Raw genomic sequence first — 122242 nt, 5'->3', positions numbered from 1 at the left:
TATGTTCTTGACCTAGTGCTAGTCAATTAATTGGTCTGTTCTTTGCAACAAAACAGTGTATCGTAACTGCTAAAGTTTACGTGGTTAAACCTTTTAAGTCTGATAAATAATTCTAAAAGCATTGGTAAGTTACATAAGCTGCATACAATCATACTGCTCAAACAATACATTGAAGATATAAGCCCCGTCTTAAAAAAGTGTCCTTTGGGGTTGCAAAGCTAGAAGCAGGGGTCAGAGAACAAAGCCTCCCCATAGAGAAGTGTAGGAGCAGGGAAAGTCAGAAGGGCAGGCACAGCATGGGCATCTGACGGGGACAAGCCATGTGAATAGAACCCACAAGCAACCCTTAAAAACAGTTATTTGACATATGGTGTTCTTGCTGAAACACAGACTGGTTGAGGTGGGAAGGATCCTCTAGAGGTCACTTGGTCGAACTTGGAGTCAGTTGCCAAGGTTATGGATTTTTTTACATTTGCAGGCATCTGTGTTAAAACAGAATACTCGCCAGTAAAGTACAGGGAAAATGAATAACTGTGCTATGTAACTGGCTGCAAGCTAGAGAATGAACACGTGAGACCTAGGGCAGGCATTTATATTGCAGATAAATATTACCTGCTAACCTTTCTGCTGCCTTTTTCTTTTTTCTTTTCAGGATGCCAATTGGCTCATGTTCACTTTGGAAACTGGATCTAAACAAACAATTGAATTTCATAGGTCTCTGGATGAGTTGTATGTGAGAATTAAAATGGAAGCAGAAGTTTGGTTCAACTCAAGTTTGGTTTTTGGAATTTAATGTATATAAGTATCTCCTGTCATTTTGCTTAAACAAAATGTGTCTGGTTTGGCCTGAAATTGGGGTAGTTTTTTGAGATGGGGGATGATTTCAATCTGTGAAGAGTCTTCCACACACATATCTTTATTTATGAAACAATCCCATGAAAAAGAAAAATTAACAACTTCTTTATTATGTGAGTCAAAGGGCAGTCATGTATGGATGAAGCTGCTGGGACACAATGCGCATTCAGAGTCTACTTGTTTCCAGAGTACATCCTGCTTTCCTGTGCACATCACTCTCAGCATCAGCTACCTTCCAGACTGGTCAGCTGAGAGCATTTTTTGATTCAGACCTCTTCTACCCAGCCACACAGGTTAGCAACATGCAGATACGATTTTTCTCAGATTAAGAAAACTGGAACATCTGGGATATTAACTCCTTCCTCCTTGCATTGCACATCCCAGAACTCTGAACAGTCTGGAGGTGAAAGAAGATCTTTCACAGCACTGGCTGTTGGCAGGTGCTGTCCCAGTGGACAGCTTTCTAAATCTCACTTTCCTCAAAGACTTCCTCAGTTGTCTCTCCAGTGGTGACCTCTCCCTCGCTGCTGTCTGACATGCTTGTCCGTGGGTGGGATGGGAGTGCGGAGCAGGGCTCCAGGTTGAAGTCTGTCCTCTGCCTCACCAGCACCTGCTGCAGCTGCATGCCCCAGGGTTTGCTCACCTCCAGGCACAAGCGGTGTTTGCTGCTGAAATGCTGGTTTTTTCGCTTCTGTGAACATTTTCTGAGGTATTTTATGTTTTCCCCAAGAAAGCAGAGTTTGCAGCCAAAGGGATCTGCCAGCAGGAAACGGGACCACTGCTTCTGGAGCTCTGCTTTCACCTGGGTGGAGGAGAAAACAGTCTGGTCATAGTGATGGCTTGTGACCACCCTGTAGTTCACTAACACAAATACTAGATGTAAAATGAGAGAAACTGTGCAGTCCTGAGCTTCCTGTCTCTTTGGGGCTTCACTTGCACCTGGTGGGGTCCTTGTAAGGTAGGAACAGACTTGTTGGCTAAGTCAACCTGAAAAGTCCAACCTCTGCACTCTAAGGAAAGTTTTTCCTCTGCAAATCTGATGCACGTGTGTGGGAGAGCTCAAGTGACTTCTCAGTTTACAGCCTGATGGAGTGAAGAGGAGGAAAGCCCAGGCGCTGTGGAAATGACGACCATGCAGTTTTGCCACAATGTTGTGCTGGTGGAGCTGATTTGTTTTGTTAAAGCTGTTTATCTGGCAGCCTGACTGAAATCCTCAGCACTGGATGTCCCACTGCCTGCACCCCCTGAGCCCATGCTGCAACTGGAGGGCAGGCTCCAGCCCCATGTGGAGGACCAGGACTTCTCCTGGCTCTAACCAGCAGAACTTTGGCCTGAGAACTCAGCTGGACCAGATGGTAGAAGGCCAAAAGAGCAACTTTCAACTGCTGATGAGAGCTGATAGCAGTTCTGTGCCCTTCACAAGTGTCAGACAAGCACTCCTCTATTGCAGACAAGTGCCAGTTCTCTTTTTCATTTAAGTAGTTCTGAAATTACAGCACATTTCCTTTATAGATATTAGGAACATCTGGTCTACCTTCTGTATAAAGCCCATCCATTTGTTTCACTGATGTCTTTAGAAAGGTGTACAATTCCTGTAGTCCTGTTTGTGTAGTGTGTCCCATGCCAACTGTCTGTGCCGGTGTTCTGACGCTGGATATGTGTCTGTTTATTCCAATAGTGGCAGTCTGCACCCAGGCCAAATACAAGGGAAGTACAGACAGCAAGATTCAACTTAGAAAACATTTAAAATTAAGTGAGATTAATTCCACAGCCTACCAGCATCATTTTCCAAGGCAGCTTGTAGCAAGTCAGGCTGAGAAAGCTGGGGTGTTCAGCCTGGAGAAGAGAAGGCTCTGGGGAGACCTCAGAGCCCGTTCCAGTGCCCAAACAGGACATAGAAAAAGAGGGAGAGCCACTTTTCACGTGTGCAGATAGTGATTGGACAAGGGAGGAACAGTTTTAAACAAGAGGAGAGATTTAGATGAGATGTGGGTGGAATGAGGTAAGCTTTAAAGTCCATTCCAACCCAAACCAGTCTGTGATTATATGATTCTGTGCAGTCAGAGTGATAAGGCAGAGGCAGCATGCAGTTGTCACTGGACTGTATGGACAGGAGGAGAGCCAGTAGTAGTTCAAGAGAAGCAGTTGTTCTCCCTTACTCAGATCGCCTTTGAATACTGTGACTAATTTTGGACCCCCAGTATAGGAACTGTGTTGATGAACTTATCGGCAGAGATCAGCACTGGGGCACTTGCCCTATGAGGAGATATATTTACACTTCAAAGCCCAGATACTTTCTATAAGGAGATCATGGAGGAGGTGGAGTCAGGCACTCTGCAGAGGTGTTTGGTAGGGACACAAGAGACAGTGATTACAAACTGAAATATATACGGAAAGGGTCTGGAGCACCAGGAGCATCTGAGGGAGCTGGGAGGGCTCACCCAGGAGAAAAGGAGGTTCAGGGGGGACCTTCTGGCTCTGCAACTCCCTGACAGGAGGGGGGAACCAGGGGAAATAGGGCTCTGCTCCCAGTGAACGAGGGAGAGGACAAGAAAAAATGGCCTCCAGTTGCACCAGGGGAAGTTTATATTAGACATTAGTAAAATATTCTATATCAAACAGGCTGCCCGGGGGGGGGTGATTGAGTCACCATCCCTGGAGACATTTATGCGGTTGTGACACTTGGGGACATGGTCTAGTGGCAGACTTGCAGTACTGGGTTAACAAGTGGACTCAATCTTTTTAAGGTGTTTTCCAACTTAAAACAATTCCACGATTCTATGACAACATATGGAAAAAATATTCCCTCCTGAGTATGGAGAAGCACTGGAACAGAGGACCAGAGAGGTGGTGGAACCTCTGTCCTTGGGCTGGGGGGTTCGAAGTTTAGCTGGACAAACCTCTGAGTAACCTGGTGTGATTTCAGTCTTCACCCCATACTGGCAGGAGGTTAGCTTTCTCTGCTGTCATCTCTGCTCTGTCTAAATCCTGGTGCAGAGCAAATTGAACCCCCAGCTGTCCCTTGAGGCACAGCAGGAGACAACTTCCAGACAAGGAATCCCTTACAGCAAGTTTAGGGATGTGCACACATTAAAAAGTGTCTCTGACTGTTGCAGGAGATTGGAAGATGATCTTTAAGGTCCCTTCCAACCCAAACCATTCTGTGATTCTATTAAACTATTTTTTCAGCATGTTGCTGTCTAAGATATCATAGAACCCTAAATATGGTCACTTCACATGGAGTTCAGGGGTAAACTAAGGGGTTCAGCCTGGCCAACCAGGAAGTCTGGGATTTCAGCTGAATAAAGGAGTGGGGTTTAGGTGTGTGACTGACCATAAGCTTCTGGTGGTATCTCAGACACCACAGGCTAACCATACCTCCAGTATGGTTATCTCATATCATGGTATCTCAGACACCACTCAGGCTTCAGTGGAAATACTTTGCATTTGAATCCCAAAGCTGTGAGAGTTCTTGCTGTCCTGTTCACAAAATTTTACCAGCTCGAAAGAATGCACACATGTTCTCAATAAGCAGAGCTGGTCAGTGTGTTCATCCTTTTGAGTGTCATTAATATACTTTACTAACAAACTTTACTAAAAACTTTTCTCATAAACTGTGTCTTACCTCTCCATTAGCAAAGCAGTACAGAACTGCTACCAAAAAACCCTGTAAGAGAAAGAAAGTGAGAGGAAAAAATCAGCTTACAGGAAATACGTGAAGCTTTAGTTTAAGGATGACATTATTGTTAAAGCCATAAATATAAACAATGCTGCTTAATTTTCAAAAAGGCAACCAATTTACTTATTACTGTTATTGAAGTACCCAGTCGGTTGTTTTTGTGCAGTGCCTTGGCAAGTGCAGGGCACATTTTGTGCAGATACTGAGAAGAAGAGACTATATACAGCCCAGTTTGAACTTCATTTCGCTAGCATATAATACTTTTTTCCCAAACCACTACTGTTATAACTGGTGCTATTTCTAAACATGCTAAGGCAAAAAAGTGCTACTTGGTTTGTCGTACCATCTATGTGTTTGTTGGGGTTTGCATATGAGACTACTGAGACAGATCTCATTTGGGTGCTTTTTACAAATTAGTTCTATATTAAGTGATTAGTGTTAATTCAAAGTACAGCTGTATTGAGTGTTACAGCTATTTTGAATTACTATTGTTCCTTCAAAATTGATATAAATAAACACCTTAAAAAAATCCTAGAGATAGAACTTGTTTTAAACCAACGCCAAAATTATTTTTTTCCATTTGCCTTCTCTCTGTGTTTGATCTCAGACCAAAGCAGCTTCCAGGCTGCATCTCAACTCCACAGGCTGGCAAAGACATGCAGATTTATTCCCAGTTCTTCAGGAAATGCCCTTTTTTGGTATGTCTAAAGGCATCTGTGACACAAGTGCTGATTAAGAGAAAAATAATCTCAGTCTCAAGGCAATGTTTATATCACAACTACAAAGGTGCTAGAACCATATACAATGCAGCTGACAGCATTCAATTGGTTTCACACTCATACTTTTCCAGAAATGTTTCTGCTTTTCTCAGACAAAAGCTTAAAAAGAAATTCACATACCCAGAATCTTCAATATTTTTCATTATACCTAGCGTTAACCAATAGCATTTTGAGGCCACTGTTAATTGTCTAGCAATCCTGAAAGGCTTGGAGTCATTAATTCCTTAAGCATATATGCAGTAAGTATGAAAACAAGCAGTTTATCTGCCACACCAGTGGAAACGGGGACAGGAGAAATACCAGTGACAATTGCTTTTTCCGTGTATTTTATTTCTATCATTTTTCATGCTTCACCTGGGTTATGGTAGCAAGATACAGTTAATTTTGGCATGTCATTTATCAACGTAACTTTTAAATAATATTTTGCATTTGAATTATTTCATGGAAATATGCAAAAAAAATTCACAAAATACTGTGGTCATTAGAGTTAGTAATAGATGATATTAAATATAAATTATAATACATTATAAGAATTGTATCTTATAACTAATATAATTACAATATATTCTCACATATGATATTAAGTACAGATTTAAGAGCTTAAAAAGCAACTTTTTTATGCAGAACTGCTCCTGCACCTGGACATAGTTCCCATTATTTTAGGTAGAAAGTTCATGAAAATGTCTTTACCTGGTGGGTGGTTTGGGGTTTTTTTTGTTTTATTTATGAGCTCTAAATTTAGCCTCGCGGGCACTGCAGGCAGAAACAGGATTTGAACTACATGATGCTGTTGAGTCCTTTGACTGCTAAGCCTGGTCATAGCCACTGCCAGAAAAGCAGAGACTCACCAGATTAGGAGCTGCCTGTGTGAACACGAGTGACATCCCTGTGCTGATTTCAGTTTGTAAATCCCTCTGTGAATCTAGTTCACTGCTCCTGCAGGACCAGAGCATGCAGTGACAAGCAGAAGCACTGTGAAATCATACCAGAAGGTGGAAAGTTCTGCTGATTATTCATGTTTGATGTTCATTTTATATCCTGATTTCTTTAATGCTTACTCATTTTTTCCCAATAAATTGAATTTCACACTTAGAAATCTTTCCAATATGCTGTGACTTCTCAAGCACACAATTTCAGAATTATCCTAGTGTGAGTGAAAAAGAAGAATCAGAAATTCAGAAGAAATGTTCATTAGCATAAACACCAATAGAAAAGGATAGATGCACACGTAAGCCTCACAACTGTTTTTCAGTTCCATTGACAATGGCAACATGATAAATTACTCATTAAATAACGTGTTCTCTCCACCAGAAACAGCAGTTTTTCCTGTGGCTAGCAGTTTGCATGCATCAGGGAGCCAAGGTATTTGGATTGCTCCACTTTCTAAAGCAAAGCAGCACCATACCTACAGCAGAACTCCTATTTAGAATTTAATTTTGTGCTCCTTTAAAATGTTTGAGTTAAACCTCCAGATAAGATCACAGGGGTAATTGTTTTTCTTTAACAAAACAGTTTAACTGTCTTTTAAAACTATTGAGAAGATTTACAGACTAAACAAATGTAACTGTGTACAGTTGATGCGCTTTTTGGCTAATCCCTTCGCAAATAATGCCATAGCTAAAAGAGAGAGTCTACAATAAACATTAGCTAAGATCTTTGGGTATTTTGTAAAGATATTTTGTTTCTAAAGCATGACATGCAACCAAGCACATGAATGTTTCTCTAAAAGGAATGAAGTTTGTGTTCTCTAGCAAGGATGAGTAAGCTGGTTTATATATCAGATTTCTCTGTACAATCCAGTAAATGAAATTTTCACTTAAAATGATTCTGTGTTTTTAAAATAACATCTAGGCACTGCAATGTCCCCAAGTAAGGATACGTCTAACTGAGGAATGCATACTCCAACACTAAGGTCCCTTCCAACCTAAATCATTCTGTGATTCTGTGAACACCATGTCAGCGGGCCTCTCAGGGTTGTGGCTCTGCGGGAACTCTCTGGGAGTTTTTTCCGCTCAAGCTGTAGTGGAAATTTTTAATTGGAGCCTCAAAAACAGTGTCAAAACACTGATGCATACGTACACCATAGTGTGGGTGCATACATAAAGGTCAAAACCAAGGATCGTCATAAATTGTGGGAAAAGTGCAGCAATGCTGTGATGATTTCATGCCTCAGGCTGCAGAAGCGGGCAGCATGTGTCAGAGCACTGAGTTAGTGAGGAGCGAGGACTTGTAGCCAGAGAGATTGCTGGGTTCCTCAGTAAAGAGAGGAGGCCTGGAAATTGCTGTCCTGTTGCCCTAAGAAGGTCAAGACAGGAAGATAAGGGTAAAGGACAACTTTTCTAAGCAGGTTCATTAGTACTACCTTGGAAGGACCGTTACTCAGCAGCTCTGCAGAACTCAGACTGAAGCAGACAGCAGTGCTTTGTGCCAGTGTCCAGTTCTTTGGCTTTGCAAACTGGAGAGCAAATAATTATAGGGAAGCACACCTATACCTGTGCATAAGTGGCCATCTGAGAGTTCCGGTGACAGCTCACTCTACGATTAGGACTACTTAGGATTGGCTATTTGACTGGAGCGTGAGTCCTTCACCCCCTCAGGCTTGCCACAGGGTTGCTACAGTCAAACTCTCTTCCTTTCCTATCTCAGGTTTCTGCCTACTTTCATAAGACTAAGGCAGGGTGACTGAAGAGGAGTCAAGTGTGTGAACATCTGTAAAACAATGCTGACTGTATAGGTGAGAAACTTCTTTTCGACCTGCAGACACTGGTCTGTGTGTCTGTTCCATCCATGTAAGGGCTCTGAAAATTTTTCTCCTAGCTCTAAAAATTTGTGAGTAGAGTACTTTTGTGAGTGTACATCTAGGAGCCCATAGTGTCACTTTGCAGATAAGGTGAATGAACGGATCCCTTAGGGAAATGGAACCCAAACCTTGGATGAAGACAGACATTCTCATAGTTATGATTCTGGCAGGGGATTACTTTAAATAGATGGCTTTAATCCTGTGTTCAGGGGTCTGTGATGAACTGTCACCTACTATCAAAGAATACAGGCTACACTGTTTCTGAAGTTGTCTGAGTCCTTTTCTGGTGATTGGAACTACTATATTTTGAATATGGAGTTTGTGAATGTTTTATCTTGTCACTGCAATAGTGTATTTAGAGACATTTTAGGTTGGAGCGTAATATTAAATAAGAATTCTCTGTATTTGTGGTATATATAGGTGAGCAGCATATGCACATGGATCTATGACCCCTAAAAACAGTACTTGCAAAACAGTACTTACATGAAATGAGCTCATTGTCAGCTGAATGAAAAGTCTTATATGCCTTGGAAGTCCTTCCACCTGTTCATCAGTGATGAAGGTAAATACAAACTCGTGGATGCCCAACAATGGAATCAACACAAGCGTAGATCTTGCCAATCTTAAAAAGAAAATGTTTGATTATTATATTTTTAAGTATCCTTGGTAAAATATAAAAAAATTCAGCTACAAAGAAATGATTCCAGAAACATTCCCCCAGTATTCTGACTCTGGAGTGGTATTAGCAGTTTCGTGATTTGGGGAATAAATCCTCAGATATGAGTTTTGAAACATACTATCATAAAGGTATGAACAGGAAGGAATCTTGGCTTTGAGTTTCAGGTGAAAAGTTAGGGACAAGAAATAGAACAGGAAGGCTGCTATCATCAAACTTGTGTTGTTAGGTAACAGAAAAATATTTACATAACTAAATATGAGTGGTCTAATAACAGGGTCCTTAGACCTTCCTATCACTGCTGAAAGCTCTGTGTAGCTGCATTGAGAACATCCTGCGGTACCGTCAGCAGTCATCTGCTTCCTGAAAAATGCAACTAGAATAATTTGCTAGAAGAGAATCTTCTTTAATGAGTCTGGGGACATATTTATATGGATGAAAGAAGAGCGAAAGAGAGCTCTCAAAGTGAATTATGAGGATGATTTGCATTATGAAGAATAGCTTGACTCTTTAAAAGTTTAGCAAAATTATAAGCAGTAGAAAGTGGAATATAATACAAAACATTAGGCAATGTTAAATATAGGCATTGCTGTCTGTACACCACAACCACCTTCCTGTATCATTCTGCAGAATATAGCTGAGATCCTTTGGACATTGACTGTTGAAGGAAAATGGAAATATTATTTTGTTAGGGATGTAATACTAGGTTTAAGAGGACGTCAGTAGCAAAATTTCCATCCCCTCCCCTTGCCTGGTTCTTTTTGACAATAAAGTAATTTGTGTTAGTAAGGTAGGACTGTAGTAGCAACCAGGGGTTCACAATGATACTAAAAGATACTAAGAACAGGAAAGGACTGGGATATGGAAAGCAGTTAAATCCTCATATTTCCATTGTTTCCAGGTTTTCACTGCAGCCTTAGCTTCTTGCAGAGCAGCCTGCCCTTGTAGTTCCCACAAAGTGAGAAGATATTTGTGAAAATGTCAACTCCGAGACTTTAACATGATGCACCGTTGAGACTCCTCCAAAAGAGCCCACACCAAGGCCTACAAGAGTGCAGGCTAAGGAAGAAGGTAGATCAGAAACACTAAGAGACATTTCAGTGTCTCACAAATCTTCACACCCTTTTCTTTTGAGGACCTTTTGTCACATTCAAGGGAAAAATGCGTCATAGCAGCAGAGACCGCAGGTGTGAGTGAAGATACCTGAGAGCAGGCATGTCATTGCATTGCCAAACCTTTGTGAAAATGCCCACAAAACTCAGCACATAGGTGCTGACCTGTCTTTACCTCTCAGATAAGGAAATGTCTGTGTAGCCTTTTTTCCCAGATGGCTTTCCTATATCATACTCTAAGTATCTGTTACGCCTGGTGGTGGTAGGTAAATATTTAAGGACAAACAGTCAATCTTCTGATGTTATGAGAAAATAAAAAGAAAGGGCCTAGATTTCTGTGTTACTTGTTACATACCTGTATTTGTAGTCATGAAAGCTCATTTGCTGAGCTTTTAGTTTGGAAATCAGCATCCTGAGAATTTTTAAGAAGATGCCAAAGTTAACCTTTAACAGAAATACATATGGGTTACTTAATATAAATGTTATGACACTAATCATATAACTATTAAATAAATGCAAAATTGATATTAAACACTTGCAAAACCTGCCACCAAATAACTGGAATGCAGTTGTGATGAGGCTGGAATTCAAGCAGGTTTTTGCCACATCTGCAGCAGAGAGTACAGAGCAGCAGTGACAGACTCTGCTGGTATCAACTCTCTCCGAACAAAGCAGCTAACAGTTTATTTACCTTTAGGTCATGCAACTCTTCACCAAACCATGACAGGTAAGCAGGATGTAGTAAAAATCCACAGTGATCGCAATTCTTCAGATAAAGAGGATGTAGGCAGACCAAAAAGCCCTGGGCATTCTTTTTACAACTGATTATCTCCTCTGTTAATTAAATTGTCCTGACTTGAGCCAGAAAAATTTGCGAATAATTCTTTCTAATGAGACCTGCCAATGCCTATGAGTCATGAACTATTTATCTTTCACAGACCAAAAGCCCTATGCAAAAAAGTTACTAAAGTTGCAAAACTGAGGAACTTTGCATTGCCTTATTCAGCCTGATTGGCGTATAATTTGTGATACATGATCTTCCAGTACAAAATTATATTTAAATTTTTTAACACAGAACTCTGCTTCCTCATTATTTGAACAATAGTTTATCCCTTGTGTCACTTTATATCCCCCATGATATTTCTGTAGTAGGAAACTGTATCTTATTTGTTCCAAAATATTGAAGGACAAAACAGGCACTAATTAAAAAGACCAAGGAGGGGAAAAAATATGGGTTATATAATTCTTACTGTAATGGAAAACAACATTGGTCCTCGGATGATCCACCAGATTCCCATGTGTTCATTTGTTCCCCAGCACCTGGAGAATAATTTGGAGTATAATTAATATTTAATATATAATTTTAATAATAATTTAATATAATATGTAACTTTATATAATATACATTTTATATATTTATCTATTTATATTTTATATATGGACATATAATACATAATTTTAATAATAATTTAATATATAATTTTTCATAGAAAAATTAGGAAGCTTACATAACCTGTGTACATATTTCAAAAGGAAGTTGATGCAGTACAAGTTTTTCAGGTGGTCCTCAGAAGAAACAGAGTAAAATTAGGAAGAGTCTCATCAACAACTCTAATTGTATTTATTCTGAAGATCTTTCCACATGAATGTTGAGAGCTGTTTCCCTGGACCACAAACTTCAGAACTATCTGGCAAACTCCATCTTCAAATCCACAAAATAACTGTATATGACACCAAACCTTCATAATGAAATTCATTCTACTTAAATTATCTATCGGAAACTATGAATGAGTAAACTAAGAATTGTGTAGTAAACAGGAATTGCTTCATGTCTTGCTAAAAAATATGCATGCTGTTTCCTTGAATCTATGTCCTTTTATCCTGCTCTAGCCTTCTAATTTGTCCTATGCACATGTTTTCTCTTGCCTGAGGTTCTGTACTATCTTGGCTTGTCATTTACGATTTAGATAACATCTAACTCTATGAGCCTGTAATTATTATTTGGTTGCTGCTTATTATCTATATTGGCATTCCACATTAAATTCTCCAGAAGCCATGAATAATAAAAAGAGAACAAGAGAAATCATACAAAACTCACAGTTTATGTGATGCTACTAACAGCATCATTGAAGACCAGAACACTGGAAAAGTGATGCTTACTAGTGCACATTACTGTCACTAATTCCTCCACAAAATATGAACACATTCATTAGTATCAGCTTTCAGTGACTATAAGATTTTACCTTTAGCATTCATAATAATTGTTTTTTTACAAAATGACGGGGAATAGTTAGTAATTAAATGCAAAGTGTAGATGGTCTCCAAGGAGACCACTGGTTCCCTTTTCCTACTGAGAGGATGCTCTCCATAAAGATGCTGACAACTTGCTTCATGTAAGTGGATGAACACTGGATGTGATACCTTTCCTCTCAGGAACAGTGAAGGTTCATTCTACTTCTCGATTCATGCATAAGTGAATCTGAGAATTCCTAGAAGTAGTTTAATGTAAAAGTACTAAAAGGAACCTTAAAAATGTAACAAGTATCTATAGGTGCTGTATGTATTTTATAATCTAGTAATCAGTACTTGTGTCAAGTACTGTCAAGGGCTTTCAGAAAAGTTAAGTAAACAGAAAGACAGTGTGCTAAGGTTCTTTTTATTTAGTAACCTACCCAGTGTTCTCCAGTTTGGATCTGCTTATTCCCCAAGGGCCCACAAACAGGATCGGAACAACTGAAAGGAAAAGACATAGATTACAGCCAAGCTTGCAGAAGTGTGTGGTGCAGAGATATGTGCTTTTCAGTCTTCTATTTAGAAATGTACAAAAATCAACCTAATCCTGGCTTTCCCCATTTCTAGTTCAAATACAAAATTAAACTTCATTGTGTAATTGAATCTTTCATTTTCAGACTGACATATACATACACACACAAACACACACTGCTGACCTTTTGAAATTTTCTAAATTTCTGACTCTGGGAATTCAAAGTAACTGGCACATGAGGCCTCGTAGACTACCTTAGGCAACAGTTGTTGAACCTTAAAAGAGTTTTCAGTGAAGGCATGAAACTCTGCCTAATCAAAAGAGCTGATAAAGGATGGTTGTCCTGGACCTCTTCAAGAGGATCCGTGGTCCCCCTTCCCCCATTCTTGCCCTCACCCCTTCCTGGAAGTCATAGGTTTCAGGCTGGGAAAAAAAAAACAAACCCTGAAATAGAGGATTAGTGCATTATTTCAATGGTCTACATATGTGCGGGCACAAGTCTCAATCAGAAGCAGAAGGCATGTGAGCTACAACAAGCAGGCGTTCCACTGCATTCTCAGCCCAATAACACATGGGAGAGTCTGTGGTGGATGTGGCAGAAATGAAAGGAGATGTGGGTCGCCGGGGCCAGAAGAGGGATTATTCAGTATTCTGGGACACTAGCTAAGGTCAGGGAGAAAGCTGGAGTGTGGCGATACAGGGAAAGGTCCAAAACCAAAATACTCTCTAAAAGAATAGATCTCTGAGCAGGTAAAAAGGGGGAAAGAGATGAAAGGGGTCTCACTTGGGTGGGAGATGGCATTGGTGCAACAAGCGGGTCTCAGAGAACAATCAGGGCATGGAGAACTTGCTAATGGAGCAATAGATCCGGGGGAGTATGACATGGTCTCATGAGGAAAGGTGATACTCAGGACGATGAGGGGATGTTATCAAAGGCAGTTCCTGTACAGTAGCTGAGGAGATGTCTCAGTCAGTGTGAGCGCAGTTCAGCCCTGCTGATGCATGTCTGTGAGACACTTGCCAGATGGCCCATCTTAGTAGTGATGGTAATAAATATAAATAAGAGATTAAGCTAATTAGTGAGGAAAGCCTTTAGGAAATCAGTGAATATGGTGCAGATATGAGTGCAATAGAGGATGACCAACAGGCATAATAGTAACAATAATAATCAGGAGGATCATTATTATTTATACTCTTACTCTAGTGAGAAAATTTCCTAACAAACTTGTCTATTGCAGTTTGAACAAGGAATAAAATAACTAGTCACCACTCATCCAACAAACTGGTGATCAAAGCAACAAAGTGATTTAGAGAGATATGGAAGTATGGTGAAACGACACTAAGCACTGTGAAAGACAGTGGTCTTGGTGCATCAGCAACCTGTGTGCTCATATGGCCATATTGGTAGAGCACAAGGGTCCTTTAAAGAAGAATCTGAAGGGGAGCAGAGAAATCAGGGCATGGGTGGTGAGAAGGACCCTTGAAAGTGTAGGGCACAATAGAGGACAAAACCTAGAGGCTTGGCAATGGGCAATGGAGTGTGGTGTTAGGCTTTGACAGGAACTTTCAATAGATGAGGAAGGATGGGAATTAGTGTGAAAGTGAAGGAAAGTATTTTATATCTGATAAGGAAGAAGTAAAAGAGCAAAAGAAGAGATGCCAAAAATGGGGTAGCGTGTTCAAAACTACAAGCCTGAGAAATAGTTGTCGCAGCAGCATAATGGATGAATACAGGAAGGACAGAGAAAAAAAATACTGTAGGAAATAAGACAAGTTCCAATGTGCCTATATATAGGGTTGCATAAAAGATTAAGGTAATATCCCACTTCACTGAAACATTGAAATAATTCAGTCTACAAAGGTACTTTTCTTCTTACTTTAGTTCTAGAGAGAATCTCAGTATTAGTGACCTGAATTTAACCTTGTTAGATAAAATTAAATCCCTCCTCTGTAGGATCCGAAACCCAGCTGTCAGCAGAAAGGAGCTTGGTGGGCCTATGCAGTAAATTTTGGGCAACAGAGGCTGAGAGAAATCCCTGCATCTGAAGGACTGGACCTTCCTCACGAGACCTGTTGCTATACAATCATGTGGATTAACCTGGCTCCTGCAGCAGGATAAGGAAGGACTTTGAGATGAAGTTATCAAACCATGTTGAAACCCCTTTGTTTTCTTCTCCCCCATGTAATCCTGATTAAGGAAAATGTTAATCAATTGTGTAACTGTAGCAGAAACCTGTGTAATCCCCTAGTTACCATAGTCAGTCCCCTAATTATCATAAACCATCCTCCTCATTAACATATCCAGCCCCCAAGACCCTTAAACTGCACTCATGTGTTCAATAAAGTATTCCAGTTTCTACCTCCATATCTGGGATCATCTTAGCTTTCTGGACCCTTGTATTCCTCCACAGGTAGACTAAACTAAAGATTTAAGCTCTTCCTGATCACACAGGAACTCTGTGATCTGAAAACACCCCTCAGAGCACTTGATGAACACAGCAGAAATCATACTGGGGGAGCAGAGGAGACACAGAGGGTGGGAGATGGAACGAGGATGAAAAAATTAAGAATTCTGCTTTAGTCATATGAAACTTGACTTCATACGATTAGATTAGATTAGATTAGATTAGATAATCAGAAAATTTGAGGGGTTTTTTAATATTAACTATTTGATTTCCCTGAAAACATAAGAAAGTTGGTCTGGAACACAGGACTCAGTACCGACTGTGCAGAAAAGGATACAGGAATGTATTTTATCTTCTTTTTTGTCAAGTGCCTTTACTCTAAAAAACTATAGTTGTTTTGGGGCAAGACCAATTTTCTGAGGCAATTTTAACCATCAAATTTCTGTCCATGCGCCAAAATGCAATATTTGAATATTCCAGTTTATGCTTAGTATTTGTCCTGACAAAACATTGTCCTCCACAGAGATGTCTCAATATGTACTTAGATTTAGTCCCCAAATCTGAATTGTAATATAGTGCCATAGATGTAGATGTCCTTCTCAGCTTAAATACATGAGTATATTTGGTGAAAAAAGATTTCATGTATCAAATTTCTGCCTTGGAACCTGGAAAAACTTTAGTATTAACTTTGAGGAACTGCGTTCCAAATGATTGATGATTGCTTTGCTTAGGCTTTCCTTATCTCTTCATCATAGGTATTAAATAACAATTTTCATCAAATTGTTTACTATGTTAACTTGATTAAGGTAAGCTTCAGCTTAACTTGAAGAACAGTCATCGTGTTTCAAATGTGAAAAAAAAATCAGTTTTTTTGCAATTATGCAGTAAACCCGCCTTTCCCCACTGTACATGATTCCTCAATAAAAAGTAATGATTTTTTTTCCTGGAGCTCCTTTCTCATGTGATGTCAAAATGCAAACACCTCTGTCTAATCCTCCTTCTGTCCTCTCAGCTTTTCCACTTTATTCAATTGTGATGGTGCTCAGTAGTGAGGACTCTGCATTTGTCATCTGAACCTCAGAACTCCTTTGCTTCTCATGGGCCTCGCTAAAACAACCTGAGTTTCTTAACTTCTGGAGATAAGCTAGTTTTTAGTTGGTCTTTGAAGAACTAAGAGGCATGAGATGCTAAACAGTCTGTTAGAGCTCTTCTATTGTTACAAGCAGCTAAATAAAATCTTATTTTGGATTTAAAACTGCAAAACAAGGAGAAAAGAGCAGAAGTGTTCTAATTGTTAACAAAAGGAAAAATTGACACAATGCCAACTATGTTTTATGTTCACTGATAACTAACTGATTTAATGCTCCTAATTAAATGTGCCACTGCTAACATTGCTGGGTCCAAATACTTTTTTATTGGTGCCCAATAACAAGATTACACAATGCACAAAATTAAGAGTCCGTTCTACTGACATCCTCAGAACAATACATACGAAACTATCTCATGTGTGCTCAAAACCTGGTTCAAACACTCTAAGAGACATAAGTCAGGTACCTTTTAATCTGATCAGCAGTAGTAAACACATGCCATTTCTGTAAGAGACATCTAAATCTTCTGGGTTTTCTTTAATGGATCATTGTTCTTTCAGGCAAGATAGTTAATTTAGAGCAAAACCATCTGGTATACTTCAAGAGGACTTTATGTTTCGCTGAGGTTTCACCCTGTGTGGTTATTTGGATCCTTGAAGTTCTGTTTCGAATCTTGCCTTAAGCACTGACATTTTTCTACAAGGGTTCCTTATTAATAAATAATTAGTCATATTAGAAGAGCATAAAAATGGTCTTATCTCAAATTTACATCATTCTAGAAATTTCCGCAGTAGCTTGATTTAGATGCTATCCAATTTTCATTTTAAAATTCAAGGGATAAGGTAGACATCAAAGAGTAGTAAAATCACCTGTCTTCATTCCCTGTGATTTTTGCAAAGCAAGCTCAGTACAGCTTTTAGATAACTGAAACTAAATTACATGAATGACTGTCAAAGTGACAGAGAGACTGTCACAGCCTTGATAACAATAACCAAAAATTTCCTTCAAATATTTAAATGTTGTAACATTCCAACTTAATGATTAAAATTTCAATAATTTCAACTTCATCAATTTACATTTAAGTTTGAACACCTCTTTAAAATCAGACCTCAATTTATTAGATAATTTTAGCAAGAAGTACAGCACAGTAAATATGGAACAGTTTATTTACAATTGAAAAGTTATCCACCATCCTTTTAAAAATCACTTTTCCTTTTTTTCAAGTGTGCTGTACACTACAGTCCCACAGTCCTGGACACATAGTTTTACTTTTTTCAGCACAATTTAATAGACACAGATGTAGTGACAGTGATCATCATCATGGCCAGGCTTCGCGAACAAAGATTTGGGAAAGGGCTTTACCCACGTTTGCGACAAGCGCGCTGGTGGCTAAAAAGGCCAATACAATACGGGCATGTCCGGTTGCAAAAGGCACAGCAGAAGGACTCCTTAGGGTGGTAAATTCTGCAGGGCACGATTCTTTCTGCATTGTCTTTTCTCCTCAAGGGTGATCCTGCTGCGTTCTCAAAGGAAACAGCAGCGTTATAGATGGTGTGTCTCCAGACCTCCCGGTTGGAGGCCAGAGTAGACCAGTTATGTTGATCAATATGGCCAAGGCTGAGATGTTGTTTCAGGGAGTTCTTGTATCTCCTCTTCGGGGCTCCTCTCATGCGGTAGCCAGTGGCAAGTTCACCATAAAGCAAGGTCTTAGGGAGGCGGTGGTTGGTCCTTCATCCTTGAGAGGTGCCCTGCCCAGTGCAGCTGTGTTCTCAGCAACATGGCCTCAATTCTTGGGACTGCTGCTTGTTCTAGAACAGAAGTATTAGTCACATAATTTGACCAGTGGATGTTTAGGATTGTACGGAGGCAGTGTTGATGGAAGCCTTCTAGGAGTCGCAGGTGGTGGCAGTAGATGACCCAAGATTCAGATCCATATAAAAGAGTAGACAGCACTATGGCTCTGTAAACACTGATCTTGGTACTTTTCTTCAAGTGTTTATTTCACCAAACTCTTTTATGAAGCTTTCTGAAGGCACTGTATGCCTTTGCTAACCTGTTGTCTATCTCTTCGTCAATCTTACCATCCGAGGAGATGAGGCTGCCTAGGTAATTAAACTGCTGGACTGATTTGAGCTCTGATTCACCAATGGTGATATGGGGATGATGGAAGACTTCCTGAGGTGCCAGTTGATAGAAGATTTCTGTCTTCTTTAAGCTGACTTCCAGCCCAAAGAGCTCAGCAGCCTCAGCAAAGCAGGATGTTAAACGCTGCAGAGCTGCTTCTGTGTGGGCAACAAGGGCGGTGTCATCAGCATAAAGCAGCTCCCGGACAAGATGATTTAAGGTCTTGGTGTGGGCCTTCAGTTGCCTTAGGTTGAAAAGGCTTCCATCAGTACGATATCGAATGTAGATACCGTCCTGATCATCGAGGTCTGCCGTGGCCCTTTGGAGCATCCTGCTGAAAAAGACTGTGAATAGGGTTGGTGTGAGAACGCAGCCTTGTTTCACACCATTGGTTATTAGAAAGGGCTCAGAAAGTGCATTGTCATATCTGATTTGGCCGTGTTGATCCTCATGGAGTGAGATGATCATTTTAAGGAACTTGGGGGGACATCCTAAACGTTCCAAAATCTGCCACAGACCTTTCCTGCTCCCAGTATCGAAAACCTGGGTGAGATCAACAAAGGTTACATAGAGACCTTTGTTTTGTTCCCTACACTTCAATGGTTGTTGTGTGATGGACTGAATTACTGAGTCTTGGACTACACAGCTAGTACTGAAAAGAGTCTGAAAGTGTTCAGACCATCAATTCAGAATGGAGGTTTTATCTGTCAGAAGAGTTTGACCATCAGTGCTGAGTAGAGGACTTTGGGCTTGGTATGTAGGCCTGTATGCGGTTTCAGGGTTTCCTAGAATCCTCTGTGATCACCCGTGTCTGCGCATAATTGTGTTTTTTCAGCTAGACTGATCCACCACTTGTTCTGGATGTCACGGAGTTTCTGTTGGAGCTTGCTGCATGCAAGGCGAAAGGCTGTTTTTCTTACGTGCCACGATGGCAGTGCAAGGTGTGCTTGTGGGCGGTTCTCTTCTTCCTCAACAATTTCTGGATCTCTTGATTATTTTCATCAAACCAGTCCTTGTTCTTCTTGAGGGAGAACCCTAAGGTTTCTACAGAGGACTGCAGGATGCTGTTTTTAATATGGTGCCAAAGTGTTTTAGGAGAGGTATCTGTAGAATCCATGGAATGGTTTTTGAGCCTAGTTTGAAGATTAGTCTGGAATTTGTTTCTCACTGTGGCTGATTGGAGATTGTTGACTTGGAGACTCCTCCTTGGGATACTGCCCCTTTTAGGTTTGAATTTAAGATTGAGGTTAAGTTTGTAGTGCACCAGCCGATGGTCTGTTTGGCATTCTGCACTGGGTATCACACGGGTGTGGTGGACTTCGCGGACATCCCTCCGACGCACCAAGACATAATTGACGAGGTGCCAATGTTTGGATCTGGGATGCATCCAGGTTGTCTTCAGACTATTTTTCTGCTGAAAGATAGTGTTAGTGATGGTGAGCTGTTGCTCCGCACAGAATTCTAGCAGAAGTCGACCATTATCATTGCAGCTTCCAACACCACGCTTGCCTAATATTCCTTTCCAGGCTTCAAAATTCTTTTCTACTCTGGCATTGAAATCACCAAGGATAATGATCTTATCATCTGCAGGAACCTCCTGGGTAAGGCGGCGCAGGTCGCTGTAAAATTTATCTTTTTCAGCAGGGTCAGCTTGGAGAGTTGGGGCGTATATACTAAAGAGGACAACGTGTTGCTTGTTGTGTAGTGGAAGATGTAGGGAGATAATTTGGTCAGAATGACCTGTTGGCAGATTTTCAAGTTTAGGAACAATAGAGTTTTTGATCATGAAGTCGATTCCTGAGAGATGCCTTTCGGTTCTGGGCTTACCTGACCGAAAGAGTGTGTAACCGGCACCATGTTCTCTGAGGCTGCCTTCCTCGTGAAGGCGAACTTCGCTAAGAGCAGCAATGTCGATGTTGAGACGTGACAGTTCATGGGCAGTTAGGGCAGAGCGACGCTCAGGACATCTGCTATCCGCCGAATCGAGCATGGTTCTGATGTTCCAGCATGCTAGAGTTAATTTGGGTACACCTTTGGAGGCAGGTGTATGCCTTTGTTTTTTGATCTTTGTGTGACTGCATTTGTAGAAGATGCCACTACAGGGCTTTGCAAATGCGGGTAAGGCCTTCGAGCCTGCGCAATGGATTTTTTAGGTGAGACGCAGCATGCGCTGGACTGAACCTACCCTTTAATCCTAAGGCTCATCTGCCAGGGCCGAGCGAGCTTGGAGGGTGGCAGCGAGGTCCTCAGGACATAGGTTTAATTAGAATGACCTTCTCTTAGATGGATGGCCTTACAGGGCTGAACGAGCTCCATCTGCCTGGGTTTAGAGTTGTCTTTCTCCTCTGTGTGCCCTGAAGCTCCCCCTCTCATGTCCCACGATGGCACTGTCCGCACCAGCGAAGCTCCCACTCTCTCGCTCCTTTCCGCACCCAGGGCCGGGCCGTGCACACACGCCCGGGGCCAGGCTGGGGCCACGGCGCTGTGAAGCACACGCTCCGGGAGTGACAGTGAACCATCTTGTAAAATCATACATTGACAAAAGTTTTATATCAGAACTTCTTATGGCCAACCCTTCTATCCTACTTCTTAGCTCAGGTCCCCAGATTTGAATCAAAAGCTCTAGCAACAAACTTAGATACTGTTTAAGAGGACAATTTTTAATCCTAATTTTAAACTTTCAAAGGCCAACAAGTTGTACCGGTAGCTTTTAGATGATTATCTGTAATTGGGAAACCTTGATTTTCTCCTTTGTCCAGGCAAGATACAGAATTACACTCACTGAGTAAGCAAAAAAAAAAATAAAAAATTGTCAGACTACAGGACGTAGTATATACAAAATTGTTTAAATGCTTGTAACTAACATTACATTGTCTTTATTTCACAAAAAATGCCTGAAATGTAAGACCTGACCCATGCAGTGTTTCAGATTGTCCTCTACCTTAAAGCACACTGTAGAACTTTCAGGTGAGGTGGGAAGGGGAACATTTAAAAGAAAATTGCTTATGTTTTGACATTTTTTGTTACGTAGGTGCTCTAATACAAAAGAAGGAAATGAAGTTGCTGGTGGTACCATAATATTCAGTGACGACAGAATATACAGTCAAATATAGTAAAATTTCTTCTTGTTCTGACCACCAGGTTCCTGTTTTCTTATGAACCAATTTTACTAAGTCCTCTACGTGCAGGTCCAGCTGAGTTGCCATGAATGTACCACTACTGGCATACTCTCATTTACAATTGCTGGCTTCAAAAATTACAGAGTTCAGATTTTACTTTCTTCTTTACAAAATATCCTCCACTGACTCAGCAAAGCATCACACAATCAAGTACTTAGAAACAGTTAAGGACTTACCCCATCCTATCACAATGTATGTCTGCAGCAGTCGTCTTTCAGAGAGTACCACAGTTATCAATAATGTGTGTAGATAAATTCCTTCTACTAATAGCCAAAAGTAATTTGCCCCAACAAAGTAATGCATGAAAAACTGGGCAGTCCTGCAAATTATTACAATCTGTAGGAATGAGAGATCAGGAATCATTGTAAATATAGGTGTCATAGTCCGCATATCAGAATTTTTACTGATGAACTATTAAAATAATAGTCACCATTAACATCTTGCAGTTAATTTTGCTTGTTGACATGGGCAAGCTTTATTCTTACAACACTGGACAAGTATAATTTATTCACAGTGGTCACAAATGAGGTGTTGTTATTCCATTTTCTAAACAAATGTAAGAAAATTAATACATTTTCCTAGTACAGAAAAACCTTTATACTGTTTTTCCTCTCTCTTAGTGCTGTTTCATAGAAAATCACAGAATCACAGAATGGTTTGGGTTGGAAGGGACATTAAAAATCATCCACTTCCACCCCTCAGCCACGGACAGGGACACCTTCCACTAGCCCAGGTTGGTCCAAGCCCCATCCAACCTGGTCTTGGACACTACCAGGGATGGGGCAACCTCAGCTTCTCTGGGCAGCCTGTGCCAGGACCTCACCACCCTCACAGGGAAGAAATACACTGTGTGATACTGTCCTGGTTCCAGCCAGACAGGAGTAACTTTTGCAGCAGCCAGGAGATGTACAGCAGGGCCCCAGGGTTTTCGATCCCACCCCAACCCTGCGCAGGGCAGTTGCATTTTTCCAGTTTGCTGGGTGAGCAGTCAGGTGGCATCAGTTCCACATGGTGAGTGATTGGTGTGAATCATTTGCCTACCTCTGTCATTGGTATTGTGGATATTACTGTTCATTTTATTATCTCATTGCTTCTTCCAGTAAATTGCTCTTTTCTCAACCCACGATCTCTGCCTTTTGTGTCTCTAATTCTCCTCTCCTTCCCACCGCAGGGGGATGGGGGGAGGGAGTGAGTGGCACGTGGTGTTTCAGTGAACACCAAGTTGGGGAATACCATTCCTAAACCACTACAATTACTATTGTCGGAAAAGCAAGATTTGTGTGCACTGCTTTATGCTATGCATAAGAGGAGTGAATAAATGTGGTGTTAAATGGGTGCCAAATAAATACTGAGATTTCTTCCTGAAAGTTGCAGGTGTGAGTTGTTTTACTTAGGCGTCCGTTTCTAAATATAGCACTCCATTAATATGTTCTTTCTAAAAGAACCTTCCTATAAAATCAATCTATTACAATTTGTCAAATCAGAATTTTATCTTGATTACGCCAAATTTTATCAGCAAAATTTCAACATCCTAAGTTCAATCAACAAATACCTCAAAACCTGATGATGGCAAATTTCCAAAACTGTAACTGCTGTGGCCACTAGCAGCACATATTTACTATTAGCTATGAAATAACTCATTACCTCTGGACTGAGGTATAGTATCCATCCAGTTTCATCATTTGGTCTCTTTGAGTAAATATTGTAGTATACAGTGTCTTTTATAAGAACTGCTGTGGCACGCAAGATAAAAGATGCAAATAAGTTCATATGGATGTAGTTTCTTGTGCAGTGAAGTTTTCTGTGGGAGAAAAAATAATGTATGAATCCTCTGCAATATATTTAATTTGCAGAAATAAAATTTTAAAAAATCAACAAAAAAAAGTAGCAAAACAGCTGTTGTATTCATATTGTTGTCATGAATGGATTTTGCTTAGGAATTGCTTTTGTATTGCTTATTAGGAAAACAAGTTATTTACATAGAATCACAGAATAGTTTGGGTTGGAAGGGACCGTAATCCCCTTCTCATTCCACCCCCTGCCATGGTCAGGTACACCTTCCACTAGAACAGGTTGCTCCAAGGCCTGTCCAACCTGTCCTTGAACACTTCCAGGGATGGGGAGACCAGTTTCTGTGGATGACCTGTGCCATGGCCTCACAGGAATTTCTTCCTAATATCTAGTCTAAATGTACCCTCTTCATCTTAAAGCCTTTTCCTGTCACTCCATGCCCTTGTCCAAAGTCCCTTCCCAGCATTTTTTGTAACCCCTTTAGGTACTGGAAGGCAGGAATGTACCCGAGCATTGCAATCTAAGTCACACATTCAATTACATAAAAAGGAGAATGTGTGTACAGGAGTCTGTACTTCTAAAATGCATGTAAATTTGTACTAACCTGAGTAAAGAAAGTATAAGCAGAGCTAATACAAGTGAGATCAGAGAAAAGTAATATCCTATAGTGTATAACAGCTGTAATGTGGTAAGTAGTTTATGTTCTTCTTCCTAGAAACAAAGAAGAAAAATATGTTATGTAGGCAGGTGGGCAGATCACAAACACAGCTCAGAAACTTTCATGTTCACCTTCGAGTTGCAAGGAGCCAGGGTAGAGTTCTTGTGCCTGCCCTCTGCACTGCCTTGTGAAACCAGTGTATGACAGAGACATTTGCAGCCAGCCTTAGTTTCTTTTTAAATTCAAAAGCACTCTCAGACTCTTTTCAAATTTCTCCTGCACAAACACCATTCATAGTCTGAATCAGAGCTACTCATTGCCATGATTCCATGCACCAAATAGATCCTGGTGGGTTAACAGTTGCAGAGATCAACACACTCAACCTGCACACACAAGTACACTTACTCTGTGTGTGGCCTGGAGACACAGTTATAGATCAGTTGTGCTGTACAATTTTGAGAGTTAACTCTGTCTAGAGATATTGAAATAGCCTGACTTCAGCCTTGAGTTCGAAGAAAAAAAAAAAATTATTAAATTGGAGCTGTATAGAATGTCTTCAAGTGACAAATAAGACCCCAGAGGAGGAAGGAAAGCAATTACATTTTCATAGATTATCATAGAACATCCTGAGCTGAAAGGTACCCACAAGGAGTCCAAGTTCAGCTCCTGGCCCTGCACCACAAATTTCCTTCCAAATTGCTTCATTTAACTTTTTTTTTGCTAGGTTTTTCCATTTTAGCTGCTTATGTCTACCTCTCAACTATTCATACTCCTTTTCTAGCTCAATGAAAGCTTCTCTGAAGAGGGAATGTGAGATATATGTGATTTTCATAATCCATATCTGGCCTGCAGAGATTTTCTTGGAACCTGTGTCTTTTCCTCAGTGAGTTTGCTGTTTTTCTTGTTTTCCTTCTCAGCACCAGGGATTTTAGCACTGTCTTTCTGCTAGTAGTTGTCCTTAATGATTTTATGCTTGTGAACTGGGCCTCTCGAAGAGGGTGAAAATGACCAGGCAGAGCAGTGTGGCTGCAGGAGATTCCCAGCCATTAGTCACTAAATAAACTGAAAGTTTATAAATTCATGTACTCACTATATAAAGGGCTTATGAAAAACTTAGGAGTGGCAGTGCCTGGAGATACTGAACTAATAGTGTTTCATTACTAATCAATAAAGCAATGTTACTCGATAAAGTAATAAACAGCACTCATCCAATAAAGTAAAAAATAACAGTGCTCACCTAAAAGACTAATTTTTACATCAACTAAGCTGAATTCCATGGCAAAAGAAGTTTCCCCTCTGTTGACAAAGTCCAGCTCTTGGGCTGATGCAGTACGGAAAATACAGGATGGAAGGCATCAGCACTAGAGAGAATCCTCCAGTCTCTGACCAGCTAAACTTGAAATGACCAATTAATGGCTCATTAAGCGCTAAAAGACTTATTAAATATTGAAGGGCTCAGGAGGGAAGTTTTCTGAACTTGATAGACTACTATGATTTGTGGAGATGCTGGGATGTTTGCATTTAAGTTATTTGCTTGACAGGTTGCAGTCTTTTTCTATTTTATTAGGGAAAAACAGCATATGTGAACACTAGACTCTGAACAGAAAATAATTTGTGGCATCTAAAGCAGGGATCCCCTTCCTTAATATTTCCTCTTCTGCTGCTTCTAAATAAAATAACAGCTTTCCATTTGGTAATTTAAATGAAATTTGAACATTCATTGCAGGTATTCAGTGGAAATGTTTTGTCAGTTACTCAAGAAGGGATTAAGAAGATTAAAGTATTCAACCATAATATTAAACATACTTACTTTTTTTTGGAAATGATTTTTCTCAGAACATTCTGAACTATCCCGCCAAATGTCTGTGGAATTTTCCTTTGTTTGCCAAATCCCTTCATCCAAGCAGACTCTGTATACATGTCCTATGCTTCCTGAAAGTAAACAGAGGTTTAGTCAGAAAGATCAAAATAAAGATTTCATTTTTCATACACGTTGGAAAGATTTCTTCCTTGTAGCACCACAATAGATGCCACACCGCCCCCACTCAAAAAAGCAATAAACCCCACTTTTCTTTTGTCTTGGACAATATATTTTCCATATTTACATAGGACAAAGTAGGAATGTAATCTAGTAGAAATAAATTCCCAGAATGTACCTGATTTTTACAAACAACTCCACATAGTTACCAAATCCAAAAAAAAAAAAAAAAAAAAAAAAAAAAAAAGCCTAAATCTCACTTTATTCTTTTTCCTCATTAAGCTCCTAAGCTCCATCAAATATGGGTAATTCATTGCCCAGGTTGTGCAGTCAAAACTGTAGGAGAATTTTTTGATTAGGGAATAATCTTTCCCTGTAACATCTGGTATGGCAAGTGTTGCAGGCTGGTGTTTCAGTTCTGCGCTATGGGGCCCCTTCAGCACCTGGAGTGAACTGGTGAATCTTTCTTGGCTTTCACTGCATTGTCCTAGTTTTTGTGGAAATTCAGACAGAAAAAGAGAAAAAAGAGTCTCTGTTACATGGAGAGAAGATGTTTTTGTGTTTATTGTGAAGAGCTGGATCTGTTCTAAATTGTTGGCAGAAGCGGTTGTTTGGAAGATTAGATAGAAGCTTGGTCTCTTTCTGCTTATCAGCATAAAAAAGAACAAATGATATTAAAGAACAAACTATGTGTGGTGTGAGCTCGAGAAAGCTGAGATAAGCAGCCTATAGTAGTCTCCCAAGTGTTAAAAAACTCAGGTAGAATTGGTCCCTCCAAGTGGTATTAGAAATGCAGCTAAGAAAGGCTGTGTAGCAGGATTCACAAATGTTGGTCTGTGGTGGTAGGAATAGCCTTTCATTTCTTTAGGAGAAATGTAATGTTGCTTGCTCTTCAACAATTTTGCTTCTGAAGATGTTTTTATTTTTCTCTTCTTAAGAGCTTCCTTGCTCCACTCCTGCCAGGAAAACGCTACTTGGAAGGCTTGTTTGTTCACCACACCACTTGCTGTTGGTGCGCTATATCCTACTGGAGGGCTGACTGCTTGGTCTGCTGCTTGGTCATGTCTGGGGGTCAGTGGGGACCCCAGAAGTTGAACTTCAGAAGCTGAGCCCCTGATCTGTTACTATCAATGAAGTCCTGACAATATCTTTATGTGACCTTGCAAATGTTGCTTTAGAGCAGACAATATGGAGATGTGGCAAGCACAAATGGAAAAAACCAGCAAATAAACATCAACAATGATTTTGTGCCTCAATTCAGAAAAGGGGTAGAAAGAGCCAAGAGAGCACTCAGACACTTTAGAGGACACTGGGACAAGGTAGACAAGCATCACCTGTCCTTTAACTGGATTCCCAGCACAAACTCGAAGACAAGTTACCACTTTCACATTACCATTTTCCAACCATGGCAAATATGAAGGACAAGGAACAGAGACATTTCCTGGGGGTGAGTAAGGCCAGCAAACAAACTGATCAAATGTCCCATTGCAATGTATTCCTGGGGAGAGAAGCAAATAAAAGTTTTACAAAAAGCTGTCCAGACAATGGACAAACCAGTGTGCTGTTCCAGGTAACCTGCAAACTACTCCAGAGTAACAAGATGTAGCAGATAAACATTGTGCATTCGCTGTGCAGTGCTCCATGCACAGGGCAGAAACAGCTGCTGCCTTTCTTCCTTGGGTTCACACTACAGCTGCAGGTTTTACACACTTTTCTAGGAGATAAGGGTATTGCTCTTCACAGATACTGAGGTCAGACCTCACTGTGGTCGGTAACTTCCTCAAAAGGGGCAGTGGAGGGGCAGGCACTGATCTCTGATCTCTGTGACCAGTGACAGCACGTGAGGGAATGGCTGGAGCTGTGTCAGGGCAGGGTCAGGTGGGATCTCAGCAAAAGGTTCTTCCCCGAGAGGGTGGTTGGGCACTGACCAGGCTCCCCAGGGCAGTGGGCACAGCACCAAGGCTGCCAGAGCTCAAGGAGCATTTGGACAATGCTCTCAGGGAGATCGTGGGATTGTTGGGGTGCCATGGGCAGGGCCAGGGGTTGGATGGGATGATCCTTGTGGGTCCCTTCCAACTCAGGAAGTTCTATGTGTCTGTGATTTTACAAGACTATGATCCTGAGGCCTCTGTGGTCCAAATATAACAGTCAGATTCCGGACATGCTATCACTCATTGGTTTTGGTACATGCAGCAGACTGGTAAATGGAAGATATTTCACCTTTCCCGAACCCTGTGACAACTGTTCTTAGCTCAGACCTCTGCCAGCTTCTCACAGTGACTTCTCTTAGTCTTTGGGCAATATCTCTTATTACAAGAGACATTACCAGAGGTGGTATCGCTGGTAATATCTCAGACTAACTCAGTTTTAAGATTCATAGGTATCATATCACTCCCAGGGCTTAAGGTAAAGATAAAACATTTGATAACGCAGAATTGAAACGGTGCAATCAGGTGACGGTAACAAAAAATAAAATGCATTAATGGCTTCCTTAGTGTCTTTCTTTTTGGGATACACCGAAGTTCTTCTCACTTAGCAAAAATACATCGTGTGCTATCTCACTAGCATCTTTTGTGGGGTGCTTCTGTTCAAATACAGAGCACGGTATGTGCATTCTTACAAATTCCATTCTATCTTTGAGGCTCAACATCTGTGGCACCATCTGTGTTATGACCTGTGTAGCTGCTAACATTTACAGCTGCATTTTTATTATTCCTTTCCCCAATTTCTGATCAAGGTTTGTTCAAGTGTAGATTGGGTAGGTTGCCAGAAAAATACCTCTTTTTTTTTTTTTGATTTCATGAAAACTGGAGTTCTGAGTCCCCATAGTTCTCTTCATCACCTACTACAGACTACTTCCCTCTAATATCTTGCCAGGGTCATCTGGCTTAGTTCTAATTGCCACCAAAGACACCATTCTCTGCCTTCGCAGGAGAACATACTCTTCTTTTGCATCATGCTGAGGGTTTCTGCACCCCAAGGTCACCACTGGTCATTGATCTCTAGCTGCTCACTAGTCTTTCTCTTTCTTTCCTGTCAGCGTTAGTTGTAAACCATACTGCACGTGTACTGGCTGATCTGATCTGTGCTTTGCTTCCCTTGCTTTTCAGAAAAACACTTGTCCTCTCTGCAGTCCTCACCACTTTCTTGCCTCTTTGACTGTAGTCACATAGCATGTAACTTATGCAAGCTTCTTTCTCTGACCTTTCTGTGTTTTCTGTCCTATTTTCCGCAGATGACTCTGACTTCTGACACATCCACCTCACCTCCTCGTTTGGAGTCCCCATCAAATTTGGTGAGGGTGCTTTCAATACCTGCCTATAGCCAGATTCACTTTTAATCTTTCCTTGGTGAACTGCAATCACCTCTCTCCCAGCTGCTTCTTGGATTTCTCCAACTACTGTAACCAAACCCTTGCTATCTTTTCTTTAAGACAAAACACCTAGTTGAGCCGAGTTTATACTCTACTGAGCAGAGTTTACACATGAGCAGAGTGAAATAATGACAGATTATAAAATCCTCTTTTGCCAAACAGCATAAAACTTTGAGCACCTAACCAAAGTTGGGAGGTGTGGACTCAGGACAAGACGCTGTCCTCTGAAGCTATACTGCTCTTTATCCAAGAATCCAAGAGCCATAGACACAAGAGAATAAACAAGGGACATAAAGCTAATGTTTGTGTCAAGCGAACATGGGGAAACCTGGTTCTGTATCTCAGCTTATTATCCTAATGGCTGTGTCCCAAAATGCACAAGCAGTCCTGTGAGAAGGCAGCAGCTCCTCAGCTGCCTTGACCAGGCAGAAAACAGACTCTGTCCTCTGTCATGTCCCAAGTGTTTTGAGTCCTTTTTTGCCATGGCTCAGGTTTCAAAGTACAGAAATGGGAGACATATTCTTTTTCCTGGGTGCTCTGTCCTCCTGTGGTTAGCATAGTTTCCAGGAATCAGGTTTGACTTCCTTCAGGCTGAAACAGGAAGTGAAAACTGGTCTTACCAGGTTCTTAAAAAAATGGCTAGCAGATACCTCTGGACCAGGCACTCAATGACACACCACAGTGGCATCATCTGTTCAGTGTTTCCTTTCTTTATATGACCTGGTTTTATGTGTAGGAACCTAATATGTTTCAGGAATAAGAGAGCCATTAATTTCATGATTTGCATATTCATTTATGTTACTTAACATGATTCTTTATTGTGCTGTTTAATTCCTTACCAGTATCTATAGTTGATTCCTGTAGCATTTTCAAGCATTCCTGTTTATATTTATTCCATTCAGTAGTGGTTTTTTCCAGCAGAGATCCTTTGGCCTGGGAGTGAAAATACTGTACATGAGGAAAATCAGTTAGAATCTTGTGGTCTTTAATGGCAGGATTCTTTCCATTATAAGAAATGTCAGAGAAGAGGAAAGAAGAGGACAGAGAGGACAATGGAGGGTAGATAAAAAGGGAGATAAAGACAGACATTCCTTCTCTGGAAATTATAGAATCGCAGAAACACAGAAAGCTTGGGGTTAGAAGGGAGATTAAAGATCATGTAGTTCCAGCCCCCCATCATGGGCAGGGACACCTTCCACTGTCCCAGGTTGCTCCAAGCCCCGTCCAACCTGGCCTTGAACCCTTCCAGGGATGGGGCAGCCACAGCTTCTCTGGGCAACCTGTGCCAGGGCCTCACCACACTATTATTGAAATTTCTTCATTTGCTGTCTCTGCCCAAACAAGTAATGTATTGCCATAGTGCTATATTACCACAATTTTTTTTTTCAACTTCTGTAAAGTCCCTTTTAAAAGATCTACATAGACATTTAATTGCCAGGAATTGTGAAGGTGCACTAAAAATATTGTCATTTCATTCCTCTACTGTAGAAAATGTGTGCTGATCTTCACTAATCTTACAGTCTTTCTAGTCTTTTTATAGTTAACTTATGCCAAGGTCAGCCATGGATTTGTGTTTCTGCTAGTTTAATGTAGGAATCTGACTGACGATAATTTTGAGGGCTGTTTATTTTTACAGTTTTTTAAAGATAATCAAGCACACCTGGTTGAGTAGTACAGCAAAAAAAAAAAAAAAAAAAAAAAAAAAAAAAAAAAAAAAAGGAAAAAAAAGAATATAAGAGTAATGAATAAGCTTTGTTATTTAACTACTACCACCTTTCCTCTGGTGTGTTCTGTACTCCTGTCCAGCATTTCAAAGACCACTTATTTCACTAGCAGCTGCACAATTGTGCCCTAGACATATTTCTTTTCCTCTTTTTTTTTTTTTAAGAAACACTTTCGTAAATCTTAGTTTTACTCTCTCATCTGCACCGTGCTGCCCTTTTTTGCCTGGACAGGACACTAATTTGCTTTCCTCTTGTGTCCATAGGTGCGAAGAGTCTTTGCCCTCAAGATTACCCATGTAATAAAATGGAGAATTGTTTTTCCCCTTTTCAAAATTTTCTCCATATAAAACATCTCACACAAATGGATTTTCTTATGTTCTGAACTTTTATAAGTACACTTATTTTCCTTTTTTTTTTATTTGGGTTTTTTTTCCTTTTTAGGATGAGATGTTTTTGCGTGATTGGGGGTTTTGCTGGGGTTGGGGGTTGGGTTTTTTTTTGTTTTAGATATTTTCAATATCTAATCTTATATCTAATACCTTATATCAATATATGATGTCTACTATTACTATGTAATATCTATGTTTTAGATATTTTCAAAGCTGGTTTTTTCTACACCTTCCGGTCCGATCTTCCTCTTCCAGAGGAGATCAGGAATTTTTAAATTCTGAAAAGCTACATTTCTGAAGACAGTTTAATCTGGAATATGATATGTTGATGTGATCTGTTTAGAAAGAATAGAAATAAAAGCACCTCAAGAAAAATCTCCCTTTTAGTAGTGAAGCTTTGAAGACAGTCTTAACTTCGGATTTAGTCAGTCTAACGATAGCAGACTCTACTGAGTCCCTTCTAGAAAGCCACCATCCTGTGATTACAAGAGCAGTCTCCACTGCTTGACTGCTCCTATGCTGGCAGGCTCCTGGCTCCAGGCTGTCATGGTTTAGGAATGGTATTCTCCAGTTTAGTACTCCCAATAAAACCATGAGCTACTTCCCCTCTCCTCTCTAACTGGAAGCACAAAGGCAAAGATCACAAGTTGAGATAAGAACAATTTACTGGAAACAGCAATGAGATAAGAAAGAGAACAGCAACAGTACCATCAGTACTAAGGATAGAGGGTACAAGAAAAGAAATTACTCACATGGAAATCAACCCCTGAAAACAGACGGTACCAAACCAGTCCTTCCTCCACATTTGCTTGACTGGAAGTAACCCCTTCCCCCTCCCCCAGCAATGATGTGAGGTGTCATGGAATAATCTCTGGGTCCCTACCATGGCTGGAACCAGAACACTGGCTCTGGCTCTTTCTCTTTGCCTGCTCACCCTGGAATCTTCCATGCCCAAACATGTTTAGCTGCTCCTAAAAGCAAGAACAATCCACCCTCAACCCACAAGGTCATACTGGGCCTATCACCCACTCTTTTCTTTTCTGGATGAAGATGGGCTGAGACCGCAAGTAAAGCAAAAAAGGACATTGATGTCTAAACAGGCACTTGCTTTGACAGACAAATTCTGGCATGTTGCAGCATTTATAAGATGTGGATCGCTCTGTGGCCACAGATGGCAGGGCTTGAGGGGATTGTCAGTGCTGATTGATAAAGGGACTGAGAGTAGAGTCTTAGGAGCCCTGCTTGGATGTGCTGGCTTGAGTTACCCCCTTAGCACTGGGAAGCCTGTAGGCAGAAAGGAAAGAGACCTAGACATTAGCATGAAAAGGTGAAGTCAGGGATGCAAATCAACAGTTGCTAGCAGAGAGGAAAAAATTTAATTTATCTCCAATGATAAAATTAGTTCTGATATCAAATCTACTATACTCAAAAAAAAAAAAAATTAAATTCCCAGCTATAGACAAATTTTAGTAATGATTTTATATACAGTGATTGAAGTGTTTAGGATGGTGTCGACATCTGTGGCATATACCTTTAGCAATGTAAGGGTTGCAGGTTTCCCAAGGACACTCTCATACTTTAACATACTCTCCCTAAATATATGGATATTCATATTTTCTGGGACATCTTTATCATACAACACTGACTGCAGAGGCCTTTAAGAGGGCCATAGTTGATAATTACTGTTTAGAAAAGCAATGGCTAAAAATAGAAGAATTAAATGCAAAATTAATAATTTTGGTAATTTGGGCTGATGAAGAAATACCCAATTAGGATCCAAGCATCAGAGAAAGGATAATGCTAGATGCTGCTTACAGTCCAATATTAGCACAATGACTTGATCATTTTTCATCCAGGGAAAAGAACATCAACCTAAGAAGTCTCTGTGCAATGAGCACCCTGGTCTCCTGAAACCAGGGCTTTGAGAGGCCAGAGGCAGGCCAGCAGTCAAAAAACACTGTCACTGTAAGTTACCGAAAATGAAAATTGAAATGAAAATTTAAAATGTTACCAATTGTAATCAGTAAATTTTGGTGACCAAACCAAATGTAAGTTTTCGAAAACAATCCTTCTACCAAAAGAATGCTTTTCTGTTCTCCAGGAAAAGTCAATTTCCTTTTGTCAGGACTAGACCCTTTTTTTGAAACTGCCTTTCCCACATGCATTGTTGTCCTGAACTTGTCTGAGCTTTGTGATGTGCTAAGGGCTGAGATTTATAACCAGAAAACAATGTATGGCTGTGAACTTCACCTGTATTTGTTCCTTTGAACCTATGGAGTGTTTTTTTTTTAAAGAAAGAAAAGAAAACCATATTTATTTACTTTCAAAACAAGAACAATGGAGACTGTGAGCTAGGTCTTCCTTAGGATCGCTATTTCATGCATGTTTTTACTGTGTAAAATGTTACCCACTCAATGCTCTGCTTTTAGTCTCTCAGCTAATTTCCAGACATTCTACCTTAAGTTACAGGGAGTAGGAATGCTATAATTATTCTTCCTCTGATGGGCTTGTAAGATAAGGAGAGAATATTTACAACAGCCATGAGAAAGGAATGCATGTTTCCAAAATAAAAAGCATCTTGACATTTCACTCATGCAGGCCTCAAAATGCTGGGAACCATGGGAGATTTTTCAGACACTCATAGGTCGGTGAACCTCATTTGAAGAGGCAGAGACATGGAGATGATGCATTTGGAGACAGGACTTTAAGACAGTGTTTAAGGGAGAACACTTCAATTTCTGATAAACAAATGCATTAAACAGACAAGGAAATACAAAGAAAGCCTCACTGCTACATGACTGCTCGTTTGGTTCCATTCCTGGAGACAAGGTTGACAGACAGTCACGAAGAAGTTCACTCGACCACAGTGAGGAGCAGTTTAAGCCTAAATGAACCACATCACTTCCTTATGGAATTGTCCATTTCTTCTAAGCTGCAGGCATGGTCAGATAGCCAATACCTGGTCACTACTGATGTAAATACTTGTGAGTTGCTTGGTTTTCTACCATGAAACTTTCTCATGAAAAAACATCAAGTCTATGTAAAACCAGAGCTGCAGCTGAAAAAAAAGTTGAGCTGTCAGCTGATCTGAAAAATCAATTTTAAATATACTTAGAAGAACATATAAAAGATTTAAATTGCTAATCAGAATGGAAGAGGTTTCCTATAGCAGCTGTGAATGCCCCATCTCTGGAAGCGTTTAAGACCATGTTGGACAGGGCTTGGAGCGACTTGGTCTGGTGGAAGGTGTCCCTGGACATGGCAGGGGAAAATAAGGGTCATTTAGATCACAGAGAAACACGAATCCTTTGGCAGAGCATGCACCATGATAAACCTAATGCAATGTTTTGCTTGTAGGAGCCACAGTTGGAGGATATATGTCAGGACTTTTTGAAAATTTGTATTTAGCTGTAGAAATGAAGTTACATGAACCATCTGTTGAAAATCATAGAACTAGAGAATCAATTAGGCTGGAAAAGACCTCTGAGATGATCAAGTCTAACCTGTGACCAAACACCACCACGTTAACTAGACCACGGCACTGAGTGCCACATCCAGTCTTTCCTTAAACACCTCTGTGGACAGTGACTCTACCACTCCCTGGGCAGCCCATTCCAAAATCAAATCACCCTTTCTGTGAAGAAATTCTTCCTACTGTCCTAAATGTTGCAGTACAGGGAAATATTGACATTTCTGGAGTTGTACATACAAGAGAGGATGTTGAGAAGGAGTACAGGACAACATTAATGAGTAGTACTTGCCCCTAGTGCAACTCCGTCTGGATAATATGACTAAGTCTGATGATGATACCTCAAAAGAAATCAGCAATTTATTTAGTTTGCTCAGAGTCCACAAACGGCACCAAGATGACACCTCTGTCTAAAAATATGTTGGATGTAGCAGAAAGTGCTACCTGAAGCTTTCATTTAGGAAATGGATTATATATGATTTGCAGACTGGTTTAAATTTAAATTTTTCATAACTGACCACAGTATAATCAGGATTTCATGCTTTTAATTTTTTTTACTAAGCTACTGGTGAAATGAAACGTTTCTGTTTATTGAGACTATGCTATAATGGACAGAAAAAAATCCTTCAATGTATGTGTAAACTAGAAATGAAAGGTTAAATATTTTCTTATTCTTTCAGCCATGGGCCTGGTTTATTATTTTTCATATTTATAGAAGTTTTTGCTAGAAAATACAGATATAGTGATGTATGACTCTTATTCCTTTAAATTTTTCTTTCTTATGAAATAAAATATAAAGAAATATAGTACATATTTCTTTAAACAAGTTCCGAGAACCACTATGACAAAATAATTCACTATGATTTATAGTCTTGTGAAGTTTTGTTCTCACAGAAGTACTCGGGAGATTTTCTGTTAACACTGATGGAACCAGTGCTTTGGCCAAGGTGTTTCACAAGCCTAAGAGTTGTTTCAGTTCTATAAACAGAAGCTACAAACAGAGAAGCCCCAGATTTGAATTATAGAAAAGCATTAGGAATATTTTCTTTTTAAAAAAATAAATTGAGTTTCCTGGTAGCTTTTTCTTCACAAAACAGCTAGAAACACAGTTATCAGCTCTCCAGCACATAAAGATGCAAACCCACTTCCTTAGAAAGCCAAAAGAATGGAGAAGGAGTGAATAGAAATACCTTATTGATTTCAGTTTAGAGTAAATCTGTCGGTTGTGCTAATGCCTATATACACTCATTTCAAAGAAATGTACCCTAAATCTATATATGAATTTTATTCTGTTGAATTGAAATTTACCACATATTATTAATTATTTTGAAAATTTATTCAAATCAAGATTGATATTAATAAATAATGATTATTAAAAACCTACTTGAAAATTTCCTTGAAGTGAATTACACTGAGATATTTTATCATTAAATACCTAAAATTCTTCCGAATTATAAGACAATATAGAAGAAAGAAGTAAGAATTCAGATGTTTTTTATTTAGTAAAAAAAAAAAAAGGAAATTAAGAGTTTAGTGGACCTCTACAAGAAATAAAGGTAGAACTCGTATACAGATTTACTATCCTTCTGTAGGAGAGGGAGGTGCTGAATGAAACCAGTAACGCCACATTTCACAAATGGGAGATTCAATGCTCACCCCTCATACAAGAGAAAAGCTAAAAGGTAGTGCCAGAAACAAAGCAAAACTGGTTTTAGAACAGAGTAAAAGCAGTAGAAAATAAACATGACTCACAATAGTAATGATATCTGGTAGGAAAACTGAAAAACAAATATAATTCAATACTGATCAATCTTGGTAGGAAAAGAGATTATATAAATGGTTGTAAACACAATTTATTCACAGTGTGAATGAGTATTAATAGAAGTAAATTGTAATAAACGACCTAGTAGAATTGAGTTCTAATATAAAACTCTACAGCTTTGCAGCCAACATTTCTCATGACTAATTTGTAATAAAAACAAGTTGTTATGTCAGAAGGATTTTTGAAACAAACATGCTGTTTGTGAAGGTCAAAATGTTATAAGGTAGAAATCTGCTTTCATACTGTCCATTATTAATTATTGAATTAGCTTACCTGTTTCACGAGAAAGAATATCATGACAGAGCTGGCAGATGTGGGAGATATTCTGGTCCAGAGTCCCATGCTGGAATCAAGACCAAAAAGTGTCACCATGCCCATTCTATTAAATTTGTCCCAGTATTTCACTCTACTGTAGATCAATTTTTTCACTCTGTCTTGTACAAAAAAATAAAAATAAAAAAAAAAAGTCTTCTTTTATGAGTGCCACTGTTCCATGAATCTTCTCTACAAATAAGTGAGGAAGTGTCCTAAACTGTCTAGGCTTGCCAGACTCCAACTACGTTTTGGTTTTTTCTGATTAAAGGCAGAGAGAGCTTACTTTAAACTTCACAGCAATTTTGCTTACTGTAGCTTGTCCATTAGCCAATAAGAAGTCAGAAAACTATTAAAACATTAAGGGGCTGATGCTGTTCCCTTGAAGCTCCATGGGAATTTTGCCAGTGGTTTTGCCAGAATGAAATCCAGCTCCAAAAATTCACATGTATACTTACACACACCTCACGAAATCATTAAAAGATGTCTTAGAACACAAGAAAAACTTTTTGTAGGAAGCTTGCTGACTCTAGTTGGCTGTTAGAAAGCAGCTAAATAATAGCTGGGTTTATGCTTTCTGATCATGTTTTGTCAAATATGTTTTGCAAATGTGCAAACTGTTATGTTTTGTAAATATGCCAGTGCAGGATCAGGGAGAATCTAAATGTGCAAAAAAATTTGTGACCAGCAGTTAAAGTTTTGCTACAATTATTGTGACATTTAGTGTTTTCTTCACAGCTTCAGTGGCCAGGTTGTAGAAACTGACAATGAATTTCAGCTTAAATTTTCAAAAAATTTTTCCAGTTGTCGAGAAATCCTGAATACATTAATAAATCTACACATTGTGTAGTTTTAGAGAATAAAATAATTTATAATACAATAATTTTAGGGTCTAGTTTATAATTGTCATGTTTTGAGTTGGGAATATGGAGAGTCAAGAGGATGTTGTGTCATTTGTTTCCAAGAGAAATGAAACTTGTGGCTATTCAAGGATAGCTCGTGTCCTTTTCAGAATCAGAGAATCATAGAAGTGTTGTCCAAATGCTTCTGGAGCTCTGACAGGGTTGGAGCCGTGATCCTTTCCTGTTCCAGTGCTCAACCACCCTCTGGAGGAAGAACTTTTTCCTAATATCCAACCTAAACCTCCCCTGACACAGCTCCAGACATTTCCTCCAATTCTCTCACTGGCACAGAGAGCAGAGATGAAGCTGCCTCTCTGCTGCCCCTCAGGAGGAAGCTGCAGACCCCAGTGAGGTTTGATCTCAGTCTCCTTCAGGCTGAACAACCCAAGCTCCCTCAGCAGCTCCTGATAAGGCTCCTCTGGGCTCTTCACCACCTTCATGTGGCACTACCTTCAGGGCACTGCTGACTCATATTCAATTTGCTGTTGGCCAAGACCTCGAGGTGTGAGCAACATGCCTGGAGAACAGGCAGAGGTGTCACCCTGGGGCTGTGGAGGCTAGTAGGAGCTCAGTTTTCAAAGACAGACCTAGGCTAAACCCAAACGGTGTGGCAGATACACCCTGCAGCACACCCCATCAGCCTGACTGTCAGGGTGACCCCACTCCCTCCTCTACACATGTGACAAAACTCTCTTTTGGAGGAATCCAGGGGTGGGGAAGGGTGTGATGTACACCCATGTCTCATCTTTACATAAAGTCTGAATGTGGTACAAAAAAAAACGGGTACCCTGACATGGGATGTGGAAGTGCTCTTCACAGTGGAAATGCATCCAGCCTACTCCAGCGGCCTGGCAGTTATGGGTCCCTTCCAACTCAGGACATTCTATGATTCTGTGATTCAGTGAGGGCATGAACTGCACTGCATCACTTGCATACAAGCATGCAAGTCCCCTCGTTTTCTCCACTGATAGCTATCACTCAGCAGCTGAGTCTGTTCTTTAGTTATTGACATCTACGAGTTGTTGGTTTTTACATGCTCACTTCTTAAAATCATCAGAAGTTTAAACATGAAGGAACTCTGTGGTCCCTGTCTAGAATTAATGCTCCTCAGGACTAGGTCAAAGCAGGAGACCCACAGTATGTTGTAAGGACACTAATACCACCTAGAAAGTGGTAAAGACAGAAGGCAGAGCTGAAGTTTGAATTTCTGAGCTACTGTTTACAATTTTTACTAGAACACTGTAAGCAAGGAAAGTCATACTGCTGAATGCTCACCACAGCTGCCCACCCTTGCGCCCTCTCAACTTTGGCAAAAATTACTGCATATAACACTTTGAAGGAGGGTCCAGGTAATGAATTTGCTCCTCTCTTATTTTCTTTCTTTTTTCACAGTTTGACAGAACTAACCAATAAATGCTTGTGCAATATATTTCTCCTATTATATAGAGCATTCTTATATGAAGAATTGATTTGAAAGTTGTGGTACCGGCATTGCTAGGGCATGAGCAGAAAATTGTCTCCGTGAAACATCTTAGACTGCAGTTGTCAACCAGAAGGTATCAGTGGTTTCATAGGTCTCAAAATATGTTTGAATACAGCCATATGCAGATTATTTACAGGAAAAATAGATAAATGTGTAATCCTTTTAGGAGGACTTCCCTCCTTCATTCCCCTCATACTTGCTGTGCAGTTGATAAAGCTGTCCAGAAGCAGTGTCAATGCTCAGTGGATTCAGTGGTTCACAAATGTTACATCCTTGTGAAGATGCAGTAAGACAAATATGTAGAAAATAATAACTCCTGGCTCAATCTACATCTGACTTCAGGGTTGTGAGATTTGCTCTGCCTTTTTAGTCCAGACCTGCTTGGTCTTTCACTCTGTTGCTGGTCAGCCCTATAAACTGAGCTCTTCGTAACAACCTAAAGCAGGAATTTATCCTGTTCTTTTGAGTTTCATGAGGGGACTTATCTAGTCACATGCTTCTCCAACTCTGACATCTTTGGGTAGAGTTGTCTTAAAAATCCAAAAGATTTTCATTAAAATATATACATGTAATTTCACTGTCCTCTGGTATCATTCTCCCCTATGGTGTGTGTTTTGACTTTACAGTTGTAAAATGAAGTAGTCACTTACCAACACTCCTGCTCCTTTTGGTTCTTTGCATCACTTATTTGCATCATCAAACAGGCAGAAAAAACAGTACATATAACAATGTCAAGGTGGGACATGTTTCCCAGATGAAGAGAAAAGAAATGCTGTTCCAGAGAGAGCAGATGCACAGCCAAAATGAGAATAATTCAGCATTTTCTCTACTTTTCACCTAACTTGGGCAAAACTTGTATTACGTGTTCATGGAGGCAGACTGGACAGCGCCCAGGAACCTGTCAACAGCAAAGTCAGGTAACTTACGACTTTCATTTGTAACTGGTGGAACTTTTGACATTACGCACTTGCCTTTCCAGTGTTCTTGAGCAGTGCTGCAATGGCTGTGAAATGCTTAGCAACTGGCTTTAGCTCCTTAATAATTTCTTTACAGTAAGAGTCACAACTGTATTCAATTTAAACATTGTGTAACAGGAGCATTTATTTGTTTTATTTATTTCTTAGCTATGAAATATAAAGGTTCCATCAGTCTGACTCCATTTGCCAATCAAGGTAAATAGGCATAATTTTTTGTATAAATAAAACTTTACTGATTGCATCCTGGGGTACTTCCAATGCTTCTGTGTTCTGTGTATTTTTACTCCTGTGATTCGTGGGGCAAACTGTAATTTATTGCCCCTATTCCTCATATTTCTTTCACAACAAATTACTGCCAAACAACACTGTCCTACATCCCTAATCTTTCCTGCCACATGATTTCTGGTCATGCCCATATCTCTGCTCTCTGTCTTAACTCCTAAGCTGGTACAATTTTCTGAGAGGAATGAAGAATATGATGGTAAAGACGGGCAGGTGTTTCACCAGGCAGATAGATGCATAAATTTCTAAAAGGTTTTTTTCTAGAATAATTGCTAGTGCAGTCCTGCAGGATGCCAGCCTCACTCCCAGAGACAGACAGACGGCACAGAGCTTCAGCAGCATTTTCTCTCAGTTTTCTCTCTTTAGCCTTCTCTATTACAGCATTCAGTAGCAGTTACTGGTGTGAAGGGACAAGAAAAGTTGCCAAACCTTTCTGTACAGGAGAGAGCAAGGGGGATCTTTGCATCCGCTTCAACAGCCCTGATGCCAACAACAGCCAAGCTGTGCAGTATATTTGGGAGACAGGAGATGATAAATTCGTTGAGCGAAAGTTTCATGCTGGGATTTGGTATTCCTGTGAAGAAATGATAAATGAAGAAGGTGAGTAAAACCATGCAAATTTACTCAAGAAAGCAATCAGAGTTCTTCCTACTTATTTGGTGTCCTCTTCTGATCTGCAGCATTATCATGTATGTATTTTGTTGTACTCATATCCTTAAAAAGTTGCTCTTCTCTGGCAAAGGGGACCGTAAGAGGGTACTGTCTAGTCAAGATTTCATAACGAATTCTGCAAAGAACATTAGAGTGACAGGCTGTCTTTCTGGTTTAGTGATAGGTTGTGGTACAGATGAAGATTTATTTATTTTTTATTCTTCTAACCATAACAGTAAGTTAAATTACTTTAACAGGGAAGTGTTCTATTTTCCCTTAGTTAAAATGAACATACTTTCCTTAAACAATTGCTTCTGATCCTCTATGGCAACATAAAAAGCACAAACTGACTTTTTTTGTTTTAAAAATCATCTGCACTATTAAATCTGTGGGATCTTAGTTATTTCCTGGATTTCCTCTTGATCACAAGTATTTCTACTTTCTTACTGTCATCTCACCTTTCATAAATCAAAGCAGAAGACGATTCTTTTCACCTTGATAAAACATGATTCAAAGACTTACCTGTCAAAAATGGTAGCATGTAATTGAGTCTCACTCTGCATATGTAAATATCTGTAGAATGAAATTAGCTTGCAATGACAGAAACTTTCCAGTTAATTTTGGATCTTTGTATAAGGGGATTGTTGGTTCAAGAATTCAAGCATTTATTGTAAATCCAGATCAACACTAAGTTTTTCCCTTGTTGTCCTGATCACTGTACAAATGAAAACTAGAACAGAACTTCAGAGGAATCAAATCAGCTGTCACCTGTGCTATAAAATGCAAATATTTTCACAGTCACCTGTCCTGAAGATCCAGTTCTACCAGAAGGTCTTGTAAATTATGCAGTTTTAATGGGGTAAATTTCAAAGATCAGAGCAAACTACATGTCCAAAAGATACCTTTCAAGTGGTGATTGCTATGAATACCAGGTTGCTTAATTTGTGCATCTGCTATGACCAGTCCATATTTTCCAACTTGGTGCAGTTAGGAGCTCGAAAAAAACACCCAGCATTTCCAGAGCAGAGAGGAATTAATTCGAAGAGCTTTGTTCACAGCATCTGTGTGGGGCTCAGGGGGTCACGTGGGTTTGAAAATCAAAGCTTACAGAAAGAAATTGGAATGAAGCTTAGAAGTAATTTGAGTGAGCAGCAGCCTTGTTGCTGTAAGGAGAGCAGCTCTCCTCTCACAAGGAAGATTGCTCCCAGGTTGACAATCTTCCAAAGGAATTGATAATTTTCCTATTCTGGCTTTCACAGGTACCGCCTTTTGGAACTCAGTTCATAGCCTTTCTCTGTCTTCTAGGCTCTGGTTCCACCTTGAAAAAGTCTGTAAGGATTCTCTAGCTAAGCCCCAGGAGTAGGTTGATGTACCAGGCACTCTGTGTAAAAATATACATCAAAAATAACTTTTCCTGATCATCCCAGTTTCTGCTTTTCTGATAGATTTTGCATTTTCCTCTTTCTATTAATCTATTTCTTTAGATCATTACAGAATACAAAGTAATCCTGATTTTTTTTAGGTGAGAAATGTAGAAGCTTTATCAGTCTGACTCCAGCTTCTGATCGAGGTAGGTATGCATATTTTTTTGTGTAATCAAAACTTTCTTGATCACATTTACCAATATAAGTATTCTGCATTTTACTTTCAAAACTATTAGCTTTGATCCTACACAGACTTTTTTTCCTTTATTTAGTTTTTCAACTTCAAAATGAGGTCCATATGACTTCAAATATCAATCTATGTCTTTTTGAAGACACATCATTTGAATATGAATGGCTTTTGAAATTACTTTGAATAAATTTGTAAATTTTGCACGCTTTTTCATCATAACTCCATGTTCCCAGGCAAGAATTCTGTGGCCTGCACCACACAACTGAGAGGACAGAGGGACAGGCAATGTGTGAACATTCACTCTTGTATGTTGAGGGGACTTGAGGGAGTTATGCTCTCTGATGACAGTCAGAATCTCCTCCCTATGCCTTGCAAAGAGCTGTGAGGAGACATTTCTATTCTCTTCCTCCAAAGAAGGACTCATATTCCCACGAAACATTCCTGCAGATGCTGTGAAGTGCCCCCTCCCTTGCCCAATCCCCAGTGTAAAAACAGTGTAAAAACTTGTCTGATTAGACCAATCACTTTGCAAGCGGTTGATCCAGAAAAAAAAAAAAAAAAGGCTTTCTTTCCAGGATACTGGGATTGGAGTATTTTCCTGGATATGCAACCTCAGTCCCTTGGACAAGAAGAAATATTCAGACTCTGAAGGCTAGTCTTCCTTCCACCTATTGCAGGTTGTCACTGAGTATTAATAATTCAAGAGTTTCATAGCATGAGAAAAAATATAAATGAGATATGGGTGTAGTCACACAGACATGGTCCTCAGAAATGATGGGTGTATTCTAGGCTCTGCCCTGAGAGATCCTCACAAGGAAAACTACTGTTGGATATAGTGGTGAAACTAACTCTGTGAACAGCACCAGCAAGCATCACAGGCACTGGCAGGTTAGACCTAGACAGCCAAATGTACCTAAACACCAAACTTAAAAGCTCTTCCTGGGCAGTGAAATACTGTGTGGAAATAGGCTCCTGCCCTGCACAGGAGAAGAGCCATGTTGTGTTCTGCACGTGCCTATGGTTGCTGTGTGCACAAAACTCAGCAGGCTCACCCTTCCTGAATTTATCACCTGTGGGTCTCATACACAGGGATGATCACCGTTGGTCAGTGCATATGGAATGATGGCTCACTCACTAAAAGTGTTAAGATGCAAGTTCCACAGCTGGAGCAGCCAAAACTGTTGGGAAATGTAACATCTGCAGTTTCTAAAGAAAACCACCATTTTTTAATGAGACAAAGACTTTCTGGAGCAATAAACCTTGCCCAAGAATGCCCACACATAGCCTGGCCCAAGAATTTGATGTCTAAATGGCCAGTGAATCAAAGAAGTCCCACAGACATTGTCAAAGCCAGCAGTAGAGGTTATTCACCACACATTGTCTGCTATCCTAAATGGTGTCTAGTAGTCAAGGACGTATCTTAGCAATGTTTTGGTTTTTAAGTTATGATAGTTTGTATATATCTTCATATGAAATGAATGTACTTGAATGTACAACTAATTGTGTCAGGACACATTTATTTGTTTTTTAAAAAGTTTAGGGAAGGTCATTTACCAGTTCTTGCTACTGTGAATCTGGACACAAGAAGGTCTCCTGCTCCTGGTTGTGGGACATCAGCATGCTGAAGGTCAAACAGCAGGCTGAGAGACTTCAGTGGCAGGATTAATTTCTTGCATAAGATGTAATTACCAGATATCCAAAAAGAGATGAATTAGCAGATAACCAGAGAAATGAATCCCCTTGAAACCTGGAGAGTGCCTGGGTTCATGAAGGCTTCTCTGTCTGAAAATCAAAATCCTGTTTGGCAGAAAGTTAAGCCCATGGGGTAGATTTTATTTAATGACTAGACCCACAGGCAGTGTCCCTATGTGCATGGCCTCACAGTTTGTTAGCTGGGTGACATGGTCCGCTGTTCCTGTACACTTCTCTTTGGACTCAGAACCAGGACAGCTAGACAATTGGATAGTAATTCTTTTTATATTAACTTTGGTTCATTGTGATTTTAGGGTAACTGCTGAGTATTAAACCATACTGCCCCATTTTATACTGTAAGCTTCTAAGTGTATAACAGGAACATGCAAATGCTCTTCCACTAAATGACCAAGTCAGTAGAAGAAATTATGATTTAGGGTGTCCATTGACATTGAAGTCTTCCCATAGATCTTATCGTGGCATCCTCACAGCCTTTGAACTTCTGTTTAATGTTGTATGAACTATATAAATGAAGAAGAAGGAAATTGTGAAAATACTAAATGACTGCTTATAATATTAGTGCTATTGGTTTGGTTTCCAGGGGTTTTATGGCTGTCTATTGTAGCAGAGCTTCTCTACGTCATTTTGCTTCTGACAGGAAACATTCTTATGTCAGTAGAAATGTGCTACTACAGTTCTGTCATTGACGGGCTAAAGATCAACGCCTTCTCTGCAGTAGTCACCGTATTAGCAGGTACGGTTAAGTATCTCAATTAATTGCATCCAGAATAATCTTCCATTTTAAAATTAATAACAGTGTCCAAGTTTCAAAACTCTTACAATGCCTATGGAGACACTAACAACACAAGATGAAGCAAAATATTATGGGAAAATATTATTTTCAATTAATTATTTTTTAATATTATTTATTTTGTATTTTATATATATAGCTTTTGCCATTTTTAATTCAATTATTTAAACTTTATAATTTTTGTTTTCATTCCAGACTATGCAAATTAAACTTCTGCTACTGGAAACATTAGCTATATTGAAAACATACAATTAAAAAATCCTGATACAATATTTAAATGTTGAAAAAAAACACATTAAAGCTACTATTTGATTTCTCAGTTCCCTCAGTCTTTAGCTCAGACTAAATTAAATTCTAAAATGTATGTTTTAACTGAAGAAGTCAGTTAAAGAAGAATCTCTCTGTGACATTTTCTGACCATAGGTATGTAGATTTATGATGTCCCATATGCGGCTCTTGGCTATACAGAAATTACTATTCTAATTTGTGAGTGTTTTCTCTTAAATACATAAGCATTGCTAGTTAACTACGCTGCTATGAAATACAGATTATTGATAACACTGTCCTTTATCCCTCAGTGGCCTTTGATGAAAATGGAGCTTGACAGGCACTATGACTAAGCAAGCATATAACTATGCTTGCCTTTTATATCTATATTAGTAACATTTTCACCATTTCTCTGGCACTAAACTACCCTGAAGTCACAGCTGAGATGCTAGCTTGACTCAGGATTGTACAAGAGTTAACTAACAGGAGATCTCCAGCACAGGAGCTCATGTTCACACTCCAGTTATATGCATTTCTAGGCAGCCAGACTGGAGGAATCAGGACAGAAATTTGTGTAATTCAGCAATAGCTATGACACACCACCTCTCTGGTGAGAGATGGGCAACTGCTCTCCGTTCCCACACATTGAAAAAAAAAACACATTAAAGAACATCCCACATGTTGATAGCCACATCAACAGTCAAACCACTTTTCCAAACAGTTCAGTAAGGAGTCTGCCATACGGTGCCAGATGCAGAGATTGAAAACATGAAGCCTCTTGGCTCGGTGTTACACCAAGGGCTCTCCTAACTGCCTGTGGGTGGTGTTTCAGTCAACACCAGTATTTCAGGGAAGGCCATTTCCCAGCAATTACTGAAGCCAGGCCACATCAGCACGGATTTGTTATGCCCGGGAGCCTCAGGGATACTGTGCGCTAGAACGCGAGCTGTGCAATTCATGAAAGAGACCTACTTTAAGATCACCTAACAAATTGGGCTTGCGAGCTTGGTATGGGACCGTCTGCTTGGAGAAGCTCATACGTTTTGGACAGTGGGATAGTTGATAATTCAAGGGTATTTATCGATTTGTAAATGAAACTGGAAACAAAAAATATCAATGTTTACAGGGAAGTTCACTACCGGAAGACAAAATATTTAGGGAAAACAGATACTCCTAGAAACAGCCAGTAGCCTAGTAGTAATTTTGAAAATTAAATTATTCAATATAAACCTCTTTCACAACCTAGACTTTCAGGACTTTTTAGTAAGTGTTGTCCACTTTTTTATTCACCTTCATAACTGATAAATCTGACTGCATTTACAGCAGTGGGAATGGCATACAGCTTTGACAAATCTTTCCACTGAATGACAGAAAACTGTGGGAAATGTGTCCAGCACAATGCAGTTGAGCAATGCTTTTCTGTAATAGCTGATCCTTTCTCAGTATTATATAATTAAGAAGTTTTCAGAGGATGAGGGCCAACTAGTCTGTTGCTTTTTAAAATCTATGAGTTGCATGTCCCACTGCGCCCCTAGATTCCTCTGCCATAGAGAATATGTGTTAAGGGAGTGTATGAATGAATATAGTGGCACATGACACATTAAATACATCTAAATTATAGTATTAGTGTCCAGTATTTGTGAGTGCTTTATGGAATTCAGATAGTTCATAAAATATTCTGCAGGAGTTCAATGGATAACTGGAAACAGTTGTCATAGAAGAACACTCTCAATATAAATTTTCTAATGTTATTATAATATACTTTTCAGGTCTTCTGGGTATGGTTGCTCACATGATGTACACAACTGTATTTCAAATGACGGTAAATCTTGGTCCTGAAGACTGGAGACCTCACACATGGGATTATGGCTGGTCTTATTGGTACTTACTGGTTTATATTTGGTTCTTCCACTACATTTCAGTTGTTTTACCCTACATTCAAGGAATGTATACCTAATTTATAAGCAATGGGTTTCCCTTATTGCACTCCTGAGGATGCAGTTCAGTAACCAGTTGTTCTTCTCAAAATTCAGTTGTCTTAGATTATTACACAGAACATTTAAACTTGTGAGTTTTGCATATGACTTCCTACAGGCGGTACAGAGATGTCCAACTGCCCTGCGCAAAGCAGAGGTTCTTCTCCATACACATCAGACCCAGATTTAGTATCCTCATCTCCCAGGACAACTGCCTTACATAAATTGCTTAAAACTCTTTCAGCTTTAGCCACTTAGGCTGGCATTTGCCTATCACATATGTGCTTGAGATTGTTGTATCTGGAACATTATAGACAAGTAATGATTCAAAGTTCAAAACAGGCTTAGGTAAAATCCACATTATTTTGGCCTCATTTCTGAGGAGATCTAGTATTCAGAAAGAGGGCTGTTCAGATTAATTTTTGCTATAGAAGTGTGTCTTTCAAAATCCATAGAATCTGATCAATAGCAAACATCTGAATATTCAGGTGCTGGAAACTGCTGCTATTTTCCCAACCATGACTGAGAAAAAGAATAGGAACTACTGTATTGGGTTAAATCAAAAGTCAATCAGGATCAATATTTTAGGTCAGAAGACCAGAGCTCAGGCTGATTGTCTCATTTATATACAGTCTGATAGGTGAGATCACAGCTCACATTTTCAGTTGTTCTTGTTGCTCTTTCTACTTTTATTATATCTTTATCAAACAGGCGCTGGTAGCTGCACGTGGTCCCTATGATGCAGACTCACTAGGGATTTTTGCAGTGAAATTGGGGTTTCTTTTGTCTTTTGTTCTGTCACTTTTCAACTTCTTATTAACTCAAGTCTCATTTGAAGGTCAGTGTGCATTGTTCTGCCTCTTTCCAGGAGTCTGTTTCCCAAGCAGTTTGTTTGAAGTTATTGCTACATGTGTATAGATAGAGATGTTTCTCTAGTGCTCTCAGAGCACAGAAGGATGGACCTGGTCAGTCCTCCCAAGCTGGAGATCAGCCAGTTCGTGACAAAAGGTGTATTTTACCATGTTTGTCCAGCAGATAAGGTGGCACAGCACCTATATGTCACCCACTTGCTCAAAGTCAAAAGTGTGATCATGTTTCTGTCAGGAAGAATGTACCTGAGAAGGTCCAACACCAAGCATCGAGACAACACCTAGGACAATGTCCAGGGGCTACTTGGATAACCCCAACAGGTATTACAAAAGGTGTGCAGGATCCTTCTTCCATCCTTTCAGGCTTACATGTTGCTTCCATTCATTCATATGTTTGTTCTTGAAATAATAATTTGGCTTTCCTTTTTTTGGGATCTCTTTTCTGGAAAGTCTCTCAATTTCTTTCATGAATGGGACTGGGACTGTTTTTACCCGAAAACCAGTAAGAAGAACAGTCAGTGGAAAAAGGAGGAGTGTTCCTTCATTATCTGCCCCTTCCTATGGGAGTGGAAACAGAAAACTGCAGACTGGTACTAAGGACCCTGTTCCCTCCTTTCCATCCCACCGGGAGAAGAAGAAAAACACCCAAATCACTGTCACTAGTACTGTAACGGACACAACTCCATCAGTGCCACTATCACCATCATTGTCATGTTAATCACTGATGTCAACACTGCTGCCACTACAGGCAATATTCTCCTGAGCCCTTGAACGAATGACTTTTACCATGTAGCACACACATGGAAGTAAGGATTTCACGGCTGCCCTCTAATGATTCAGGGCAGCTTGGGCCACCGAATGCCCAAAGAAATGCTTCTACCAACACAAGACTTTCCAAGCCATCAGTATCTGCGTACAGGAAGACATTGAGGAGGATGATCTATGTGGTGCATTTTTTCTAATGAATTTTATGCTCCATTTTTCTATCAAGACTTATTTTCTTCTTTCCTTTTCCCAGGTCTAAATTGCAACTGCACCACCTTGTTTGACAGTAATCTAAAAGTAAAGCAAGCCATACATGCAGGTTCCTCACACACCCCTCCCAGTTGTCTCCCTTGGTTTCTTTCTTCTTGTCCTGTTTCATATGTAATGTTGTCTCTCTTCTGATAACCTACATTTGCACCTCCTTTCCTGCTATATGAACCTTCATCTTCAGCCTCCCTTAGCTGCTCTCCCATTGACTGCATCTGATGGTAAGAGAGGAAGAATGCTAATGCTATTTGTCTTATACAAGAGGAAAGGGAACAGATACCAAAAAAAGGGGCATTATTGATTACAACTGACATTCTTTTCTAATTACCTCAGCACCCACCTGTGACCACCAAAACCATGAGAAGGGCGTGGGCAGGCAGAGGCACAGGCAAAGACTGCTGTTTTTTCATTGGGACTTAGAATCATCTCCTTAGTAGCAAAAAATCCCCAAAGAATTGGCCCCATGGCAGCTGCTTTTCTTCCCAGTCACCAAACCCAGTAGTGCAGTATTCCTGCAAGAACTACTGAGCCTCTGTCATGAATCTTCTACCTGCCACAGTTTCCCCTATGTCCATCCAGCTGTTTGGCCAGGGCTTTTCTTCCGTTTGGCCAAAGAAACATGAAGACCTTCCTTTTTCCTTTACTGTGCTGGAATTGCTAACAATGGATAGACTAACTCTGTGATATCCCTGAACTTCTCTTCAAAAATTCCTTCTGTATTCCTCTTTTCTTCAGCAGCTTTCCTGCAGGTTGAAAGACATTTCTGTTATTGGTGAATCTCTCATGCTCATTATGTTTCTCATATTGAGACATCCTCACACCAAAAGATGATATTTTCTCTCTAAAGAGCTGCCCTCTGTACTAAATTCCCGTAACTCACCTCATATGGAATGCTCCCTACAGGAAAATGGAAAATCCATAATCCAGTTGAGCTTCTATTGGCATGTCTCTTATGCAGATGAAGGACTGGTAGCTTTAGTTTTTTTCCTTATCCAGTCAACCTACTTGATTTCCCCTTGTCTCCTTTGTCTCTGGGCAGAACTGAAGTTGAATGCTCTCCTTACTGAAGCTGAATTTCCTCTGCAGCCAAACCGCCCTTTAGTCACTGGCTCCCTTGATAACAAGACTCACTTCCTCTCTAGTCAGATTGGGCACTCCCCATTATTTCCAAGTTGTTTATGGAAAAGCAAAATTTCTGGCAAAAACTTTGACAAATCACACCAGTATGCTTATGTTGTCAAAGGAAAACCATTTATTTCTGTCTTTTGTGGTTTTTTTTTCTCTTTTAACACAAGAGAATCCGTTCATAAGAGATTAATTTCTTTCAGTTTTTATAGAGGCTCTCTTGAAGTCAGTTTCTTACCCTTATGTCACCGAGTCCTTCAAAGAGATTCAATGGATGAATTAGGAAAAGCACCTTTTAAAAAAAATCTGTGCTTCATGATATCAGTTCTATCAATTTGTTTACTAATGTGACTGTGCTTCAGTTATTCAACCAAAAATGCCAACTACACGACTCAGAACTACTAAGCCCCCTTTATGTCATTCCAGAGCCTGAATCTTCAGTTCTTATCTACCATGATTGGCTGAACCCACAGGTTACACAGCACCATGGGTAGACCTGCTGTCCCATTCTTGCTTTGTTGGCATGGGGAGAAAATGTGATGATTTTTCCCCTATTCTTGCTCTCTCTTTGTTATAAGAGTTCTTACTCAGGGTGTACTTTGATGTTAGGAGCAAAGACTGCTTAAGCTGCTCCCCTTCTTGCTTCTGGGATCCTTCCACATCCCGTGCCATACTCCACTATCCTCAAATTCTGTCAACACATCTGATTTCTGATCACCCTAGAAATCAATCCTGGCCAAAAATACTGAGGAGGGAAATGGGGAAAAAAGCAGGTAGGGAGAAGGATTTATTTAAAAACAGAAATTAATTTGTTGAACCACATCAAGGATGGGGTAACAAACAGCTCTGAGGGAGAGATGAGATTGACTTCTCCACCAAAGCACATTTCATTTGAAAATTGTGACCTTGCCGTGTTAAAAAAGCCCATGATGAGCAAGTTCCTGCACTGTGAACTCCAATCCATGCCATTGTGAACATATTTTTACATGCTGCTTTTACACCTCCAGCATGCATTGCCCTCTTGGTAGCCTGGAATTTCACCTATTTTTGGCAAATTGTACCTCTTGGTAGCCTGGAATTTCACCTATTTTTGGCAAATTGTACCTCAATATCCTTTTTTTTAGTTCTGTCTTCTTAGGGTTTTACTTTTACCATTTCAGACTCGATGTCCTTTTTTCTCTATTAATCGTGACCTGTATTTTCCCAGGAATGCATTTCAGTGCTCTGAATCTGTTTTAGTCAACTGTTTAACTGTGCTTTCTCTGTTCTTTTAAACACTTTTGGATAATTCACACACATTTTTCTCAGTGTCCCCTGTGAGATTAGTTCTCTGAGTAATCACATCTTTTATTTTTTTAATGAATACGCATTTTTCGCAATTCCTTTTTCTGACATTAAGCTCTAAGCAGAGTAAACAGTGAAACTGGAGGAAAGGTTTCATTAAACAGGAATGTCAAATGTGAATATTGTAACAAATATGTAGAGGTCAACTATGTAAATCAGATCTGTAGATGGCCATTAACCAAGAATCTTTCTTCCTCACCAAATGTGCTCATCTTTCCCTAATACACACCAATACAAGTACGTGTGCAGTGTTTTCAAAAATAAAATTGAAGGACTTGGATATGAAAATGTCCTGCTAATTTCTGATAAACCTTTTTGTTTATAGCCTCGCATGGGCTTCCTTCGCTTGCTGTATGGCTGCAGCTGTCACCACTATTAACAAATACACAAAAACTATTTTGGAATTCAAGCACAAAAGAAAAAAGCTGGAAAGGAGTTTAAAGATTAAATACAAGTTTCCTGACCACACAGCTCCAGAGAAAGCTTGCAATGTGTATGTGAACTCTTTTCAAAACACCACGGAGGACCCCACGCACGCAATAAGAGGCTTGCGTCCCCTGGCCACTATTTCAGTTCTGTAAAGCTGAATCGAATCTATAGGCATTCTGTAAATTATAATGCTAGATCCAAATGAAACAGTATTAATGAATAAAACGTATCAATGTGTAGTATTATTTATTTTTCTTAATGAATGTTACGACCTGCCCCAGGAAAAGGGGGGGGGGGGGTAACCCAGGTTTTATCAATAATTCCTTTGGGGTGGATTAAAGCGAAACGACACTAAATAATCTGTGTCTGAAAACATATATTGACAAGCTTTATTTTAACAATTTTGTATCAATAGGTATGTTAACATTTTGGGTACTGTCATAACCTTTCTGGGGAGGAGAAAAAATGCATAGGGCAGAGAAAGACAGGGTAAGAGTAAGGGAGAGCAAGAAAAAAAAGAAGATGAGATAATCACTGCCCACTGGATCCAGCGATGTCTTGATCCGCAGGTGGTGGGGGGAGAAGGAAAAACAAAAACCCCGCCAAACCCCCAAAGTCACCAGTCAAAATCCATATCCTTTGCACCTCCCCCAAGGCGGGGAGTTGTTTTCATAGGTTGGTGTCCCCCTTTTTGGTGTGGAGTTCATGTGGAGGGCGTGGTAAACTCGGCTCTTCCCGCCTTTTCGGGGCTTGACATCTTCTGCACTGGAGGAGGGGGGGGGATGGGCCCAGTTGCCCATCAGAAAGTCAAAAGCCTGCAGAAGTCTCTTAGAATGCATAAATCATTAACCGTTTCAGTCTCTGACAATGAATAAATGATATTTCCATGGATGTTTCAAGGAAATCTTTATATTGGAAAAGTAGATTCAGGTTTCTCTTTTCAGAAAACAGTAGTGATGCAGGTCCCCTACTGCTCTGGTTTTTAAGCAGTGTCTAATGCTAACACAGAGCGTGTGAGTTTGTTAGAATTTCAGAGCACTATGGATTCCACTCTATTCTTTATTGAAAAGACTGTAAAAAATCCCATCCCCAAACCAAAACCAATACTCACAAAGAACAGGGCAGCAAATAAGACACATGGTGCATGGCTTGATTAATTTTTTTGTAATTAAAGGTACAATCTCTTTGGAGGAAGGAAAAGGAAAATCTGTGAATTGCAGGTTATGATTCAAGTGTTTCAGTATATGCATAGTAGATTTGCTGTGAAAGGAAGGCTAATAGAGGGAAGAGGCTTTCAAAGTAAACACTGCTTATTCAAAACAATCAGGAAGGCAAACTGAAATCTGAAAGATACATTGTTGTGGACAGCACACAACTCACCTATAGAATTCTCTAGGAATCATTCTGGCAACAGTGACAAAAAGAACCAAAATTTGATTTGTGATTATTACACATGAAGCATCCATAATCACATTAAAAATGATAAAGTAGAAATTATTACAACCCTCAGAGATCAGGAACACACAGCTGTTCCACTGTGAGGATCAGTGTGGAACTTCCCCACGGAACTGAGCCATGTGTGCCTACTTTGCTGGACAGCAGTTTGTCTTCATTTTTGGGTAAATGCTCCTGTTAATGAGCCCATTAAGAAAACACAATTGTGAACTCTGGTTGGCAGAGGTCTTAGTATACTGAGCAGCTCTGGGCTTTGGAAAAATCACTTTACATTTTTATTCAGGCAATAAATATAGTTTGAGCTTGCTATGCCAGCAGGATCCATAGCAGGTCAGTTTATGGCCAGTGATAAGGTGGAGCTGATAACAGAGAAGCACAATTAGCTCAAAAGTAAACCATTAGAGGTAAGAGAAGAAAATTGTTAGATAATAGCAGTCTCTCAAGGTGAGATCACAGAGCAACACATGAGCCCATCTCTTCAGAAGGAACGTGGTGGAAAGCCCATAAAGGGGTGGTGGCACTTTGTGCCCAACCTCCATCCGCTGTGTACTTCACCCTGACTGTCCTTTGGGAGTGCAGTGACCTCAGGACTGGAAGTATGTGGGCAGGATGCCGGTAGGGGCCTCAGACGCTGCTTGGATTGTTGCTTGCTGCTGGTGCTTGCAATTTGTGCAACAGTCCTGGCCTCTGCTTCAGTTCTTCTGGGAGCGAGTTCAAGGTTCCTCAGATCCAGGTTGCAGGTGGGAAAAACTGGCTCCCCATCAGGGAGTTTCATACATTCATGCCACTAGTACTAGGGAGAGAGCTATATGGGTGCTGAATTGCAAAGTTAGGGCCCAGAATATTGCTTTGCCAAGGACAGGAACTTTGCTGAAGGCAGTGTGTGAATGCTCAGCATTGGAGGTGACACCTCAGTGGACATTGTCCCTGCCCCAGGAGCAACAGGCACTGCAGAGATCCTAGCACAGACTCATCTCCTGAGAAAGAATGCAAACCTCTGGGTCTAGGGAGTGCCTGGGACCACTTGTTGATTCCTGGGGACAGGAATGCTGGATGTTGTGGCTTCTGGCAAGAGGGGCATGACTGTTTCTCTAATGGCAAATCTGCAACTGCATAATACTTTCCATCTCCAGCAGCAAGCAAGAGGCTGTGAGCTCTGCCTGGGGAGCACTTGGAGCCAGCTGAGCCTGACACATGCAGCAGAACCAGGAAGCATGGCAAGTGCCAGCAGTGGGAAACTGTGTCTTTCAGGGCTTGGTACCTTGACTTGATATACAGGCATGTTTGCTGTTTGTTCAGGGCTTAGATCTGAGGTATTTCAGGTGGACTGCTGAAGCCAGTCCAGCCCTTAGACTGCAATTCCATGCTGATTATCCATGTGAACACCAGTAGTAATGTCCAGGAGACACCGACCAAGGGAAGAGTACCTATATGATTCTGAGGGTGAAGGTGTAGGACATTAGGGCCAAGGTGGTGTTCTCATTGGTCTTGAGAGGACAAGGCTTGGAAGTAGGGCATGGATCATGTGGGTCAACACTTGATTTTGCACAGCAGTCTTTGTGACAGGGCTTTGACTTTGACAACTGTAGGTCTCTCTCAGAGGATGAGGAACAGCTGGGGAGAAAGAGGGTCCACTGGGCAAAACTGGCCAACATGTTGAGAAATACTTTAAGAATGCTTTAGGAATAATAGAGAAGTGAGATTTTGTCATGAAATAGAAGTCTACAGTGGTGGAAAGAAAAAGGTGCAAGGTGACATGAAAAAATGAGATCTCAGGTGTGATAAAGCAGGGCAAAGAAAGCCCCACCCCCTAAGCATATGTATACAAATGCAAACAGTCTGGGAAACAAGTGAGAAGAACTAAATCTCCACATGCAGCCAATGAGCTGCAGTACCTTTAGAACAAGAGATGTGGTTGCACAGTTGGGCTGCTGCAGATCAACTCAGTGGAGATGGACTTGGGGATTTTATTGAACTGAGATCACAGCAAGCTGAAAATACAACTGGTAGAAAGAACGCCAACAGCATCTTCGGCTGTATTAACAGGAACACACCCAGTAGATCCAGAGAAGTGATTTGTTAAATGACATACAGAATCCAGTTTTGGGCTCCACAAAATGGGAATAACAGGAACAAAGTGCATCAAGTTCAGCAGATGGTCACAAAGATGGGGGAGAGAACTGGAGCATATGTGGTATGAGAAGAGGCTAAGGCTTTTTTTTTGCCTGCAGAGGAGACTTCAGAGGGACCTGAAGCTCTACAATGTCAGGCAGGCTTCCAGTTTCCACAAGAAAGTTGTTTATTACACGGAGCCAGGCTTTTCACACTGGTGCACTGTAGGAGAATGAGAGACACTGGGCATAGATTCAGCTGAGAGAAACTTGAACTGAATACAAGGACAAGCTTTCTCATTGTGGGGACTTGTCAGGCAGTGAACCAGGCTGCCAAGAAGAGGCTGTGCAGCCTTCCTGCTCGGAGGTTTTCAAGACCAGACTAAGCAAAGCTCTGAGCAACTTGGTCTGACCTCACAGATGACAGGAGGGTGAACCAAAAACTTCCTGAAGTACTATCCTACTTGAGTTATCCCACAGTCCTGCCCCTGCTGCCTCCCAAAACTCAAATCCAATATTTGGAAATGTTTGGAGCCTTTTTTTGTTTGTTTGTTTGTTTGCGTGTTTGTTTGTTCTCTTTAGTACTGGTTGCTTCTTTCAGTATATTTCATATACAAATGAACCTTTATTTTTAAGATTCAAGTTTTGGCCCGGTACCCAGTAGCAGAAATTCCTTTTCATTAGCCTATATTGTCCTACAATCAACAGTTGTAGGTTACTGTCCTATAACAGCATCTCAATGTGTACAATTTAAAATCAACATCATAATTTCTTCATGCTTTTCATGTCCTGTGAAAATAAGAAAAGTTATATGGAAGCTGCTGGCTTTATTATTAATTTACGGTCACTGTACACCATCGTTTTCAATTTTAGAAAGAACATTTGCTACAGTATTCTTATTAGTTTAGCATTTAACGTATTCCCAGCTTTTAAACACTCATGAACGCCCTTCTGAGAGACTGAAAAATTCAAGGTTAATGACTCAAACAATCGGCCTTTTGCAAAAGCAGTAGATGCTTTGCTGAGACCAGGTTTATGCTACCCCAGCAAAGGGGAGGAGGAGACTTTTTGGGGTATGTGGTGGTGAAACCTCCAATCTGCGTAAGAACAGCCCGGGTGCAGAGGGGATGTGCACCCACAGCCAGAGGATGACCATGGCACACCAACCTTGGTTTAGCAACAAGATGAGTTTTGAGCCAGATAAGGGAAAAGGCCAGTAAGAAGGCAGATTCCGTGAGGTGGGATAATGCTTTTTATCATGCCTTCCAATAAAGCTCAGGTATAAAACTCTCCCCAGAGGGATGTATCGGGACATTCACATGTAGGCCTGAGGGTTTTCATCCTTTCTGATGGGGAATAACTGCCTCAACTACAGTGGTGTGAGAGGCAGCTGTCATGTCTTAGAAGGGGCCATAAACCATCAAGGACCCCCAAGGCACCCCCAGACTCATTTCTGAGGCCTTCCACCAGAGGACTGCATGCACGCACAGTGTTATATCAGACAGTGTAAAACTCCCGCCAGGGGAGGTACCTGGTCATTCTCACCTGAACCTAAACATGTATTAACCCATTGAAATTTTGGGTTCATGGGCCCCCAGCCGCAATGGATCAAGACTGTGACCATCACCTTTACCAACAGGCATCGAAATTTGTCCACAGGTGGTGATATCTTCCCTCTCTACTATCTAATCTTATCCTTTCTTTCTTTTATGTTTTCTTAAGTGATATTTTTATACTTTTATATTGCTGTATTTCTATAGATAATAACCAAAATGGCTACATAACTCCTTTCCATGGCAACTAAATTGTTTCAAAATAGACCTGGCATCTATTAGCAAGAACCTCAGTTACCCCACCTCATGGGGTGGGCCATAACAACTGTAAGAACAACCAACCAACCAACCAACCAAATGCGAATAGGAGCTGGGGTAGACTGTATCCTGCAGTTGACTCCTGATCACATACAGCTTTGTGACACTCATGAAAGGATGTCAGTCAAGTATTTATACCCAAAGTCATCTCCTCATAACTTTCATGAGTGTTGATTTTATGATTTCTGCCTAACTTGACTGCAGTTTCATTATTTGCAGTGGTTTCAGCATTTGGTGTTCATTCAAGTTTTCCCATCCAGTGGGAAAACTGACAGAATTACACTCTCTGTCTGAGAGAATATCAAAACTATTTTGGTTGGAGACCACCTACAAGACTCACCGATATCTATAGACTCACAAATAGTTAAAGAATAATTTAAATTGTAAATTCGTTGTGAGAAGTCTGTCATGAGGTCATGAGGTTTGTGTCTGGTCCAACCTTCCCCCTGAAAGCCAGGCCAATAGTGTTGTTCAGAGACTCAAGCAGTTGAATTTTGAATATATTGAGGAAATGAGATCTCCTGACCTTGTTGGCAACCTGTTGCAGTGCTTCGCTGCTGCAACTGTAGAAAAAGCATACCTAACATCAAATCAGAATGCCATGTCCTCCAATTTGTGTCCATTACCTTTTTTATTTCTACTGTGCACATTTGAGAAGTATCTGGCTCCTTCTTCTCTATACCAACCCACTAGGTAGCTGCAGACAGCAATAATATTTCCCTTTTCATCTTTAGAAAAGTCTGTCTTTACTCATTACAGTGTTCTGAAACTGCCACCTTCCGTTCCTCTCTATCAGTTGTCAGAGCGGTTGCTATTCACTCTGGTAGAAGCAGTCTCAATCCCTTGACCAGAACACAAGACCTTAATTCCTTCCCCTAGTTTCACATATTTTTTTGTGGTGGTGATGTTTCTAACATCTTCACTGATATAGGAATTCCTGATTCCGTCTGACTTTATGCTTTTTGCACTTGTAATATCTCTTTTTACAACAGATCTTTACCCATCTCATGTTGTTTCTGGGTGTCACTGAGGAATTTCCACCTCATCCAGGAACATGCTCGTTTAGTGCCCACAAGTCCTTTAGAAGACCTAAGTAAGTTCCTCATTTTTTTCTTAGCCTGCAGTTTACTAACACAGATGGCCAGTCTCTGCCATATGCTGTTTCCTCAGGATTTTTCTTACAGTGGGTTGCAGTCGTAAAGTGCTCTGTGTGAACAAGGGCTTTTAAATAATTGTCCAATAGGACCCCATCAAGATCAATTCCTAAATCTCAAACTTTGTTCTTCTCACATAGTAACCATTCAAGAAGATATATGTCTTCTGCTGGATGTCTGGTAAACAAATTCACCTGATGAAATGCAAGATTTCTTATCCCTATTTGTAACCCAGGGTTTTGTATTCTGGCCTTTATGTAAACTTCTGACTCCCAGTAAGTCCTGGAACCACATTATTTGAAGGCAGGTTAAAAACTGAGGCACTTTCATTCCAATTCTTTAGACCCAATCAATCTTGATGAATGTGGCATCTCAGTAAACTTCAGATACCTGTGGCAGAGATACATAGATCTACACTTGTACTGGCACTTCAGGGATGCAATTCTTATTATCCTGAGCTGCAAGTCAGATAAGTCAGACAAGTCAGACTATAGACACCTGTTTCTTTCCACCACTTAAGAAGGGGGTCTGGGAGGTCAGCCTTGAGTGGGCTGTATCTAGGACAGATGTCTAAAATTAAACAAGAATCTCCTCACTTTTAAATTCTTCCTTACCTCAAGGGTCCTTGTGTCTAGAAATGCCTAACAATGTCGATTTTTTTGAACAACAAAAGTAACAGTTGATTTCAGCACAAAACCCCATAAACTTAAAATAGTGCAACTGCAGGTCACATTGAAAGAACATTATGTGCCCTTTGGGCATATGAGCTTAAAAAATTAATTAAAGGAGTTGTAGCTGATTATCTTTCTCCTATGACCTACAACTAAATCTGCGGGCCTAGTGCTGTCCTCATTTATAAAAGTTAGTATTATTACAGAATCTACATAGATTAAATACAGTTGAGTGAGGCTCACAGAAAACACCTCTTACTGAACTTATAATATTTCTATTTGTTATCATAATATTTTTATATACAACAGATATCCACAGATGTGACAGCGAAACAGAGACAGACAAATGAAACAGAAAACTTCAAATTAAATAATTTATTTCCCCAGAGGAAAAAAAAATACTGCTTCTGAAATACCAGTGGAGAAACATTGTTCTCAAGATGAGAAAAAAACATCAAATAAGAGAAAAGTGTGACCTCTTTAAAAGGTCATCTAATCCTTCTTTTCCTCTAGGCAGGATAAACTAAAGCTACATTGGTTTTTTACAGATGTTTCATTAATCCCTTCTTTAAAGCTTGCAAAGACAGGCATTTGAAAATTTCTTTGGCAATTTATCCTTTGTGCTTAACTATTCTTAGCAGAAAATTCTGTCCCTGTAAATCTCCTTTGCAGCAATTTTAGCACATTGTCCTACTCGAGCAAAATGTTTAATTCTATCTTCTTGGCAGTACGTTTTAGGAATTTGAAAACCATTAAGATATATCTTTCTTCTACTTTCTAGATTAAAACACATCTGTTCTTCAAAAATTTCTTGATGGGTCACAGGTGTTATTTTACCTTTGTCACTCTCATTGCTATTTACTGTGGCTCCTTGAACTGTTCACATTTTTGAAATGAAGTTGCATGAAAAATTTCTGCTGATATCTAGAACATGCAAAATGGAGCAGAAGAATTATTCAGCTTATTTTAACATGTAATCCACTTGTTTTTACAACAAAGCAATAAAATAATAGAAATCAAGGAAATCAGAGAATTGTTAGGGTTGGAAGGGACCATCTTGTTCCAATCCCTGACATGGCCAGGGACACCCCAACCTGGCCTTCCAGGGATGGGGCAGCTACAAAAAATGTTGATTCATGTTTAGCAGTGATGTCCTACGATTCCTGATCCTTTTCTGATTAAATTACCCAGTTATTCTACATTTGGGTTTTGTGGAATTATGAAGGGCTTGGCTTTTGCTGAGGTACAGACACAGGTAAAACTGAAATCACAGCAAATGCCCATTTGTTTGAAGGAGTAGAGTTCTGGTGAGGAGCTAGAAAATTTTGAACAAAGTCATTGTTTGACTTCCCAGTTAAGGTATAGTCACTCACGCAACAATAAAACCCCAGTGCTACAACAGAAAATAGATGGAGCTCCAACAGGTACTGCAGGAACTGTCGTCTTCTCCCCTGTGGTCAACTACCTCCCTGAGTCAGGTTTCTTGAAGTCCAAGTAATTGAATTACAGATACAGCAAAAAAGTTAATGTCCCTGCAAGATGATAGTCATATATTTCCTTGCCCTCAGAATTCCGTTCATGTTTGGAGACTCTGCTGATGAATGAAGTATATAAGTGATCTGCTGTCGAAAGTTACATGAGCAATGGGACTTGTAGCAGCAAGAGTAGTTTGGTTCCATGCCTCCAGAGCAGGTATTTCCTTTGTAGGTATTCTGCAAACAAGGCATTTTGACAGGACAAAATGCAAGTGGTCATGACCTCTTTGAGTACTGATGGCACAAGAAAGGGTGGGGGAGGGTTTGGGAAACAGAATTTAAGCCCTTAGATGTAAAACTGAAGATCAGGACACCCTTTCATTAGCTTTATTTATTTTCTGGTTCAGCCCCCAGGATGAGATAAAAAGGCAGAGCAAGGCCTCAGCGTGAACTGGGAAGATGTGATGGGGAGAGGAGCATAAAATGACTAGGAGTGAGAGAATTTTTGGAATATATGGAATTTAGACAATTGACGTAAACAATGACCGTGTTTATGTTGGACATGATGATTAATTACGATATATGGCAGAGTGGACAAGGAAACTCAATGATCAGGAGCAGTCAAAAAAGTCAGAAAAATGTCTCAAAAGAGGGAATTTGCATAAGACATGCAAAAGAAGAAAAGAAGTGAAAAACCCAGGAAGCATCTGTATGCTTGTCTGTGAATCCAGATTGTTTATCTATTTTGAATGCTGCATGCAGCTGTGGGCTGCCCATCTTAAAAAAAACAAAAACAAAACCAAAAAACAAGCAGTAAGCCAAAAATTATAAACAAGGATAATCTGGACTTCTCGCAAAGAGAGAGTAAATAGTTTACAGGGCTCTCCAATTTGGAAAACAGGCAACTGCATGGAATGTATGATGGGCATGAATGATTGGGCTTGAATGATTTGAGTACCATTATTTTGTGTCTCTCACACTAAAAGAAGTAGGAGAATATTACCTGACATCAGCTTTAAAGTAAACGTAAGGCAGTCTTTTTTTATATATGACTAGTTCATTTCCTCAGGGAAATAAGGATTTGAAAGGTTTGTGTGAAAAAATGATAGTTTTTAAAAAAATGCAGAGACAGAGTCTGTTTCAAACTGTGAAGTAGAACGCCAGGACCTGGAAGACTGCTCTATTTTTTAAGCATGTACTCCAGGACCCTGTCGTGGATGAGATATTGAACTAGATAAGCCCCTATTGGGTTTGCCATTTGCATATCCTGTTAGAACTTCCAAAAAGTATGTCTGAGGAACACTCTGAGCCAGGCTCTAACTCTGTTCTCCATCGGTTTTTACTCCTCTCTCTCCCACATATCCCTACTTCCCCATCTCTTTTTTCCTGTAAGTTCCATCAGTTCTAGCACTAGCAGACTATTCTGGTGAGTTACTGCAGGTCCCCAAATTTTGATTTATATTGGGAATCACTGTATTATACAGTGACAGAGTCCCTAGTAGGGCTTTCCCCATACTGTTCTAATGTAAAAAATGACATCTCATATTCCCTAAATCCAGAAGAGTAGAAGTTCCATGGATGAATGTGTGTCAGTGGTAGTAGCTTTATTCTATCCACGGCAAGCAGCAGAGATCATTGACATTGGAAACAAAAACTTTTTTTTTCAAGTCAAAACCAGAGAAAATAACTGAACAAAATCAATTTTCCTCCTCCGTCTTTAGCTTTTCCCTAATACCTGAGGCAACAATGGCAAAAAACAGCTCAGGGAAGAAGGTTCGAATGTAAACTGCTGCCCTGGGGATAGGGTTGGCCATAAGCACCTCCCGCTTCTTCCTGCTCACTGTGCGCAAGACTTCCTCTGCTACGTCCACTGGGTGTACACCATATGCCACCTTCCTGAAAAAGACTGTAAATCAGAGAGGAGTGAGAGCTACAGACAGGCAGACAAACAGACAGACACTCCGAGGGAATGGTGGTGAAGACACACAACTAGTGCATCAGTCAAATCAGTTAAATTCCTACATACTTTTAAGCCCTTATCCACTCTATTCTCTTTCTCAGTATGTCCCTAAGATTTTTTTACAACTTTGAGGTAAAATCTTTACCGTCCCTAAGAGAAGGAACAACCTGAGTGTACTGGAACCTTTGGACCTTCCATGCTTTCCTCCCTCTCTATTCTTGATGCCCTGGTGTATTTATTTTCTCACATAATGTTGTCTCTTTCCATGTTCCTTCTCTTTTCACCAGGCTCATCTTACCTCTCCAATATCTCTTTTCTTTTGCTATCCATACCACTCATTCTTTCTGTCATTTCCATTATTTTTCCTATGCTCCTATCTTCACCCTGAAAAAGCTTCCATCCTGCTACATAGGCCCCATCTTCATCCATCAAAACTTACATTTCCAAATAGATGCCTCCCAGTTGCCAGGTGCTGGTTGGCGATGGTACGAACAGATGAAAGTTGGATTCACAGTGCTGACAGAAATATCAAATTCTTCCATTTCAGCTCTAAGACAATCAAAAAAACCTACAGCAGCATGCTTGGAGGCAGCATCTAAAAGAAAAAAGCCCACATATGCATGTTTAGAGATATGATTGCATGGATGTAGATGTATGATAGTGCTCCATAAGGCACCAATGTTTGGGAAAATGAACATGGAATAATTAGCCAAAAGGCAAAAGAACAGTGAATTATTTCACCCAGTAAAATTATCATATAACATATTCGAAACAAGCAATAAGAAATTATTTTTATAGGACAACTGTGTATGAGGTATGGAGGCAGTCTCCTGGACATGTCAAAAAGCATTTCCCAGTTGGAAATAGTCTTGGGTTTGGGAATGACCTAGGTTAGAGAATAACACTTCTATTATCTCTACAGTTCAAAAATGTCTTTGGTGGATGGAGCTGTCCCTGAGATGAGTCCCCACACCCTCTGTTTCTGCAGTTTGCAACACACCCCTAAAATGCAGTGAAATACATGTGCATTGCTGGAATGCAGGAGTACTAATGTTTTGTACACTAATTGGGACTTTGCCCTGCAGCAGCAATCCGAGCTACTTTTAACATTAATGTGAAAGTAACTGAATGTCAAGACTTTTTTAATCTGCCTTTCGCTATGTATAACTTACAGGCTGCACGAAATGGGATTCCTATTTTCCCTTGAATGCTATTAATTAGAACAATTTGGCCAGTTCTTCTTGAGATCATGTTGGGAAGAATGGCTGCAAAAACAGAAATGCGAGAAAGAACCACATAAGTAAAAGAGTTTCATGTATTTAGTGAAAAGGAATGATGGCTGAATTGTAGATCTCACAACTACCTTTGGTTAATGTTATAGGTCCAAAATAGTTGGCATCCATTATCTTTTTATCAAGTTCCAATGAAATGCTCTGCACTGCTCCTTTCACCTTCATACTTGCATTGTTGATTAGTATATCCACACAGCCATAGCAATTCAGGATTTCCTTAGCTACATCTCGAATGCAGTTTATGTCTGAGATATCCAGAAGTATGAGCTTTGGCGCATACGTCTAATAAAGAAAAGACTCATAGCAATGATAATTGTTATCTAAAAAAACTATTTCTGTTTACTTGTCTTGTAAATTAATTTATCTTGACATTTGAATAAAGTGTTTTTATTATTCTCACATAAACTTCCAGGGGTTTTTTTTAGCCTTCTCTAGGAAGAAGGTAGTTCAGCAATGACAGCTGGCATTGCTCAGCCTGGAGAAAGCTCTGGGTAGCCCTTCAAGCCGCTTTCAGTGCCTAATGGAGCTCCAAGAGAGATCTGGAGCGGGACATTGAACAAGGGCCTGGAGTGACAGGACAAGGGGAGATGGCTTCCCACTGACAGAGGGCAGGATTAGGTGGGATACTAGGAAGAAATTCCTCCCTGTGAGGGTGGCGAGGCCCTGGCACAGGTTGCCCAGAGAAGCTGTGGCTGTGCCATCCCTGGAAGTGTTCTAGCTGGGATTTGTTCCAAAGAGGTGGAGAAACTAAAAATTATTTTGATCTTTAGACCCATCTCCCAGTCCTTGAGCACACTAATTACAGGAAAAATGCATGACACTTCCTGTACAAATGAAGCATTTGGATCCCTTTCACTCAAATTATCAGGCTAATTTCTCTGCTGAAGATTTCTAGCTGGGTATCTTATTCAGAATGCAGGTACACTCAGATGATTTACAGGAACTGCCCTGGATTAGCTCAAGAGAGTAGGATTTTGACATTGTGCTCTGAACACCTTCAGAGGCATTTCTTTCTCTCTCTCTCTGACAGAGAGTTATTTCTCCTGGACTCTATTTGGTGTATTACTTGGGAAACCAAAGTCACCATTAACAGTGAATCATGTTTCTTGTACCTTGTTTTACTGGGTCTAAAAGCACATTGTATACCTGAACAAGGTGTTTACCTCAGGCTATGAATACATACCATACTGGGGTCTGTCACGCTAATTAAGGCATCATACAAGGCTTCTAACTTTTCCCATGTCCTGCCACACAACACAAGCCTTGCTCCTCCTGTGTGAAACACACGAGAACATTCTAGGAGAGAAATACATTCAAAAGAAATAATTACAATAATGACAATTTGATTTTGCTTATTTTGCTTGAAACGGGATGCTGGTTTTGCTAATGACATTGAATCCATGCTTTAAAATTAATTAATTTTGAGAGAATATATATGTATAAAAAAAAAAGCATTGAAATTTAATAGTATGTGAGTAATAAATTCTAACTTAATGTAATGTTATTATGCACAATTAATGGTACAGCACAATGGCACTGTTTAGTAATGGGATTTAATAACAAAGTAATTGAGAAAAGAACAATATATCTGTTAATGAATAATGGGTTTGAGTTAGAAAAATTTTTCTGAATATATTTCACAGACACTTTTCCTATAAATAAAACTGCATACAAAAATAAACACCCAAGGTCGTTACAATACAAACTGCATCTTTTGCAAACCTTCATGTCTGATGCACTATAAAGAAACCAACAAACCTCAGTAAACAGTAACGCTAGTTCTGTGTTACCCTCATGAAACTCTTGGCAACACAGAACTCATCTACAACTTTGATAAAGAGTAATATAGATAAACTCACCGCCCACTGGTGCACAGGTGGAGCACCCATGAGAGAGCCCTTTCTCCTACAGACCCTTCCCTCCAGATGTAACCTACCCCAACAGCTTTATCTCCTGAGTACTAAACCTTCCCAATAATCAGCAGAGCCATCAGGGATCAGCTTGTTCAGTTACATTCCCCACAGCCTTCCTGAGAAGAGAACTGGAAAGTTTTCTGGGAATGCTGGGCTGGCACGGCATTTTCTTCATTCAGACACGTTCTGAGCTGGGGATTTACCCCAATTTAAGCTAGGTATCTGGGGAAGATTCTTCTCCCTTTTTCATACAAGTGAACTATGACTGTGCTCTTCTGAAACTGGGGACTCACATAGCAAAAGGAACTGGCAGTCAGTGTTACCCATCATCCCCTCTCAGCACAAGACTGCAGCCAACTGATTAGTGCAGGTCTTCGTGGGTGTGTGTGACCAATTCAAGCCAAATTATAAAATACAAGGCTGGACCACCTTGACAACTTCTGTCTGGTCTATTTTCTTCTCTAGGTCGTGTTGAGGGAGAATATATTCCTCATCATCCTCTCAGTTTGACCAAAGACAGGCATTTAAGAATATGGAGCACAGATACCTCATGGGAATCTTTATGGAATTCACTGTTAGTTGTATCCCTCTGGCAGTTGTAGGCTGCTACAGTGATACAGCTGCACTGAAACAGTCCAGGAACCCGTCAAGGCTGTCCTCCTCACCAGGAAAAGCACACATTTGCCTGCCTTTTATTTCTTAGAATAGATAATGTCCTGCAGATAGGCCTGAGGATACAACTGATGATGTGTCCAAGGTGCCCCAAACCAGAGGTCTGCTTTGCATGCAGCCAGAGAGTTAGCTGACAATGGATTATATGTACTTTTATGACTGAAAATCAAGAGTTATTTTTCCTGATTAAGTCTTCCAAAAAGCTCTCAGCCTTGGAGCTCTCATGTTTGGTTTCTCCATCAAATCTATATGAAAGCTACGTAGTCAGCATTGGAAGAAAATGAATATGGTCTTACAATGCCTTTCAGCCTATTTGTTTTGTCTCAGCTCTTATGGCTTTTGTTGACAATAGAAGAACCCCAGTGCTATGGTTTGCTGTCCTCCAAGAAGCATTTTCTTCATATTTCAATATCCACAGGAAATCCAGTTATGCTCATCTACCAATTTAAGATTTCTTAAATGCTCATGTTACACTAAATATGGATCAATCTTGTATTTTTGCAAACCTGTGCAGCTGGAGGCTTTTATTTAAGCAATCTTTTTCATTATTTACAACAGTAATTTTACGAATGTCTTTCATTTTTTTCTTTTCTAGTGTAGAAAAAATTTTTATTTAAAGCCCAAAAGATTATTTGCCAGTACAACTATACCATTATTTTCCCTATAAACAGCAGTTGGGTCAATCTTATGGAAGAAAATGCAAAAAAGAGTACTGGGTCAACAGCAATAAAGGTGAAAAAGGGAAACCAATTATGTCCTCTAGAAGCTTCCTGGACTTTTCTGAGTTATAGCACTCAGAAGAAACAGGAACTAAGTTTCAATAATAACCATAAACCATTGAAAACATCTTCAATCATCATAGTTTTCTTTTTTAACTTTGCTGAATGTTGTCTTTAGTCCAGAAATTCTGGCATGTAGGAAAAAGAATTTGGCTGTTTCTTAAGAGCTCACATACTGGCCACACAGCCAGTATTTGAAAGCCCTGGACAAATGGCCATCACATATGCCTAAGTGGAGTGCACAGTAAATTTTGCATTATTCATTCAAGCCTGCAAATAACTTCTTGATGTCACCCTATGGGACACTGGTTGTAGATATATTTGGGATAATAAAATAAAAGTGCTGTGAGTTACCTCCTTTTTCATCTCTATGAAAAGGAGGGTGGGGGCACCACACACACAAACAGTTGCTTTTCTAGCCTCAAGAGACAGGCAACAGCTAGTCATGGGGGGTGGGGGGGGGAAGGAAAAAAAAAGAAGAAAAAAGGGAAAAATTTAAAAAAAAGAAAAAAGAAAAAAGGAAAAGAGAAAAAGAAAAAAGGAAAAAGGAAAAAAGGAAAAAGAAAAAAAAAGAAAAAGAAAAAAGAAAAAAGAAATAAAAAGAAAAAAGGAAAAAAGAAAAGAAAAAGAAAAAAGAAAAAAAAAAAGAAAAAAGATAAAAAAGAAAAAGAAAAAAGAAAAAAAGAAAAAAGAAAAAAGAAAAAAAAAAAAAAAGAAAAAAGAAAAAAGAAAAAAAGAAAAAAAAGGAAGGAAGGTTAATATGGAAACTGAAGTTAGGAAAATTGTCACCAAGGATTATGCAATGCTGGAGCAAGACAGCTGGAGAAATGTTCAATAAATGTTCTTTATTCTTGGAGGGTTCCAAGATTTGGCTTGAAGCTATACCCAAACAGATCCAGCACTGGTGATATTTCTGCTCCAAGGGAGATTTTTATCTAGAAACCCAGACATCCTATAATTCTACAGCACACCCAATCTCAGCAGGAGTTCTCTGAATCATGCCTCTCCAACAAAAATATTGAAATATAAATGTCCTGGTTCTAGCCAGGGTGGGGGTAACTTTCGCAGCAGCCAGGAGATGTACAGCAGGACCCCAGGGTTGTTCAATCCCACTCCAGCCCTGCACAGGGCAGTTGCATTTTTCCGGTTTGCTGGGTGAGCAGTCGGGTGGCGTCAGTCCCACATGGTGAGTGATTGGTGTGAATCATTTGCTTACCTTGTACCCTCTGTCACTGGTATTGTTGATGTTCATTTTCTTATCTCATTGCTGTTTCCAGTAAATTGTTCTTATTTCAACCCACGATCTCTGCCTTTTGTGTCTCTAATTCTCCTCTCCATCCCACCACGGGAGGATGGGGGGAGTCAGCGAACAGTGCGTGGTGTTTCAGTGAACACCAAGTTGGGGAATACCATTCCTAAACCACGACAATAACCAACTTGAGAAAATGCACAGTAATATTATCTTCAACTGAACCTGAAATGTATCAGGTAAAGGGAATGACTGAGTGGAATGAGGAGGCCAGAATTATTTCATACCTTGTCCTAAAAGCCTCTGTTGCAGATCTCTGCTCTGTTCTGCTAAGGATTAATTCTGCAGGAGCATTCCCTTTCCCCATCTGCTCTCTCCTTGGGAGTGCAGAGGTTTTAACAGACAGCAAGTCTTCATTAAAAACACCAAAATATAGCCTTGAGCTATGTTTGCCTTATCAGGTACTTGAATCTACTGCCCCTCTAGTGAAGCCTAGAGCAGGACTGTACATAAGCAACATATGACTCAGTACCTTGTAATCAACAGCACCATGTAGGCAGGAAATAGGAGTCAATAAGTATATCATAGACCCATATGGGTTGGAAAGGATCTTAAAGACCAAACAGTTCCAATCTCCTGCCATGGGCAGGGACACCTTCCACTAGCCCAGGTTGCTCCAAGCCCCGTCCAACCTGGCCTTGGCACTTCCAGTGAGGGGGCAAGCCACAGCTTCTCTGGGCAACATGCACCAGGGCCTCACCATCCTCACAGGGAGGAATTTCTTCCCAATATCCTATCTAATCCTGCCCTCTGTGTCAGTGGAAAGCCATTTCATCTTGTCCGGTCACTCCAGACCCTTGTCCAAAGTCTTTCTCCAGGTCTCTTGGAGGCCCATTAGGCACTGGAAGGGGCTCCAAGGTCTTGCCAGACCTTGTCTCCAGGCCACCCAGGCAATGAGCCATTTAAATAGAAAAACTATCTCATTCCCTTTCCTTCTGTCCTCTGAATTCACCATTACACATAACCAGGCTGCCCAGTTGGAAGTACTGGACGATGTCAAGGGAAGAGGAGTAACATGGGTGATAGAGGGGGCAGAGATACAACCAGTGACAGAGGGATGAGCACTGTCGTTTACAGGGAGCAAGAAATGTTGAAATCTTTAAGGGCTGGAAAGAAACATGTGAAAAGTAAGACGACACCTGTTTATATGATTTGCAACTACCTTGTTGTGACAGTCTATGTAATAAGATCTCATAGCAGCAACATGCTAAAAATAGCACTCAGTGTGCTTATAAAACCTCTCGTCCTATTGAATTAAATAAATACAAAGCTCTGCAGTTCCTAGAAGTTTATCAACAGTTCCTGTGGCTGAGCCTAAAAATATAAATTTAAAAATCATAGTATTTTTTCATAAATATATTTCCTAATTTCTCCTTCATCCAGTCAGTTATGAAATATATACAAGGTAATGTATGCACGTTTTATCACCCAGGGTGGTTCTCTGGCTATTTCTGTTCTCTGTTCTCTGAGAAGAAATGAGACAACTCACCCTTGCCTAGTCCAGAAATGGCATCCGTAATCACCACCACCTTGTTTTGCACCGCTGACTTGGACAATAGCCACCTGACTGACTGGTAAAGATAAATAATTCCACTGATCCCTAAGAGAAGCAATGGTAGAGCAAGTACAGCAAGAATACCCATCTCTGTGGGAAACAAAAGACCATATGAGAGTACAGTAATCATAATACACATTAATTATTTTTCAAATATTCTTATCTAAAACCCCAATGTTTTCATATATAGAAAATCCAGTGATCAGAAAACCAAAGGTTTGAAGCAGTAGGTTGTTTTCCAATCCGTGAGTAGTATTACTATTTAATAGACAGGGTAATATTGTTTCTTTTTCTGTTTTTGTCATCTTTGTATGGTCTAGGCAAATCTTGATTCCTCTTATTCAAAATTACTATATGTTGGCAAAACCATAATAGAATGTAGATATATATGTATGTATATATGTACATATATGTACATTCTATTAGGCTTTAAGGCAAAAACATAGGCTAAAATATAACACTGAACTTTTAATTACAAACTTTTAATTATATTGCAATTATTAGAAAACAGAGAAAAAGCTTTTAATCCAAATTTCAGATAAAACTCACAATAGATGTCTTTGCTATTCTAAAAGATAGAGAAAATATAATCACTTACTATGGCTATGAAGACTCCAGATACAGATAAAGCATTCTACTGTATTTTTGTAAATCTTTGTATTACAGGTTTAATTAAGATCCTTTAGCAATTTCATAGAGCATTGATTTGTTGAGGCTGCTAGCCCTGAATGAGAATGGCTATATACAGCCCCGTGACAGAGGCACTGCCAGAGTAAATATAGCATCCACAGTGTGATCCACATGCCTGACCTATCGAGCCCAACAGCTTGGGCAGTCATATTAAAACTCTTCTTACAGTATCAATTCAACTGAACAAAGAACAACCTCTCCTGCCTTGCTTTTCATTGTTCATAATAATGTTTTAATTTCTTGTGATTGGCCTTCAATTAACTTTAGACATCAAAACATTTGTGTAAACTCCATAACAATAGGTCTTCAAAACCAAGGAAAAGGTACCATAAAGAAGTTGTCCCTTGCAATAACCATAGTTCAGCAATATGAATGATGTATGAATGTGTCAGGAAAAGGTCTCTGAGCAAGCTGACTTGGGAGTCAGTGCATCATACAGAGCTGCTGCAGGCAGATGAATGCTGGAAAGTAGATGAATGCTGGAAAGCAGATGAGGCTGGCATCCTGTGCTGCCAGGGGCTACAGGTTGCTTTCCACTCTTGGTATCTGCTAGACAGATCTGCCTCTTTCCCAGCAGTTTCAGGACCACATCAACTTTAGGTAGGTGATCTAACTCTTGCATTTCCTGCAGAGAGACATTATCTGTTCATAGAACCAGAGAATGGTTTGGATTGGAAGGGATCTTAAAGTGCTTCTCGTTCCACTCCCCTGCCATGGGCAAGGACACCTTCCACTAGACCAGGTTGCTCCAAATCCCATCCAAGCCCCATACACATTCAAGACTCCAAGTCCTGAACACTTCTAGGGATGGGGCAGCCACAACCTCTCAGGGGCAACCTGAGTAAAGAACTTGCTCCTAACACCTAATCAAATCTCTCCTCTTTTAGTTTAAAACTGAACCCCTTTTCCTATCATTATCTGCACATGTAAAAAGTTGTTCTCCCTCTTTTTTATAAGCCCCCTTCACGTACTGGAAGGCTGCAGTGCGGTCTCTCCAGAGCCCTCTCTTCTCCAGGTTGAACACCCCAGCTCTCTCAGCCTGTCTTCAGAGCAGAGGTGTTCCAGTCCTCAGAACAACTTTGTGGCCTCCTCTGGACTCCTTCAACAGGGTCACATCCTTCTTGTGCTGAGGATCTCAGACCTGGACACAGTACTCCAGAGAAGGTCACAGAAGGGCAGAGTAGCTGTGATTGTTAACCTGACAATCACACTTAACGAGTTGACCTTTGAGGTTCTAGGGAGAAGAAGGTTTTACCATAAATCATCCCTGTTTTGTTTTTTCAAAAAGTTGTATCACTGTCTTAAAACTGAAGTTCTGACAACCAGATTCACACTTCTGTTTGTGCTGTGTACCTGGCCATCTAAACTCCAATTTTCATCTCCAGTTAGAGAATGTAATCCTATAAATGATGAGTCACTGATGTCGGAGCGTTCTAACAAAGAACAAAGACTTCGTGGTTAGGTCTGCAGGTACCAGGACAGTGGTAGTTTTTGATGAGTGGGAATGGGTAGAAGGTTATTTAAGAGGGTGTAGAAGGGGACTTTTAGACTTAGTTTGTAAACCTAACTTGCTCTAGAAGCTAATGATTTCAGGAAGCAAGATGTGTATTCTTGTCTGTGAAAGCTGATGTTGCCTGCCAAAGAACTCATGATTTAAGGTTTAAGATTTCCAAACCACAGAATTGTATAGTGTGCCAATGCTTGAAACATTGCATGCATTTCTTTCTCAAACAACTCCATCATGAATGACAGATATGAATAAATACCTGTTTTCCAATACAAAATGGTCACGGTGTCCTGTAATGTACATCAGTTTCTACAGGAAAATGTAAAAACATTAAGTCAAATGAGCTGAGGAGTTGTGCCAAGCCACCTGCAGCAACAGAGAGGAAATCGGATTTTCCATCATTCTTAAAGACCCAGCTATCTTCTCTTACTTTTAAAGCATCAGCTTTTAATAAACAAATGTGCAGTTCCCTATCAACAACTGAGCTAGTTTGTTCCTTTAATGGAACATGATGTGTTGTTTGTTTAATTCATTGAGGGTTCTGGAAATATTTATTTCTGGGAAGGTTAAACATTAAAAAAAAAAAAGCACACACTAAAGATATTTATATGAGTTCCAAGTAATCTGTTTCCAAATGAACCCGGACAATGGTAAAAGTAATGCAGGAGCAAGACTAGGATAAGGTCAATGGAAAGAACTTGACAGCACACAATGTGTAAGATTGCAAACATAAAATGCTAACATGTCTATTAATAAAAATGAACAATTTTAAAGGAAAACTGCCAAAGTCATCTGGAAATATACAGACATACAGTGACTGTAATAACCAAAACACACAAATCTTCCCAAGCACAGAAATCTCAGCCTGGTGAAGTTCGAGAAATGTATTATGCACTGCCACCTTCAGAGTACCCTTGGGAACACCGGAGGAACAGGAATAACTAAAAACTATTCTAGAGGGCAGTTCCCATTTAAAGGGTAAGTTACCTACAGGGAAACTTGAACAAAAGTGAGGCTTTCTCTCTCCCTCATCTGATTCTGAAAGTCTCTTATATCCTGAGCTCCAGGAACTGTCCCAGATGATGCCAGGGCTGAACAGTGTCCAAATCTGGAGATCTAGAGCTTGTTTCCCTGAAGTGCTCAACCCAGGTCGCTGCCTGAGAGCATCAGCATGCACTTACAAACATCTGCATTACTGACATTTCACATTGTTCAGAAGTGCTTGACAAAGCATTTGGTGGATATTCTTTGATGTTTTGTTTGTGGTTTTGTTATTTTTTTTGGAGGAAGAGTTTAACTCATTATAGAGAAAGCAATGATTAGGGGCACTGGTGGTTAGCATTCACCCAGGAATAAGAAACCAAGATTTCAAATCTGTGTCTGTTCCAGAAAGATGATTCCATCTTTACAGTTGTCGTCGAGGGTTGTGAACTCCCTAAACATGGGCATACTCTTGTCCACAGCAAGGTTTAACCAGTCCAACATCTACAATTTCTTTCTTTGAGTAGAAATGGAAGGACATATGGATTTTCATATACTTTGAGAGGGTATATGTCTCTAACAGTGAAAGTCAGAGACATTTTTAACACTAGCAATAGCCAGGCAAAGTGTTTTAATTCTGTGGTTCTTATGCTCCAGATAAGGGAACATGTAGGCTGTAGTGAGTCCTGTATTTTCCATTTGTCTCAGCCAAATGACACTGTAGGTGAATTTTACCTTTTTTTGTCTCCCTTCAGCCCTTTTTTCATTATTCTTACATTCTTATTGATTCTCTCTGTATTTTCTTTTGATAGCTCTGAGATCACTGAGCATATTGACAGGACAGCTTCTACCTAAAGATACTTCTGGGATTTGCTAGAATTCCTGTGTTTATACCTATGTCAGCCATTTTTGAATGATGCTGATGCCTTAAGCCCCTAATGTTTTTTTATTTTTCTGATATTGGTAAGCCTTATAAGTTTTATAAGTAGATTTTTAAAAGCAGTAACCCTCCCTCCTTTGTCCCTTGTCCCCTTCCCTTTCTCTGTAGCACCCTTGTTTACACACTCCTTAGCCCTCTTACCCCATTCTATGATCCCTATATCACCCCTACTCCCGAATCCAGTAAAAATGTTTAGTCTTTTGTCAAGGCAAGGCCTAGATTGTTGGCAAAACAGCATATCAGGGCCTAAACCACAGAACACGGTCAAGAATTGGGTGACTATGTACCCTTTGTGCTCTGATGAAGATGGGATGAACAGAGGGTCCCGAAACACACCCCAGACCCATTTTCAGGGGGTGGACCCAGGGCGGACCAGAGTAAAGGCCACAGGGTGGACACATCTGGGATTGGATGGATGGTATTATAAAATGTAACATCTCAGGCACGGCCTGCGGGCGCATCTTGTAACATCTTAGCCTTGGCATAATAAACCCTTTCTTATCTCACCCCTAATTAACTGCTCCAGAGATTTTTTCAGCACCTAACTCCCACGGCAACATGCTCACCTCAGAGACCTGTTGTTGACTTGCAGGATTAGCCCATCATATAATATTACCATGAATATTTTCAAGCACTGAAAACCATAGAAATTCTTGCTTGAAAAAGCAGTCAGCACCATGTTTGGTCCTGGGAGCAGCAAGAACATAATTTCCATTCTCAACGTAAAAATTTAATATTAAAAATTTTTTATTAAAAACCTGCTCTTTGAAAAGTACTGTAATCACAATGCAAGAGCCAGACACTTTAAAATCAGAAATACAGTATCAACAGAAGAACATCTAGTTCAAGTCAAACACGCTGCCTCCTCAAGGTAAAAAACACTCCTCAGTCCATGCAATTACTTATTTGATGTTCTCACACACGTAGAGCAGTGGTGTGCCACAGTATGTAGGCATGGTTCCTCCTACATACTCCAAAAGATAAGCATCTTGACCAAAAGCTACAAGGAAACTTGGTATTCATCTCAGTAACAGAGACATACAAGCACATAGTCAACGAGCCCTCTATTCTCCAGAGGGAGATTCTACTGGGTTGACCAACAGGTTTCCCTCCAGCTTCCTGGTGGGCTTCAATCTGCTGTCAGCTTCATCACAATCTATAGGCATCTGCACTCCTACTGTTGGAAGATCTCATATCTTCTTTGTACCCGATTTCATTCACTGATTTTTTTCTACTTCTGAATAGCTTTTTGTAGACATTTTGTTGCCCTTTTTTTTCTCAAACTCCTTCCAAAGAAACAATCCACTCGGAATTACTTTTTGTCCATTGGTCCCAGTCTGGCAACATCCATATGCAAATTATGTGGTTCCAATCTGGTTACCAGGCAATCCCAACCTGATAAAGTGTTATTGATATGATTAGTGAGTGCCCTACCAAGACTCCGCACCTCCAAATTATCCAAGTTATCCCATTTATAACAATTGAGTATCAGTTATCTTATATGCTCCCTGAAAATAGTCATTGCACTTCAGACTTCACTCTTCTGCCTTGCTTACAGACAGTCCGCACATTAGAGCAAGAGAATGTTTTTCACACTGGTGAGAGCAGATAGCATCCTTGTCCAGGAACTGGCTCAGACAGTGTAGTGGTTCCCTGTACACACTCTGGCCAGCTATAAGATCTAGTGCCTTATAGTGCTGCTGAAGGATTTTTTGCTCACAGACTCCCTCTTATGGATTTAAGGAAAGAGATCAGTTCTCACCGTGCACAACTTATCACAGCCAGTCAGATTATATTTTTGATCTGCTATCATCACTGGGAAACTTTAAAAATGTTTCATGGCTTTCAAATTCTGGTCTCCCTCATAACTTACAAGTGCCTATGGAAAACTAATTGGCAGTAGAATGTTGTTTCACAGTATAACCAAGTTTCCATTCCTTCGAGGATTTCAGTGCTTGGTGTCTCTCCCTTTATTTTTCCCCTCACTCCCAAATTCTATGTAAAAAAGATCACCTTAGCCTTCTCTTCCTTTCTCTTCCATGCCTTTTAAAACCTCTTCTATCTTTGCTAGAAGACCAGAAGACAGTCTTCCTACTGTGCTCCAGACTGGACATGTCACCTTGTGTTTTCAACACTACACCTAGGGACTGTTTAATCCCGTTTTACACTATAGCAAATACATGAGCAAATACATGAGGCTTATCTGCAGTACATGAGCTTGGAAGTCAGTGCTAGTCTGGTTTTTTAACCACCATATGGTTTATTGAAGGATGGCAAGAGGCAGACTATTTACCTTCACAGACGGTCTCATGCTGTAAAAAAGCACCTGCTGGTCTCAGCATACCCTCCCTGAAAAATCTTCTGAAAAGTAAGTTCAGTTTTCAGAACAAGCCACCATTTGTAACTCTTGCTGCTGGAGACATTTAAGAAAAATAGCAAGTACTGATATCAGTCAGAAGGTCTCTGATGATGCTTTAGAGATTTCACTGCTCAAAACACTTTTTTATCTTCCCTACTCGCCCTGGTTTTGATGGTGACTGTGAGTCCATCTGATTCATCCCTGGATTCATCATAGGCCCAGAAATCATGACCCTGCAGACAGGGTGGTGCAGACTGAGCTCTAAAGTACTTTCTGACACAAGGTAAATGCACTCCCATTCCACAGGATTCCTACCTGCAGCTCTGGATGGCAAGGCTAGGACACTTCCTTGCCACACCTTGGCAGTTGCTGGGAATGTCTTGTTCCAGCTCAGGGATGCAACAAGCACGCAGAGTAGATGCTCCACTTCCCTCTGAGCCACTTATCGCCCACAAACAATTGGATCTCACAGCACCGCCTGTGTGATTTCCTGACCTCTGTTCTTTCCACAGCCCCATGAGATTCTGGACCTGCAAGAACCACGGATGAGCATCAGTCACGTGAGCTGCCACTGCAACATTCCGCCAGGCTTCAAATGCCACAGTCTGGCGCAGGGTGGGGTCGGCACCCCGATACACAGCCTCCCCCGCTCAGACCGCGTCATGGAGAGGGGCGAGAGGGGCACTCCCGGCGGGGAGGGGAACCGTTCCCCAGCTTCCTCAGCCTCGGCCCTCCCCAGGGGATCCCGTTGCACAGGGACCCTCCCAAAGAAGGCGAGCGGGATGCGCGGGACCCAAAGCAGAAGCCCGCGGGGCCAGGGCAGTGAGCGGAACAGGGCCGAAGGGCGTAGACAGGCCAGGTAGGAGGGGCCTGGCCCCGCCCGGCGCGGCCAATCGGCGCTCTCGGCCCGCCCCGCCACCGCCGGGCTGCCAATGGCCGCGAATGTACGCGGCGCTAGTGGAGGCGGGCGGGCGGGCGTGACGGGCGGGACCCGGCCGGAGGGGCCCTGTGGCCTGCGGAGGGCTCTGGATCCGGCTGCCGTCCCGGTGCCAGCCCAGCTCCTGCTCTCGGTTGTGGCCGCGAGGCACGGCGGCTGTCCCCCAGAGGGGGTGCCCCCGCGGGTCTTCCATTAAGCCTCCTGTCCGCGCTCACCATTTCCGCAGAGCAGGGCCAGGACACCCGAAGCCTGCCAGCGCTGCAGTGCTTCCCTTATTTAATGGCGGCGTGGCGCATGCGCCGTCCGCCGGCAGAACCCGGCCCGCCATGCCGAATGAAGGCACTTCCGGATTACCGCCGCGCGGCACACATGATGTGAAGGCCACGTGGTCCTCCCATCATGTGACCTGCGGCGTTCGCGGGCAGGAGGTGGGAGATTCTCGTGGGATTGGAGGGGGAGGACTGTGGGGGGAGGTGTCCTGGATGTGGAGATTTGGGATCACTAAGTGGACCGTGGGAGTCTACAGGGGTCTGAGCACGCGGGGAGGAGTGGGGGAGGGACTCCACAGGCCAAGCCCGGAGCGCCCCCCCCATTCGGTGATGCCCCCCTGATCCCCCCCCCGTGCCCCTCAGGCCATGGCCGCCCCCCGCCCCCTCACGGTGGTGCCGGGCGAAGCCTCCGAGAGCGACTCGGAGCAGGAGCTGCTGGTGGGGGCGGCGGCGGGAGCCCCCGGGGCCGGGCTGAAGGTGCCTGGCGAAGCCTCTGAGACCGAAGAGGAGGAGGAGGAAGAGGAGGAGCATAGACCGAAGATATCCCCAGTGCTGGCGGAGGAGCCGGCGACGGTTTGGGGGGGCGGGCGGGGGAGCCCCTCGCTGCTGCAGCAGCGGCTGCGGGAGGGGACGGGGCGGCTGCAGGGGGCGGTGGGCAGCGCCCTGCGGCAGAGCTACGGCAGCGCCGCCCGGAGCTTGGGGGGGCTGGAGGGGGCCCTAGGCCGGGCGCAGGTGACCGCCGCCGCCGCCGCTCACTGCCTGCGCCTGGCCCGCCGCGACCTGCGCGCTGTGGCCGACACCATCGACATCGTCACGGCCTGTCGCCTCCTGCCCGACATCCGCGTACAGCTCTGACCGGGACTGGGACGAGGCATCACGTTCACCATCCCCACTGTGGCTGTCACCCGCGGCAGCAACACCTGCCAGACATCCACGAGCAGCTGCCGGCACCACTCCTGTCCTCATGGCATCACCAGTGCTGCATCTGCCGTGGTTGGCTCATCATCATCGCTGCAGTGTCCTGCCGAATGTGTGGTTGTGGTGGCATCGAGTCGTGGCTGCAGCACCTCACACCGACTTTGAAGATCTCACCACCACGGTGGCATCCCCAGTGTGGTCACAGTGACACCAAACGGCGGCTTTGGCACAGAGACCACCACCCTGCCACCCCAGGACCTCTGCACTCTGGTGACATGATCACTGCTAACCCCCTGGCCAGCTGCCACCATTCCTGAACTGCAGCCTCACGCTGGCTCCAGTCACTGCTGACCCCACCGTTTTGTGTGACACAGAACTGAATAAAGCCATGGTGTTGTCAGAGCCACAATGGGGAGCTCGGCCAGTGCCATGGGGACAGGGACACACAGGGGACAGCGTGCAGGGTCAGGGTAGGGCAACATGGGTCCTGCTGTCATATTGCAGTGGTGTTTTGAGTTCACTGATAGCCCAGAGGACAGGATTGGTGACCTGGGGCATGTATCCCCCATGTCCCCTATCACCCTCTGGTGACGTCCCGGTGCCCACCCCCTGACACACATATTGTGTCCTTCCTGCCATGTCCCCAGCAGCGGGATATTGAGGGGACAGTGAATGAGGACAAGAGGACCGCAAGAGGGGGGACAGAAGCCCCACCCTACCCCAAGAAGAACATGCCCTAGGGCCAGACAGGGGTTTATTTGGGGGAACACTTGCCCCACACCCCCTGACACAGGGAGGGGGGAGGGTTCCCAGAGGGGCTGGGAGTCCCTGGGGGGAGTCACATGCCGGTGTCCAGGCTGTCCATGTACTCTTGCAGCGCCCACAGCCGGGCATCGATCTCAGCCAGCTCAGCCGAGGGCTCCTCAGAGTGGTTCTCTGGGGAGGTCAGTGCAGGGAAAATGGGTTAACGAAGGCCTGAATTGGGTTGGGGGGCACCCTGAATATCCAGGGACTTGGATGGGGCCTCACCTTTACCAGGGCGCTTGCCAGCAGCACTGCGTATGGGCACCTTGTGACTGGCAGCCAGGCGAGGTGCCTGTGGGAGAGATTGGCGGTCACTGGTGTGTGTCCCCCCACTCCTTGTGCTCACCCCACTTTAGCATGTAGATGTGGGGCCCCAAATGGGTGGGGGGACCCCAAAGGGGCTGCCACTCACCATACAGGGGCCATTGCAGGACAAGGTGCTCAGGGGTCTCTGGGTATGGGTCACCCTCCTGTCCCTGCCCAAGATAGGGGGGTTTAAGAGGTGCCAGGAAGGATGCCCAAGCATCCTGCCCCACACCAGCGTTACCTGTGGGGCATGGCCTCGGGGCACTCACTGCCTTTGCTGCCAGAGCTCACTGCTGAGCACCAGCTCCGGAAGCTTGTGGCTGCAGGGAGAAATGGGGGGAAGGGAGGAAGTTGAGGAAGGAGCACCAGCACCCAGTGGGTGCCCCTTGGCCCGCTTCATGCTCCCCACTCACCTGACGAGCTGCGCCCATGGCTCCTCGCCGGACTGGAGCTGTTAAAAGCTGCCCTGTGCCGCTGGCTGCACCCAAGGGAGATGGTGAGTGGGAGCAGGGGATCCCCCAAGTGCCGGGGAGGAATGGGACAGTGGGATGGTGACAAGTTCACTGTCACCGCTTACTTTCTGAGCTCAGCCTCCTTCTGCCGTCGCTGCCGGGCCCTGACGAAGGCAGTGGGGTCGAAGCGTGGGAGGCGGGAGCCTGGTGAAGGGGTGAGAAAGAGAGGGTCAGGATGAGGAGCGGGTGAGCCATGTCCTGTCTCCACCCCATGTGTGTCCCCCCAAGCGACCCACACCTGCAGGTGATGGGGATCGCAGAGAGGGGCGGCCCCGGCTGCTCCTGTGGCTCTCCAGGGATGCCGAGCGTCGCTCCTGGGGGCAGGGGGCCGTGCTGGCAGATGTCCGGCGGCTGCCAAGAGGACCAGTGCCATGAGGGGGGGATATCCCATGGTCATGAGAGTCCCCCTGTACAGCCCACCCCAACCTCACCCCCTCCTGCAGGAGGCCAGTTCGGCTGTCAGGCTCTTCACCCGCAGCTGCAGCCTCTGCTCTGATGCCTTTGCCTCGGCCAGCTGCAAGGCGGGAGAAAAGGTTCACTGTGCATCCGGCAGCCCCCCTTCCCGCTGCCAGCAGTCCCCAACCTGCAGGCCCCCCCCCATCCCCTCCCAGCCCACCTGGGCAGCCAGCTGATGGTGCTCACGCTGATGCCGGGCCTCTGCCACCCGCTTCTCCTCCAGTGCCCGTCGCAGCCTGAGGGGGATGGCAGGGTGTGGTCTGGGGGCTCCTTCCTCACCTTGAACCCCCCAACCCTTCTGAGTGCTGCAGGCCCCACTCACGCGTCCCGCAGGTGCTGGATCTCCTCCAGGCGTCGGGCCCGGAGCCGTGCCAGCTCCTCCCGCAACTCCCGCACCAGTGTGGCAAGGTCCGGCCGCCCGACGTAAGGCAGCGGCAGCGGGTAGTGGATCCTGGGGAGGAGCACGTGGAGGGGGTGAGGCTGGTGTCACTCCTCCGTGACCCCTGCCCAGTGTTCCCTGTCACCTATCAAACTCCACAGAATAGACGAGGATAAGGTAGCGCTTGGTGCTGAGGGGGGAAGAGGAGGAAGGGGGAGGCCGGGCGATTGCCCCCACTTTCCGGCTACGCAGGGTCTCCAGGTCGGCGTAGGTGAGGAGCTCCAGGCTGACGGACTCGCTGCTCTGCAGGGGGTTTGAAAAGTGAGGGAGGCTCAGTGGGACACACACCCCACCACATTTGCCCCCAAAATGCCATGTAGGGGAGTGGCGCAGCCACACCTGCATCAGTGCTGACTCCAGCATGCTGCAGAAAATGCCAAACTGCTTGAAATTCCCCGTTTTGCGGGTCAGGTCCTCGATGACTGCGAGGAGGGGGTACTTCAGTGAGTGGCAGTCGTGGGGGGCTCCCTCGGTCCTCCCCCAGGTCCCCCCCGGCACTCACAAGCGGCATCGAACTCGCCCCTCCACAGGTCGGCGGTACCGTGAGCCTCCACCTCCACCTGCAGCGCAGTGCGAGCCAGAGTCACCCGCACCGTGTGCGTCCCGGGCCGAAAAGTGCAGTCGGCCTGCAGGTACCGCGGCTCCGCCATGGCGCGGGGGGGGGTCTGTGGGGAGAAGGCACCCTGGGGAGACAGGGGCACCCCAGGAGTAGGGGGGGCACCCCTAGAAGACGGGGAGGGCACCCTCGGGAAAGGGGACCCAGGTTGGAGGGCTTGGTGCAGGTGAGTTGGGGTGGATTCTGGGGTGGTATCTTCAGGGAGGGAGCGGGAGTGGAACTGATGGCGGGAGCACAGACAGGGGAAGGCGGCGGCGAGGCCACAGCATCAAGGAAGGTGACCAGGGAGAACCTCAGGGCATTCGGATATTAGGGCTCTGCTGGGGGGGAGGGAGGGGGGGGGGGCGCGGAAGGCAGTTTGAAGGGCTGGAGAGAGTACAGAGGGACACAGGGAGAGCCCAGGGCCTGGGGCTGCTGCCTGGGAAGCAGGGGGGAGCCAGGGCTTCGGGGGCCTGTACCGAGGAAGGGGAACTGGTGGTCAGTTCTGGGCGCAGCGGGGCGGGGGGTGGCCCGGGCGTATGCTCAGGCGGCAGATAGCGGGAGCAGCCCCGCCGGGATTGGTGCTGGGACCGCAGGAGAGTCCGGGCCCCGAGAACGACCTGCGGAACCGCGGCCCGCCGGCTCAGCGCTCACCGCGATCCGCCGCGCGTCGGCCGCAGCCCCACCCCCCGAGCCCCGCGCCATTGGCCGGCCGCGTCCCCCTCCGCCGCGCCATTGGCTGCTCGCGCCGCCTGTCACCTCACTGCCGTTAGCCGCTGGGCTGCCCGCCGGCCTCTCGCTGCCATTGGCTGTCAGGCGGAGCCCGCCTCCCGCCTCCACGGCGCCTTTGGTTACTACGGCTGTCAGTCTCGAGAAGGGGAGGAGCGACGCCTGCGTGTGGAGCCCTTCGACCGTGACGCCACAGGCCCCGCCCCCTCCCACGATTACGGCCTGGCCCCGCCCCCTTCCACTGGTCGTCACCGATTCCACTCTATTCCCGCCCTTCGGGAGCGCGAAACGGGGGATAGGGAAGGGGGGGGGGGGGGGGGGGCGTGGGCCTGGGCCGGAAGGACTGGGCTAGATGTGGGGGAGACGACACGTCCGGGGACGGTGGAAGTGGGCGAGACAAGTTGGGGAGCAGCTGAATCTCGAACCAGTTTTTATTAACCAGACTGGAGGCATGGCAGGGAGGCCTCGGGAGGCCCCAGGCACCCCAGTATTTGGGAGTATTCCCCCAAATTGCAAAATATCCCCCTGAATTGTTGGAAGGGGCAGCCCCAAGACTTCAGATCCCCCCCGAACATTCCAGGGGATAGGCCCCCAGAAGAAATGGAGGAGGGAAGCGCAGCACACCCTCAAACTGCCTTTGGGAATCCCAGCAGCCCTTCTCAGGCAGGACTCTGTAGGTCTGTCCATGCACTCGGTGACACTGATGGCATTTATGAGCGCTTGTGATGGCACTCTGGGGACCCTTGGTGGCAACATGAGCCCTGGGAGAGGAGATGCCAAGTTCTCCCTCTTCCCCCACTGAAAAAGCCGTGCTGGAGTCAGGGCAGAGGCAGTTTGAGGACATCCAGGGGTCTCCAGCAACTGGAATCATCCCAGTAGTACAACACCACATACTAGAGGTGCCACCACCCTTGCACAAGCCCTGTTTGGCCCTCAGTGGGGCCTTTTGGGGTGGTTTCCTGCTTTCTGAGGAAGGCAAGAGGAACTGCAGGCCCTGCTCCAGGGCCATGGGGACTCCTCACTTCTCTGGGCAGATGAGGATGCATGCAGGAGGAGCTGTTGTTGGATGGAGCCAGCCAACTGCAGCCCTTAAAACCTGCTGCTCCCTATCTCAAATGTCCCAGCTAGACGGTAGGAATGCATCAGCTTGCCCAAAAAGTTTTCAAAGCATAGCCACCAGCAGCTGGACTGTTGGGCCTGACCTGCTTCCCGGTGTGACACAGGGGACACCTGCACCATTAGAGAGAAGGAAAGATGAGCACTCTCACCCTCACCAGAGTAGCTCAAGACCTACTTTATTGTAAGTGCATGAGGAAATGGGTCTGGGGAGCCTTAAAAGGCGGCTTTGAGCCAGCCAAATTGCAGACTGAATTCTCTCCCTCTGAGAGGGAGCATTTGGAACATATCCAATTGGTTTGGGGCCAGAAATGAGCCTTTGGACTCTACAAATGAGGCTTTGAACCTCCCAGATCAAACTTGGGGCCTTGAAAATGATGCTCTGGACCCTCTAAATGAGTCTTTGAACTTTAAAAGCATAAACCTTGTGACGTGTAAATGTAGTTTTGTAGTATGAAAGTGTGGGTTTGTATCTTAAACTATTTGGTCTCCCAAGTGTAGGCTTTAGGGATTTAAAAGTGATGCTGTTTTCCTTACTTTGGAGGATTGCATTATATAAATCAGGCTTTGTACTTGAAAACCTTGGGGTTGAATCAGAAAAATAATCCTTTGGACCTTGAAATTGTAGTTCGGGATCTCAATTTTTTTTCCTGGGTTTTTTATTTGTTTGGTTTGTTGTTTTTTTTCTGGAGGGGGGGGTGTTGTTTGGGGTTTTTTTGTCACTGAGATTCATGTTCCAACCCTAAGAATGAGGGGGTTTTGACTAAAGCATTCCTGTGTTATCAGCCCTGTTCTTAGCACAAACCCATCGCCCTCAGGGTGGTTAACCCTGGGGCCTATCACACCTGGGGGGGATTAATCCTGGAGGCCATCACCTTTGGGGGGAGGCAACCACCCTGGTTGTTTTTTACTCTTCAGGTCCATTAGTCCTTGATCCCATCACCCTTGGGATGATTAACCCTGGGCCCACCAGAGGTGCTTTACCCTGTTGGCCCATCACATCTCAGGCCCGGCCCCCTCAGGGTTATTAACCCTGGGGGACCATCCCGCTGGGGGCTCATCCTTTTTGCTTTGAAGGACCCTGGGGCCCACTAAGGTGACCATGAGCAGCAGGATGCAAAGGATAATGCATCACTATCCTGGGTGGCACTTGGAGGCAGGTGGCAGCAGTGTTGTGTGCTCCTTCCTCTCCACTCAGTACTGGTGAGCCCACCCTTTGAACACTGGGTCCAAGCCCTGGGCTATCAGTACAGAACAGACTGTCGGCAAGCCAGCCCAGGAACAGGCCTTGGAGATGCCCCATGGCCAGGAGCCTCTTGGAGGGGCTGCAGGAGCTGCTCAGCCTGGAGCAGGTTTGGCTGCAGAGGGTCCCACCGAGGTATGGTCTCAACACTGGCAGAGGCAGGACAAGAGACGCCAGGCACACACCCAGAGCCAGAGTGACTTGGGAGGACATGTTTTTTACTGTAGGGGTAACTGAGGCTCCTTGGGAAAGTTCTGGGGTCCCAAACTGGGGAGGGGTAAAAGGCCACCCGGACACAGCTATCGTGGTTTCCCTGGGGCTTGCCTGAGACCCCAGCACCCCCTGAAGGGCCCTGCTTCACCCAGGACTCTCCTAGGGGCCTTCCCAGGCCTGCTGAGTCCCAGAGACCCTCCCAAGCTAAGACCCCATGCTAGTCTTTGCTGTGCCCTGGTGACCCACCGGGGCTTTCTTTGGAGGGGAACAGCAGGTGATACCAGGGACACAGGGTGGGCTCATCGTCTCCCCCAGGCCAGCACATGGAGTTGGTGGGCAGCATTGCGCAGCCGCTCACGGTGCTCAAGGCGGCAGTGCAGCCCCAAGGGGACGGATGTCAGTCCCCCCTGCAGCCCCCAGCACCCAGCAGCGATGGTCCCCGTCGAATCGTTGTCCCCACCATGCAACACTGCCCTGCCACACAGGTCTTCCCAGCATCCACCGGCTGCCAGCAGGGCTTCTAGGGCCACCATGGGTGCATCATGGCCACTGCGCCCTGCCCACCCCTCCAGCGCCCAGCCTAGGTACACTGTGTCCCGCTCGGCTGGGGACGGGAGGGATGGCACCTGGGCTGGGCCACGTCCCTCCAGAAGCCCACGGGAGTCCAGGTACCTGCAGGGACATGGGGACACTGAGGTCACTGGGGATATCGGTGGCAGCAGGGATGACACTGAAGACATGGGGAGTCATCAGGGACACTGGTGTCAGTGGGGACATTGGTGTCACCAGACAAGGGGGTAACCAGTGACACTGGGGGTCACTGGGCGATGGCTCTCTAGCAGCCCCAGGAACCTGTGAGGACACTGGGGACAATTGGTACACCTTGGGGGGCACTGTGGCACTGGACACAGTGGGCACACCAGTAACACCAGGAAAACCCATAACCCCAGGAACCCTAGGGACACACAGGTCAGTGTCCCTGAGGATGGCATCACTGACGGGACACAGGTGCAGCAGGAACAGGATGGGCAGTGCCAGCCCTGTAGACAGACTGGACATCAGGATCAGCAGTAACCCCAGTGCGATGCGCTGTCAGGACTGGGACAGAGCCTAGTGGGCACCAGTGACACCAATGGCCCCTGAGCCCTTCCCAGTATCCTCCCCAGTCCAACCTTGTGCTCCCAATGTCTCCCCAAGGCCTTCCCAGTGACCCCTCACCGGTGCCAGGCCTCCCCAAAGAAGGACCAGGCAGCAGCATTGTCCTCCACAGCCACACCAGTGCCCTCCACGTAGTCCCATGCCAGGGGCAGGACCCGCAGCAGCTCAGCCCCCCAGCGCTCTGGGGGCTCTCCCCGAGCCCCCAGTGCCCCAAAGAGGGCCACTGCCAGTGCCCCGAGGTACCCTGTGGGGACAGGGGCTTCAGAGGGGTTCCTGTGTCCCCTCCTGCCCTGCCTCCCTCAGGCTGGCACGCACCAGTGGGGTGGTGGTGGGTCATGCGCCCACTCTCGATGCTCACCCGGATCAGTGTCGGCAGCTCCCAGGCATGTGGATACCTGTACTGGCATCGGACAAGTCCCCACCGCCCCAGTCCTGTATCCCCAGCCTTGTTCCCATCCCCATCCCACCACCCTTGTCCCCACAGTCCTTGTCTCTGCTGTGCCCATTCTCCCTATTGCTGTCCCCGTGTTCTCTGTCCCCGACCTCCCAGCTCCAGCACCACCATGTCCCCAAATCCCAGACCTTGTCCTCTCCAGCCCCACCCCTTTCTTCTCCCTCTGACATCCCCATGTCCCTGTTACCCCACCCCCCATCCCCTCATGTCCCTTTCCCTCCAGCTCTGACACACCCATTTTCCCAGCCCCAACATCCTCATGTCTCCACTCCCCCAGCTCTGACAGTCCCTCACCCCCATTCCCCCTGTCCCTGTTCCCCCACGTCCCTCCAGCCCTGACACCCCCATGTCCCCATTCCACCCATTTTGACACTCCCACATCCCTCTTTGACACCCCCACATACCCTGTCCCCATCTCCCCAGCTCTGATACCTCCGTCCCCGATCCCCACCTGTCCCCCCATTTCTCCATTCCCACCTGAGGCCGATGGCCAGGCTGCGCATGGCGGCCCCGCAGCCGGTGCCGCGGGGGTTGAAGGGGATGCGATAGCCCTCGGGCTCCCCAGGCCGCAGCTGTGAGGTGCCTGGGGGAGCATGGGGGCGTGAGGCCCCCTAAGCCCCCCTGCCTCTCCCAGGATCCTTGAGCCCCACTCACCCAGGATGCTGGTGGGTCCAGGCTTGCGTCCCTCCATGTCTCCCATGGCAGCCACGTAGCGGCGAGCCAGCTCCTGCAGGAGGGGTTCCCCCTCCAGGCCTGGAGGGGGAGCATGAGGTCCTCCCTGGGTTACCCAGGCTGGCAGGGAGGGGAGGGAGAGGCCCCATGTACCCCCCGAAACTGAAAGGGAAGAGGAAGACCCCCCCACTGCACCCCGCCCAAAACATGTGGGGAAAGGGTACATCGCCCCACAGACACCCCAAAACTGGAGGGGGGAGGAGAACACCCTTCATGGACCACCAAAACTGGAGGGAAAAGGAGACACCACTCACACCACCCCCAAAAGGGGAGGGGAAACAGGACAAGTTTCATGGAGAAATGGGGAATCCCCCTGAGCACTCCAATTTGGGTGGGAAAGGGGTACCCTGCCAGGTCTCTAAAGTGGGAGGGGAAAATGTTCCCCCCTCTAGCCCCCAATATGGAAGGGCACATAAATGGTGAAAAACACAGAGACACAGACAGACACACACTCCCCACCTGCCACTCTCCCTGAGGACACCCCCCTCCCGCCCAAGCCTCACTGGCTAAACTTTAAAAGGGGAGGAGAGGGGGAAAGTGGAATTAGAATGCCCCCAAGCCCCCTCCAGGGCTGGCCAGAGTGCCCCCAAAAGCCCCTCCCAGCAACCCTCCAGTTTAGGTCATGGATACAATGGGGGACTTCTGCCCCATACAGCTCAGGGCTAAAATGGGGACCCCCCTCAGACCCAAGGCTATATACAACCCAACCAAAAGTTAAGTCCCACCCTCTGGGGGATATAGTGAGGACATCCCCCTCACCCAGAACACTCCACTGCTAGCCTGGGGTACAATGGGGACCCCAATCCCAGGGATCTGTATCTGTGGGGTGCCATGGAGCCCCCCCCACCTGTGGCCAGGCCTTCGGCGGTGGCGAGGTGCAGGACGGTGTCATCGCTGACGGGCCACTCGGGGGGCTCGAGGGTGATGGCCTCTAGCCCCCCCAGCTCAGCCAGCTCAGCGTGGATCTGGGGGCCTGAGGTGCAGTACTCCCAGCGGCCCCCTCGGTACCCCAGCGCATCCCCCACCCCGCTGAGCACCATGGCCGCCTCGTAAGCTTCCACTGAGGGCACCCTGGAGGGAACAGTAGGTTCAGGGGGTGCCAGCAGCGGGGGAACCTCAGGGCCCCCGGCGCACTCACGTCTCCTCCATGGCAGAGCAGCTGGAGATGCCTGTTAGAGGCTCGGGCACGGAGCCAGTGCTGGCCGGGGGCCCTTAAGGGGCCCAGAACACCTCTGGGATGGGGGGAGGAGCAGGGGGGCATTCCAGGGGTGTTACAGATGAGGGATGCCGAAAGAGGGAGAGACTCCAGGGAGTCCTGTAGGACACCCAGTGGGACTGGGGGGCTCAGAGAGGCAGCTAGAGAGGCATGGAGGGAGGTGGAGGGGTGCTGTACCCAAATGGGCATGAGGAACCTGGGGGAGCACCCTGAGGGACCTGGGGGACATCCAGAGGGAAATTAGGGATACCCCAAAGGGGCATGGAGGCACCCAAAAGGGCCTAAGTGAAACACTTAGAGAGGCCAGAGGCCTCTTAAGGATTTGGAGCACAGAGGGCTGGGGTATAGCAGCCCCAGGGGAGAGAAGGAGCACGACCAAGGAAGAATGGTTCCACCAAATATTTCCCTATACTTATTTTGCTATGACAGGGCAAAAACATGGCCCTGAGCCGTATTTTGGGGCAAGATCTCACAACACTGCTCTGACCTGGGTCACCAGTGAGAGGTTCAAAGCTCCACCTTAAATTTCTGAGTGGAGCAGCACAGCTCAGGCCAGGTCCAGGTCAGGGCGACTCCTGTGCTTCAGCACCAGAGTTTCATCTTGGATTTGGTCCAAATGATACCAAATGAGGCACAAATCTTTGGTCTACTGGTAAAAGTCTGGAAAAGGGGGTGGTTAGTGATCAAAAAGCTGAATAACAAGGTTTAAAATCCATTGTCATGTTGGAAAAATTTTAAAAAGCCAACACTTGGGGGACAAAAAAATGATGTTTTGGAGGCTTTTTTGGCTGGACACACAAAAACGGAGGAGTTATTCTACTACACTGTGAAGAGGGAGTTCAGAACCCAACAGAGGAAGCTCTGGAGCCTGTGGGTCAGGGGCAGGACAACCTGAAACCCTGCAGTCCAGGACACACCCAAGATGCACAGGTTTGGTCCAGGGCTTCCAAAACACCCCTGTCAGGGACCAAAGCCTTCTCTTTAGGATTCAGCCTGAAATTTGGTGGGCTCAAATCTTATTTTAAGCCTCTAAAAACCCCTTTTTAGGGGCAAAGCCCTTATTTGTGGTAATGAAGCATCCTTTGAGGGCACAAAACCTAACTTCAGGGTTCAAACCCTCCTTTTCATTTCTAAAGCTCAGTTCTCAGGTATAGACTGAGTTATTAGAACCACAATTTAAAGAATCCGAGGGAAAGGCAGAAGCCTTGGAAGAAAGATTAGAAGTGGCATTATTAAAAGTCCCCAGTCCTCCTGTCTGTTTATGGTTACTTAGGGAAAAAGAATGACTTCATGTACCTTTGCAATTGCAGGCCATTAAGAAAATATTTTAGGATACAATATCTTTAAAGGAAAAGTTTGTCAATTGTTCAATGAGAATATTTGGTCATTCGGGCCTGCAAAAACTCCAAATAGTAAATTTTCTGGAGAGAATATGAAAATTACTGCATTAAAAATTGCTCCAGTCTTACTCATTTCTATTGTGACTAATATCAAAGCTCCCCATTTCCCCTGCAGCCAGAGAAAGGATAAATTAAGTAATTAGGGATTTAGAGCACAGAGGTATTTAGGGCACACTCCCCATGCAATTCTCCTGTCTGTTCCTGGATTTTCTATAATAGCAAAACTGTTGTATGCATTATGAGGAAAAAAAGACCTGGGAATGGCTTGATAGTCATGAGCAGGCTTTGCACATGCTAATAGAAGAGTTAAAAATATATCAATCACTTGGGCCAGTTTACCCCCGTGATCCTATAATAGTTGAATGGGGTTTTGCTGAACTTGGGACTTACTGTAATATGTTCCAGGAAGGCCCTCATGGACCCAAATGACCATTAGGGTTCAGTTCCACAGCATTAAAAGATACTGAAAAAAGATACATGGACTGGGAAAAGGTATTATTATCTCTGACCCAAACAATTAAAGAAGTAGAAAAAATTCAACAGTAACAATCCGTGCAAATCCAAGGCCCGTTTAGCCTGTTAGCCAGTGTTAAGAAGGGCAGTGCTCCACCAGACGGGATTGTACAAAAGCCAGCAGTACACAGTGTGCATATGTCTCAGGAGTCGTGGATTGGATGGATATGACTGAAGGGCTGGGAGAACCTACCAAATTTCAGGTAGCTGAGACCCCAGATATGCTGGCTTTGAAACAGCCGTGTAAGCCTACTCCTGTACTTGATGCTCCTGATTTACATCAGACTCTGAAGTTAAAGATGTGTTTTACTGATGCCTCAGCCAAACACAGAGATGGTAAATGGAAGTACAGAGCAGGTGCTCTTAACATTCAGACAGGAATGGAAGTAGTAGAAGAAGGAATGGGAAGTGCACACGTGGGAGAGTTAAAAGCTGAATTGCTGGCAGCAAAAGAGAAAACAAAGACAATATATGTTGAATCTTACACGATCTGGGCTGGTGCCACACAGCGATTGTGTCAATGGGAAGTTTGACAAGTAAATGGAAAGGAGGTTTGGCAGAAGGAAGATTGGAAGTGGTTATTGTTACAGGCTCAATCCCAACCAATCCACATAGGATGGGTCAAAGCTCATGGCAATGATCAAGTCTTACAGACTTATTGGAGCAAGAAGGTGGATCAGATGACAAAAATTAAGAAGATAAAAATTGATCAGTCGGAAGATCCTCAACATTAGTATTGATTGGGCAACTGGTTACACTGTAAACTGGGGCATACTGGACAGGAGGGTCTTGCAGCACAAAGTAGAGACTTTGTGTCTTGCAGCACAAAGTAGAGACTGGCCCTTGTCACGTGGAAAGGGAAGATATTCCCAAACCTTAATGTTTGTCAAAACCCTTGAAAGACTCACACCAACAGTTCATGGAATAACACTCTTTATTGATAAAATTGTGACAGGTTAAGGTTCCAGGATTGCTGGTGATACTTACTGTCTGACTGCAAAAATGTATTCAAAGCAATATACAGACGACCTCTAATCCCTGACAAAACTGGCTAGAGAAAATCATTCAGTGCGCACAGAGTGTGGTTCCTTTACCGAATGGGCCCCTCTGGGGGGAGAGACAGGTTCAGCCCGCTGACTGATCCCAGAAGTTACAAACGAGTTTTCGCTAAATTCTCCCCATTTTCAACTCACTTTTATGCTGTTTTTTTACACTTAGGTGGAGCTTGAGTGATTTTAGTCATGCGTGTTACTCAGTGAAGGACGGTTGTACCTTGGGGACAGGTATCTCAGTGCAGTACCTGAGATAACCTTGAAATAGGGACACCCATCAGTCCAAGGAGAGGGATTTTGCCACAGTTGCTGATTCAACAGCAGGATATCTTCATCTCCCTTGGTTTTCAGCTGCTGTGCAGCTGATCAGCTATAAAGTACCACCGAGTTCCCTCCCCTGCAAAGGTTTCCACAGATCTCCACTCAACTCCACCCTTCATTTAGGTCCCCCTTAGACTGTATTGTGTGGGGGAGGTCGGGTATGCTGGCTGCATTCCATCCAGGGAGTAGCAACATATTTTCCCCTGTAATTTCTGTACCATTATGTTTTTACTCCCAGTCATTTTCCCACAGCCCTTAACTAGAAAATGTGTAGAGGCATCCTCAAACAATGTTACCGGTGACAATTAAGACTTGTACAAAATCAGCCGTGTCAGACACAACCAGCTCCAGAGCAGCACTTTTAGGGCCCATACGGTCATTTTTAGGGTCCAAGCCACACATTGAGTGTCCAGACCCCCATCTGGATAGTCCAAAGCCCTCTTTTAGGGACCAAAGCATTGTCATTAGAGCCCTAAGCCTTGCTTCTAGCCTTGAAAGTCTCCTTTTTATGGTCCAGGTTGACAATCTGCCTTATCTCCGCTGTGGCAGCACAAGACCCATGGCCTAAGTACCGCTCCCGCTTTGGTGTCATCTGCCAACTTGCTGAGTGTTGTCTCTGCCCCAGCATCCAGACCATTAGTTAAGAAAGCATTAAATAGGATCAATCCCTGACCCCTGGGACACACTGCTTGTTCCTGGCTCCAGACTAGGCTTGGTGCTGCTGAGCAGAACCCTTGGGGTCCAACCATCCAGCCCTTTTCAGTCACTGTTGACTCATCCAACCCATGTCCCTTTGAGTGACTTGAACTCCATATTTAAAAATAAGAGATTGCCAGATGGGCACATGCAAGCACACAGCTTTCAAAATCCCATCATGCACAATATCCCACAGTGGGTATTTCCACCAATTGCCCCAAAACCTAAAAAGAAGGATTATTCATGCAAGGCCATGAATGTGGTCAGAGGCATGATGTTCGTTGTGAATTCTCATCAGGCTGAACAAAGACACTGGGCTACATGCCAGGGAACTCTTTATGTTTTATTGTACAGCCACCATAACTCCAGGAACCAGCCCAATATTTAGATTAAAAAGGTGTTGGCTAACAAGCCCTTAAATTATTGCAATACACTTCTACAAGAGTGGGGCCAAACAAGCCCTTAGATTTGGTACAGTACACTTCAGTAAGTTCTCAGTTCCCACAAGAGGCTTCTCAAAGGTGCTGCCTCACAAACCACGATGTGCTTCCACAAGCTCCCCACTCCCAAAACAAACTTCAATAGGAGTACAGGCTAGAATATCATAGCCGTGCTTTGCCCAGGCAAAGCAAGAGAGGAGAGAAATAAAGATAGAAAAGGGAGAGAACAAAGAATATCAGCAATCCGTAGATCCCACGTTGGTCCTGCCACATGGGTCTGGAGCTGAGGTTGCGAGACAAAGAAAGCAAAAGAGAAAGAGAGAAAAAAGAGAACCAGGGGAGCCCAATCCACTTCCTTTCCTAGTTAACCTGGTGCAGCTTCCTATGTAAACTAGATTTTTTGTGCTGTTTTGTTCCACGTGCACAGCCAGCCCTTTTAGCCCTCCTCCTGCAAGTTAGCTGGGGATGGGGCAGCACAAGTCTCAAGGTGGAGCAGGAAGTTGGCTCAGAACATGCTGCCCCTGCTCTGCAGGACCCTCTTCTCCAGTTACCTTTCCTGTTGTAACAGAATGTTTGAGACAAAACATGCTTAGGCCTGGTCCTCCACAGGCCAGTAAGGGGGTTTAATTCTGGCTTTGGCTTTTCTGCCTGTTCATTCCAGTTGAGTGTCAGTTTTGTTCATTTCAGATGCTGTGCTGCTCCCTCATCCAGGCTGACAGTCTGGCCTCATCATACTGCGTTTGTCTGACATGCATCTCTGCGATGCTCAAACCTCCTCACTGATTGATGAGAGTTTGTGATCTCCACAACCTGGCTCCAGATATCATAGCCCCGCCATGAGGATCTCCGTATTGGCAGGGTTTGCACCCAAGCAGCACTGGGTGCAGGTGTCCGCTGGCAGATCCGGTCGGAGAGCCCTGGAGCTGTGTTATCCCTGGGAGTGTGGTTACAGCCTAAAGAACTAGTTCTCTTCCTCCTCCTCCCCGTTGAGTTGTCGTAGTCAGTGCTGTTCATGAAGCAGCTGCAGAGATCATTGCCCCACTGCGGGGATCTGCTCCGGGCCCTCTCCCTGGCACTGTTCCTCTGGCTGTGTGTCACCTTAATCCTACCAGGCAGAGCTTGTGGTCCTGCAGAACCTGCCTGCTCACTGCTGCCCCCCGTCTGACTGAGGATGGAATGGACATATGATGGTGCTGGTGAGGAAGCCGCCATTTCTCCCATTTTCAAATTGGAGCACCTGGAGGAAAAAAGAGTGATCTCTGTTTAGGGCATTCCTTGTAGACTCCTCTGGGATTTAGTTATTTTCTTGGAGCAACAGAGGGAAGAATTCACCAAGGTCACCAATGGGAATTTAACTGGGGTCTTCCCACCAGGTCAGTTGCCCCTGTCAGAGCAACTCCTTGTCTTTATACCCACTACGGCCTCCATTTCACAGAATCCTAGAATCCTAGAATTTGGTTGGAAGGAACATTAAAGATCAACTAATTCCAACATGGGCAAGGGCACCTTCCACTGCCATGGGCAAGAATACCTTCCACTAGACCAGGTTGCTCCAAGCTCTGTCCAACCTGGCCTTGAACACTTCCAGGAATGGGGCAGCCACAGCTTCTCTGGGCAACCTGTGCCAGACCCTCATCACCCTCACAGGTAAAAATTTCTTCCTAATATGTAATCTAAATCTTTCCTCTTTGCTTTAAAATCATTACTCCTCATCCCATTACTAGTCTCCTTTGATAAAGAGTCTCTACTCATCTTTCCTAGAGGCCCCCTTTAAGTGTTCTTCTCTACATGAGCCAGCTTCAGAGAGCAGACAAGTGGCAGAATACACAGGGCAGCACCCTAAAGCCTGAAGGTGAAGCAAGGGAAGAGAAGGACTGGTGTGGGATAGTTCAAAATTCACAGCACTGAAGAATGCAAGGAGAAGTTCTCTCCTATTACAGAAGCACCCAGGAGGATGAGAAGACAAACAGCAAAGCCAAGAAAAGGAAACATATTCTGAACACGTGTGATACTGGTTATTACCTGGCATAGAACAGCAAATATGCTTGCTGCCCCAGAACTGTGTGGGTGTCACAACTATCCACAGACTCATCGTCCATCTTGTACCACAGTCCATTGCTGGCCTGCAAAGAAAGGCATACATCTGGAGAGGAACTCCAGGGTTTTTCCACAACACCACAGGCAGAAAACTGCAGAACCAAGAGTACACTGAAACAAATCCAATCCACTCCCAAAGGAGACCTTCTCCCCCAAAACCCTGGCTGCCAGTAACACCGCTTGGAAAGTTTGTCTTCCCCAGCACAAATTTTTCCTTGTCAGGAGGAATGTCTTTACCTTCGTGTAGCAGAAAAAGTGTCCTTCAAGACAGGTGTCACCACTGTGCACCACGATGGCATATAAGGAGCAGAGGAGGGGTTCTCCAGCTGTGTCAGACATGTATGGCCGAAGATCCAAGTACTCAGGATAGTCCACAAACTACAGAGAGACCAAGAGGGCTCAGAAATGATCCTGAGCTACCACACGAAATAACCTTCAATATGTAATGATTTAGGTGGCAGGAAACTGTTCTCAGCCAAAACATCTCTGTCAGAGCAGAGTCCAGGCTGGTCTTCCCACAGGAATTCTCTCCCCAGAAGGGAACACAAAAAACTCAACAAGAGCAGCTTGTGACAGAGTGTCCTGCTTTGGGGAATCTTCTGCTCCAGGAAGAGAAAGTTGGACTCCAACTGTGTACACACCTTGCTGATCTTCTTGCCAGTCCATTGGTCAGCCCTTTCCAGACATAATGTGAGGACTCTGGGTGCTTGATGGATTGTGACCCTCTTGGAGGCAGCAACCTTCTTCTTACACCTTAAAACCAAGCACAGAGTCGAGTGCTGAAATGCGCCTGATCTTCCCCCAAGAAGGCCAGACAACCTTTTCTGTCTCACTCATCCTTATGCTATTTTAAGGCTATTCCAAGCCACATTAAAAAAGCTGTGTCTCACTGTTGTGCATTAAACCTCCATGAGATGATTTCTGTTCGATGACATTCAACCTCCCCTCATGCAGGATCTGGTGTTATTATGTCATCAGGAATCATCTTACTTGCTACATTTGAAGCATTCTTTCAGATCCAGCTCCTTGGGTGTCACACAGTCCTCCAGAACTGTGGTGAGGGACGAGGCTGCCTGGAAGAGTAAGAAAGGAGCCGCTGAGCTTTGGGAAATGCTCTCACCCAAACACTTCCCGGGAGCTGACAAGAAGACCCAGGCAGCTGACTCTGAGGATACCCATTGTAAACCTGCAGGCATTGTCTGGGAGGAGGCAAAGAAAGAGGGTGTGATGCTGAATATTCCCCTCGTGTTCCAGGGGCTCCCAGAGCCATCAAGAGCTCCCTCTCTGTGCCACCACTCAGTTCAGCTACTGATGTCATGCAGGGGCATCGGTAGGGAAAACAATCCAACTCCATCAGCCTGGGAGCCAGAAGGGTGTTGAGAGAGGGCAAAGGGAAGGAGGAGGAGAGTATGTCAAGGGTGCAGAGGGGATAATGCTGCTTGTTCGGCCTAAAGCCAGCACCATGGGGACACCAGTGTCATGACCTCTGCAGGAACGCATGCATTCCCCTTCCCACTCACCACCAAGCTCCCTTGTGCTTGCAGTGTAGGTTTTTAAGACAAACACTTTGATTCTGGAAAGATACAGGGACCTTGGGGCACCTGTAGCACAATTGTGAACCCTCTTACTCTGATATCCAAAGAGACATCCAGGAAGGCCTTGTAGGAATCAGTAACTGCTTGGCAGCTCAAGCATGTGACTGGAAAGAAAATCAAAATGCTGGGTTAGTTGACTGTGCCAGTGTATGCTTAGGTTACCTACTATGCCAATCCCAGGACCAGCTATTTGTCACAGGCAGACAGAAGGGCACAGACAATGTGAAAGGAATAGTTGCGGAAACATACCTCTGGATCTCATAAAGCCCCCAAATATTTGATGGACAATGGTAGTTTCTTGTGAAGAGATGTCCGAGCTGGAAATAAAAATAAATGGCAAGGAAGAGAGTTACCTCCTCCAAGAGTCCAAGTTGAAGGCCCTGAACATCAGTTTTCCTTGATGGGAGCACATCAAGGAGTCCAACAGGTTCGGGAACATTGAAAAGGTAATTTGCTTGTGCTTACTCGCTGCTGCCACTCAGACAAGCTCTCTGCATGGCATTGAGAGCACAGCGTAAGAACTCGTAGGCGTTTTCCTGCCTGCCATACTCGAATTCTTCTCCTATGACTAAGAAAGAAGAAGTTAGTAGCTCTCCCCTAAAGGGAACAAAAAGAAGAAAACCTGTTGAAGCACCTGAAACAACTTACATTTGAGGTCCCTGAGGACAGCCCCAGGCAGGATGGCACTGGCTGAGGAATGCAGGACCTTCCTAATGTGCACTTCCATGACACACATCATGCAGAAGCCTTGCTGTTGACCTGAAGAGGTAAAGAGAGGGGGAAAGGCGGAGGGAGGGAGAGAGGGAGGGAAACTTCTCAGGTTAGGAAAACATCCCCAATGATGGGAAACCTACTGGAGATCTTGAAGTTCTAAGAACAGTCTCCACTTCTCTACTCCCAAGCTGCCAAAGTCCCGACAAGCCCAGGACATTTTAGTGCTTCAGAGGGATTTAATGCTTCAGCAGAGTTTTCTGTGCAATAAGTCAAGGGGGTTTAACTTGCAGGGATAGAGACCCAGGGCTAGAAAGAGGTGTTTTTCTGAGGATGAACGCAACTTGATAGGGCAAGCAGCTTCTTGGGGCTGACAAAGTTCTCCTAAAGTTCTCTGCTGTTCTCCTAAATCTGATTCCAGGTTCTGGCAATCCTTGGGATTTGCCCAAGATATTTGCAAGACATTCCTAAAAGTACTCACATGACTGGCTGTGCTCATGCGAGAGCAGGTAGTTGGCCAGAGGGGGTGTGTATGTCAGGCACTGCAGGATGACATTGATGTAGCAAGTATTGCCCAGGTTGAGGAGTCCCGCTCCAGGTCTCTGTCTTTGGTGCCAGTCCATGCATATCTTCTCTGGGGGAAATAGGATCCTTTGTGGCAGAGCCATTCCCTTGGCAATGACTGCAGGGAAATGACATTTGAAAAGAGATGAGACAATATTGTTGCTCGAAAGTGTATTCGAATATTGAGTTCTCTACAGGAGCACAGAGGACAACAGCTCTAATTGCCAAGCCAGAAACATTGGGCGAAGCCTAACAGCCTGTTGACATCTACTGGTAGGGAAACAGTTCTGGAAAACAGTCAGTTTCTCTGTGTACTCTGCCAACAGTCCAACAAACCCACTTTGATTTCAGGGCCTCAGGCTACCTTCCTTTCCCTCTAGAGTCTTGAATTTTCAGGTCAAGACTCAGAAGAATTGTTCCCCATCACCCCTCTCAGGAATAGAGGGGAAAGTTCTGGATGATGGAGTTCCAGAAAAATCTCCTTCAGAAATATCAGATCAGCACCAATACAATCACCTGAAGGGAAAGGAAATGATTGTAACTCAATAAAATTATTTAGAACCCCCAAATGTGACCCATAAAGCACCTTGAGCTGTCAAAAGCGTTTTGGTGAGGCTTGTAGCTGCTGCCAATGATGAAAAATGCTTGGAAAAAGGCAGGCATACAAGCATCAGTGGAAGGAGCTGAGATGTCCCGAAGGCCAGCTCAGCCCAACTAGCTTTTGCTGGCCCACTCCTCAGGATAATAAGCATTGGGCAGGTGAGGTCACAATCACTGGACTGATGCTGCATCTCTGCACATTTGTGACATGAGACCACATGTCCCTTTGAGGCCACAGAACCCCATGGCTGTCACAATCCAGGCACCTCTTGCAGCTGGAAGTCACTGGACCTCCCCAGGCACTGCTGGTGAAGGGCTATTCATCAGCCAGCAAAGCTCCTGCTTCTTTCAGGAGCTGCAGCAGCCAGACGAGTCAAAGGCTGCTGAGGGCTGTAAGTGAGCCTGGTCACAGCTTTGGCTGGCACACTCGGAGTGCTAGAGGTTTCATTTCCACTCCTTCCAGCTTTTTCCAGGCTTTTAAGTCCCCAAAGATCCCTTTTTAGGGGGCAAAGCCTTAGTTTGGGGCAAGGAAGCATTCTTTGAGGGCACAAAACCTAACTTCAAGGTTCAGGTCCTCATTTTCGTTTCCAAAGACCCATTTTTGGGGCCCACAGACCCAGCTTGAAGACCCAAAGCCCCTTTCAGAGGGTCCAAAGCCCTCTTTTACAGCTCAAAGCTTCCACTGGAGTGCCCAAAGTCCTCTCGTCAAGGACCAAAGCTTCATTTCTCAGCACCAGTTCACTTTGCAGAGTTCACAGGGTCATTTGTAGCATTTCACCTGCTAACTATTTTCATGCCTAAAGCTTCTGTCTTTTCTTAAACACCTCCAGGGGCAGTGGCTCCACCACCTTCCTGGGCAGTCCATTCCATTGCTTAATTACCCTTTATGTGAAGAAATTCCTCCTTATGTCCAACCTAAATCTCCCCTGGCACAGCTTGAGACTATGTCCTCTCTTCCTGTCACGTTTTACCTGGGAGAAGAGGCAAATCCTCGCCAGGCTACACAGTCCTTTCAGGTAGTTGTAGGGAGTGATAAGGTCACCCCTAAGCCTCCTCTTCTCCAGGCTAAACAACCCCAGCTCCATCAGGCACTCCTTGTAGGACTTACCTTCTAGACCCTTCCCCAGCTCCATTCTCTTCTTTAGACATGCTCCAGAACTTCTATGTCCTTCTTGCAGTTAGGGGCCCAGAACTGGACACAGAGACACAGCACTCGAGGTGCCTCACCAGTGCCCAGCATAGGGGGACAATCACTCCCCTGGTCCGCCTGGCCACACCATTGCTGGTACAAGCAAGGTGCCCACCTGGGCACACCTGGGCTCATGTTCAGCCGCTGTCAAACCAGCACCCCAGGCCTTTTCTGCTGGGCCACTTTCCAGCCACTCTTTCCCCAGTCTGTAGCACTGCATGGGGTTGTTGTGACCCAAGGGCAGGACCCAGCGCTTGGCCTTGAACCTCATGCTGTTGACCTTGACCCATCCATCCAGCCTGTCCAGATCTCTCTGCAGAGCCTTCCTGCCCTCCAGCAGATCAACAGACCCACCCAGCTTGGTGTCATCTGTGAACTTACTGAGGATACACCTGATGCCCTCATTCAGATCATCAGTAAAGATATTAAACAGGACTGGGCCCAACACTGATCCCTGGGGACACCACTAGTGACCGACCGCCCACTGTATGCAGCAGCATTCCCCACCACTCTCTGGGCCTGGCCATCAGTTCTTGACCCAGCAGAAAGTGCACCTGTCCAAGCCGTGGGCTACAACTTTTCCAGGAGTGTGCCATGGGAGACAGCATCAAAGGTTTTGCTGAAGTCCAGGTAGACACATCCACAGCCTTTCCTTCCTCCACTGAGTGGAGGTCACCTGGTCATAAAAGGAGATCAGGTTGGTCAGGCAGGACCTGCCTTTCTTAAACCCATGCTGACTGAGTCTATTTGCTTGGTTGTCCTGTGTGTGCCGTGTGATCACACTCAAGATGACCTGCTTCATAACCTTGCCAGGCACTGAGGTCAGGCTGGGGCAGAGGGACCTCTCAGCAAGTTGGCAGATGACACCAAACCATGATAAGTGGTGCTTACACCAGGGGGTCTTGTTGTCATCCCAAGAGACCTGGGCTTACAGAGACCTCCTGCAGTTCAGCATTGAGATGTTCCCCAAATGACCACCAGAGACCCTCAGAAGACCCCTACTTATATCCAAATAAATTCATGGAAGTATTTAGCATAAAGGTATGTATTCCAGAAATGTAATGAGTATGTAATGAATATGTATTAGTTTCATGAACATAACCTGGTTTGTTAGACTGCTGAGTGCACACCTTGGGTGGAGAGATCCCCCATACATTCAGAACTGCAATAAAGTAATGTCAACTTCTAACCTAACAAACTGGTTAGAGACTTTATTTCCTGGTTTTTGGTGACAGTTTTTGGCACTTCAGATGGGACTAAGCATGTGCAACTCGGTGGACCAGTTGGCAGTCCAGCCCAGAACAAAATATATTCAGGGAGATCATCTGATTCCCTAGTCTGAGGAGTACACAGCACCTTCCTTTCTTGGAAGAAGAATATGACATTTCTTAAGGTATTTTGTTTTATAGTATTCTACCTGCACATGTCATACTGATAGAAAGGACACAGTGTGAGGCTGAGAGATTTATGTAACTGGTTGATGGCTTGGGTAAGGTTGTGTGCTACTATGGGGATGCCCCGGAGTGCAATCTCAGTTTTGGGAGCAGGTTTTAAAAGGTTTTAAAATATTTTAAGGTGTTAAATGTGGGAGTGGGGCAATCTTCACAATTCTTGGGAGAAGAAATTCTGAAAAGCTTCCTTTGACTTGTGGCCTAAGGAGCTGGAAAAGGCTTGGGGGCAACCCCTTGATATGAAAACAATTTGTTGAATATTGTAATCATTGGCGGACAATGTATAAGCTTGATGATTGGGAAAAGTGGCCTCTTAATGGGACTGTAAATTATAATACCATTTTGCAACTGATGCTGTTTTGTAGACGGGAAGGAAAATGGAATGAAGTGCCAAATATTTATTTATTTTTTATTTATGGAGCAATCCTGATTTGCAGAAAGAATTTATGCATGCACTGAAAGATCTGATGGTGTGAGCATTAGAAAAGGAGGATAAGAAACCACTCATGTTATTCTGCCTGTAATATAAGTAAGCATTGTATTAAATACAGACAGACAGGCGAAGAGGAGGATGTGGATTCATTAATGTAAGAGGAAACTGAATCGGGAAGGAGGAGCACAAGGGGAAAAAAAGGCAGGGAGCAGTTGTAGAATCAGCAGAAGAAGAAAGTGATCGTGGTAGTGAAAGTTTTAGATCCATAGTGGGGTGGACAAGGGGGGCCTATGCGGGTCATCCAAGCCCTGCTGGGGCACACAGTGGGAACCAAGGGACCTATAACAGTTAAAGTGACATTTTCTGTGTCATATTAATGACCTCAGAAGGAGGTGGCAGGGACTTCCAGGGAGGATCTGGAAAAGGTTTCTAAGGTTATAGAAACAATCATTAGGACACAAGATCCTGACTGGAATGATTTTCAAGTGATACAGGACACTTTAATAACTTAAGATGAAAAAAGTATGGTGATGGGTAAAGCTAGAGAAGAAGCAGAAAGGATTCATGCTAAGGGTGTGCACCAGGGGCCAGTAAAAGTTAATTTCCCCTTTGTGGATCTGAAGTGGGATCCACATAATCAAGTCCAGTGAGAATTGTTAATCAGATACCAGTGTTTGATTTTACTTGGAATGAAACATGCTATTCCAAAAACTAAAAACTGATCTAAAACATATCAGGTTGCACAGGGAAAAGAGGAAAACCCAACAGAATTTTTTAATGGAATCACGGAAACTGCACAAAAATATACTGATTTAGACCCCAAGACAAAGGAGGATGCCGCATAATTCGCACATATATTGATTGGACAATCAAATCCTGATATTAAATGGACATTTCAAAAACCGGAGAAAGAAGAGTCCAGAACCCTAAGCAAACTGTTAGCAGTTACTTGGACTGTAATAGTGAGGAAGTAGAAAGGGAAAAAGAAAAGGAAAAGTAAAGATGGTAAATTTTTGGCATTGGCAATAACTCGAGGAATGGGAAAAGGGGGAAATTGGACTAGGGGACCAGGATAAAGACCAGGGCAAAATCCTCAAACGTGGCTAGATAAGAACCAAAGTGCAATGTGTAAACATATAAGGCACTGGAAAAAAGAGTGCCCAAGGAATAGAAACAGGAGTCAGGAAAGATGTGAAATACCAAGGGAAGCTATGGAAATGATGAATGTGAGTGAGGAGTGAAGGGGACTGGGGAAGGACTCAAAAGATTCCCCAACAGATCACCTGGTTACAATAAAGTCGGGGAAGGAGGAAATAGAATGTTTTGTACTTATCAGAGCTATACTCTATTTTAAATACCTGTAAAGGAAAATTAAGTAAACAAATAATCTCAGTTGTTGGTGCCACAGGACAAAAGATAAAGGGCCAGAGCCTTTCTTCCAACCATTAAAATTCGGAATTGGTAAATGGATGTTAGCCCTTCAATTTCTTTATATGCCTGAATGTCCCATGCCACTACTAGGAACAGATGTATTGAGTAAATTAAATACACAACTTACATTTGAAAAAGGAAAAATCCAAGTTCACATTCCTGAAGAAAAGGTCTTGGAGACCCAAGACTTTTTGTTACAGATTCCTGAACCTGAACCAGAAATAGCAGAGGAAGTGGACAATCAGTCACCCTGCTGATATGGGCCATCAGAATTCCAGGATGATCATGGGGTGCAGAACCGGTAAAGATCCATTTGAAACCACATGTCAGACTGGTAAGGTGTAAACAGCACCCTTTGAAATTGGAAACTAGGAAGGGACTTGAATCATTAATAGACACTTTTCTCAAACACAAACTGCTTGTGGAATGCTAGTCTCGTTTTAACACTCCGATTTTGCCCGTAAAGAAACCACACTCGAATATCGGTTGGTAAAAGATCTTAGGGCTACCAATCCAGGATGTGCATCTGTTGGTAGCTAATCCTTATACTTTATTGACAACCTTGAAGAATTCAGACCACTGTTGGACTTAAAGGATGCCTTCTTTTTCATCCCACTGGAAAGTGAAAGCCAAGAGCTGTTTGCTTTTGAATGAGAAAGTCCAAAGACCAGAAGAAAGACTCAATTGATGTGGACTGTGTTACTGCAAGGACAGTGTGGACAGTGCCATCGTGGGAGATGAGAGGGGAGCCCCAGAACACACAGAAAACAAGGACAACTCTAAACCCAGGCGGATGGAGCTCGTTCAGCCCTGTAAGGCCATCCATCTAAGAGAAGGTCACTCTAAACTAACCTACGTCCTGAGGACCTCACTGCCACCGTCCAAGCCCGCTCGGCCCCGGCAGGTGAACCGTAGGACTAAAGGGTGGGCTCAGTTCAGCGCACACTGTGTCTCACCTAAAAAATCCATTGCGCAGGCTCGAAGGCCTTACCCGCATTTGCAAAGCTCTGTATCACCAGCGCGCTTGTAACAAATGTGGGTAGAGACCTTTCCCAAATCTTCGTTCACGAAGACTGGCCATGATTTTTAGAACAAGGTGATGTGGAGTTAAAAGTAACTCACCTTCTGAATCCAGCAGTGTTCTTAACAGCTGACCCAGCACAAGGGGAACTGGCCTCTGATTGTTTGCAGACCATTGAACAGGTGTATTCCAGTTGAGATGACCTACAGGACACTCCCTTGGAAGAAATGGATTGGGAACTCTTTGTGGAAGGGATCAGCTTTGTGAAAAATGGAATCCAAAAAGCTGGGTGTGCAGTAGTGACTCATCATGAAGTGATAGAAGCCAAACCTCCAACCCCCAACATATTGGCTCAGAAAGCAGAACTGATGTCACTGATGAGAGTGATGGAGCTCTCACAGAATAAGACTGGACTGACTCAAAATTTGCTTTTGGAGAGGTCCGTGCCCATGGAGTCATTTGGAAAGACAGAGGGCTATTAACCTCTCAGGGATACCTCGTGAAACATGGACAAATAATACAGAGATTTAGAGGGGGTGCAGCTGCCTCAAAAGGTGGCAATAATGCATTGTGAAGCTTATCAGTTCAGGGACCCCGGTGAATATAGGAAATCACCTGGCTGATGAAGCGGCCAAGGAGGCTGCTGGTGGGTGCAATCTGTTACTGTTACCCAAAAAATAGAAGCATTTGGACAACGAGGCCACTGATTATCAGGCTGAGGATGAGCAATTGGCAAAATTGTTAGATGCTGAAAAGAGTCCTGAAGGAGGGTGGATACACCCAGCAAAGAGTTAATAATTCCTCAACACTTTATGAGGGAAATTGCAGAGGAATAACATAAGGTAACTCACTGGGGAATAGAGTCTGCGGTAGAAACATTGAAGCCTTAACTCCTGAGCATGACTGGTATCATAGAAAACAGTGTTAAAAGTGCCAAACCTATTTAAAGAACTAATACACACCAAATTAGATGGTCTACACCCAGGACTGTTAAGAAAGAAAATCGTCCAGGAGATTACTGGCAAATAGACTTTGCAGAGCTTCCATGGCAAAGCAGGTATAGCTATTTAGTGTTACTGGTAGATATTTTTCAGGATGACCAGAAGCTTTTCCTTGTCACACCAACAAAGCTAGGGAGGTGGTAAAGGTTTTGTTGAAGGAAATTATCCTGAGGTTTGGAGCACCAGCAGGAATGACATCAGACAGAGGCTCAAACTTCATTGCTGAAATAGTGCAAAACCTGGCTAAAATAGGGGTGAAGAGGGACTTGCACATTCCAAGGAGACCTCATTCGAGCAGGAAAGGAGAAAAAATGAATCAGTATAAAGAGACAAATTAGTAGGATTTTCCAGGAATCATATTTAATAGGGCCACATGCCCTTCCTGAAACCAGGCGAGGCTTAGAAAGCAAATGTAATATAGCAATACGAAAAGTAGAGAGTTAAATTCAGAATATAGATTTTAAGCAAAAGCACAGAAAACTTGGCCTTAGAAACAGCGGAGGCAATAATTCATTAAGATACGCAGAACACAGTGACACAGGAGAACAGAAGCATATGTACTCAGGAAAACAGAAAGAACTAGGAGGCTAAATTAAGTATAAAGAAGGAAAACAAGGACTGATAGAGAAGGAAAGTGAGTCAAAACATAGGTACACCTTGCCAAGATATCAGGAACTTCTGCCAAATACGCTAGAAAGGTAGCCAAAGTAGGAAAGTTCACAAAGTTCATGAAGAGGATGATAGGGTGGCAGGGGGCCTATGAGGCTGAAGAACAGGAACGACCCTCCTAGATTCTCCCCAAATTGAAGACCACACCTCTAACTCCGCCTAAACTCCACCTGTTATGAATATTAAAAATGTGTGTTGCAATATCATGAATATTCATATTGTATTATGCAATCACTTGCCAAAAATTGTATAAAAAGATCAGCTGTAAATTGCTGGATCGAAGCGGTTTTCCCAGGGCAACCTGGCCGCTTCCCAGCACGCCGAGAATAAAGCCATACCTCCTGCTTAAAGTCTGCAAATTTTGTCTCTAAGCAGTTACTCCGTCCGTGCCTTGTTGGGGGCATAAAATTGGCATCATTCCTTTGCCCTTATTGAGGGTACAAATTAGACCTATGTCCAAGGAAAAGGTGAGCCCATACAAAATACTGTACTGGTGACCATATAAGGTCACAGAAAGCAAAGGGCATATCCAAATTAATGTGTAGCGTGGCGGTACTTTACATGGTAAAGAATAAGCACGCTCCTTGTGAGGTGGTGAGACAAAGAGGTTTATTTCAAATTCGGCGCGTCCCTTTATACCCTGATATCATGTGACCTTCTAACCAATAGGGTTATCTACTTAGACGCATGCTCCTTTGGGCTTCTCAGCCTTGGCACGTCCCTCGTGCCTTGGATACGTCTCCTACATTAATGGGGATCAGTCTAACAAAATATATTATATACCTAGGGAATGTGTTGTCTTCTCCCCACAGGTGGGGGGAGCTGGCAGCGCCCACAACACTGGGCATCGCCACTCATCAATACCAACCTAGAGACTGTGTGTACCTCGAAATCTGCCCTGAAGAACCTCTCTGAGAAGGGTGGAAAGGAGTGCATCGAGTGCTGCTAACAGTCAATATTGCTGTGAAGGTGCAAGGAGTATATTCTTGGATCCATTCCAGATGAATCAAGCCAATGCCGGCATCAGAATGGACTGCCAAAGCAACTGGACCCACACTCCAGAACAGACTGGAGACAGGGGCAATGGGTACTGTGCAGATGCGAAACATTGGCACATGCTAGCTATGGAGCATGTGGAGTTTCCATCCTTGGAGATGCTCCATAGCCCTCTGGGCGTGATCATGGACAAGTGCCTCCAGGTGGCCTTGCTCAAGAAGAGGGGGTGGGACCACCTCACTGATTTCATCCTCCAGCCTTAAGGCGCCAGTGATTCTGTGGAATGGATGTCTAGAACACAATCCAGCCATCAACACTGCCGCGGTTCGCTCAGATGGAATGAGACAGCAAACTTCTGGTGTTCAGGTGAAAAGGTTTTATTGAACTCCCAACACAAAATGGCTCCCACCTTATATAGGGCAGAGAGCGAACCCTCTGGAAGGAGGGTGGAGTTAGGGAGGAGCAAGGGCAGAGTGTGTAAATTAATGGGATGGCAAAACCATATAGGGAAAAGGGCTGCACTGCAGCTAAAACAAACCAAAAGGAAGGTAGGGTTTAGGAACATGAGGGATGAGGGAAAGTACTGGAAAACTGGGGTACAATAATGAGGGGAATATTACAATAAATAAAGAAAACACAGTGTTAAACCCAAAGCACATTCTAAAACAATCCATAAAAGTCCATGTTTGCTTCCAAAGTGTATCCTTTATTGAGAGGCGATGCTTTCCTCATTGTCCACCTCCAACACAACACTGTTCCCCTAAGATAGCCATTAATAGCTCCACCAGAAAGCTGGAGACTGTGGAGAACCCAGTCTGGAACAGGCTTCTGGCAGGAGCTCTACCCCCTGCAGAGCAGCCATGAGGGTCACTGGACCCTTAAAAAGGCAGCTATGGGACCTAAAAGTGAATGTTTGGTCCCCAAAAATAGAGACCTCACAGAATCCTAGAATTTGGTCAGAGGAGCCTTAAAGATCAACCTCCCTGCCAAAGGCAGGGATACCTTCCACTAGGCCAGGTTGCTCCAAGCCCTGTCCAACCTGGGCTTGAACACTTTCAGGGATGGGGCAGCAACAACTTCTCTGGACAACCTGTGCCAGGGCCTCACCACCTCACAGGAAAGAATTCCTTCCCAAAATCTCATCTAACCCTCCCTTCTGTCAGTGTGAAACCACTCCCTCTTGTCCTGTCTCTCCAGGCCCTTGTCCAAAGTCCCTCTCCAGCTCTCTTGGAGCCCTTTCAGAGTTAGAATATTCTTGAAAGGTCTCCCTAGAGCCTTCTCCAGGCTGAAAAACCAAAACTCTCTAACTCTATCTTCATAGGAGAGGTGCTCCAGCCCTCAGAACATCTTCATTTTCTTGAACCAACAAGCCTAGAAGCAAAGATTGCTTTGAATCCTCCAGATAAGGGTTTGGACACTCAAGGTGTGACTTAGACCCTAAAAATGCCTGGCTGGATTGTAAAAATGCCAGTTTGGGAAGTGAAAGGAGACTCCAAGAGAAACAACACAGCTTTGGACTCTCAAAAAGAGCATTTGCAAACTGAAATGAATCCTTTGGACACTAAATATGAGGTTTTGTAGACTAAAAAGAGCTGATTTGCAAACCAACACTAAGCCTTTGTGAAGGAAACATGAGGCTTAGGACCCTCTCAATGTACATTTGGACACTTAATGACAGTTTTGTCTCTGAAAAATGAGGGTTTGGACCCTCCAAATCAAAATGTGTACCCTAAAAATATCTGTAGGTAATACAAAACATGTTGGGAGCCTAGAAATGAGGATTTGGGCCCCAAAATGGAGGCTTAGGGACAAAAACAAAAAGAAGCATTGACCTTGTGGACCCTGCTAAGGAGGTGAATCTACTTGTTTCACTCTGACCCCAAAAAACGAAACTTTGGTGCTGACTAGAAGGCGTCAGGCACTCCAGTGGAAGCTTTGAGCTGTAAAAGAGGCTTTGGACCCTCCAAAAGAGGACTTAGATCTTTAAACTGGCACTTTGGACATAAAGAGGAAAGCTTGAACCCTGAAGTTATGTTTTGTGGCCTCAAAGGATGCTTCGTTTCGTTAAAACAAACTTAGGCTTTGCCTCCCTAAAAATGGATCTTTGGGGATTAAAAGAAGGCTTTGACCCCACCAAATTGCAGACTGAATCCTAAAGTGGAGGCTTTGGTTCCTTGCTGGGGGCTTTGGAAGCTAAAATGAAAGTTCAGACCTAAAAAACCTTTGAATTTTACAAATGAGGCTTTGGACCTTTGCAATCAGACTTTGGGCCTTCAAAATGACTCTCTGAGCCCTTCAGATTAGTCTGAACAGCCCTTAGAACTTAAAAATGTGTGTTTGTGCCTTAACAAGGGGGGTTGGATTCAAATCAAGAGGTTTTGCAACCTAAAAAGAAAACTATGTGTCCTAACAAAAGACTATGGGTACTAAAACACAGGCTCGGACCCTACAAATGAGGTTTTTGGCCCTGAAAATGTGACTTTACATCATAGAAGTGGGTCTTTGGATGCTCCAAATGAGGCTTTAGACCTGAAGAACATGGGGCTAGGAGCCCTCAGTGAGAAGTTTGTACCCTGAAATGAGGTTTTGTCCGTAAGCAGGCAGGTTTCAAGGCTAGAGGGAAAGCTTTGAGCTCTAAACATTAGGATTTGGGCTGTAAGAGAGAGTCTTTGGGGCTCAGAGGTATCTTATAACTCTCAAAAATTGTCTGAAAGGAGCTTGTAGCAAGATGCGGTCAGCCTCTTCTCCCAAGTAACAAGCAACAGAAGAGAAAACAGCCTCATGTTGCATCTGGGAAGGTTTAGATTGACTATTCAGAAAAATTTCTTCACTGAAAAGGTGTTCAGGCATTGGAACAGGCTACTCGGGGAAGTGGTGGAGTCACCATCCCTAGATGTGTTCAAAAAGAGTGCAGATATGGCACTTGGGGTCGAGGTTTGCTGGTGAACATGGTGATGTTGGGTTAACGGTTGGTCATGATCTTAGAGCCCTTTTCTAACCTTTTCTAACCTCTGTGATTCCATGATTCTCTGATAAGAAGCCATTCCTTCTGTTGAGTTCTGTGGCAACAAACAAAGAAATTGTTGTTAGGGAAGGGTTTCATCTCAGCCTGCACTGAGACCATATCAAGCACTCTTGGGGTCCATTATTAGGGTCACGCAGAGGAAGATAATAGTTGGAGGTTTAAACGAAGGCTATGAGCTTGCCACCTTGCAGACTAAATCCTAAAAAGGAGGCTTCATTCTCTGAGAAGGGGGCTTTGGAAGCTAAAAAGACAATTTAGGCTTGAAAATGACACTTTGGACTCTCTAAAGAAGGCTTTGGACTCTACAAATGAAACTTTGGACCTTCCAAATCAAACCTTCAAAATGATGCTCTGGGGCAAATGAGTCTTTGAACGAAAATCAACAGTCAGTGGGGAATCAATGGTTGCCTCTGAATTCCGGCATTCTGCCCTGAACCTCCCATTGTCCCACCAGGCAAAAAGGGAGATAAAAATCCTGTAAAGCTCCTCCATTATCCAGACCCACCTGGATTAGTTATCTCACCCTCTGAGGATGTCGTAGGTTTGAAAAGAGATGTTGGAATTTTTTCCCAAATGCCCTCACTGCCCCCCTCCCCCATCTGTTTCTTCCAGGATGGGGGGGGAATGGAGCGAAACCGTACGTCCTGGGCAGCACAGGAGAGGGGGAGGGGGAGCGCTCTCAGGAAACAGAGGTTGCCGCAGGGACGGCTGGGCGTCAGTTGTTCGGGGGGTTTTGGGGGTTTTGTCTGCAGACCGGACAGAGCAGGAGCCTGGTTTTGGCACCTCTTTTTCTTTTCCTTAGAGGAAGATTTTTTTCCCCACAGGGCACCTCGTGGAGAATGACTGAGAGAGAGAGAGAGAGACTGACACATCTCAGAGCGAGGTATTCTGCTTTCAAGACTGCCTGTGGGGAAAAAGGACTTTTTCATTGCTGGCGAGCATATGTGGCTGTGAGCAGCTTTTGAACTGCCAGGACAGTCCTGCCTTCCCCCCGCCCTCCCTGGGTTGCCATGGGTTTCTCCCCCCCCACCCACCTGGGGAATTGGGACTTTGTTTTGTTTCTTCTGAAAGTTTTTGATTGCACCATTTGTTGTTTACTTGGATTTTGTTAATAAAAAAGCTGTTTCTTCTCCTTTTCCACACTTCCACCTGAAATTTCCTAATTTCTAAGTTGTAATCTTGTTAAACTAAGACAGTGGGGCAGGTGCAACCCACTCTTAAAACCGCGGGCAGACCTTGGGGAGCTACTGATGCTCCTGGGAAGGACCAACCAACCAACACTGCAGGGAGTTTTCCTTCTTTTTAATAATCGTTCTGTAGTAGGCCGAATTTTTTCTGTTCTTTCATAGGAATCTGCCCACACACAAGATCAAATTATGTGAGATTGATGAAATTGCCCCATAATTATCAGTTAATGAATTTCTGTGATTTGTTTGTGTTTTTATCATGAGCAACTTGCTGGGAGACCAAACATTAGCAGGATTATATAAAGCAGATAATTTTATGTATTCTTTAAGTTTACTTTTTTTTTTTTTAACGGAAAAAAAAGGATGTGGGAAAAGCTTTTTAGTTTTATCTTATGGATGTATAATTTTGTCTCAATTGATTGATAATCAGAGAATTCAACCAAGTTTAGCCTGAGAGTTGGTACAAGGATTTATGCAGGTTTGGAATCATACAAATATGTATTGACCTTCCCAGTTCTGCCTCAGAAGGCTTTATATTTATGATGATTGGGCTAAATTTTTCTCAGATATCAATGAGTGAACTGAATAATCTTAACAAAACAAAAGCAAATGTTTCATGAGAAAGAGGTGAGTCCCTGGTCCTAGAGCAGAAAGAGGGACAGCCATGTAGGAAATGAATAAGATGGTTTTATTACAAGCAGGGGTTTCCATGGTTGCCTCGTGCTGAGACACTTGGAAGTTGTTTTATCTGGGGAGTTGGGGAGCCATTTGGTGGCCGAGGACTGGTGGGCTGCTTACTGTTCTGCTTACAGTTACCTATTGCTTCTTACTGTTCTGCTTACAGGGTTGCTTACAGTTACTTACTGTTGCTTACAGTTGCTTACAGTTACTTACAGTGTGAAGGCGGGCCGGAAAGTATGTAAGGCAGTAAGACCAGTCTGGGCTCACTACCATGGGACCATGCGGCCGGGGGCAGGGAAACAACTTCATAGGTTGGTTAAAACAACCAATGGACTGCAAGAAGAAGACTATATCACCTTTTAAGGAAGAAAAGAGCAAGGCTTGGCATGGGAGGAGTGAGGGAGTGGTTATGTAAATCAAAGGGTCTTAAAAGGGCTCGTCCCTCTCATTCGGGTGTGCTTGGACCTGGTCATGAGTCCAGTGCACCCAGCGCGCTGTTAATAAAGTTCTTTGTTTCACTTTATTTGGCCGTCTCTGAAATTTTAATTAGAGATATTTCTCACAGCCATGGACCACAAATGGGCTGAGGATAAAATACAAGAAAGCCTTGATGGCTGTCCTTGGATCAACTTGATTCATTAAAAATTAATTGTGATATTAAGACACACCTCCATCCCAAAGTTACCCCCTCCAAGGCATGACCACCCCACACTTGGCATGTGCTCTATATTTCATTGACTTGACCTTTGAGATTGAAGGCAGAGAATTTTACACCAATCAGTAACAAAGGTATTTGTCACTCAGGCTCCACCTAAACAGGAAGAAATCACAGAAAAGTTAGGTGGAGTATGGGGAGAAGTCAGGGAAGACTCTATGGGAATGTGGCAGGATAGACCACCTTACTAAGATCAAAAATCTAATCAGAATGCATACAATGCAAGCAATCATGCAAGCTATCATGCTGGTGCCAGGGTGCTTTCTTGGTGTTAATTATGCTAAAACCATCCTGGTTCACCAGACTTGGAATACACACCCTGCTTTTTGAAGTCCGATTTGACAGATAAGCTGATTGCTGACCTGTAAATGTATGACTAGCAGTCAGTCACCTCATACTATAAAAGTCCAGTCCCCTTTAAGACAGTCACGTTCTTCTGACATAACCCTTTTTGGCGTGTATGTGTGGAGATTCCTCCCTTGGGCTGGGGATGGCCCCCAAGGTTACTCCTCAAGGTTGAGAGAAAATCTCCGTACGAGCATTGGTATGGGTGAGTTACATCAAATCTCTGCTTAATAATTATTTCTTTTTGCTAGCTTTAATAATACTGCTTCAATAATTGCTTTGTTACAGTGCACTATACTACTTTTTGCTATATTATACTCTACTAGTAAATTTTTAGCGTTTATATTGTTTAGTAAGTAGTTCTGATTAAGATCTTTTGTCTGATAATTTGTAATAATAAAATATTCATTTTATATAAATATTCTCATTTTGCCAACCATTAAAACCTGCAGGACAAAAGTGGTTCAATCACACCTTTATAATTCATTATATTTAAACTATTGACATAATTTGAGGCTAAGATTGGATGCAGCCACACCTAGACTCCTCTCTGAGAAGGGGTTTAGAAAGCGAGGCAGTCCTTTCTGCACCTTGTGACTCTGGTAAAACAGGAAAAGCTGCTCTGGTCTGGTATACACCCACAGGATAGCAACATGAACTTGTTCAGCAATCCGGGTCTCCACAGGTTGTAGAACTCGGTGCTGCTACTCTGGCTTTTCAACTTTTCCCTCAAGCTTTTAATCTTGTTACAGTTTCTGCTTAGGTACAGCGTTTGGACCAAGTAGTTCTTTCTGCTTGTGATGATCGCCTTCTTTTTTGTTAACGTTGTGGCGTACCTTACTCCTTACTTTGCTTTTCATATTCACAGTCATGCTTCACTACCTGGATTTTTTACTGAGGGTAATGCTCGAGCAGACGCTCTTGTAGCTCCTGCACAGATTGGACCTGTTCCAGATAAGCGACAACAGGCTCTCCTTTCACATCAATTTTTTCGTCAAGGCAGTACTGCCCTCAAGCAACCATTTGGTATTCCGCAATCCCTTGTTCATTCTATTGTGGCTGCCTGTCCAGATTGTCAGGGTCAGAATGTCCCTGTCTTTTATGGGACCAACCCTAGAGGATTGCGAGCTTTACAGGTATGGCAAACTGATGTTACTCATGTTCCTGAATTTGGCTGTCTCAAGTATGTGCATGTCTCTGTTGGTACATATTCTCATGCTACTTGTGCTACTGCTTATGCAGGTGAGCATACCCTTGATGTGATTCGTCATTTTCAACAAGCTTTTGCTACCCTTGGTGTCCTATTGCAAGTGAAGACTGACAATGGCCCTGGCTATAGCTCTCAGAAATTTCAAACTTTTTTGAGCGACTGGAGGGTGTCCCATGTTACTGGCATTCCTCATTTCCCTACAGGGCAAGCTATTGTGGAATGCATGCATGGCTCTCTGAAGTGCCTGCTTCAAAAACAGAAAGGGAGAATGCAGGGTGCTCCCCTTCAAGCCCGTTTAAACAAAGCTGTTTATGTTTTAATTTTTTTGACTTTTCCCCTGGATTCTCATTTTCCTGCTCTCTTTTTGTATTTTTCCTTATTAGTGTCATCTCAACCTATTGAAGCCAGGTAAAACCTGGAAAGCAAATATAGTATAACAATACGAGAATTAGAGAGTTAAACTCTACGTGCAGGCTTTAAGCAAAAGCGTAGAGAACTTAGTATTAAGAAACAGCAGAGGCAATAAATTCACTAAGGAGTACAGGACGCGCTGACATGAAGGAACATAAGCATAAGCACACAAGAGAACAAAAAGAACTAAAAACGCTAACTCACACATAAATGGACATATGAAAGGAAAACAGAGGGAGATAAGGAAAGAGATGAGCTAAGAACCAAGTACTCTTGCCAGACACCAGAAATCTCTGCCAATTGCACAAGGAAGCTATCCAAATTAGGGAAGGTTCAAAAGTTTATGAGGACGATGATGAAAGGACAAGAGTTCATGAAGCTGAAGAACAGGAACGACCCCTCAAATTCTCCCCAAATTGAAGACCACACCTCTAACTCCGCCTAAACTCCACCTGTTATGAATATTAAAAATGTATGTTGCAATATCATGAATATTCATATTGTATTATGCAATTACTTGCCAAAAATTGTATAAAAAGTCAGCTGTGAGTTGCTGGAGGCGAAACCGCGTTATCCAGGATGATCTGGCTGCTTCCCGACGTCTTAATTAATAAAACATACTTCCTGCTTAAAGGCTCAAAACTTTGTCTTTGAGCAGTTTCTCCATTCGTGCCTTTTTGGGGGCATAAAATTGGCATCACTATGACTGCTCCTGCTCCTGCTCAGGTACAGGACCTGGTGTCCGGACAGTGGTCTGGCCCTCATCAACTGATAACCTGGGGTAGGGGTTATGCTTGTGTTTCTACAGATGCTGGGCCACAGTGGGTTCCTGTTCGGTGTGTGGGTCCTGTTCTGTCTCGGGGGGACCAGCAGTGATGACTCCTACGTGAAACAGCTCGAACGACTCAGTCCGTGGAACAGCCACAACGTCTGGGTGACTCTGATGAAAGCACTGAACCAAACTACCTTCTGTGCCTCCTTGGCGAAACCAGAGCTGCCTTTTCACACATGCCTTGTTAGGGCACCTGTAAATAACTCTGATGCAGTGAAACTTGTTTCTAATGTTACACGATTACCTGATTTGGCAACAAAGGCTTGTAATGCTTCTGCGCAGAGCTGCATTGCAAATGTAAATGGTTGCCTAGATAAGCTACCGGTAGGCATTGCGCCGCAGGAATTAGATATTTTGGGTACCTTAACTGCTACTGCTCATTTTTATTTTAATTAGACGAGATCAATAGCCAACAAGTACCGTAAGGGACATGATGTTTTTGCTGCCACAGAAACCCTTTTGCAAGACCTGTCTCCAGATATGCCCTTTTACTAGAATGCATCTGCTCAGTGTTTATATACACATAAGCAACCCTCGTCTGGTGTAACAGTTGCTCGTCAACTTCCAAAAGGATACTTTTTGATTTGTGGCAATCAGGCATGGCCAGGTATTCCGGCAGTGCCCATTGGGGGACCCTGTACCTTTGGTAAACTAGATTTGCTTACCCCCACGGAAAAGCTTTTATTGAATCACTCCCATATCTACAGTCATGTTTTGACCAAAGGGTCACTAGCCCTTGACTCTAAATGTCAGGACACATTAACCTTGTGGGGTCAGGCATCTATCATGTCTGCCTCTCTGTTTTTGCCACAAGTTGCCTCGGCGAAAGCGTTAAAGCAAATCAATGCCTTGGCGTACTCGGTAACCAAACAAGCAAATTTGACCTCGGATACTTTATATAAACTTACCACTGATGTAGATAGCGTATGGCATGCTACCTTGCAGAATCCTGCTGCAATTGACTTTTTGCTGCTAGCACACGGACATGGTTGTCAGGAATTTGAAGGTATGTGTTGTTTAAATATCTCTGATCGCTCTAAATCAATCTACAGGCAAATTGCTACTTTGCAAGAACAGACAAACAAGATCAAACAGGAAACTGGGGTTTTTTGCCTGGAAGGCTGGCTGTCTAGTTGGGACATTTCGGGTTGGTTACTGTCCTTGCTTAAGACGGGGGTCTTAGTTTTTGTCGTAGTTGTGCTTATAATGTTGCCACGTATTGTGTCATGTTTGCAAAGGGCCCTGCAAAAAGCGACATAGGCAATTTTTCTCGCACAATTACAGAAAGGGGGAATTGTAGGAGTTAATAGCAGGTCTATTAGCTCCCTGGAAGAAGATATTGACATGACAAACTTTCAGGTGTATCCCGCCAGTACGCAGCCCTAATGAAGGAACAGAGACAGACTGTAAAGTCAGTAGGCCCAGGATGTGGGAACCACAAAAAGGCCTTGAGCTTTGCCAAATATATCAGCAATAAATCCTAGCCAATTAAAACGCTGTTTCTTGCTTACCTAAATAATGTTGCTGCTTGCTGCTAACAAAGGATATAAAAAGGCAGAGGAGAAAATAAAGTCAGGCATGAATTCTGCACACAACCTAGCTTGCTTGTGTCTTTATTGGCCGTCACGACTCTACAGCGACACTCTGTATTATAGTAGCTCACCTTTTGCAACCCTGCTCGCCTTTTGCAGCCTTTAGCTCAGTTTTTGCAGTTCAGCTCAGCTAAGGTCAGCTCGTGCAGCAAGGCTTTTTAGCTCCATGTCCGAGGCAATGGCGAAGCAGATCATCAGTCCATTACGGACTCCTTCCCGGGTGCTGCAGCTGCTGACAGTGGGAACATACTCGGATATAGTCAAAGACCCCCTGAGGGGCCACAAAGTGGGAAGACCCGCTGGGGGGTCTCCCTTGTGCTGCTGGTGTGTCCCTGGATAAGTTGCTCCAACGCCCTCTGACGCAGCAGGACTGTTCAGGGAGGAGTTTGACTTGCGGAAACAAACCCCAAAACTCACAAAGAGTATTGAAGCAGGTATGTTTATTTACAGCATCAGGTGCATGGGGAGAAATCTCACCAAACTTGCACATCTACTCTCTTTGTTCAGCCTTTTTTATGTGATACAATGTTACATATGCATTAGTTGTGTTGCATTAGCTGTGTCAGCAAATTCCTGAACATTGGGAGGGGAAATCCTAAACATACACCACATCTATAACTCCACCTTGGAACACCCCTTTGGGGTCTTCACTGAGGGTCTTTTGGATGAAGTAAGATGTCTTCCTCGGCTCTGACCTTTTCATCTCTGCAAGGAATGCTGAGCTGGCACTGGCCACTAACTTCAAAACCGGTTTCATCTTGTCTCCTTCTCTCAGAGCCCCCCTTCATCAATATTCATGGTCTTCCCCAGAGCTCTTTATCACAACTCCAAGGCCTCTGTTTCTGCTAGAATCCTCATAATAAAGTTAACCCTGTCTTGTCTGTAAGTTAGCATAGGCGAGCAAGGCCCTATTCTAATTTAACAGTATTCTATCTAAAAATTAGCAAGCAGCTAAGGCCACAATCTTTTGTCACCATTTTATATTTTGCTCACACTTTATCAGGTTCCCCATAATGCAACAGGATCAACTGGTCCGGCACGAGGGTCTCGTCTTTCCTGGGGCACTGACAGACAAATCAAACATTAAGGGTCAAGGAAATCTCCCCTTTTCACGTGACATGTAATTTATTATTTGTTGAAGTTCAGAGAAATCAATCCAATGGAAAAGTCAGAAGATCTCTAAATTCTAAGGGATTGGAGTGTGACACCACTGGTGTGGAATAAGGGGTGGAGATTGTGTTGGTTATGGCTGAGCTGGAGTTCCTTTTCCCACAGCCCCCCACTCAGTGCTGGGCTCTGCAGTGGGAGCTGACAAGGAGTTGAGAACACACCCATGTTTTGACTTCTGTTGGGCAGGGCTGGCGCAGTATCAGTGCTGTCTCCCAACATTCCCCCCCATCCAGGGGCTGGGGGTGGGCAAGATCCTGGGAGGGGACACAGCCAGGCCAGCTGAGCCCAATGAGCCCAGGGTATATTCCAGCCCATGTGCCAATGTGGGGGGAAGTGGCAGCTCCACGAAGCCCCCAGGACACCTGGAACTTGAGGAGCCTGAAATATTGCAGGGTGTGAGGCCTTTCCCATGAAGAACAGTGAGGCTAATTAAATGTTCCCATGGACACAGACTTGAATTTTAGGGAGTTAGCTAGAAAAGGATAACAGTACAAGGAGGAGGTTGTTGATTGTGTGCAGGTGTTAAATTCCTAAGTGTTTTTGTGAAAATATATTTACATTATGTCTGTGGGAAAGTAGGGGACAGTGAGCTCAATAAAGCCTGCCTGCTGCTCTGAAGCAGCAGACACCTCGTCTCATCACTCTGTTCGTGCGTGTGTTCTTTTCTTCACGGACCGAAACCTATCAACAGATATCCCATGACATGCCAATGTCAGTGAAGCAAAGAAACTCAATGACTGATTCAAAGAAATCCTTAAACAATATGTAAAGCACACTTTTATTACAGCCAGGGGATGCAGAGGAGTTTCACCCCCCCTGTGCATTCAGCTGAGAAAAGAAACACAACAGCTTTTTATACATTTGGAAGAAGTGAGTTTCAAAAATTATCTATCATATACATTCTTTGAGAATTGGTACAAAGTCTGCCTTATCTAAATAGACATTTAGTTACCTATCCCCTATTTTTATTATTATAGAGTAGTTACATAAAGCTTTATAATTTCAAGCAGTTGTTTTCCCCACCCCTCTCCTGTCTCCCTTGCAATGCTACGTGCTAAAAGCCTTTCTTTTCCTGCTTTCTCTGTCAGTCCCTTACCTTATTTGTTTATGTAAGCTAGTTCCCCTTTATCTTAGCTGCCCAAAATTGGGCAGGTTTCTATTTGCAAGCGGTTACAATTTGCAAACTCATATTTCATGCCAATTTTTAACTAATATGGCTAAATTTTTATTTTATTTTGTCTTGTCTTTATTTCATGACCACAAAGTGTTATTAAGCAGGTATTCTTTATTACAGCACCAGGCAGCACAGTGGATATCTCCTCCTAACATGCACACCTGTCAGAACAGTGTATGCATGTTATATACATTTACAGTATTCATATTAATTACATTTCTTGGAATGGGCAGATTTAAGCTAATTTTTTCTTGGAACTCATTTACATGGTTTTCTGCCTCCTTGTGCATGCACATTATCATCCAGAGGGTCTTCTTTGAGGGTATTCAGATGAAGGCTCAAGGTCTTCCTCTCGATTAAACTTTCAAACTTTCCTTGTTGCGCAGGCTCTCTGCCATCTGGGTTAATACCCAGACAACTAGTCCAGTTTGTACCAGTTCAGTTCCTGCATCTGGTGTTTGAAGCACCATATTGCATCCCTCACTTTGACATTAGGTACATCTCATGAGTATTGCTGGTCCCAAAAATAATTCCTGATATATGCTTTATTTTCAAAAGGTTACAGGTTAACTCTGTTTTAGTTACAAAAGATTAAGAATCTACTATTTCATTTCCTCAGCTGAGAGAGAAAAGCTGAGGGAAGAAGGAAGGGGGGCAGTCATTATTCCCAGGGTTTGTCTTCCACAGCAGCCGCTCCACATGCTGAAGCCCTGCTCCCCAAGAAGTGCCGGATGGTGCTGCTGAGGGGAAGGACAGAATAAACCTATTTTTATTTCTCTTCACTTGTGTGGATCCAAACTTTCACTTTTGCTTTAGGAAACTGCCTTATCCCAACCTTTTCCATCTGATTCTCTCTACCCTGTCCAGGTGGGAATGGCAGCGAGAGTGGCTTGGTGGGCACCCGGTGTCCAACCAAGGGCAATCCACCCCAGTCCCAAAAGAGGAGGCACTCTGTCCATCCTTGGAATCCTGCACAGGAATCTGTGTCAATGTCCATGTCTTCCTCCATGGCTGACTCCCTGGCAAATACACTCCATCCTGCTGGGAATTCCCCCCATCTCAGGCACTCCCTTCTCCTTTTGTCCCCACCCTCCTCCTCCCTCAGTCAACATGTGGAGCCACTGCTCGAGATTTCCACACTTTTCCCTCTCATCTGGGACCAAACATTCTCTAAGGGAAGTTCCAAAGTGGGGGCAGGTTTGATCCAGGAAGGAGGGTCTAGGTCAGGTTGTTGAGTAGATTGTAGTTGTTTTTCGAGTGTTTTGAGACTCCTTCAGTGCCTTGGGGAGAATGACAGGAATGATCCACTGGTGCCTTTCCGAACTGGCTCCCTCTGAGCTGCCCCTGCAGGGGGAAGGGTTCCTGACCCCACTGCTGTGAAAACCTTTAACAGCCTTTGCAGAACCAGTGGCTGGGGTCAAATTGTTTCTTCCGCTCCTTGAAAGGCTCAGCTGACCACAAACAAACCTTTTTCTCACACAGGTGTAACAGGGAAGGGCAAAAACTAAGTCAGGGGAAAAGCAGGTTCGAGAGATTGTGGAACGTGAATAAACCAAACACCGTTGCTAGTTGGCAAAAATAGCTATTTATTGGGAAAAGTGACCAACAGGAAAAAAAGGGGGGGAATAACTACAGGCGCCTGAGGGAAAAGGATTAGGGTGGAGGAAAAAGTGCATAAAAGACCCTAGGAAGAAGGCTTCCCCCCCCCCCATACTCACCCAGGTGTCACCTGTAAACAAGTCTTACCCATCCTAACCAATAATGAAGTCTCTCTGCAGCAGCTGCGGGTTCATGGGGGGTGGCAGGCTCCCACTTCAAGCAGGCGTCCCCGCTAAAAGCAACTTGGTCCATTGTGAAGAGCCAGTTCCACACACCCCAAGAAGCGTCTCTGCCTTTATAAAGTTTTTTGAGAGCACCTGCCCCGGGGAGGTGTGGCCAGCACCGCCCCGTCAGGGGCTCTCAATCCCACCCCCTTGGTTATGTAAGTGCCCCCCTCCTGCGCCTGCGTGAGCACTTTGGACATTCTCCCACGCAGGCGCAGTGAACTGGGGGGAGGGGGGGGGGTGTCTTTCCAATTGAGGCTGGGGGATTCCTTCATCACCTTCCTCATCGCTTTGTCCTCCAGCTGCCCCTGACAAGCAATTGACCAATCACAACAGACCAATTAAAACAGTTTACACAGAAGCTCTCCCTCCAAGGCCAAGTTCACTGCTTTATCAGAAGACTTGGCAGGAGAAAACATAAACTAAATGCAGGTGGCTAGGGCCAAACACAGACCAAAAAATAACATCCCAACTTCATCCCGATACACACAGGTAATGGCTTTTCAGCAGCTTTAAAGCTGAAAGAATCAAAATCTAAGGGGCAGGTGTTTCACCTGGAGGGTCTTATACCTCTAGTGGTTCCCAGCACTGAGGGGGAAGGAAAGGGGAAATTGTGGGGGGAATCACGGGGAGGTCTGTGACACTCCATCCGACTGAATGCCACCCCCTGTCACC

At 43.7% G+C, this 122242-nt stretch overlaps 7 protein-coding genes across 13 annotated transcripts; 2 read left to right on the top strand and 5 right to left on the bottom strand.

Annotated features, from left to right (window-relative positions):
• Positions 1-941: 941 nt before the first annotated feature.
• On the bottom strand, positions 942-77481 carry GLP2R (glucagon like peptide 2 receptor). Its single transcript, XM_039385310.1, has 15 exons — positions 77441-77481; positions 41051-41195; positions 36939-37099; positions 30101-30194; positions 27282-27386; positions 25717-25842; positions 23857-23959; positions 23106-23262; positions 21638-21797; positions 12574-12634; positions 11152-11221; positions 10257-10345; positions 8597-8735; positions 4481-4522; positions 942-1657 (listed from the first exon to the last, which is right to left on the bottom strand). Exons 2-15 carry the CDS (start codon positions 41085-41087, stop codon positions 1319-1321), a joined length of 1683 nt encoding a protein of 560 aa, XP_039241244.1. The 5' UTR covers positions 41088-41195; positions 77441-77481; the 3' UTR covers positions 942-1318.
• On the top strand, positions 40906-52583 carry GSG1L2 (GSG1 like 2). The gene is made up of 5 exons (XM_027748622.2): positions 40906-41221; positions 42795-42842; positions 45180-45332; positions 47426-47537; positions 52328-52583. Exons 1-5 carry the CDS (start codon positions 40912-40914, stop codon positions 52581-52583), a joined length of 879 nt encoding a protein of 292 aa, XP_027604423.2. The 5' UTR covers positions 40906-40911.
• On the bottom strand, positions 52791-77530 carry DHRS7C (dehydrogenase/reductase 7C). Of its 3 annotated transcripts, XM_039385313.1 has the most exons (9): positions 77060-77530; positions 73105-73211; positions 70583-70738; positions 65604-65716; positions 64492-64702; positions 64301-64393; positions 63568-63723; positions 62904-63074; positions 52791-61405 (listed from the first exon to the last, which is right to left on the bottom strand). In XM_039385313.1, exons 3-9 carry the CDS (start codon positions 70734-70736, stop codon positions 61326-61328), a joined length of 978 nt encoding a protein of 325 aa, XP_039241247.1. In that variant the 5' UTR covers positions 70737-70738; positions 73105-73211; positions 77060-77530; the 3' UTR covers positions 52791-61325. The 3 variants fall into 3 exon arrangements, with proteins under 3 accessions (XP_039241247.1, XP_039241249.1, XP_039241248.1); XM_039385314.1 differs by lacking the exon at positions 52791-61405 and having other exon boundaries at positions 62748-63074; positions 75333-77530; XM_039385315.1 differs by lacking the exons at positions 70583-70738; positions 73105-73211.
• Positions 77531-78189: 659 nt separating this feature from the next.
• On the top strand, positions 78190-79658 carry BLOC1S3 (biogenesis of lysosomal organelles complex 1 subunit 3). Its single transcript, XM_027748619.2, has 2 exons — positions 78190-78490; positions 78695-79658. The coding sequence occupies exons 1-2, from the start codon at positions 78389-78391 to the stop codon at positions 79184-79186; spliced, it is 594 nt and encodes a 197-aa protein (XP_027604420.1). The 5' UTR covers positions 78190-78388; the 3' UTR covers positions 79187-79658.
• Positions 79659-79986: 328 nt separating this feature from the next.
• Positions 79987-83208, bottom strand: CCDC61 (coiled-coil domain containing 61). Of its 4 annotated transcripts, none has more exons than XM_027748610.2 (14): positions 83121-83184; positions 82269-82431; positions 82106-82188; positions 81852-82009; positions 81650-81778; positions 81488-81563; positions 81303-81385; positions 81110-81222; positions 80937-81015; positions 80773-80837; positions 80601-80679; positions 80466-80529; positions 80279-80345; positions 79987-80185 (listed from the first exon to the last, which is right to left on the bottom strand). In XM_027748610.2, exons 2-14 carry the CDS (start codon positions 82414-82416, stop codon positions 80088-80090), a joined length of 1242 nt encoding a protein of 413 aa, XP_027604411.1. In that variant the 5' UTR covers positions 82417-82431; positions 83121-83184; the 3' UTR covers positions 79987-80087. The 4 variants fall into 4 exon arrangements, with proteins under 4 accessions (XP_027604411.1, XP_027604409.1, XP_039241246.1 ...); XM_027748608.2 differs by lacking the exon at positions 83121-83184 and adding an exon at positions 82838-82981 and having other exon boundaries at positions 82269-82428; XM_039385312.1 differs by lacking the exon at positions 83121-83184 and adding an exon at positions 82841-82911.
• Positions 83209-84368: 1160 nt separating this feature from the next.
• On the bottom strand, positions 84369-89259 carry LOC114002571 (protein ADP-ribosylarginine hydrolase-like). Of its 2 annotated transcripts, XM_027748614.2 has the most exons (7): positions 89145-89259; positions 88854-89077; positions 87929-88027; positions 87752-87857; positions 87136-87215; positions 86881-87064; positions 84369-86334 (listed from the first exon to the last, which is right to left on the bottom strand). In XM_027748614.2, the coding sequence occupies exons 1-7, from the start codon at positions 89153-89155 to the stop codon at positions 85962-85964; spliced, it is 1077 nt and encodes a 358-aa protein (XP_027604415.1). In that variant the 5' UTR covers positions 89156-89259; the 3' UTR covers positions 84369-85961. The 2 variants fall into 2 exon arrangements, with proteins under 2 accessions (XP_027604415.1, XP_039241251.1); XM_039385317.1 differs by lacking the exon at positions 84369-86334 and having other exon boundaries at positions 86510-87064; positions 87179-87215.
• A 4699-nt stretch (positions 89260-93958) lies between these two features.
• On the bottom strand, positions 93959-99312 carry LOC114002576 (ubiquitin carboxyl-terminal hydrolase 42-like). Its single transcript, XM_027748621.2, has 11 exons — positions 99198-99312; positions 98529-98681; positions 97985-98095; positions 97802-97904; positions 97586-97653; positions 97370-97440; positions 96732-96814; positions 96383-96494; positions 95979-96119; positions 95667-95767; positions 93959-94881 (listed from the first exon to the last, which is right to left on the bottom strand). The coding sequence occupies exons 1-11, from the start codon at positions 99280-99282 to the stop codon at positions 94374-94376; spliced, it is 1536 nt and encodes a 511-aa protein (XP_027604422.2). The 5' UTR covers positions 99283-99312; the 3' UTR covers positions 93959-94373.
• Positions 99313-122242: the final 22930 nt, after the last annotated feature.

Source organism: Pipra filicauda, unplaced genomic scaffold (genome assembly GCF_003945595.2).
Source record: "Pipra filicauda isolate LSUMZ 115617 unplaced genomic scaffold, ASM394559v2 scaffold401_size638136_pilon, whole genome shotgun sequence".
NCBI lineage: Eukaryota > Metazoa > Chordata > Aves > Passeriformes > Pipridae > Pipra > Pipra filicauda.
Note: the sequence above shows the minus strand (reverse complement) of the source record. Positions and strands in the feature narration are given on the sequence as shown.

Coding starts and splice junctions, on each gene's coding strand:
- CCDC61 (XM_027748610.2), bottom strand. CDS start 82,416: ATGGCGGAGCCGCGGTACCTGCAGGCCGACTGCACTTTTCGGCCCGGG. Junction 80,838..80,936: donor AAGGAGGCTGAGCTCAGAAA/GTAAGCGGTGAC, acceptor CCTTGGGTGCAG/CCAGCGGCACAGGGCAGCTT. Junction 80,346..80,465: donor CCTGCAATGGCCCCTGTATG/GTGAGTGGCAGC, acceptor TCTCTCCCACAG/GCACCTCGCCTGGCTGCCAG.
- DHRS7C (XM_039385313.1), bottom strand. CDS start 70,736: ATGGGTATTCTTGCTGTACTTGCTCTACCATTGCTTCTCTTAGGGATC. Junction 64,703..65,603: donor GCGTGACAGACCCCAGTATG/GTATGTATTCAT, acceptor TTTCTTTATTAG/ACGTATGCGCCAAAGCTCAT. Junction 63,724..64,300: donor AATCCCATTTCGTGCAGCCT/GTAAGTTATACA, acceptor TTTTTCTTTTAG/ATGCTGCCTCCAAGCATGCT.
- LOC114002571 (XM_027748614.2), bottom strand. Junction 87,858..87,928: donor TGGACCCACCAGCATCCTGG/GTGAGTGGGGCT, acceptor ATGCTCCCCCAG/GCACCTCACAGCTGCGGCCT. Junction 86,335..86,880: donor TTTGGGGAGGCCTGGCACCG/GTGAGGGGTCAC, acceptor ATGTCCCTGCAG/GTACCTGGACTCCCGTGGGC.
- GSG1L2 (XM_027748622.2), top strand. CDS start 40,912: ATGCCAGCCTCACTCCCAGAGACAGACAGACGGCACAGAGCTTCAGCA. Junction 42,843..45,179: donor GACTCCAGCTTCTGATCGAG/GTAGGTATGCAT, acceptor TTTGGTTTCCAG/GGGTTTTATGGCTGTCTATT. Junction 45,333..47,425: donor AGTAGTCACCGTATTAGCAG/GTACGGTTAAGT, acceptor TATACTTTTCAG/GTCTTCTGGGTATGGTTGCT.
- BLOC1S3 (XM_027748619.2), top strand. CDS start 78,389: ATGCCGAATGAAGGCACTTCCGGATTACCGCCGCGCGGCACACATGAT. Junction 78,491..78,694: donor GCGGCGTTCGCGGGCAGGAG/GTGGGAGATTCT, acceptor CGTGCCCCTCAG/GCCATGGCCGCCCCCCGCCC.
- LOC114002576 (XM_027748621.2), bottom strand. CDS start 99,282: ATGCTTGTATGCCTGCCTTTTTCCAAGCATTTTTCATCATTGGCAGCA. Junction 98,096..98,528: donor GCATGAGCACAGCCAGTCAT/GTGAGTACTTTT, acceptor TTACCTCTTCAG/GTCAACAGCAAGGCTTCTGC. Junction 96,495..96,731: donor GAATGCTTCAAATGTAGCAA/GTAAGATGATTC, acceptor CTTGGTTTTAAG/GTGTAAGAAGAAGGTTGCTG.
- GLP2R (XM_039385310.1), bottom strand. CDS start 41,087: ATGCAAAGATCCCCCTTGCTCTCTCCTGTACAGAAAG. Junction 12,635..21,637: donor ATACATTGTGATAGGATGGG/GTAAGTCCTTAA, acceptor TTTTCCTTTCAG/TTGTTCCGATCCTGTTTGTG. Junction 11,222..12,573: donor TCCAAACTGGAGAACACTGG/GTAGGTTACTAA, acceptor ATTATTCTCCAG/GTGCTGGGGAACAAATGAAC.